The following is a 141,916-nucleotide window of genomic DNA, read 5'->3' on the forward strand; positions in this document are numbered from 1 at the left end:
CTTAGAGAAACAGGTTTAGTACCTACATGAAAGTCTGTAAAATTCAGTGTTTAGAAGTGTTACTTTTCATGGTACTAGAGAGAGTAAACTGGAAAACAAAGTTAGTTTCCTACTTCAAAGATCACCACAGCTGAAGCACTTCAAGGTTAAGACTGTCCAAACTCCAAAGAGAAGGATCCAGAACAAGTGTGAGAAATTCATTTTGCAGTCCAAAAGAGACAAGGAGGAGGCCTTGCAGAAAAGGATTGTGAAACTGGAAACTGAACTGAAAAGATGGAAACATGAGACACCTCCAGACCAAGAGAATGAAGAGGTTTGCTTTCTGAAGGTCGATCTTCTGCCTTTCAGCTGTAGAGGATTGTGCTGCCTCTTTTTAATTTCCTGTGCTTGTTGTCATTGTACAGTCGAGTGTGTTTCATGACAGAGGGGCTTCTACACAGAAATGTCTATTTTCAGTTCTAGAGGAAGTCGTTCATCCTTTCTATCTGGAGTCATGTCTAGCTCCTGTCTATGACAACCACATGTTCTCGGATTTTTTTGAGACAAGGTGAAGGGATAAGAACCTACAGTATTGATAGTAAGGATCATGTCCGCTGGGCATTTTGGTTTGCTTTTGAGTGGATACTGTCAAAGACAGCTGTTTGTCAACATTTTCACTTCCTGATTACATTAGTGCTAACAAAAGTTTCTTTTTTTTTTTTGGTCTGCAGATAAAACTGATTACTTGGAATAACACTGCTAAGTTCATCTCATACTGTAAATCCCATATTAACAAAACATTTCTTAAGGAATAGGTGAATTGAAAGTTAGATGTTCCTTTGGAAGAATGATCATGTCCTTTTACACCATTAAGAAAATATTTTATCTATAAGACCAAATAAGTCTTGCTGCGCAGTTGGTGCCCACTTTGTTTGACCTTCTTAAAAAGAGAAAAATTAGTAGATAACATAGGTCTTAAGAATTTTTTTCCCCTCACTGTCTTCCTCTTTCCACGTTCTTGACCTTGAGCCTTTTGCCAGAAGTGGGACCTCCTGCTCACTTTGCTGTCACTGCTATCAACAGATTGCCACCTGCTGGATGCCCTCCACAGCGTCCTTGGTCTGTGCTTGGAGGTTTTACCTGTATCTCCATTAGCTGATGTGGCAATCTGGAGAGGGAAACTCTCAGTACAACAACCTGATGTGTGATCAACGTGTGTGTCGAGGGTTTTGCTTCTGACTAGCTCCTTAGTTCTTGGGACCAGCTGCCTGGTGGTGGCTGTGATGCATCCTTTGATTGATTTAATCCAAAAGGAATCCAATATGCGTTTCTTTGAGACTACTTGGTGATATGAACCACAGTGCAAGATGCATGGAGAGCTGGAAGATTTGCATCAAGTGCATTCTACATTCAAAACTACCCTTTTATTTATTTCACCTCTTTGATGTGCTGCTAAAACTTTCAGGTCAGTTTCGTTCTCCTGAAGCATGGCTGCTGGCCACTGCTCAGTGGATGACCTGGAAGTATTGGAACAGTCTCTGGCAGGAGAGCCTGTGCTGCCAGCATGTTCCAGGCCTGTCTCGTGAGGACTGCTCTGAGCTCTAAAGGCAGCCAGGCTTCCATTTCAGCCCAGTGAGACTCTGTGGACACTGCCAGGGAGGTCAGATGCAGACAATCCTGCCTGTAAATTCCTCCCTCACTACCTGTCCTGTGTGGAAGCTAGATTTCTGGGAGACAATGAAAATCTGCCTGGCTCTCTCCCCTAGAATGTCCTAGTTAGTACTTATGGCTGTGTAAGGCCTTTCTATCCAGTAATGTCACTGAGTATTGGGAATGTGGATTAAGTTATTTGCACTTTATGGATGGAGAAGCCAGAAAGTCACCATTCTACCACCCACCAGTGGGTCAGAAAGAGTAGTCTGAATCCTCTTTTGCTGCTCAGTAGAGTCAGTGAGTGAGCAGTCTCTGTGTTCACTGTTTTAAGCTTTGTATATGAGCCCCAGCTCATTAAACAGGAAATTCACAACTCTTTTACGTATCTGTTATTCTCCCCATAGCTGTTAGATGTACTCTTGAGAAGCAAAGAACAAAAGAAGGGAACACTTAAAATCCTAAAACACTCTTAATGTCTGGCAGTTAGATGATATTAATTATACATTTATCTGTGTATTTAGAAACTCAATAAAATTATTTTATTTCTCAATGATCCAGAAAGAACAGCTTGTTCTGTAGAAGGTGTTCTCTAACTATAGGCAGGTATCAATTCCTTTATTGACTGAATTGATTCCTTCTTCTGCTAATGCATCTAACTATCCTGCACCTCCTGTCGAGGTGAGTGTGACATATAACTTCACATTTTTTATAAAGGAGATGAAGAAAACTGTTTTGTCACAATGCTGTCCATGTACAGCCACTGTGCGTTGGTGATTTGAAACAAGCAGTTGTTTTCATAATCCTAAAAGTTTCCTGATACCCATTCACTTTGTGCACCACTCCATATTCTGTGTTTTCCATGAGCCAAATGCATTATGAGGATGAAGGCAGTCTGCCTTGGATATTCACCAATGCTATTTTTGTCTCTGACTATGAATTTCATTTGTTCAAAAGCTAATGATTTTATGTCTTTGTGGTGACCCACACACTGGAATGAACTCCAGGCTGTCCTTGTTGAGAAATCTTTTGCCAGAACCGATAATGCCCTTGGGCAGCTGGGAGGAATTAAGTGCAGGTGAATTCCAGTCTTTACATTGCTGTTGCTCCTTAAGGGAGTCGCTTGAGTGTAAAGTCAGTCTTGGATTTTTACAAATAGGCTTACAACTTTTGATTTTATAGGAATTCAGAGGTTTGATGATACTTTTAAATCATCACAGAAGGAAGATCCAGCATCATAGTCTTAAGATGATACAGGAAATGAGTATAACTTTTGGCCAGAGTATTCCCCTACAGTGCTGGGTAACAAGGATGTTGGGAAGGAATCCTAATGGAGATTAGGATTAGCAAGAGAGCTGGTGAAGAGTTACAGCCTCCAGTGGCCTGCAGTTGAGAGATGTAGAGGACCCTGGGCATGAATCTTTCCTGCATATCTGGAGGCAGATAGGTCTCCCTTGTGTGTTCTGCACAGCTGCAAAAGAGGGAAAGCACTCAGCCTTGTGGCATGATGCGTGCTGAGTCTGCCAGCAGCTTCCTTCTGCAGAATCTAATTAGCATTGGACTTGGACAGGTCCAGGAATGGGGAAACATATACACAATTCCATTAATATTAATGGACTTGATAAAGAAGAGTTTTACATGTTGACAAAAGAATGCACATCTTTAATATAGCCAGTTTCCAGAGCTGGCAGGGATTCTGGTATCTTCCTTATGGAAAATGCCCAGCTGTAACGTTTATTTTCAGTGTTTAAAATTACTCCTGAGAGGGATGTGGGTGAAATCCTGGTCCCTGTTTCAGTCAAAGCACCCAGTCTTCTACCTCACTTTTTCAAATAAGTACTAAGACTCTTGAGGCTGAGAAGAGAACATTTAAGCTGTTATTCAAAATGAACATGGTGCATGTGCTGTATTTTCAGTGCAGCTTGTTAATTAAAAAGGGAAAACTCCAGAACCTGTATGTGAGGAACTCAGGATGGAGAGGAGGTGCGAACTCAGAGGACCAACATGAAGCACAACATGCTGTCTTTTGAAAATGTAATAGTTAAAACCCAAGCTCGAAAGCAAAAAGAAAAAATCTTTTTTTTCTGGAAAATGAGAAAGTGCTTATCACAGGAAATGTGGCTGTGTTGATGTATGTATGCTGGTGTACAGCAGTTTTCTTTCCAGTTCCTATACTTACTCAGACATGTTTTGACTTCTGAAATACATAAAAGAAAGGTGGCTTGTTGCTTGATTCCTGTATTGAGAGAGATTTAAAAAGAGGAGGTGGTGGGAGGAGGGTAGAGCGTTTCACTTAATGTCCACTGGTATTGAATAAAGAGAGAAATGGCTTTTTTGCTTTGTGCAGTAAAAAAAAAAACAAATGTGATCTTTTGGCAATCCTGTTAGGAAGGAAGCATGCAACTTCAATAAGTACTTTATATTTGCTACAGTGCAAACAGAAACGCTGTGTTGTTGTTGGTAGTGAAGATGTATTCCTGGCAAAACACTGGGGTAGCAGTTAAGACATCTTAACACTTCCATTTTCTCCCGGGCTGTGGGTTTGCAGGTCACGTCACTGATATGTGACTAAGGGGAGTGTGATAATTTTTTTCCCGCTAGCAAGTCAAATCCTGAGAACTGAATTCTTGCCCTTTCTGTACAGTCAAAGGTAGGAGTCTTTCTGGGAATAAGAGTGCTTTTCTGTCATGTGTCCCTTGTGTATTAAGCTGGGATCTGGGTCTAATCAGCAGGTGGTTGCTGAAACTGCCCCACTGCAAAATGAACAACTTTATCTAGGTGAGTTGAGAAGTTCCAACAAGTCACCTTCATTTTCTGCAGAGCATTCCAGTGCTGCAGATATCATCAGAGTTGTGCTTTACGAAAAGATACCCCTTGAAACAACTTTTTTAACCTCTAGCAAACCCTATGGAATCTGCAGTGCTGTCCCAGACAAACAGTGCACACAAAGTGCAAGTTGCTGTACTACCTTTGTAACAGGGTTTCCTGATTCTAAGTGCAGTGAGATATGGCCTAAAATGAACCTTTGTTATAACAATGGCAAAAGACACTGGGGTAAAAATAATGTTATTTCCTTTGGAAAGAAAGGAGTTCTATTTTCAATTATTTTTTCCTTAATCTTTCTATTTAATTCTACCAGTGTTTACAATACAGAGCACAATACTTCTTGTTATGATTGTTCTTTGTGTGACTGGGACATAGTTAGACATTCTGCAAAAAAAATGTCAGGGTTACAGAATCCAAGGAGCCTGGGCAGCAGGAAGCTCTAAAAAAATTGCACACAATCCACTCCCACCCACCCCCTAAAAAACCCTCCAAAACCCAGACAAAACAAACAAACCTAACAAACTCTCATACTTCTATTGTGGAAAATTATTATGTCCTTTGGAATGTAGTTTTCCTATCTATTCTGTTAGGATTCTTTTTTCAAAAGAGATACTTTCTTTTTGGAAAGTCAGACTTGAGGGCATTGAGTTTGATTGCTGCAAGTCTGCCACTGATAGTGTTTTTCCTTTTTTTGTTGTTGAATGGTTGGTAGGGTTTCTGCTTCAGTCATTTCTCCTGCTCTTCTGTACAGCCATTGGGGCCAAACAGACAGACCCCTGTGACTGCAGAGCATCCTGGTCTTCAGGGAGGCTTTCAAATACATTAGGCTGGTATTACTGCTGAAAGAAGTTGGGGTTTTTTGTTTTGTTTTTTCCTCTTTGCTCTTACTCATTTCTCCCTTGCAATGGCACAAGCAGCGTGGGTGGCAAGGGAAGAGGTCAGGAAGTTAAACTAAGTGAAAGTGTTTAGAAATTTGAAAGAGTTAAACTGAATTGAGGAGCTGGGGAAAACAGAAAATCTCTCATTCTCTGCCCATCTCCTCCTCCTCACCTTTCTGGGGAGTGGGGGTGCATTTTTTGAGGGGGTTATTTTCTCTCTGAATTTCAAAGTGTTTTAACTGCTGGCTGAGGGAAGGCTGGGTTATTTACTTGCTCCTCAAATATCACTTCATCTAAGGCTTTGCAAAAAGACAATTTGAGGAGGCTACAGTCCTCCTGTAGATGAGATGATGTATTGTAGATGTTGCAGAAGGCTGCATCCAGACATATGAGGAATTCCAGGGGCAGAGGTATAGCACAGTGTACCTTATATGGCTACCGGTGAAGTTGCATTTCACATTAGTCTAGTAAAAAAAACCCAACAAAACAAAAAAGCCAACCAAAGTTTTTAATGTGTCTTCCAGCAACACATATTACTGGTGAAAAAGTTCTGTGAGCAACGTATCCTATTTTGGCTCATGCTTTCCAGCTGGTCTATGTCTGTGATGAACACCAAAGGTGGGATTTTCAAAATGGCTGTAAAAAACCCATCTGTACTAGGCTTATATCAGAAGTCTGGGGAAAACAATAGACAGATCCTCCAGTATATTTGAGAAATTATTTTTGAACAGCAAACAAAAATTAAGAAACACACACATGGGATGTCCTTGTATGTTATGGCTGAGACAAAGGAACAGCTCGTCTTGTTGTTTACTTCCCCTGCCTTTACTAGCAGTCATCTGATCTTCCCTCCCCTTGTGCTTGCACTGATGTTCATGGAAATATCAGGAAAAGGGCTTTTGTTGAGGCATGGAGTGTTTTGCAGAGATTATTTATCCTCTTTTAGAGAGTTGAATAGACTTACTGGATGCTCAGAAAGACTTTTTGGTGGGGACTTTACAAGCCTTGGACCCTGTGCAACATTAAGTGGCCAGGAGAGAGAAAAGGGACTGCTCCTTTTTGCCTGAAGCAAACTTGTAATTAACTTCAGACTCTTCTGTGAAACCATAGGTTGGTTAAGGAAAAAAAAAAGTCCCCAAGTTCTTTATCAAGTGTGTCATGCTGCCTTGGCCCTGTGTTTTCATGTATGGTGAATGAATGGTGTCCACTGACATGTATGCTTGAATAACAAATAATTTATTAAGTTATCATTTCCACTATTTTACAAGATACCTGCCTGAAGGAATAGAAGAGCTGAAGGACTGTGTTGAATCGTAATGTGTGAAAGAGACACTTATGGGGACGTAGGTTGGAATACAACTCGGAGTAGAAAAGGATGCATATTTTCAGCATTTCTGTGCTGTTTAGGTAATTTACTGAAGTTTTGATAAACTATGAGTAAAAATGGAAAATAATAATAAACTTACCCCATTATGGAAGCTACTTCATTTCCTGCAAAGTAATTTTTGAGTGTAGATGAAAAATTGCTTTGTGCAGTTTGTTTGGATTGTTTTGAGAAACCACTAGGAATCTCACAGGTTAATTGCCATGAAGACAGACCTTGCCCTTTTTTCCTAATACTTGGCCCTTCCAGAATGTCTTCTGCCTGTGGAATTCAAGGCTTTTTGCAGGCATTGTGGGAGTTTTCTGTGTCAAGACACAGGCCTTGTGAGAATGGTCTGGTAAGCACTCCATAGGCTGCATGCTGGAAAGCCCTTGGCATACCTGGGTATTCCCCCCTTGGGCTTCCTGCCCCTCCAGCTGCCAGTCATAGCAGGGGATGGAAATTCCTTTGGGATGCGGCAAAATATCACAAAACATCTTCCAGAGTGGATTTTCTTTTCATTCCATGTTAAATTGTGTGTTTCACAGGTAAGCAGAGCTGAGCTCAACTGTGTGGCCTAAAACAGACTTTGACCTGCAATTTAGAGTTGCTGGCTCTGCATTAGGGTGGGGAGGGCAGGTGGTAGACTTTGGTATTGTACCATCTGTGAGATGTCTGAAAAAGAACTACCCGTTGAATACAACTGAGCAACTTTTTTGTAGTTACTCTTGATACAAAGTTGAATATTACCCAGTATATTTACTGCCTCACCAATGCTAAGTGTGTCAAATGACTGTGGATATTCTCCAAGTAATCCCATTTGGAAGTAATGATGTCTCCAGACGATGCAAAGCTGTGCAATATCCTTGTGTTTTGTCACTCCAGAAACACAACAAACTTGGTGGGTAGTGTTTTCTTAAATGTGTTTATATATTAGCACTTCTATTTTGATAAGCAAAGAGGACAGTTCTCTTCTAATGAAGATGGAAGAGCTACAGAAAGTGCTTGAGAGGGTCTCTCTTGCGTAGCTTGGCCTCAGCTGTTCCTGAGAATGCAGCAAGTTTACCAACTTCCAGCAGAGACCAGTAGACATTGGGTCAGGTATGCAAATTGTAGAGGCATCACTGCCTGTGTTCAGAAACGTGCACAATCACTGAGACACCTTCATTCTTCCCCCACTCAAAACTTGGTGGCATGTGGTTGTTGCTTATTTGCAGAAGTTGCACACGTGGTTTGAAGCTGAAGGCTATTTCTGTGCAACGTTGAGGTGCCTTTCAGTGGGAAAGGGAGGAAAGGGAGCTGTGTGAACTGGAGGGCTTGCATACTACAAGAGTAGTGTGCTAGTTCTCAGGGTCAGAAATAAGCAGGTAAACAGCTACCCAGACAGCTACACAAGAAGAATTAAACTTGGCCTCATCTTGCTGGGCCTGAATAAAACCAACATGAACAGGGTATGAGGAGAAGGAAGGTTTCATCTAGGAAAGAATTATTAATCCAGCTAACAAGCAAGGGTTGTGGGAAATTCTCACTGAGAACATGAAATGGACAAGGATTTGCAGGAAGTAATAGTCTTTTCTGGTCTTCAAAGTAGGCAACTCTGCAAATTTGTTTTGTATTTTAAGTCTTAAATGCTTAATATCTCAGCTCTGACACCCACATGCTCTGGCTGGACTTCCTCAGGCAGTATCACAGTTTTGCAGTCTCATAAACTTTATGAATCCATTGATAGGTGTTTCTTAATAATGGATATTTTGCAGCCATGTGTCAACCAGAGCAGCCTCAGCACTTGGTGCTGAGTTTCTGCTATGTAATACTTGGAGTTGCTTTTTTTTCTTAGAGACTCTTCAAACCCCCGAATTGTTCATCATTAAGAAATGTGTTAACTCACAATTAGCTGTTTGTGTGGCCCCTTCAGTACTGGATCTGAGAGTTCATTGCTTGACTAGCTGTGATGGTACCCTTGGCCATTCCAGTACCTTCAGGGATAAATGTTGACTGAGCTTCCCAGAGCAGAATTTAATCAGAATGAGACACAGAAATTAACACCTTAAGAGCTGATTTTTGCTCTTTTGCTTTTACTATGTCTTAAAACTTAATTTGTGTTTCTTTCTCCATTTTAGAAAATATAGGGTGGCATGAAACATGCACTGAAAATTATAGCAAGTTAACAGAAGCCCTTCATGAAAACCACATACATCTGGAAGTATGGAAGGCTGCGTTTGAAAACAGTGATGATCTGAATAATGTGGTAAGGGGACAATCTGTAACAATTTCCTGTAACTCCCTTCCTGGAGACCCCACTGGGATCATCTGAGGACAATCAATTAGCCTGTGGGGGTTACTTGAGGTCAAACTCCCTTTCTGGAGACACTGCTGGGATCATCTGAGGTCAACCAGTTAGCCCATAGGGGTTACTTGAGGTCAAACTCCCTTTCTGGAGTATCTGGGAATGTGAAAGGGAGATAGATTGGTGGAGCCACACACTACCAGCCTTGAGGTAAAGCCTCAAGGTGGAGGCTCCACAAGAGGTAGTGGATCCCCTCCCCTCTTATCACCAGGCAGAAGGAGGGGACCTGAGAGATGAGGGGGAATGGAAACAGGTCCCTGTCTGGTGCAGCAGGCACATCCCCTTCTGGCCTCCCCCAGCTTCCCAGGTGCCCTTAAGAACAGATATGAGGCTCTGGAACTGGAGAACCAGACAAACAAGGATATCAATAAAGGTTGCCAGGGCAGTCAGCCCCACACGTTAGGACTGCTTCTGTAAAGAACAAAAGGACAGTAATTGTCATGAGAGATTAAATTCTGAGGAGAACAGAGGGCCTGATAGGGCCAGACCCATCCCACAAGAGATCTGCTGCCTCTCTAGGGCCATTGTACAGCAGGATTGCTATGACTTAGTTGCCATCACAGAAATGTAGTGGGATGGCTGTCAGGACTGGAATGCTGCAATGGATGGATATAAGGTCTTCAGAAAGGATAGGCATGGAAGGAGAGGTGATGGGTGGCTCTATATGTTAGGGAGTGTTTTGATTGTATAGAGCTCAATGAAAGTGATGATAAGGTCAAGTGTTTATGGGCAAGGATGAGGAGGAAGGCAAATAAAGCAGATATCCTGTTGGGAGTCTGTTATAGACCACCCAACCAGGATGAGAAAGCAGATGAAGCCAGCCCTTGTTCTGGTGGGAAACTTCAACCTACCGGACATCAGCTGGAAATACAACACAGCAGAGAGGAGACAGGCTGGAAGGTTCCTCCAGTATATGGAAGATAAACTCCTGACACAGCTGGTAAGTGAGCCTACCAGGGGAGGTGCCTTACTGAACCTCCTGTTTACAAACAGAGAAAGACTGGTGGGAGATGTGGTGGTCGGAGGCCATCTTGGGCTTAGTGACCATGAAATGGTAAAGTTCTCTATTCTTAGTGAAGTAAGGAGTGGGCGAGCAAAACTCCCACCATGGACTTCCAGAGGGCAGACTTGAGCCTGTTTAGAATGTTGGTTGGGAGAATTCCTAGGGAGTAAGTCCTGAAGGACAAAGGGGACCAGAAAGGCTGGACTCTCTTCAAGAAGGAAATCTTAAAGGCCCAGGAGCAGGCTGTCTCCTGGTGTTGTAAGACAAAATGGTGAGGAAGACAACTGGCCTGACTGAACAGGAAGCTCTTGCTGGTACTCAGGAAAGAAAGGAGGATTTACCACCTTTGGAAGAAGGGACTCAAGATGAGTACAAGGATCTAACGAAGTCTTAAAGAGAGAAAATTAGGAAGGCAAAAGCCCAGCTAGAGCTCAGTCTGGCCACTATCATAAGGAGTAATTTAAAAAGTTTTTACAAATACATTAACAATAAAAAGAGCCAGAGAGAATCTCCATCCTTTACTGGATGAGAGGGGGAACATTGTAACCAAGGATGAGGAAAAGGCTGAGACACTTAGTGCCTTCTTTGCCTCCATCTTTAATAGTCAGGCCAGCTTCCCCCAGGGTGTTCAGCCTCCTGAGCTGGTAAGGAAGATAAGGATAGAGTGCAGAACAACCCCCCCACATAATCTGGGAGGAAGTAGTTAACTATCTGCTTCTGCACCTAGAGCAGTGCACAAGTCTATGGGGCCTGGTGGGATCCACCCTACAGTGCTGAGGGATTCAGTGGGGGAGCTTGTCAAGTCTCTCTCCATCATTTATCAACAGTCCTAGCTCACAGGGGAAGACCCAGACAACTGAAGGCTTGCCAGTGTGATGACCATCTACAAGAAGGGCCAGAGGGAGGATCTACAGGAGGAACTACAGGCCTTACAGCCTGACCTTGGTATCAGGGAAAATCATGGGAGAGCTTCATCTTGAGTGAGCTCACACGGCAAGTGCAGGATTGCCAGGGGATCAGGGCCAGCCAGCATGGGTTCAGGAAAGGCAGGTCCTACTTGACCAACCTAATCTCTTTCTATAACCAGGTGACCTACCTTTTGGATGAGGGAAAGGCAGGCTGTGGACATTGCCTGCCTAGACTTTGGAAAGGCCTTTGGCACCATCTCCCACAGCATTCTCCTGGAGAAGCTGGTGAATCAGGGCATAGACAGGTTTATCCTTCACTGGGTTAGAGGGCTGGGCCCAGAGACTTGTGGTAAATGAGGTCAAATCTAGTTGGTGGCTGGTCACCAGTGGTGTCCCCTCAGGGCTCAGTTTTGGGGCCAGTCGTCTTCAGTATCTTTATCAATGATCTGCATGAGGGGATTGAGTGCACCCTTAGTAAGTTTGCAGATGACACCAAATTGGGTGGGAGTGTTGATCTGCTCAAGGCTAGGAAGGCTCTGCAGAGGAACCTGAACAGGCTGGATCGATGTGCCAAGGCTGATTGTATGAGGTTCAATAAGGCCAAGTGCCAGGTCCTGCATTTTGGTCACAACAACCCCAGGCAATGCTACAGGCTTGGGGAAGAGTGGCTGGAAAGCTCTCAGAAGAAAAGGACCTGGGGGTGCTGACTGACAGCCGGCTGAACATGAGCCAGCAGTGTGCCCAGGTGACCAAGAAGGCCAATGGCATCCTGGCCTGCATCAGGAATAGCGTGACCAGCAGGAGCAGGGAGGTCGTCCTGCCCCTGTCCTCAGCCTTGGTGAGGCCACACCTGGAGTACTGTGTCCAGTTCTGGGTCCCTCACTACAAGGTCATTGAGGTGCTGGAGTTCAGAGAAGGGCAGCTAAGCTGGTGAAGGGTCTAGAGAACAAGTCCTGTGAGAAGAGGCTGAGGGAACTGGGATTGTTTAGTTTGTACAAGAGGAGACTGAGGGCAGATGTCATTGCTCTCTACAACTACCTGAAAAAGGAAGTTGTAGGGAGGTGGGAGTTGGCCTCTTCTCCCAGGTGAATAGTGACAAGGCCAGAGGAAATGGTCTGAAGTTGCATCAGGGGAGGTTTAGATTAGAAATCAGGAATAAATTCTTAACTGAAAGAGTGGTCAGGGACTGGAACAGCCTGCCCAGGGAGGTGGTGGAGTCACCATCCTTGGAGGTATTCAAGATACATGTAAATGAGGCACTTCAGGACATGCTCTAGTGGGCGTGGTGGGTGTGTTGTTTTGGGTTTTTTTTTCCTCCTGGGTGGGCGGTTGGATTCTGTGATCTTAGAGGTCTTTTCCAACTGCGATGATTCTGTGATTCTGTAATTCATTATGCTGATAATAGAATTTCCTAGCTGTGTTAAAGTGTGGTTACTACTGATTGGTAACTTGCTTAATCTTATTAACCTTCTTATTCTTAACCTGCCTAGCTATTGTTAGTAATCAGCTTATTGTTATGAAGCCCTAACTATTAGTAGCAAGTTTCAAGCTGTGCAAATGCAAATATGCTTGGTTTTAATCCTGTTGACAACTGGCTTCCACAGTACCATTTGTGTTCATGAAATTAGACATTGTCTCATTTAGAGCCTTAACTTTCAGAAAATAACAGTATTTCTTGCCTGTAAACATCTGTCTTCTCTGTATGACACCACTTAAGCATGGGGGGATTTTCTCATGTGGCTAATCCTGGGATGCAGTTCTGTGAGGCAATGATCATAACTGGCCAGCACTAGAAGGGTCAAGTCCTGCTTGTCCCTGTCATCTCCAAACCTAACCCCCTCCTTTTGGCTGGGCCATTTTTATTTAAATAGTTAATTTGACTCAAAAGGGTCTGAAAAACAAGGAGGAAAAGAAAGGCTAGGGGAGGGCAGAGCTTTGTGCTCTTTGGGCACAAGCAAGCTGTTTGACACGCTCAGCTGACTCAGAAAGGATTTACTCTGTGAGTAAACATGATGTACTTCCTCTGAAGTATGCAGGGATGCCTGGTAAGACTGGATTGGGGATTTATTTTTGTGTGTTTGTGCACACTTAGCACAGTGAAAGCCTCTTAATGATGTTATTCCTTAATACAAAACTAATACCTAAAGCAGTACATCAGGTCCTACAATTTTCTTTGTGTCTGTGCATTTTGCCTTACTCATGTGTTCCCTGATTTCTGTGCTTCTTCATCTGACTGCTAGGGGGTTTTTAGTATACAGTAAGGATGGGAATTTTCTGATCCTGTTGTAAGTCTTAGTTCTGATCTGGCATTTCTCAAATACCTGAAATTCCTATTGAAGAAAGAAGCAATTTTCAGTTTTGCTGGAGTATGCAAGAGCGTTTTTTTCCCCCCCTAAAGCCAAGTAATTATCAAATGTTACACAACCAGAGATGTAAGACTGAAACTCCACTGACAGGTGAGGAGGACAGACATCAAACTGTTTCTAATTCTATGTGCATGTTAATGTTTGTAAACATGCAGCTGTGCCATATCTTGTAAAACTGGACTAGTTAGTATTCCTGGACAAATATATTCTGCATACAAAACTGATGTTTGACTTAAATTTGTGGGCAACTGTATACACATACTTTTAGAAATAATTTGTAATACATGTTTTGGTCTTTAGAGTGCCTGGTATCTGCTGAACTCGGGCAATTACTTTGCTTTCTGCCATTCCAGAAGCCTGAGGACTCTAAATTAGATGACAGCTGAATAATTTCAAAATACTGTCGACTTTAAACATTTTCTTCAAAAAGTCACATCCTTTTGTTATTCTCTTCATTTAGAGTAGCCGTAAAAGGTGATGATATAATATCTTTTTTCCTCAAAGGAAAATAAAATGTAACCTCCTGCTTGATGTTACGGGCATTACGTACATGAGAAGATGGTTTCTAGAGGAAGTGGTATCGTATACATAAAGAAAGCCTGAGAAATGCAGGTAAATTTGGAAGGCAAACTAAAAGATAGAAACACCTCCTGAAGAGGGGTAGTTGTCTGGCCAAAGCTCAAGATGTTGCATAGTGGTCCACAGCAGCAACTCTTTGTGCTCCCATAGCCTCACTGGAGTCCAGCTGGGTATTGTTTTTTTGGAGCCTGGCTTTCAAAGCGGGATGCTTTATTTTTAGAATAAGTGTTTGGGTGTCACTTTTATGTTAGCTTTCAGAATTGTCATTGGCTTCCTTGAGAACAATACCACAATGCTGTTTTGCACACAGATAAAGCATGATATTCAAAACTTACGGCTTCTTCAAAATGTAGAAGTACATAACTATAAATACATAGAGTTTGAGATAGAAATATATATAAATACACTTTATGTACAACCTGTCAATACTTTAACCTTGTAGGACTTAATTCAGTGCAATTTAGATGGGTGTGGGTGCTGAACAGTCACACGGGGCACTGAATCTGGTTGTAACTTAATTTTTACTTCTCTGTGGGCCTTTTGTTAAAACTTTCTTTGGCAGTGACAGACTTTTTTTTCTGTGGAATTTGCTACTGCTAATAACATAACCATTTCTGATGTCTCTAAACGTCAGTAAATGTAGCTGGCTTATTACAGTGCAGGTCCTACAACCTTATGACCATTTTCAGCCTTGGCTCGCCAGGTATTGGAGCCTTTCTATAACAAATGCACTGTCTGTGAGGACTAAAATTCCAGAATCTAGGATGTGTATCCTCAATAAATGATGTATGCATCTAGGCTCTAGTGCCTTGCAGCCAAGCGATAATGCTGACTCTTCAGACTGCTTTCTCCAGCATGGTGGGTTTGGCTGCAGCTTATCTTGGGGGAATGTGTGGGAGATGCGAGCAGATACACATGACTTCCAACTCATCGTACCAGGAGAATCACTGAGAAACACAGAATATGGAATCTGTAGTGTTTGTGGACTTAAAAGTACCATTCTTCCAGTCCCGCTGGAAATAGTGTGCCCATTCACTGCCTTTTTTATGATCACATTTTGTGGTTCAGTATCTGTTGCTCAGCAAGTCATCTGGGCCTCTCTCCTTACAGCTTCAGGTGATGAATTCCCATTAAAGAAATGTTATTTCTGCTCTTTTAAACTCTTACTTAATACTACAGTCTACATGCAAGCTTATCCTCTTCTTCCCATGTGATATTTTAAATCCTTTTTCTGGATACGCCTTGCTAATTTTCTTTGCAAATTTTGGAACATGTTTCTACTTTTGTGCTTTAGCCATTAATTAAAACATTAAAGACAGAATATTCAATAATCTGTGAGAAACTTTTCTATTCATCTCCCTCCTGCTAGGTAGCTTCCCTGAAAGCAAAAATGATCACAACTTCTCCTTTAATGAGCTTCTTGCCTTAAAATTATTCTAATATATTATTTTTTTGTGAATCAATTTGCTTTTTTTCCCCTCCGTGTTAATTGCTCCAAAATGTTTTGAGTTTTGACAAAGTGCTACATATTCAGTTCTGCTTTCCTATGGCACCACTCAGCATCTTGGTAATTCACCAAAACGTTTCACCTGAATTTGGATTTTCATGTTGGGGTTATTAGTTTTTAACTTTAAATAGAGTAATTTTCACGTCAGTGGCATTATCCTGTTAGCTTCTTCCTGTTTCATCTACATTTTAAATCATTCACCTGGCCAAAAAAAAAAAGAGCAAAAATAATTACTTGGGGTTTAGGTCAGCATGTCGTCTGTCTCACAACAGCATGGTGTCCATGCTATCAAACTTTGTTTGAAGAATTTTTCACTGCTGTGCTTTGCTTCATGAGGTTTGATTAATTCTGACCTGTCTCTCCCCATTTTTGTTTTGTCATCTTGTGATTTTTCTTTGCTATTTCTTTCCTTTTAATTCCTTATTGGAACACTTCTCCCTTTCTAGTTTGAAATGCAATTTCTGAACAGTTTTTTTTACTTAAATTTCATTATTTAAAAATCTGTGCTGCTCAAAGTGATTTGCGTAACTGGTTCCTTTGAAGTTCAAGGTGTGATACCTTTTCCAAAGTAAAGAATATATTATTGGCACATGAACACCAACCTACTTTGTTATCATATGAAAACAATTATTTAACTTTGATTATTCTTGTTGCCTTCTTCCAGTTACATAATATATCCCTTTTAAGTTGGAAGGACCAGGACTGTGTGCAGGATTCAAGACAGAATTGCCTTTTTTCAGTGCATAGTATTGTATAGTTTAGGAATATCTTTTTTACTCAGTAATGCATTGATTTGCAGTTATTAAAACTCAACTATGTCTGCTCTTCTATTTTGGTAAGATACTTCAGCATGTTCTTTTTTCATTTTCATTTTTTTCCACAGCATTGAATAACCCTGTAGCCTCAGCAAACTCTTTGGAAACGATACTAGATTCCTTCTGAGTATGCTGAACATTTTGAATCTCATTGCATGTCTGCTATTAACTGCACTGACATTGTGAAAACTGACCATTTTCTTTCCTGAACTTTTAATTGGTTACTGAGTCAATAAAACCTTCCTTTTCCTCCAGTAAGGTTGGTTTCTTTAAGATCCTTTGATAGCAAATTATGTCAAATGCTTCCTGGAAATCTAGGTAAAGCATATCAATAGGCTTCCCTTAGTCCACATGATGCTGCTTTCCTTTTTCAGAAATGCAAAAAAAAAGTTGAGGTATAACCTCCAAAAGCTGTACTAACTCTTCCTTCTTATATTGTATTTATCAGTGTTCATTAATTCTGTTATTATTAAGGTTAATATAGTAAAAATTCAGTGAAAAATTCAAACTAAGTTACACATAGGTCCCCAACTCCTTTTTCTAAAACCTTAAAAAAAGCTTTATTTTTGCTACCTCCTTCCAGTTGAAAGGAGTTTGGGTAATGTTTTTAGTCTCTTAGCTTAATAGTTCAACAACTTTATATTTATGTTCTAAAAGAAGTTTGTTGAGTGCTCTCGAAGTTTGTTGAGTGCTCTCAAATTTTAGGAATGGATTTTAATTTTTTCTGATTTGAAATACCTTCAAATAATCTTAGAGAAAAACATAAATCAGAGCTCTTCTGCCTTCTTTTTAAAAAAAATATTTCCTAAAGAGACAAGTATCAGTAATACATGACTATGAATTGAGTATCCTATTGTACAGCTCTACAGAATTGTAGCATGCTGACAAATGCAAGCAAACCAACCTTGAGTTTGTATTGCGGGGCTGTCAGGCATAACTAGAGATTGTAAACTGTTATTTTCCTTGTGAAGTTATGATTAATATTTTCGTATCTGGCATATAAAGAATGGGTATTTTATTTAAGTAAAAAAAGTTTCAAATTCACCTTAGTTACACTCACACTTCAAAAATAAATAAAAGTAATAATGCTAAAAAAACTTCCAAACATTGTTACATGGTTTCTTAGTCAGGAGGAAGAAATAATAACATATTTAGCTAGTGCTCTTGCATGCAACAGGGAAGAAAATAATAATAAAGTTAAAAAAAATAAATCCTTTTTGTTAGTCATTGCAGATGCTTTTGCAAACCTGGTAGATTGAAGAAATGCATTTAATATTCAGTGAATGTGTTTTGAACACCTGTGCCAATGTCATCTTATACTCTGGTTCTTACAAAGCCTGTTGGCAATCCTTGTGTGTGGCCTGTTATTATGTGGATGCATTGTTTCCTAACACTGCATATGACAAGTTAGCAATAAAGTTAGTAACAGAAGAAGTTGCAGCTAATCTAAAGAAGAAAAAAACAGAAAAGCAAAAACCAAACAACCCCAAACCTTTTATTTTCATTCTTTGTTGTGTAGTAGCTGAGTGCTGAGTGTGTAAGAAAAGGTACTAAAGCATTTCCTTCTATACTTCCATGCAATTTGAGTTGTTGGCTACATTTCCATCTGATGTAATAAGACTGTCTCTCTACAGAGTGTTTCTTGTCTCAATAAAGAAATTTGAAGATTAGTGTCAGCATCTGTTATTATGTTATGAAGAATTATTTTATATGATCATGGGAAGAGCTCTTCAAAACAAAATGGAGTTGAAAGAGCAGCTTTGAGGATTGGTTAGACAGTAATACAAGATCTGCAGCATTACCTATTACTCTAACCTTGCTTCTTTGTATGTGTAAAAAATCTCTGTGAAAGTTTAAGTGGCCTCTCTCAGTGTGTTCTAGGCATTTTCTCCTCTACAGGAAGAGCCTTCAGGTGCCTGCAGTGCTGTTAATATTTTAGCTGGACAAAGTAGTTGAGTTGATATAATGACTTGTTTCCTCCAAAAGCAGTAGTATTTTCTGGCCATGGTACTCATCTGACCCATCTATGATCTGATTCAGCTCACTTAAGTGGCCAGAAGACAAACCCCATGGGAAGAGGAGGGACAAACTGAACAGATTTATTTAGCCATATTGTTCAACTGCCCAAAAAGTTGTCTTCCTAGCAGCTGCCCTGCTGAAAACACTTGGAGGTCTTGCACAACAAAATCTGGTCTATTCATTGCCATCCTAGAAGATGCTGCAGGAACAGACCCTAGAAGTACTGAAATATTTGAGACTGGGATGCCCTGATAAGGGCAAATTACTGCTCCAAAACCTCACCTGGCTTTGCCAGCATGTAGGAAGAGCTGGATGTGTTAAGACCTCAGTAATTTCCAACACAGCATGCAAGACATTATTATTAAACAGTTCACTTTATGAACAGAGGTTCACTAATGTCACAAAACACTAGAATAAATAAAATTAATACAAAAAATTTTCTTGGTGGAATTAGTAACTGGATCCTTCTTACTGGAAAACAGACAAAATTTCTGTGCTGGAAAAACTTTAGAGGTTTAAATTAATTTTGTATCAGTAGCAAAGTGTCAGGGTTTTCTTTGGTGTCTATTTCACTGCCAGCAATGAAATTTGTTCCTGAGTTCCTTCTGCCTTCCTTTCAGTCAGCATCATCATCATCATCATCATCATGGGATTTTTCTTCTGAATCATAATTTTCATATTCCTCATCTTCATATTTGAAGGCATCTTCAGCTTCAGGGTCAGACTGACTCTCTTCTTCACCCTTGTGGGACTGGTCAGACAAAGAGTTAGCTCTCGACTTATCACTGTCCTCCTTTTTCTCCTGGGAATGGCCTGCCTTTGCTTCCTCTTCATCCTCTTCCTCTTGATGGTGCTGGTTAGAGGCAAGGCTGGACCCAGACTCCCCTGCATGGCAAGGCTGAGGGCTGGCTCTTGCCTCTTCCTCATCCTCCACCTCAGTGGACTGGCCATCCTGCAGGGAGGTTTTGACACCTTTCCTCTTCTCTTCCTCCTCCTCCTCCTCCTCCTCCTTCTCCTCACAGGACAGCTCATACTGAGGACTACTGTCAGCTGCTTCCTCAAAGGATTCAATTGCTTTCATGATATCCTTGATGACTCTGAAAAGACAATTTACATGTGTTTTTATTTTCATGTAAGATGCTTTCCATTAGGTTTTAAAAGGAATATGACCTTCAGGTAGTCTAAGAAAATCCCTCTAGACTTGACTGGGGTGGAACTGGTGAAGGAAAAGGGAAGGGGGGACACTAGAGTCTCCTTTGCTAGAAATTCACTCAACAGTATTGCTTCCATATTTCAGTTTTGTTCATTTCCACTTCCTTTTATAATACTACCTAATGGATATTGAAAAGTATTTCTTTATAAGGCTTAAAGATTCAGTAAAACTAGTGTCTTTTTAACAACCTTCTAGAATCCTCTGGTGAAAGGAATTAAAAATGTTTTTCTTTATTTTTCTTTGACGTGCATAATGTAATGTATCCAGCACTGTACCCTGTCTTATGAAATATTTAATTGAGGAAAAACAATTAAAAATGGTAATGGCATAAAGTCAAATATTTAGCTGGGAAATACTACCCAAAAAAATCCCAACAACAAAAAAACCTCATGTGAAGAATTGCTTTCTAATTGTTAGGTATAGAGTGGCAAAAACAAATAAAAAAGCCTTCAGTAATCTCTACCTTTCTCTGGCATCAATGGTGTTATTAAAATCTTCAGTACTGGAGAATTGTAGCAATTTAGTTGTTTGTCCTTTCTTTGAAATAAACTCTGGGCATATCCCCAGTGCTCTCAGTCTGTTAGAATAATGCTTTTCTGCAGCTATTCTGGCATTTTTCTGTAGGAAAAACACAATGGTTATGTGTTATCTAAAGGCATTAAATGCACGTCTTTTAATACTTTGTTTATATTAATACTGTTTCATTGATTGCATCTGACAAGTGGAATGATTATTCACTGCAGGTGAGAACTGCAAAACAATACTTGGCTATTTTGGACCAGTTTCCTTTTCTGTACTAGTTTAAATTTGGTTTGCTGCCTGTGCTCACTGGCTAACGAAGAACTTAATATACTGTGTTAAGAGCTATTGAGGGAGGAGGGGGAAGATGTGGACATGTAGAAAATCAATTCTTCCCAGAGCTTCTCCCTTATCCCCTCTCCTCTGTCTTCAGGAGTTCCTGCCCTAAAAAAGTAGCATTGATAACCTTACCAGGCTATTTAACAAATTACATAGATGTGTATCTCTGCCTCTGAAACTGAGGGTGTAAGTTCTGTTTCTCCAGGTCATATCTGAGTGAGGAGGACTTGACCTCCAATCTATACAGATGCTCCTTGCCCTGCAGTGACGGCAGAGCAGGAAACCCACAGAGACAGAAGGGAACCCGTGATCTATGATTTGCTGCCTCTCTGGGTTTGGAAATGGGTCAGGGACCACCCTACCACCACATGGGTGTACTAAAATAGGTAGAGAAAATACTGCACCTAAGCTTACAGCAGACACTAAGAATACTTGAATTTTCTTATTGCCCTTTCCCAACTTAAACCTCTCACATTTTTGTTTCAATTCTGTGTTGTGTTTGAGAGTTACTCCTATTGTAACTGAGCTGGACAACATGTTTAGAACAGCCATCTCTGTTTCCTGTGCAAGCAAGCCATGAATGCTGAGTCTCAAAAATTAGTAATGTTTTACATGGAGAAGGGGCAACAGAGATAAAAATGGACTTCTAAATATGTTTGACTATGACTACCAGTGCCTTGTGCAGTATTTGGAGATAAGATGAAGAAGTAGTAACAGAAGCAAGACAACCTGAGTGACTCTTTCAAGAAGCAATGGCCTTTGATTTACTCTTTCTTCCATTTCTTGCAACTCTTGCAAATATTCTTGCATTCTCTGCTTCTCATAATTCCTAAGGGAAGCAGAGTACAAGACAAATTATTAATTTATAATACAAGACATAATTTTTCTACAGCAGCTAAAACTTAAATTTCTCATAACAAACTACATGTTGTCCTACTTAAAGATACATAAAAAGTAAATTATTTTATGGTGGCTTCAGGGCCTGAGGTATGTTGTCTCATTTTCACAGCAATTGCTTGCCTGAGGTACCAAACAGAACAGCCTCTTTGGATAAGCAGAGAGATCCTGGCTAGTGAGTTTAACTAAGGGCTGAGTTTGGATTTTTAGGGGCTTTTTGATACCTAAGGGGATTTTTTTAGGTTTGGATAGCTAGGGTTTTTTTTAATGCTGATTTCATAAGAGGTATTTTTATTGTTCTAAGCAAAATTAAATTGTTTGAAATGACTGATAAAATCAGAGTACACCATAGGAAATTAGTATCATTAAAAAATCAGTACTTTACCTTAAAGTTTGTTAAGAATCCTGTTACTTTACCAGTCTGTCTGACAAGAGGGGTGGACACGTTCTGGCTTATAGTACACTTTCTTTTCCTAGTTGGTTTGTCAAAGACCCAGTCAATATAGCAGGATAATGGAACTGTTGATTCATCAACTGACATGAGATTACAGATCACAGCAGGCACTAGATAATCCAGGTGGCGTGGGCTGTAATCCTTGGTGTGTGACAAAGACACCTCTCTGATGTTGTCTCTGTCCTGGGCCAGCTTTAGCATCACTAAGTCAGACACTTAAGGGCAAGTATGAGAGCCCAGGGGCATTTTACACTTCTGTCTCTTCCTGCCTCTTTCCCCTACCATCCTCTGAATTGCTGCAATATGGCTGAGCATTAAGGCAAGTTATTCACCATTTTCAGGGAGTGAACTTAATTGTTGCTACTTGCCTGCTCTCTCAGGCCACTTTCTATAAACCTAATTATCTGTTAGAAAAACACTTATATTAATATACCTTATTACCCAGCCTGTGCTGAAATAAGCATTATCAAGTTAAGCACTTGTACTAGCCTTAATGCATCAGCACTAGGGAAGTAATCTTGCTTTTTAATAGCATCACTTTATGCGCAGACAAAAATTAAGCATGAGTGTTTTACAATACTCCTGAAATCTGATTAAGCTAAATACTGTAATGTGAAATTTGCTGTTGGATGAACTCAAATCTGTAAACACACCCACTCTCTCCTCACCCTCCACCTTGCTGCTGTAACTCAGATTGTTTTCTGCTTCTGTCCTAGTCAGCAGATCATCTGCCCAAGGACACTTACATTATAAAGCTTATGTTATTAACAGTATCTGCTGGTTGTGTTGCAAAAGCAATTGCTCTTGAGCTTTGACTAATAAAATAGTTAGGAAGGACTGCCCTCTTTGACCTGCATCTCTGCCACTGCTTCTCTGCTCTCCAGGACCTTGCATAGGTAAGCCCTTCTTCTCCTAAGACAATTCTGCTCCCTATGTGTGCTTTGGCTTCAGCTGTCTTTAGGGAAGGTGGTAGGTGGATAGCTATATGCTGCATGGTCACTGACTGCCCATGTGGCCAAGCAAAATCCATGCAATGATTCTTCTGGTTTACACTGCTCAGCTACTGCACTTCATGACTGCAGTGTGTGAGCACGTGTACTTCAGCTTCTGCTACATTTTCTGGTCATAGTGCAGCCACACTGGTGGTCAATTACCATCACAAAGTTTGCTGGTGGAACAATGTGCAGTATTGTCTAGCAGGTGGTGCTGCCAATTTGCTTGTAACAGGGCAGAGTTTATTAAGAATAAATCCTCGGTGTTCTGTTTTAGCTATAAAGACCTATGTAAAGCAAAAAACCAAGAAATGAGAAGACCTTGCTACTCCTCAGCTCCCCACCATAAAGACAGCCCTAGTCTCCACCTTCATTTCAGAAAGCTCTCTATCCTGGACCATATTCTAAATGTCTTTTAGTTTAGTAAAAAAAAAAAAAAAGTATTTTTACTTTAGTAAAGTAATCTTAAAGTTGCTTGTCCAAGCTATGAATCTTGCCATCAGGTATTGCAGGATCATTCACCCTTTTATCGTTTTGCCTTGCTACTGTCAGTTACTGGTAATTTGCCTGGCTACTGGAAATGAGGATTCGTAGTCGCTGCCCAGGAATCTGGCCTATGCGTGAAGCAACAGGGGCAGAGCAGGCAGCACCTCTCCACCTGACAGTGCCCAAACTGGTCAATACTGCTCCAGTGCCATCATGCCAAGGCAGATTATAAACCTCACTAAAGACTCATTCAGACTGGACTGATTTCTTTTTTTCTAGTATTAAAAAGGAAAGGAAATAGAAATGGTTAAGTCAGCCACAAAGACAAGGTCAAGCAGCAATTCTGGAGTTAGATCCAGCACCAAGAGAGCTGGAGCTGTCTAGACTGCAAGCTTACAGCACACTCGGAGGGCCCTGCTGGTTTTCCCTCTGTACCACTTTCTTTCAGTCATATAGAAGCAGTCTTTGAATTTTTATTTTTACTAAAGGCAAACTCGAATCCCATTCTTCCTAAACACCAGCAGATCCCTGGTTAGCTGAGGCTATGTGTGGTGAATTAAAATAATATTCCTGCCCTAATTTTCCCTCTTAAGTGCTGAACTACTGGAACAAAGAAGTGAATTGTGAAATATCTGCTACTTCAGGAGACAGCCAGCTCCAAAGCAGTACCAACACCTATCACTCCGAAATGCATGGATATTCTGTAACGATACTATTCCTTTTTTTTCTGAAACTTTTCCTCTTTAGTTGATGCAGCAATTGAGAAAACACCAGAGTCTGCTGTTAGCTCATCTACAGTACTCTAAAGTAGAACACGCACATCCAAAATCATTAGAACAGGCAACAGTTTCCAGTTGAAACACTAAATTGGGCCACTTTTTTAGTAGCTGCTAGTACAGTGTATAATTTATCAAATGTATAATTATGTGAACTTAGACTATGCTATTTTTTACATTGTATGCTTCACATACAATGTAGAATGAGAGGTTCAGGATTCATGGGAATGCAACAAAATACCTGAATGTTTTTAATTTGGATTTAGATATTTGAGCTAGGCTCTGATGTGGGTCATTGGCCTCAGCCCGAGTTGTTACAATTTTCCGAAGTTTTTTCGTTCTTTGTTTCTGTTCTGTTTTGTTCCTTTTTTGTTGTTCTTCCAGTTTTCTCTTTTCCTCAAGTGAATTCCTGGGTGGAAAAATAAACTAAGGCTGAATTCATTTTAAATCAAGAACAAGACTTCCAAGGAAGCTCTGGCAAAGGAAATTCAAAAGAGAAGAACAGACTGAAAGCAGGGCTGGCGTAAGAGGGCACAAGGTATGCTCCATCTTAAGGGATTCAGGCATATCCTGGAAAACAGCAGTCATTTGTCCCTTTCCTGTGGATGTTCTGAGAAAAATGCACTACTGTTTCTTTAACAATCCTAAATACTAAGTCCTATATTGAAATATGTTAATGTTTAATTATAATTAAGTCCTTACGCAGTACTATGTAGTAAGTTCTATATTCACTGCAAGGAAGAAATTATTACATATGCAGAAATACAAAACAAGTCTACTCTTACAGCATATATAAAATGCAGAGCATCATTAAAATAGTCACCTTACGGCTTGTAGCCGTCGTCTTGTAGATTCTGTGATTTTGGGCAATTTAGATGCTCCAAAACCTGAGAGATGTGAATTTGCACTCGAGTGTCTCATTTGAGGAGTACGTCTTGGAGAGGCATATGGCCAGCGTGTTTCTTTCAGCTTCCGCTCATCCTCCTCAATGTCCTTCAAAATCTTTCCCTTGTTTGAGGGAATATACGGAGTACGAAGATCAAAAGGTTCACAGACGGTAAGGTGTTTCACTTGTTTTTGTTGCAGGAGCTGTTCCTGAAATTTCTGGTGTAGAAGATCAAAATCTGGAACATTTGATTTGATCTTGGGTTTATGTTCTCTTTCCTTTGGTTCAATACAGTTGTGTTTCTCCTTTTTATTGCTGTCTTTTAAAGCCAGTCTGCTGTTGGGTAGAGATGAATTACGAAGCATCTCCTCAGCTCTCATTCTGATCCTGATTTCTCTGTAGAGCTCTTCCTCCTTCAGCTTGTCACTAACAGCTGGACTATAAACATATTTAGGAACGGGCCTTGCTTTGAACAGTTTTGTTTTCTTTTCAGGTATGGAAAGGTCTCTTAATTGCATTTTCCTAATTTCACTCCTTTGCTTCTCTCGTTCAGTGAATTTAAATGGCTTCTGAGAAGCCAAGAGCTTGAGTTTGCTTCTCTCTTTCACAGACCTTCTGCGTTCTTCATCTCGTTGCATGATTTCATGGTAGAGTGGAAGGAAAACAGCAGCGGGCACTGGATTGGCTCGGAATTTTTTCTGACACTCAGCTTCTTCCTCTAGTTGCTTTTTCAATAAGTTACTTTCTATTTCCATCAGTGACTTTGATTTGACTTTCAGTTCTTTTTTTCTAGCTTCTCTGATTGTCATCTGGAAAGGCTTGGGCACAGTAACTTTGGGAGACCATGCTTTCTGTTTCTTCTTTTTGATTCTGAAGGCTGGTGAGCTTGGTAAGCTGTGTTTGATGCGGGAGATGTAGTCTTCCACAGAGAACCCATCCCACATTTTTTCAATCCTTTGCTTAGCAGATGATCCAGTTTCACTACCATTTTCTTCAAATGCTAATTCTCTCTCAGTCCCATCAGATATACCTGAGCCTAAGGGATCACTTAAGTCAGAGTCAGAAAAGGATTTGTGCAAATTTAGAGGCTGATACGAGTTCTTCTCCCACGTTGGCCTTTAAAACAGGGGGTAAAAAAAGAAAAAAAAGGTTGGTTTGAGTCCAGTCCAACATTGATGCAAAGCCAGTAACTTCCACTCTAAGGTATCATCATTAGGAACAAAAATGGTCAGCACTGGTAGGAAGAGGAGAGGGGGGACAGACAAGAAAAGAGAAGCACATTAGACACTCACACCAGATCATAGTCAGCACTCATTAAGGAAAGGCACTGTGCTTTACTACACTATTGCCCAGTCTCTGCTGCACACACACTTGTAAATCTCAAAGTCCGTCAGCAAGGTTAATAAGTATTCTTATTATTAAAACTAACTTTTCTGTGGTTATCTGCTTCTATGAAATGGAGAGAGTAGCACTTTCCAGCCCCTGACAAAAAAAATAACAAGCAACCAAACTTGCTCTTTTACAGATGTTTGCAAAGCATTTGAGAATCTTCAGACAAAAGGTCCCACCAAACTTACCTACAACTGACACTGGAAGCAGCATTTTCCTTGTTCAAGGGTTGTACCCCTTTTAAATACAGTTTACTCCGATACATATTTTCTAATTTTGCCATGGTCTCCAAGTGGGCATTCTTCAACTCTTCGAGCCTCAAGTAATATTCCTGATTTGAATTGCACATTTTGGAAAAGTCTATCCACTTGTCAGAGTCCCCATTTAGAGAGAGGGTCTGCTCTCTGTTGCTATTTGAATCCAAATCAAAGCCATCCTAGAAAAGACGTTTGTAAAATTTTCTGTTAGAAGGGAACAAGGTTCTTAATGTTACTTTATCCTAATTAAGTCTAATGAATGATACAGTAATAGCAAACAGAGATTCCTGTAGACAAATGTTAATGCAGAACTACATGGAACAATCTCTGGGTTTCTTCTACGTGTCTCTTTGTTCTCTTTTATGTGATTTCCCCCCCAGTTTTTCTCATTTCAATTAATAAACTACACGATTATTGCATCATTTATATCCTAAGGGTGCAAATTAAAGCATGTAAAATTCCCAAGTCTGTCCCTCTAATAAATATATTTATATCAGGAAATATGATCAAAGAGACTTATCAAAAGAAAAAAGGTCTTAACTGTTTTGTAAAGTGTATTTTTTCTTTGATAACGACACAGCTTTAAAAAACCCTTGCATTTAAAACCAAACAAAACCACAACAGAACCTTCTCTGCCTCTTATTTCCATAAGCATTCTAAAAATAAAGTCATTGGCTATGTTGTGTATAAATGTGTATTCCCTTTTCCCTAACTTAACAGTGAAAGGGCAGGGATCTGCACAGCTCGTAGTTCCAGGACTGCTGGGCAGCTTGCAGCTGTGTGCAGGGAAGCACGTTCTTTAAGTGTTTTTAAAACTTACACAAATGAGGTGAGTTATTAGAACCAGGTCAGTCTGCATTACAAAGGCTGCCCTTGTGTTCTTTTGAGGCACCGTGTTTTTAAAAACTACAGGACTAGTTCCTGTATCCAAAAATTGGAACAAAACGTTTAACGCGCATTTTAACCAGCTTTGACATCGTTTAACACGCATTTTAACCAGCTCTGACATTCCAACAGGAAGCCTTGTTCGTGTTTTGTCAGGTTTTGGCCGCAAAACTCTCGGACTCGTTCTCCCCGCGGCACAGCGCTCGGGTGCAACAGGAGCTTCAGATGAGCAGAGCAGGGCATTTTTAAAAAGCCGCTGCAAGGAGGCCCCGCGAAAGGCACCAGCCCGTCCCTTCTGCATCCGCTGCTTCTGACGCGGGCTACAGACCTCCCGCTTGGGTTCTCCGCCGGACACCAGCCCCGCCTCCTGCCTGGCCCCGGGCGTCGCCAGGGCTTCGGTCCGCTCATCAGACAAGCTCATTAAGGGATTGCCGCTGCAGCACCATCTGCCGGGTTTCACACCTACCTCTGCGTGGGCACTCGCGCCCCAGGTCACTGCCAGGAGGTGCGAAACCCCGCAGGAGGCTGGTGCGGGGCGGGTCTGCGGGGCGCGTCCGGGTGAGCCCATCGCCCGAGCCTCAGGCCGCCCGCCCCCCCCGGCTGCCCAACAGCCCCTAACGGCGGCTGCCGCCTCCCACCCGCTCCCAGCCGGCAACGGCAGCCGCACAGACACCGCACGGACACCCCGCACCCCGCCCCGCTCCCCGCCCCGGGGGTACCTGGGGCTCGGCGGGCGGCGGCCCCCGCTCGTACAGCGCGGCGGGCGCCCGGGTGCGCGGGTCGAGCGGGGTGCGGAGGCAGGAGGCGGCCAGCCGCGCCGCCCGGTGCGCGGCCTCCATCGCGGGGGGACCCCGCCGCAGGGCCTGGGAAGGCTCCTCTCCCGCCCCGCCCCGCCCCGGCGGCGGGGGCGGCCTGTTGGGCGGAAGGGGAGGGCTCCAGCCGCCGCCCTCTGGCCCGCGCAGGGCGGCCGGCTGCGGGCGGGGAGGGGCTGCGGTGCCCGCGGGGCTGGGGCGGGCGGGAAGCGGCGCGACCCTCCTCCCTGCGTCCGGGTGCGAGGGGTGTTGCCGGGGCTCCCGGCGGCGGCTGGAGCTGGCGCGGGCCGGGCTCGGCTCCATCGCCCCGCTGCAGGGCTGGCGCTGCTGTGTCCGCACGGCTTTTCCCAGGATTGGAACTCGTAACTCTCTCCTTGAGAAGCCCCGGTTTTTTGCGCCGTTATTTGAGAATCGTCTTGTCTGAAAGTTTGTATGTTAGAGCAGCGGTTGCAGAATAAGGGTAAACTAAGATCAGCAGGAATATTCTTTCGCCTTCTGCAGAGTAATTTAATGATCAGTGGACCTATTACTGAATTACAAATACTTTTTTGAGTAAAGAAAGAGATTAAATCACACACGCTCGTCCTAAGTCTTGGCAAGAACTGGGTGTTTGTGAGGAGGGGAGAGTAAGCTTTCACCCAAGTTAGCAACTGAAGTAAGAGATGGTTGCTGGATGTTACCCTGGAAGGCGTAACTTTTGATTTTGAACAGCATGGAGACCTTTAATGCCTAAATCGATTTGTCTTTTTTTTGCTTTAGTGTTTTAATTATTCTGAATGTTCTGCTTTGGTGTGACAGGGAAGCGCTTCACTCGAGCTCCATATCCAGCTGATCAAAGTGGTGCAAGAAACACTCTCCTGGTCATCTCCATATAGCAAAAAATGAGGATGAAAGGGTTAATTCAAAGATTTCAAGCTAAGAATTATAAATTCAATAATTTAGAATGAACATTCTTAAGAACAAATTAAACTGCATGAATCCTGGGGTGGCTGCACCCCTACCTCACAGCTCACCCCAGCCCAGCAACTCTAGCTCACACCCTGCCATGCAGTGACACCAACACCAGGTACCCCTTTCCTTCAGGTATCAAGATTTCAGTGTATGTTCCATGAATAGTTTCAGAAAAGCGTATAAAATACACTGTGACATCTCAGCCAGTTTTGGGAAAAACAGCTTACTTGGGGGATAGGAGGAATGTGTGTGGATTTTGGAAGCTGTCCAAAGTTTCATTCCCGAGGTCTTCCTGAACAGAACTGGCATTTGACCACCACCATGGTGGAAGGGTTAAAGAACAGTTACAACTGGTTCAGGGAGATGCACCTGCTATTTTTAGAATAAGCAAGAGCTAATTATTTGCTGTTAAACTTTTCAGAGCTATGGAGGAACATACAGGACAGAAAAGCAAGTGTAACACAAGGTAAAAGTTTACCTTATTTCTAGCAAAATGATGAAGCAGACTGGGGTAGACTACTGTGTATTTACTGGTAACGTTTCCTTTTTGAAACCAGAAATTTTATTAAATTAATGTGATAGCAGTACAGGACTCATGTGGACTTGAAGACAATTCACACAGGTACTTTTTGGCGAGGAAACCATATTCCACCTACAGGGAAGGAGCTCCAGGGCACAGTCCCCACTGTCTTTGTTGAGCTCACCGAGTGTTCACCTGCAAAGAAGAGTTCACACCATCAGGCACAAGAAGGCCACAGGACATCCAACAATTACTTCTCTGCTTAAAGATCCTGGGTTATTCAGTCACTTTAACTCCTTACTTTAAGTTATTTATAATGCATGTAATTTTATTCTAATTGCAGTTATTAAACCAAACAGTATAATTAGCGTGTAAACCAAGAATACTACAGAGTCATTAATTTTCTAAGCAAAACAAATTACGTGACAGTAACTATCCTGCTGCTTGTGAAAAAAATTACACAAAACAAACACTACTCACCACATCATCAATCTTCAGAATACTGCGCACAGTTTCTGTGGCAAGAGTCAATGCACTCAGGGACACAAGCAGTGGCTGGACAACCAGCTCCTCCAAGATGTTGGAAATGCCACCCTATGAGAACAAGCAGTTAGATTCAGCAAGGTTTTTTTTGGCAGAATCCTGGAAAGGACAATCAACTCCAAACTGGACTATCAAAGGGCTTGTACTCTTCCATTCTCAACAGGAATAGTGTGGTACAGTTCATGTCCCTCCAAGCATTTGACACAACCAATCAAAACGAGCCAAGAGAAAAGATCAACAGTTATGCCAGCTTAAACACGGCGACAACTGAGAAGAAGCCACCCCACGGTGCCACTCTAACATATCAGCACCTTCCACTGCAGATAATTTCTACCCTCATCTATTTTTGTAGCTGAAATTATGTTTTTGAGCAGATGCAGGAAGTTCCTTGTTCTGTGGGTATGGCATGTAAGTACCTGCTATTATTAATACCCAAAATAAGCTGTTAAAGCCCCAGAGAACAAGCTATAATTTACCTCAACAATAATTTTAGGCAAAATACCTTTACAAGACATCAACTTGCCCTCCCCTTAGTTTGACTTGATGCTAAGCATTTTCCTTTCAACGCCCAAGTATTTTTTTTTTAAGCTGTGCTCTGCATGTACCATTCCTTGTTACCTTTCTGACATTAATGCCAGCTGTTTTCTCTCCTTGGGCATGTCTGTTTCTCAGCTCCGTGACCGTTGAGATAGGGTTGAGACCTGCATTTTCAGCCAGGGTGGAAGGTATGACTTCCAGGGCATCTCCATAGGCACGGACACAGTAGGAGTCCATGCCCTTCAGTGTGCGGGCGTACTCGTTCAAGCGCAGGGCCAGCTCTATCTCTGGTGCTCCACCTCCTGCAATTAAAGCTCTGAGGACAGAAATCAAAAGTAAAAAGTTATTTTACATAAGGGCATAAACTATTAGCTTTCTGTATTATTGATACTACTCTAACCAAAGCAAGATGTTACCTTTTCTTAACTAAGCATCTTACAACACACAGGGCATCGTGAATTGAACGCTCAGCTTCCTCTAGAACAAGTTTGTTGGATCCACGTACCACGATGGTTACAGTTTTTCCAGGGTTTGTGCAGCCCGTGATCTGAAACATAAAACCAAGTTATAAGGCTGAGAAAAAAAGTGCTGGACAAAGAGAGGCTTCAGTTGGTACCTGCAGCTCTGCAGCAGGACTGAAGTCTCTGGCTAAGCAAAACCACTACACTTTCCAAGTCAGCAACTACTCGGGGGTTAGAAGTAGGTGCTTAAATGTAGTAACTTCAGAAGTAAAAAACACTAAAGTGAGCAGTTGCCATTAAAGTATTTGGCAGGTGTTAAGTAGGTATTAACATTTTGTCACTCACTCACCTTTATTAGTTTCCCTGAACCGTTCAGGTTGACCTCCTCTGCCAGCTCAGCAGACCCCAGCATGTCAGGAGTAAACTGGTCAATATGAGCCACAGGCTTAGTTCCAATTGTCTGAAAAAAAAAATAATCCAAATTCATAAGCAGAATCTGAAGCAGAGAGGCAGGAAGCTCACTGCATAATGTTCTCCTGGATATTACATAAAGATGCAGTTAGAACTACAGGTTTTTTTTACATCTGTCCAAAATCTTTCTAGAAACATTACATGCTCATCAGAACTGGATTTTTTTTTAGTGAAATGTCTGCTCTTATGTTATAGTTAGAACATGAAATGTCAGTGTGTTGTAATAAAGTAGTACTGGCTGGGTACTTAGTTTTGGGGCAGACTTCAACAGTGCCACTACTTTAACTGCCATTTATATAACTCACCTTACATATGAACTCAATGTCATCTCTTTCAATGTCTTTAACCACCATGATCTTCATTTTGTTCAGAAAATGGAGGGCAAGGTCACTAAGAGCATCCCTAAAAACAAGAGGGAAGTAGTCAGTCCACAGTGCTGTTCTGGTAACTGGGCTGTAAGTTCCAAGCTTCTTACCAGCAGTGCTGAAGTTCTTCAGACTACCAAGTAAGGATGTCATTAAACTCAAAACTACAGACACCACTTCATGTTTTCTAAAGGTACAGTCACTGCTACAGCCAGTTTGACACTCTTGAATTTTCCAGGCATTCCAAACCCTTCCAGTTGTTCACGGTAACACACCCAACAAGCCAGTAAACTGGCATTAACATACCGCAGAATAGATTTCTGAATCAGCAGCACATTGCATCCAGCCTTCTTGATCTGCTTCACTAAATTCAGAATATAGGCTCTCTCTTCACGCAGCACTCTGTCCATTTGAGCATAATCAGAAACAACTATTTGGTTGTCCATCTATTAAAAACCCAAACGGACAAAAAAGTAAGTATTATGAACAACTGTTGATTTTAAAAGCCAGTCAAGATGTTTGACATTCTTTAACTTAGCAGCCTGTGATCCAAAGCAATCAATCATGACAGTAAAATGTATCTTGTTAGATGGTTTAACTTATGAGAAAGACTTGACTTATGAACTATTTTTTTTCCTATGTGGGGAAGAAAAGAACAGTTTCCCACATAACCACAAGTTCTTTAGGAGTTATGAGTAGCTAAGCATTACCTGGCAGCCCTTAATTACAGCTGTGGAATAGAGCTGACATCACAATGTCTTAAAAATATGTGTTACAATTACACTTAACATCTCTCAGAAGCGCTACAGCAAAATGTTTCACTCTAGTCACAGTTTAACTTACATCAGTCTTTGGAGCAGACAAGCAGAACTGAATGAGGCCAATTTTGGCTTTTTCCACTCTGGTTACACCAGTATTTGCCACCTTCTGGGTGAGGACTAGTCCTTCAACCAGTTCACAATCATCAATTGTGCCCCTGGAAACAAAATCAATCCGTGACTCCAGCACTCTGGGAAGCTGAATTCACAAAGACAAAATCAATCTAGCTAAAGACGTTTCTTACCCCAGCTTCTTCACAATTTTAATATCTCTGAGGTCCACACTATTAGCTGTAGTTGGGTCAATCACCTTCATCACTGCGTCCACACTCATTGGAGAGAGCAAACTAGAATACTGGCACACAACCTAAGGGATTTAATGGTAAAGAGCAAAAAATGGGAAGATACTTAATGCTGTTAAACTGCAACTTCAAAATATTGTCATTGTATGTCAGTTGGCTATATTTTGAAACAAAGCTCATTTTCCCTACCTGTCATCAACAGATGTCTTAATATAATAAATTCTCAAGGGCTACTCTATTTAAAGGAAAGAGATGCAATGCTGGTGAGAAAACCTATGCTTAGGGACTCATGGAAGAAATATCTATTTCTCTTCTTAGCCTCTTAAAAATAAGACTTCTCAGAGATTCCCAGATTATTCTGCTGAAGGGAAACTAGCAGACTTCTCCAGATTTCCATGTTGGTTTACGAGTTTCTGCCATGTAAGCAAGAACTACCTAGACAAACTGATGGCAAAAACTGTGTCCCACATGATTTTTCTGATCTGTTTTCAGCTGAAGCTTCAGTTAAGACCCAAGATCACGAAGTATTTCAGACTGAAATTCATTCTGAGTGCTTTGTTTTAATCTGAATCAACCATGGCTTTCTAAAAAGTCTAAGAAAAGGCACCCAGTGTCTGAAAAACAACTAGGTTTGGGATGTGTAGGGCATTCATAGTCAGTGAGCAGCAGCACAGGCTGGGAAAAGCTGTGGCTCAGGTAGCCTGGGGGTACAGGTTCCAGTATCAGTCACACCTTTGAGTTCAGCGAAGTGGTCGCACTGTTCAGCAAGGTTTCTCTGTCACTCAGCTCAACCGGCTGCGCCATGTTGGTCAGTACCTCGATGCCTTTATCCAAAGCTTTCTGGAATGACTCTGAAATGGTGGTGGGGTGAATTCCTGCAGATAGTATACAAAGGTTGTTAGACAGTCATGCTTTCAAACCAACAGGGTTTTTTTGGTTTCTCCTCACCCTGTTTCCATGTTAAGATTAGAGACTCTCATGTCAGGATAAACTGAAGACATTTTAACAAAATGTGTTCTTCCTGAATAGATGACCTCCCTTATTACCTACCACTGGTAAAGCTGTGGAAAAAAAGCTGTACCATTCCTAGTAATTTGTCCTCACAGACAAGTACAGCACACTTCCCTGCAACATCTGACACTCCAGAAACATACTTTCACAAAGTTTTATTTTTCCTGGACATCCTTAAAGCTACTGCTGTTCTGTGAGGGGCCTGACAGGGATTTTATTTCAGGTTTCCAATAATGGTTTCCCACAGCTGTGTAGGAACCCCCTTGATTTCTCTGGAACAGAACCTATACTAACAGTTGTTTTCCACAATCCGTATCTTTTCCTGCCCAGACTTTCTCAAGGTTTCTAAGCTGTAAGTGACAAGAGGTGATAAATTTGCCAAGTATAAAAACAACTGTATAATCTCAGGTCCCAAATTTCATGTATATCTTCTAATGCTATCCCTCCATCCACTGTAGTACAAGTAAAATCGAGGTGAGTTCTTACAAGCAAGCTCTTATCCTGTCACCCAGGCACTATTTCCTGTATCAACAGTAATGAGTTCAATTAAAAATAAAAAGCAAACCAGATTTTTAATCAAAAGCGGGACATGAGTGAAACATGGATGTGAAGACTCGAGTCACCTTTCACGTTTCAACTGAAAACAGCAACTTTAAGCTTCATTACACATGTGCAAGCAGACAAGAGCACTTAGCTATGTCCAGTCATGGCTCTGTATTAAATGTATTTACTTACCCTTCTGAAGAAGTCTTGAACAGGCATCCAAAAGAGCTCCAGCAATGACAACCACAGAGGTGGTGCCATCACCAGCTTCGATATCTTGCGCTTTTGACAGCTCTACCAGCTAAACGACAAATTACAACATAAGTTTAGATACACTGACAATTACCAAAAAGAGAAATATCCAAAAAGACAGCAGTACTGAAACTAACCTTGGTATCAGGAGGAATCATGCCTTTTCTAAATCTAAAATTTGCACCTTTTGTAACTCAGTTCCCAGACCTCTGCACCTATCTGACTAAGCTACAGCAAAACAAATCCCCTTGAGAAGCAAAGCAGCTTTTTTCCCAAGCTTAAAACTGATTGCATCTATCAAACAGGTCAACTTCTTGCTCTATCACTAGTGGCTTCTCAAATCCACATGAAATGTTACTGCCATTTTTTCTGTCCCAGAAATCAAGCTCTTACACAAGTCACTGTCCAAGCAATGGAAAAAAAATCCCAACCAACCAAACTCTTACCATTTTGGCTGCAGGGTGCAGAACCTGCATTTGTTTCAGAATAGTCGCACCATCGTTAGTGATTGTCACATCTCCTTTAGCATCCTGGATCTGAAAAGGAAGAGGAAAACCACAGTTCTGATAAGTAACTACGAACCTTTAATTTAATTTATTGCTCAATGTAAAATACTTTTCCTGACAACATTATTTCTCAAACTGAGAAGTAAATTTAGTTCCTACTTTCCCCTAAAAGAATCTCAAAGCAAAAGATGGCATCCCATAGGAAAGATGTTGACTTCACAGTATCTGCAGTAAATGTAATGTTTTAAAAATTAAAGTACAAGGTTTACCATTTTGTCCATCCCTTTTGGTCCAAGGCTTGTTCTAATTGCATCGGCAACAGCTACAGAGAGAAGAAATAAACAGGTCTGCCAGCTGATCAAAAGAACTACAAGCACTCACTCCATCATTCTAAACATTTCTTCTGAAAACAAAGCATCACTCAGAATTAAGCAGTTCCCAGATATTCTGCCAGCACTAAAACAAGAAGTCACTGGGGTTGGAAAAGACCTTCAAGATCATTAGGCCCAAGCATTAACCCAGCACTGCCACGGAAACCGTGCCCCTCAGCACCACATCTACGTGTCTATTTTAAACACCTCCAGGGATGGTGACCCTCCCACTTCCCTGAGCAACCTGTCTCAGGGCCTGAGAACCCTCCCAATAAGGACATTTTTGCTAATATCCAATCTAAACCTCCCCTGGCGCAACTTAAGGCCATTTCCTCCCTTGTTTCTTGGGAGAAGAGACCGACGCCCCCTCGCTCCAGCCCCCTTCCAGGCACCTGCAGAGAGCCAGGCCTCCCGCCTCAGGCTCCTTTCTTTTCTCTAGGCTAAATAACTAACAGCAGAATGATACAAAACGTTGCAGCATCAGGACGGATTCCCATAGCTGCCTTTTCAATCAATTAACATCCGATCGCTTGCTTCCAGCCCTTTTAGAACTGAGTAAGACCACACAAGTATTATACGACAAGGAACCCCACCCAGGCCCGTGTCCGATGTCAAACACCGCACGCCCCGACACGCACTGCCCCTCGCCCCCCCACCTCTCTGGGAGTTCCCTGCCCTTACAAATCACACGGGCTTCTTCTGCTCACGCACGCCCGAGCTGGCACCGCAGGCGGGACCGGCTGCCTCGGGAGGCTGCAGCGGCTCCGCTCGGCGGCCGCCGGGCCCGGCCCGGGGCTGCCCGCGGGGCAAGGCCTGTCGCGGCCGCCTCCCCTCGGCACAAAGCGGCGCGGAGCCGTCCTGCCCTGCAGCGGCCGCCCCCCTTCCCCCTTCCTTCCTCCCCCTCACCCTTGCCGGCGGAGATGTTGCTGAAGCGGATCTGGGAGGGCTTGTCCCGGTCCTGGTAGGTGCCCTTGGCTCGGTTCCCCGCCCCGCCGTGGGCTTTGGCTCCCGTGTTCTCCGGCATCCTGGCTCGCCGCCGACAGACGGGGATGAGCGCCGCGGTCACGGCCGCCCCGCCGCCGATGGGGAAGGAGGGTCCCCGCCGCCGATGGGGACGGATGGGCCCGCAGCGCCGCCCGCCCCGCCGCGACCCTTCCAGAAGGCGCGGCCGCCAGCCGCCAGGCGCGCCCCGGCCCTGCCTCCCAGCTGGCGCCGGCGTGACGTCACGCGGGAGGGAGGGAGGGAGGGAGGGAGGAGCTGCCCGCCGCGTGCCTGCGCCCTGCGAACCCGAAAGGGACTCCCTGCTGGCGAACGGCACGGACACCTAACGGGGCCTGCGGCCGCTGCCGGGCGGGGCCTCGGGGGGTTCCGGGCGGGGGCGGGGCCAGGCCGGGCGGGAAACGGGGAATGCTGGGAATGCTGGGGGGGCTGGGAGCTGGGAATGCTGGGAGTGCTGGGGAGGCTGGGGGAGCTGGGAATGCTGGGGGGGTTGGGAGCTGGGAATGCTGGGAGTGCTGGGGAGGCTGGGGGGGTTGGGGGGGTTGGGAATGCTGGGGGGGCTGGGGAGACTGGGAATGCTGGGGGGCTGGGAGTGCTGGGGAGGCTGGGGGAGCTGGGAATGCTGGGGGAGGCTGGGGATGCTGAGGGAGCTGGGAATGTTGGGCGGGAAACGGGGAATGCTGGGGGAGCTGGGAATGCTGGGGAGCTGGGAATGCTGGGGGGCTGGGAATGCTGGGGGGCTGGGAAAGCTGGGGGAGCTGGGAAAGCTGGGGAGACTGGGAATGCTGGGGGGCTGGGAGTGCTGGGGAGGCTGGGGGAGCTGGGAATGCTGGGGGGTTGGGAGTGCTGGGGGAGGCTGGGAATGCTGGGGGGGTTGGGAGTGCTGGGAATGCTGGGGGGGTTGGGAGTGCTGGGAAAGCTGGGGGGGCTGGGAATGCTGGGGGAGCTGGGAATGCTGGGTGGGAAACGGGGAATGCTGGGGGGCTGGGAAAGCTGGAGGGGCTCGGGGAGCTGGGAATGCTGGGGGGCTGGGAAAGCTGGAAGGGCTCGGGGAGCTGGGAATGCTGGGGAGCTGGGAATGCTGGGGGAGCTGGGGTCCCGGGGCTCGGGCCGCGCTGCCCGGGGCCTGCTTCGGGCCGGCCTCCTCCCCTCTGCTGGGCAGGGCGCCGGCTCTGGGGAGCAGAGGGGGTCTGGGCTGTCGCCTGCGGTAGGGCTGGTGAGGGGATCCCCTGGCCTGGCGGGGTCCCTGAGGGAAGGGGCTTCCTGAGGGGCGTGACTCTCCCTGCACGACTCTCACCGCGTCGCTCGGTCGGTCTCGCCCGTGTGAAGTTCATCTGCGTTGGAAACGCTTTCCCTGTGACCTGGCCGCTCGATTCAGCGCCACATCAGCCGCGCGGGGAGCTGCAGCTCGCTGGTTCTCCTGGCCTGACCCAGGTCATGGCAGGCCTGGTCTTTGGCCTTTTTTTTGTCTTGGTGTGGCTCCTTGCAGGGGTTTCCCTGCTAAGACCAAGCCCTGCTACACCATCCCTGCTCTTCTGGGTAGGTTTTGTGCACCTGGGTTCATTTTATGTTGTGCACAATCTGTTGGCTGGGAAAGGGTTTTAAGCAGCAGCTTTATCCAAGTGAAGTTAGATTTGAATTAGCAGCAAAAGAATACAAACAGTGCGTATTTGCTTGTAACACCCTGGGCTTCCCATGTGCTGGAGGGACTATTTTAGCTTGTATCATAACTTTAAAAATATAAGCTCTATTATAAATAAAATAATGCTGGAGTTGGAAGATGGCTTATACCCGTTAGATTGATCTTGCCTCAACTACCATATTGTTATGAAGGCTTCTGTATACCTGTCTTACCTTGTGATTTCTGAATAACAAGTTCTTCACTTTGAGCAGTATACAAACATAATATGGCTTAGATGCAAAGCACATACTTGAATCCACATGCAAGTTAATTTTGTACAGTGTTCAAAGACACAGCAGCTCAAAAGAGCTCTGACTGAAAGAAGGATGCCCAAGTAGTGTTTAAAACATAGAATTTCAATGGCATATTATTTCTTCATTCCTCAACCATTTTTAACAGTTGCTTTTGAATTTTTTTTCCACTGGATTTATGTGTGGTTGAAACATATAAAACTGTTCTTTGGCTGTTGGAGAATGTTCACAGAAGGTCTTGGAAGTGAATGGTTTGGGGTTTTTTTTTCCCCCTTTTTTGTACTCAATTCTTAACAGGCAAATGGTCTTAAGCATAAAGGTGAAGACACATCCAGGTCATGGCCAGAGGAAAGGTTTGCTGGTAACAGTTTTGACCTCAACTTTTATCAGCTTCAAAATTATCAGAAGCACATCCTAAATGCCAGGGATCATGATCTTGAGGTACATTAAGCAGAGACGACAACAGTGCTAAATCCTGAACGCTTAACTCTAATGCAACGTTAAAGCTACAATCAGTAGAGAGCCAAGCTTTTAAAAGAGCTATTGAGGCATGTGAAGGTTGTTGTAGCTGGCCACCTCCTTGTCGCCTCAGGTTACAGATCATTTAGTTTGTTATGGAATCACAGGAGGGTCCTGGTTTCTATAAAATGAGTGGTAGAGCCGCATTTAATGCTATTGTGTAAGTTTGGGAAGTAGCAGATACTGCCTCTGGTGCTGGGCTGGGCTTTGGTTTCAGTTATACCACAGAGTGGTACAAAGCTGGAGCGTGTCCAAAGAAGGGCAACAAAGCTGGTGAAAGGCCTTGAGAACAAGTCTTATGAGGAGTGGCTGAGGGAACTGGGGCTATTCAGTCTCAAGAAAAGGAGGCTGAGGGAAGACCTCACTGCCCTCTACAACTACCTGAAAGGACGTTGTAAAGAGGAGCTGGTCTCTTCTCACAGGTACCTGGTGATAGAACAAGAGGGAAAGGCCTCAAGCTGCACCAGAGGAGGTTTGGACTAGACATTAGAAAGAACTTTTTCACTGAAAAGGTTGTCAGACATTGGAACAGGCTGCCCAGGGAGCTGGTTGAGTCACCATCCCTGGATGTGTTTAAAAGTCATCTAGATGTGGAGCTTGGGGATATGGCTTAGTGCTGGGCTTGGTAGAGTAGGGTTAATGGTTGGACTCAATGATCTTGAAGGTCTTTTCCAAACTAAGTGATTCTATGAAAGGACCTGTTTTTCTGGCAGGAAAACAGATAGATTGTGTGTTATTTCCCTCAGTGAGCACATCCTGCTCAATGTTGCACTAGGGTTAGGAGCAAGGGTTTTTGGAGGGTTTTGAAAGAAATAAAGTTTAGAACTGATGCTTTCACAGCTACAGTGTTACACATACCTCTGTGTTTGGCAAAAACAGCCCCCCTCGTGTTAAGAATTATTTGGGCTTGGAGTTTGTTCCATTGCTGTGTTGGAGAGCCTGGATTCTTACTTGGTATGTAACAAGCTGCTGAGCTAAGTTTAGTGCAGCTGTGGTTAGCAGCCACCTTCTTACTAACAATTTTGGTCTGGCAGGGTTGCTTCTCCAGAGCTGGGCTTCAGGGCAGGGTTAGCGTTCAGGGTTTTGCAAGTGTTAGTCTGTACAATCAGGTTTGTACTGGATTTAAAAGGAGTTGTCTGCATAATTTAAAGGTTGTTATCCACTGTCATCTCCATCTGCCTTGTTCTGTGTCCAACAGAAACTCCTTGGCTAGGGTTTGGTTTGCTCTTAGGTCACGGCAGGTCTGAAGGTGTCATTGGGTGGAGTGTGTGTTGTGTTTTATTGCTTGTTTTGTGTCTGCTATCTGTAATTTAGACCAGCAGATATGTAAGGCTGTCAAGCCGTTGAGTTTTGTTTAGGGCTTTGGCTACTGCTCCGTTTTCTGCTTCATCCCATGTGAGGCAGAGATTACTTTTTTATTCGTACTAGTGCATTTAAGGGTACCATTATAGTAAGGCTTCCTTTTGCAATGTCATGTTGATGCAGGTGTTGGTTGGTCATGTTGATCCAGGCAAAGGGTCGTGGACAAAACCTTTTTCTTAGGTTTTCGTAATTTGGTGCTGCTTGTGGGATAGTTTATCTGAGGTGGCTTAATTGCGGATGAAGTTCAGGCTCATGTCAGGGTGAAGGTTGGGGTTTGAGATGGCAGGCCCACAGGACCAAATTTGTTGTTAGGTCACACTTAGAGCCAGTGCTCACAGAAACCCTTCAGACTTGTTTTAGAGCTGGGCTTAGACTTTGCACATGATATCATTTTTCTTACCCTCTTATCATCATTTCTGGCTGTTCTGACCTTTTCCAGCACTTCCATGGAGCAGTGGGATGATAACAAATACAGAAAACACTCCCATGCTTGATCCTGGGGTTATAATAATTTTTTGAGGGTTTTTAAAGCTAAATTTCTTAAAACAAACAAACAAACAAAAAAACCCACCACAAATATTTGTGCTCTTGGTACTGTCCTTCAAATAGCACTTGGACCTATAGCCAATTCTGACTACATGTGGTAGAAACTGTTTTCTGGCATGTCAATAGGCAGCTGCACAGAGAGGAGAGATTTTTGGATGTGAATGTAAGCCTCACGTAGGGTCTTTTTTTCTTTTTTTCCTGAAGATAACTTGCTAGAACTAGTGTTCTCAAGGCAGTCGTGATGACAGCGTAAGAAATGATTGCCAAAGACAGGGTGACATCATTTCACCTAATGGCCTTAGATAAGTTATCAAGTACTATTACTTAATCATGCTCTGATAAAAGCAAGCAGCTTCTAAACATGTACTAAACGCAATACTCCTGCCTTCCCAGCACAAACTACTTTTGCAGGGCAAGTAGATTTTAAATTTTTAATCAAAAAGAAAGTCTCTCCCTAGTGCAGGGTGAGTAGGTTTTATTTTATTTTTTCCCTTCTCTCTGGACTTCCATCCCAGAGGTTACGGGGTGTCTGAGGGCTGTGCCCTGGTCAGAGCCCTGCAGGAGCTGCTGGCCCTGTGCCCCCATGCAGGGCCGGGATTGCTGCATCTCTGCTTCCACCTTCTGGAGGAGACAGTGAGCCAGGGATCCCGGGTTTTACAGATTTTTCCTGAGATTCTTTTGCTTGATTTCTTTTTTATTTTTCTTTTAATGTCTCCTGCTCTGGGTGTATCAAATGGACTATGGACTACTGTGAAGGCTTTTTGTCCCTTTTCTCTCACTCCCTTAATTTCTTGTTAGTCTGAGGGTTTTTTTTTCCTTTATGTTCCTTTAAAAAAATACGTATAATCACAGTCATGGACAACAGCTGAAAAAGCTGCTCAGCCAGCCTTTTCAGCAAAGGATCTAGCAAAAATGAGGATGTACGCCATGGCTGTATGTCAGGAAATGTACAGCATTCCCTACAAGTATTATCTTCTTACATGTACTAGTAGGTAAAGTCATCCAGTGCTGAAGCATGAGGATTAGGCAGCAGCACAAAATACAATGCTGCACTGTGGTTTGGAAGAGGAGAAAAATACCCTAATTATTAGGATTTTATTCTGCTGAGACATGAGGGTAAACATTGCTAATCCTGTGAACACTTTGCTATAAGGGATTCCTATGGATTCAGACCTTTTGTTTTTTGGAGGACTGTACTTTAAAGGTAGCTACATTGTCCGGGTATTCTTAAAAATACATTGTGGCATGAGAAATGTCAGCTTGGAGGTATGGGCTGGTCAACTCTAGCAGTGAAAATGGAGATAATTTATTTCACGCTTTCTTGGCAGCCTGAGCCTTCAGAGCTGCAATAGGTGGGGCATGCAAATACCCACATCTTCCATATGGACAGAATAAATTATACATATATACTTATATAGTGGGCTATATGATTTGCTGCTGTGCCCTGGATCTACAAAATCATGAGCATGAGTTGCATCACCAGTAGTTTTTGAACCAGATAAGAGTTGTTTTGAGGGTCCCCATCCACTTGTGTTAACATTCCATGGTAATATTATATGCAAAATTAAATTCAAGGTATCAGGTAACAGAAACACACTTAACCATTAATCTTGCCTTTTTTTCCTGCAAGTGCAATAAATGTGATCTGATCTCTGTTTTCAAAATTACAATATCTTAAAAAAATCTTACTGCACTTGTAGACTGATTGCCAGTTTTGGTTTTCCCAGAGAGTAACCCCCTCCTTGTTCTTAAGACATTTAATTTTTACCTTTTTTTTAAATTTTTTTTTTTTTTTTACATTTTTCCTCATCAGTGTCAAGTTGGCAGAGAAATCCTTGATTACAAGGCTGCAAAAAGAATTAGACAGGGACAGAGAAACTGCTGAATGACAGTCTATGGGACTCAGCCTGTATATACTGTTTATTTTTAGCACTTCTGCTTTCTTTTCCATCAGCTGTTAATACGTGAGGGTACAGAGATGCTCACAGGCAGGCACAGGGGTAGTGTAAGTTAGTGAGCTTGGTCTGTGAGGTGCAGCTGAAGTTCTTTGGTGAAAAAATTTGTTTGTACCTGGGGAAGTGATTCCACCCTCTCCCTCTAGATGACAGCAGAACACCGGCCTTGCTGCAAGGGATTGTTTCCTGAACGTATTTCAAAACAATACTGTTGTTTGCTGTCCTGCTTGACTACTTTTTTAAAAGATGTTGGAATTACTGTTGTAATACATTGCCCTGCTTTAGAACAAACTCTGCATACTTTGGACAGCTGATAAAAAGAAGAAGCACCAGGAGTTTAAACATGTTCTTTGATGAGTGTCTGTTTCTGCAAACATCAAGCATGTTCTCACCTGTGATAAATATCTCTGTATTTCACAGGGGAAGTGGGAATCAGATGCTTCTTGGCAAGCAAGATCCTGAACCCTTGGAGGCATCCTTGTTTCTACCAGGACATGAATGCGTTTCTCTGGAGCTCGCTGTGGAGCAGCAGGTCTGTGCCGGGGCAGTGCTTGCTGAGCGTGGTGCTGCAAGTTCTGCTTCCTTCCGCCAAGAGGCTGATGAGGCCAGTGGTAAGATGTGAGCTGCCTGCCTGCTGCATCGCCTCCCAGCTGGCCACATCAATCCCCCTCAAGTCTGTGGCCAGGGACAGCTCCCAAAAGCAGGCTCCCTGCTCAGGGCTTTCCCACCCACCTGCTCCTGTTGCCCAGGTGACTGCTTCTCTACACGGCATTTATTGAACCAAAGACAAGACAATCCCTCTGTTTCCTTGCAGCCAGCCAGGCTTTGCCTGCATGGGTTCTGGCCTCTGGAGAGCTTCATGTTTTTCTGTATGGAGTCCTTTCCATGGATCATCTCCTTTTCCCAGAGTGTTTCTGGAGGATTCTGTGAGAGACTTAGTGACTCATCTTCAAACGCTGAGTTAGAGATGGAGCAGCACACACTTAGGCCATGACACCCAGGGGATGCACCCACATGCACCATTGGCTATTTTGGACTTCCTTTTCTTGAACTTGGTCCTGTAGAAAGAAGAAAAACAATCACAAGTGAATGGAGAAGGTTCTTTGGAATGCAGATATCAATTTCTTCTTAAGAAAAGCCAGAAAAAAACAAAACATAAGCTCTTCAAAAAGCATGTTTAAATGCTGTAGTCACTCTCCCACGTCATCTTCCTCTCACAGAGAAACTGGAGAAGATTTTGAGCTATTGAACAGTAAGTGGATTGCTAGTTATGGGCTTTTTTTTTTTGTAATGGGTTGGCTTTTTTTTTAGGTTTTAAAATTGTTTTGGAGATGTGTGGGCATCCCAGTCACACTGCCAAAGGAGGGTGGAGGTCCAAACAGAATTTGCTGTTGGGAGGAACTAGGGGAAGATGGCTTCTTGTGTGGGTGGGAAGGTTTCTGCTTAGCTCCCTGGTTGTTCTCCTCATGGCCCCAGGCCCAAGCAGTGCTGCAAGAGCGGGCTCTGCTCCTTGTCAGTCCACAGTAAGGAAAACCCAGGAAACCCCCAAACTGGTTATTAGTTGTGTTTACAAGAGTGACAGCTCTGGGCTTTGAGGTTGGGGAATGGGGATGGTATTAATTTTTTGTCCGCAGTCATACTGGGATTATATGGAAGCCAGAAAATAGGCTTTCAAGATAACTTTACCCTGGAGTTTAAAATACTGATTGCTTTTTTAGGGTTTACTTTCAAAATTGGGATGTGCAGCCACAGTAAAAAATCTGGAATGGATAATGTGATTCTAGAAGTATACATTGCTTTTAAGAACTAACATAGACAGTGCTTTCAAAGAAAAGCTTTATACTTGAATACTTTGAAAATATTGTGACTTTACTCAAATGAAAGTTGCACTTCTGAATAATGGTCATCTTACCTGTTCTTGGGCTACAGCAGCTGTTTAAAAGATGAGTTCTGGGTGGGAATACAGAAGGGGACTTTTTCATCCAAGCTGGAATTTTTTAAGTATGGCAGAATAAAGCCAGTAGCTTTCTTAACTTGAAAATTATTTCAAGAGTGTATATATATAATATATCCAAGGAAGGGTGGTTGTGGCTTAGCACCAGTAACAGGAAAAAGTGAAGTAAGAGAAGCACCGATTCAAACAGAAACTGGGCTGTTGAGGGTTGCTGTAGGTTGGAGCAAGTGGAGTATATGGGAGTGGGACTTACATATTTGTTTGTCTCCAAGGAAGGGCACTTTGAAAGGGGAGGCTCTGATATGTTGCCTTGGCTTAAAGGGAGTGAAGGCCTGTGAAAAGTCAGGAGAGGCTGGAGAACTGGTTGGAGAAACCAGTTGTGATAAACCTACATCTCACAGAGGAAAGGTTCAAGAAACTGAGGCTGATAGGAGGTTGTGCTTCTGGGTAGTGTCAGGTTGGAACGTCCCCTCGTTACTGACCCTCAGGGAAGTCAGACCCTGTTGCTGGTAGGTCTTCTGCTTAGCTTCATGGCTTTCTAGTTAGGTGTTGCAGTGATGGCGAGTTGCAATGTTGTGAAGGGTAGGTTGAGGTATCCTATCAAAATCTCATTTTAAGTGATGTCCTGTTGCTTTAGATTTCCTCGTAGTTTAGCTGGAACAAACTTTATTGTTAGTTGCAGTATCTTTTTTGTTCTCCTCCTCTAGACCTTATCTTCAAGATTATATAAGTTCCTATTCACATATCTCTTATTTTGCTCCACTTTATTTCTGCTTCTGGGAGTACTGAAGACTGCAGTTAAGGTCTCTTAGAGATATGTAGCACAAACACAAGGGGAAAATATATGATCCCTGCCCCAGTTTGGAATAATGTGAGGCAAAGACTGAAGGTTCCTGGTCACTTCAAATGAAGTATCTGCCCCTGTTCCCTAGATCGTCCAGAAAATGCAGGAAAAAATAGGCTGTAAATAAGTATGGAAAACTAGGAAAGGTCTGAACTACCAGGATGTGAAAATAAAGAGATTTTCAAAGTGATAGGTGATGCCATCCCAGTTTTTTATTTGCAGTTCTCCTCTATTGGGAGTTTTTAGTTATGGGGCTCAGACAAGCTCCAGATGGGAACGGCGGGAACTGGAAATGAGCACCTGTCCAATGATGGTGTCATTCCCAGCATTGGTGTAGGGGGAAGGGACAAACTTGAAAGAAAGGGCTGCAAGTTGATAGTGGTGAGGATGACACAGCCCACCTTGTGCACATACAAAATGAAAGCTCTTATGATATTAGATAACACAAATTTACCATTAATTACTTTACTATATGCTGAAAGGTTGTTCCAAAACAACAACATGTTTGAGTTAATTTCTCAAGATTAAATGTTGTAGATGGTAAAGGCAATAAAGACTACATGAAGATCTAGGTCTTAAACAAAGAATTCAACCCTGTAGCTTTTATTTTCATTAATACCAGAAGCATTAAAAAAAATTGGACAGAACAGAAACTATTTTACACTGTATAGCACATTCACTCTCTGAGATCTTACATCTTGTATCTGTACAGCAGTATACAGCAACAGAAACATGCAGCTACTGGAACATAAACCTGTGGGTCTCCAAATAGAAAGTATTTTGGACAAACACCTCCCTTTCCACAAGCATCTCTGAATTTTAATGACAAGCTCAAAGCTGATGAAGAACTGGAATTCCCAGCATCTGTTATTATTTAGCAGAAATTAGCACCCCAAAGTACATTTGAAAAATGTCTGCTGCTAGTGGACAGGATTTCAGGTTTTCAACTCTCAGCAACATTCGCATTACATTGTTTAATTACTTGGCTCTTTACCTCAGTATGAGGTAAATGAGCAGCCTGCTAAATCTGTCGATGGAACTGAGCAACCATCTCAGCTTAAAATCAATTGTGAAGCAAATGATAATGTGCTCCCCCCTCTGTGGGTTACTGCTGTACTACAAACTCCTCACTGCCTGTAAATTGGTATTGGTGTAGCACTCAGTAGCCTCAGTTGTGAAAAAAATCATACAAAGTCAGAACCAAACAATTATCTCTGCCCTAAGGATCCTGCAGTGTCTTGCTGTCCTTTTAAAACTTGATCCCCATGTTACTTTTTCCTGCTCCTGAAGTTTCAGGAAAACTGCTGAGCAGCTGCAGTCACCAGTTATTTACTGGAGTTAGATCTGCACAGCACCTTGCCAATGAGCCCAAGGAGACCTTTCACTCCTTCCAGTGATAGTCTTTCTTGGATATCTGCCTTTATATAGACATTTGGAGAAACTGAAACCCCAGCTTCACTAATGTGAATAAAAGTGGTGTCTGTGTTGCTTAGCTAGATGTGTCTTGGATCATGGCTTTTGGCAGACCATATCCATGAGGTGCTGGAGGCAGACAGCTGGCTAGGCAGCCTCTTGCTGTGTGAAATGTACACTAGTGTATTTGTAAGTGGTTATAAAAACAACTTTTCAAGGTTAGTGTCCAGGTTTATTGGTTAGCACATGAATGAGAGTCCAAAGGCTTTTTTCAGTTTGGCTACCTTCATTATTATTTTTTAAGTTTTTTGTGTGTGTGTTTTTCTCTTCCTTAGAAACATGCAGGCCATGAAGTCTAATGTTTCATAAATTTGCTGAAGGACTTTAAGAATCTCAGAAAAATACACCAAGGTGATAGAGGCAGTGAGCTTTGAATGTGCAAAACAATCACCTAAAGCTAATTAGTAGTCTGTAGTTTTAATGGATAATCAAATGCTGGATTCTTATAAGAGACCAAGTGTGTACCATACTGCTCACTCTGAGGCTTTTTGCATGCCTTACGCAGAAACAGAGACAAAATGATAGTGGAAATAAGAAAGAGTCCACTTGCTGCAGACAGAGCAGCAAAGACAGACTTGTAGCTGGGTTTTGTTTTAAATTTGGTGCATGAATTACCTGCAATTCCCTGGCTTACTGCCTGGCTGGACCCTGCTTTGTTAGAAGCAGTCACACAGATGTGGTACGTGGTGTATGGTGATAGATTATACAGCGTGTGCTGCCTTGCTGTGGAATAAATATTGTCCAGGACAAGCTTTCTGTCCTCCTTGCCCTGGGCATGAAACATCAGCTCATAGGTTTGAACAACTGAATTTGGGGCACACCAGCGGATCTGTGCAGAGCTGTCTGTAACTTCAGACACCTCTCTGAGCGTTGGTGGATCTGGAACCTCATCTTCCCTCGACATGCCAGGACACAGACACTGGGATACACTCTGAAGTTCGCTGCATGGCCTCTGAAGGTGTCTGCAAGGGTTGTAGTCACAGGCAACATATGCAACTTGCACTGGGGTTTCTGTCGGCTGCTCATTGTAATCATAGTCATCTACATAGTGTATCAGTGACCTGGTGGACCCTAGCTCTGGCCGAGCACTGGTCCTTGTGGAGTTCACCTGTGGTAGGCTTGTAGGTCCCCCAGTGTGAACAGCAAAGGGGTAGATATAATGGTCAGTGGCATTAGGTTTTGCTGTTGCTTTAGTAGAATAATCTGTAGTGGGCTGGTTGAATGGACCTTCCCGGGGAGACGTCACATCAGTTGTTCTGAGCTCTCTCTTTAGCTGATATGTTTCAGTTTGACTTGTGGAGCCATAATCTGAGGATTGACTATGGAACTCTTTGAGAAAACTCTGTGGGGTGGTTATGGATGCAAGAGAAGGGGGGTGGCTTGTGGATTTGGAAGCTGCCTCCTCTTCCTGGGAGGAAATGTTGGCCTTTGTGAGCATGACCTCAGTTGGTTTGGCTGCCGTTGTGCTCATTACATTCCTCTGAGTTGGGGAGCTGGTGTAAGTGTCTTTGGTTAGCAGAGCAGAGTCTGTTGTTACTGCAGTAGTGGCATTATAACTGGTGAGGCTGACAGCCTCATGTTCAGGAAGGGAGGTGTTTGAATTTGGGTGTGTAACATTTCCCACAGACTGGCATTTATCATGGAGCTCAAGCAGTGAAACAGATGTTGAAGGTCCATCTTCCTGGGGTGTGTTGCAAAAAGTCTCTGAAGCCCTGCAGAGGGGACAAGTTAGAATATACAAGATCCACATGAACATTACAGGCTTCTCTAAGGCTGCATGCATTGGAGCTGGCAACCTGTTGTCCCAAAACAGTCTTTATGTTAAAGATATGAAACCAAAGCTAGGTGGTCTTAATGATAGCCCTTTGCTTGGCAAAAGGCTTTATACAGCACCAGGAACTCAGCTGACTGACTTTATGGTATTTTAAGGTGCAGGGATATCTTTTGCCTGAGAAGCAGCATCCTTTGCTAGAAGAACTGTGGACTTCAGCAAGAGTGGTGGGGTTCAAGGCAATTTGTCATAAAGGGCCAGGCTTTAATGCCACACTAGGTGGAGAACGCCTGCACAGATACAACAGGGTTCCCAAGATCCTGAAGCCAGCTGGTTTAGGCAGCTGGAGCTGTGCAGACGTGGGATGTGCTTTTAAAAGACTATGCTGGAGTTCTTTCTTTACTCAGATATTGCATGTTTTGTTAAGAATGCAACTGCTAAACTCTTAGTGAGGAGAAACAATCTAATGTTAACAGTCTGCTTCCCTGCTCTCTCCACTACAGATGACAAATCTTGGTGGCCTTTCAAAAGGAAGAGATCATATACAGCAAAACAGTTCCTTTTAACTACAGCTTACTGTAATTAGCCTGTCAAACTGTAGGAGAGCATGGAAACAATAGGTGACAAACGGTGCTATTTACAAGGGGTTTGTTGTCTGCCAGCGCTGATCTAGGCTTTGGAAATGCAAGGGCACAGAGGAAAAAATGTGCTAAGTATTTTGCAAAGTCTTCCAGTTCCTGCTCCCAGTGGTGGCCCATCAAGGCCACTAAGTCAGCTCGTTTTTTTTATCTCCAGCTAACAGAGAAATCTGAATAGAGAAAATAAGCCCTTCTCACCAATCTACAGCTAATATAGTTTTCTACTGTTCTGCATATGCCCAACCGCATTTGACCACATTCAAGTATTATTCAGCCATGCTTTGTCCCTAAAAGGGGCTTCATTTTACATTTCTACTTCTTGTGGAAGGAAAGAGCACACAAGGAATTAGAATAACTTGGATGAAAGTCAACGTTTGGTCGCTAGATTTCGTACACATTAACGTTGTGTACGAGCATTACTTTATCTCCATGAACTCACTTTTGCAGCACAACTTTTTTGGTCTTGGAGAGCAGCCAGGAGAGTTGGCAGTCGCATAGCAGAGGATTTCCGTACAAGTTGATGGTGATACTTGCCGATGAATTGATATTCCAAGGATTAAAGGAACTCAGGTTACAGCTACAAGATGACAAATTCAGGAATTAGCAAGCGCTGAGGTACCTTCCAAGGGCTGCAGTGTGCTTAAGTGTGATCCACCACGTGCAAAACACAAAGCAATATTCCCAGTTCCCTTGGAAGGAGCCAGTTACCAACACCATTGTTCTGCACACTTCAAGGTCCAGCCCAATACTTGCCCATCTCTGCAATTTGCAGAGTAGCTGCTGTGAGTTAAAGCCTATCGAAAGTCTCCCAAGGGGAGATGGCAGCTGGAGGGGAAAGGACCTGGCAGGTATCCTCTGTGAAACATTATCTCCTCCCTGCCATCACGCATTCAGCTGCTCTTTGCTTTTTTACTACACCATTGCTCTAGCTACTCTCTCAGTTTGCTGGTAATGGCTTCACTGTATGCCAATCACCCTCCTTATGTTAATTACCCCTCTCTTAACATACGTTCTCTTATCTGTTAAAGTCAAATGACTAATACAGGAAGACCTTGTTTGCCGGTATTGTATAGCTGTCCTCCCTGCAGAAAAGAGTGATAACGTGACCTCCCTGCAGCCCGAGTACTTAGAAGTTGCTCTCTTTTGTCAATAACTTTAACTGCTACTCCTTTGTTTTTCAAGTTTAGGTAATGATTTTTAGCACTTTAAGCTGGCATTCCTGCAGACATTGTAAGTGGAGATGGACTCCTGATTTTTTTTTTGCTTAAATTGGTTTGTTTTCCTGAAACGGTTTCCTACAGCACAGTCTTTTCTGGTTTTTGTATTTGTTCTAGTATTTGTTTTCTGATGTGCTTGTAATCTGGGCCTATATTATAGAAATATTTTAAGGTGTTCTCCAAATATTATTCTTTATACCAATTGTTCTGTGTGCAATTTGTCTACCCTTTTTTTGATAAATCACCTTCAACTTCTGTTTCCATTAGCATGTCAACAGGTGTGTGACATAACAAGTAAGTCACACTGATGTGTTGTTACCTCTAGAATAAGCACTAAACCATTGCTGTTACTAACGCTGAACAAGGGACTCTATTAATCTCTTGCACTAAAGGAGGGACAGGATTTTTTTTACTGCTTCCAAGGTGCAGATTTTAGGAAACTGTCAGCTTTCATCTTTTGTAGAGCAAGAAATCCACAGTGATTCACTTCTCTGGTGAGACACTGCCATGGTAATGTTGGAAGCATGGTCTTTTATTGCAAGTGAGCTTCAGTGGATCTGTGCTAATCTTAAGAATGCTAGATTAGCATTCTCCCAGTGGACTGGAAGATACAGCAGATGAGTGGGAGCGTGATGGATGCGATTTTAAGCAACCAGTAACTGTGCTATGAGTTTCATGCCATCTCTTTGGGCTGTACCAGCTCTGTTGCTGGATCAGGTCTACATGACAGGCTTTACAGGCTTTATCTAAGTAAGAAACACGTGTTTCTCTGTGGTACACCCATACCTCCCCTCCTGTATATTTGATAACAAGCAAACTCTGCATAAGAAACATCTCCCAAGCACCATGGTGCTGTGAGGCAAAGGCAACGTTAGGTGAGGAACAAAAAAGAAAACAACTCACTTCTCAAATGAGAGATGGCTCAGATGAGGAGCACTGTCAAACATCTCTGTCCTAATGAAACCCAGTGAGTGGGAGTCTTGACAGTTCAGCTCTTGGAGATCAGGCATGGAACTGAGGAAGTCAGTATCGAGGCTTCTTAATCGTGACATCTTTGTCAGGTGAAGTGATCTGAGGTTGGACAAGTCTCTGGTCCACTCTGGTTGAACTGAAGCAGAAAAACTATTTCTACGTGTTGCCTAAACAAAGCATTCCTGTGGATTTCTGCCTAGAAAAAGTTTTGAATTCACAGAGATATAAAAATCTCTCCATGGTGTTCAGCAGCTGTTCTATTTGGGAAAGGAATAGAACAAAAATCAATACACGAGTGCATAAAGGCCGATGCAATCACCTATTTGTAATAATTGGCTGCTGGCTTGGTCGTGCTGTCACAGGGCAGAGGAAAAGAGGGCAAGACAGAAGGACAATAAAGCTGTTAAGAGATACGGAACAGCTTTCCTATTAGGCGAGATTAAATGAACAAGAATTTCTCTTCCTAGAGAATTGATGGATAAGGGGAGATTAGAGAGGTCAACAAAGTCCTGAATGGTGTGAGAAGGGCAAAAACTTCTAGCACAGGAAAAAGAGGCAAGAGACATGAAACTGAAAGAGTAACTCTTATACAAAAGTGCCTTTTCCTCCCACGACTGAATTGTGTAACTCTCTACCACAAGAAAGTTTACGCAAATTTATGGAGGAAATTTGCTGGTATATCTGTTATATTTGAGTACAGGTGAAACCTTTAGCTTGGGGAGTCCATAAACTGCTGGTGACAGGAAACAGGGCACATACACAAGGGGAAAAAACCCTCTGTGCTGCTTCTCTTTCTTCCACTCTCTACAGGACAAGTGCCAGATAAAGGCAGATAAAAGAAAAAATGATGCTGTAAATTGCTCAGGGCAGGGATTGTCTTCCTGTGCGGAAGCCAAGCGGTTGACACAAAAAGCCTCTCTGTGTCACTTCAATACAGTGGGATAAGGCAGAGTGTAACTGTAGGAATAGACAAAGATTTCAGCAGTGTGTCTGGAAGGAGAAATGCATTTCCTCCTCCATGTCTCAAAACTAATCTCAGGGCTGACAGCGGGATGACTGTCACTAAGCAGGTAGTGGAACTGGGATGGAGGTGGGCAACTGCAGTGGGACACATGGTCCTCCTTTTTGATGGGGTCTGGTCTCTGCCCTTCCTTTGGGAGGCTGGTCTGCATGAGGTTTACCCCAGTAGTATGTGAACAGTTGGGAGAGTACCTTCCACGCTTGGACCAGCTATTTACAGCTTTCAGAATGGTATGTTCCCCCTCCACCCCAGGCTCGGCCAGGATGGGAGCCATCATCCCAGCAAGGCTTCTGCTCTCCCCAGCATGACCAAACCCCGTGTTTACAGTGAGAAATCCAGAAACTTACTTTTCTCAAGAAAGGTCTCACTCAGATCAAGCATGTTGATGGTGTTTCCAAGCTTGTTTATGGCCTCAGTGGGAGATGTGCTAATGGCAAAAGCAGACTCCCTAATTCCCCTGCTGTCATCCTTCCCAAGCAGCGTTGCAGAGAGGTTCAGGAACTGCAGGTGAGGGTAACAGGAAAAAGCCAGTGGTTGGATTTCTATCAGTGGATTTCCGGCCAGGGACAGCCACCTCAAGTTAGGAAGGGCAGCGCTGTGGCATGAGGGCACAAATGACAGCTTATTAAAGCTTAAGTCCAAGGAGTGGAGACTGCTGAGGGCTTCAGATCCCCATCTGACTGCCTGGAGATGGTTGTGCCTCATTGAGAGGATGCGCAGCCGCTTGAGGTTTGCTATCTCTGTGCCATTCACCTCTTCTAAGAGGTTGTTGCTGAGGTCCAGGGTCACCAGGGCCTCTGGAAGGCAGACGGGGAAAGCTGTCAGGCTGCTGTTGGTCAGCTGCAGTGTGATCCAGGTCCTGTTCTTCCGATCCTCACAGGACATGCTGGTGAGATTAACATTCTCCCAAGAGTTTTCCTGAGCCAGCTGGAAAAAGGTGGTGACATCCCTGGATGCTACAGGCTCTGCTCTGCTCACTGGGCCTGATGACGCTGTGTTCCCCACCAGCAGAGAGAGGATAAGCAAAGGTGAAAACATTCTTCTCCGAAGTGGCTTGCAATTAACTTGCAGGATCTGTTTGTGTTTTGTTTTAGGGAGGGGAAAACAAATAATTGGCATTAAGATCTCAATTAAATCCTTCCAGGCAGCTAAAAGCTATTTAAAAGCGAAACATCTTTAAGTCCTTTCCTATTGCATCCAGACCGCAGAAGTGATCATTACGGTCTCTTCTGTAATTAAGCTTAAGTAAACATGAACCCTTGGGGACAGAAGTATCAGCATCTACAGTTTTTCACGCAGAAAGCAACCAAGTTGTAGCACCAGCCTGGTTCCCACACCAGTACCCTCGATCCCAGCCTGGCACCCAGAAGAGCTGCAGCCTACGAGGTACGTTCCCCAGTCCCCCCGCTGGGCTGTGCCTGTGCAGCACAGGGGTCTGAGGCAAAGACAGTGCTACTCCAGTATAACAATACCAGTTGGTACTGTAATGGTCAGGCTGCAAGGGAGCTGCACTGTGAGACTGACCCTCCACCTCTGCTCCTGACCCGATGGCAGTGCCTGGAGCTTGTCTGCCAGGCCCTGCTGCAGGTGAGTGCAGCAGACGTGCTCCACACTCCAGCTCCTGGGGAAGGGATGTGCTGACAGTGCAGGTCCTGAACCACATTTCAGTATAAGTGGTCAGAAACCGAGTGTGGTCCCGGATCAGGGCCCCAAAGGCCTGGGTACCGAGGAAGCATATTATGTATGCAATGTTACAGTTCTCTCTGCCCTCCCTCCTTGCCCCACCCCATGTTGTCTTTGCCATTAAAAAAAAAAAGTGAAAGAAGGAAAAAAAAAAAAAAAAAAAGAGAGGGAAAGAAAAAGTCCTAGACTACTTGTCCAAGGCTGTGCAGGTAATCTGTGTCAGAGGAGGGAATTAAGCACAGCGTGAAACCAGAGCTTTACATACTGAGCTACCTTTTGTGCTGCCAGGCATCATAAAAATCATTCTTCATCCAAAAAACCTACACAGTGGAGGGGGGTGACTGAAACCCCGCTTATTATGAAATACCACAAACTTATTCCAAATCTTAATAGCTACTCGCTGTTCCCTGAATGATGCCAGGTCTTGCCCAGACCATCATCAGTTGCTGCCATCCCAGGTGTTAAGTATAAAAATAGTTTAAGTTGGTTGCCTGTGTCCTTTTTGTCATCTGGAACCGGGCAAGAGCTGAGCAGCCTCAGGGCTTTCTGGTCGCTGAAGCTGCTGGATTCCCAGCACGTGGCAAGGGAGAGGATGGGAGGAAGGGGACTGCTGGATCCCGATCTTAGATTTCATCTGAATCCCTGGCTCTACCCCGCACCCGCTGGCACGTACCTGCCCAGGAGCCCCGCTGCCTCGTGCCTCCGCTCTGCGTGGCCCCGCTCGCCTGGCCTTGATTTTATACACTTGGGTGACTCAGCCGAGCGCCTGAAACGCGAAATGCCTCTTTTCTGTTCCCAGCTTTCCCTGCTGGCGGCTCTGCCCCCAAGCTCAGGAGAGGCTTGTTCCAGGCTCGCTCCCCCGCGTCCCGCTTTCCCCTGCCTGGAGGGGGGGGGGGGCAGCTTTCCCCGCTCCCTTGGCCCGAGCGGGAGGTGGGTGGGAGGGCTCTGATTTCCTAACACTCAGTCAGGGCTGTTTCGTCTGTCTTTGTCTAAGCAGAGGCGGGGGGAAAGAGGGGGAAAGGGAAAAGACCAGTGTCTGTAGTCCCAAGTCTCACGTCTTCCACTGACAGGGGGGAAGGGAGAAGAATGATTGTGTTTCTTTGCTGACAGGTCCTGGTGGTACAAAACTAAGAAGGCTATGTCTGCTGACACAGGCTTTGGTCGCTCTGTAGGCGCCAATAAAAGGCTTTAAGTGTTTGTATTTCTCTCTCAGACCCTTGTACTTGGGAGTAAGTCCTGAAAATGTTCACGCAGGACAAAATTACTTTTCTAAGGAGGCCCTTGAGAAATGTGAAAAGCAAAGCTCTCGCCTACTGCTCCTGCAGCGGGGAATTCTCTCAGCTGATGGAAAGGGCCTGTGGCTGCACGTGATGGACTTGGAAGGCCTCTCCCTGTCCTGCTGTGTGTGGGTTGTATTCTCTGTTCTGCATCTGCTGTACCGTGTGGTTTGGGAGAACTCCCTTCCCGCTCCTCTCCTCCCAAGCTGTGTAAGTAAAGCTGACAAAGTAAAACATCTCCCACCAAGGGACTCGCCCTGAGCTGGGTTTCTCAGCATTCCCACCAGTCAAATAATAATTAGGCTGATCAAGTCATGAAAGTAAAGCCAGGAACTGGAAAGGGAGGACTTGGTAGATTGTTCCCAAGTAAAAGCAAAAGGGTGGTTGTTCAGTTGCTACTGTAAGACAATAAATTATTAGAATTTTCAGGGAAAACGGTAGTCAGTGATTTTTGATCCAGGACAGCGAAACATTAAAGACATGAAGGCATCACAGCCCTGTATGCTTTGGTGCTAAAGTGCAGATAAAAGTCTTGCTTTCCCAAAAACACTGAGTCTGCATGTACACAGACCTTATCTATTGACCATGTCATTCACTATCTGCCAGGGGAGAGAGCCTTGAAAAACACCAGAACAGCCACTGAACAAGATACCATCTTTCAATAGGACACCCTGGAGCCCTTGCGGTTCTTTTGAGGCTGGGGAGATGTACATATTGTTCCCTTTTGGAATGGCTCTAAAGGAAGACAAATAGTTCCCTAAATGAGGGGCTAATCCCACAGATTAATCCTGGTGGAGCAGCTCATGTGTGCACTAACAGGTACCTTCAGCGATTGTCACTCTTTTAGGTTCAAAGGGCAAACTGGAGCAGGTTAAAAAAAATCTGAAGAATTTGTTGTAATAGGAGGGAAGTCCAGCCCCAGACAGGTGGCAAATTGTCATGGTTTTGTTTTGGGTTTTAAAATATCTTTTATATTTTATATTTTAATATATTAATATCTTAGAAAACTCCTCCATGAAACCTCGTGAGCTGCCTTACTTTTAATGTGTTCAACCTTACTGACTTCATTTTGGAGACTGAGACGAGCAGCCTCGTAGCTTTGTGAGACTTGAAAAGCAGCTAAGCCATTTTGTTAGCAAGTGGGCCACTCATTTCAGTGAAGGTGGAAGCCAGGTGGAGTCTTTGCCCAGAGGTACTTCATTTCTAATCGATATGGAGAACTTCTGTCAAGAAGAAGCAGAGCCACCTTGGAAAATAAGCTTTTGTTATTTTTATTTTCCCCACTTGACTCTGCTTTTGGATGCCAGGTTTTTGAGGCAGGCATTGTATTTTTGCAGCTTTTTTGCCTATCTGCAAACTCTAATAATCTGGAATATTACTGTTACGGTTCTGTGTCTCAAACAGCTTTCCAGGTACTGGTGAAAGTGTATGGGAGCAGACAGCAGCCCTTTCACCAGTTTCTTTTAAACCATCTGGAAGTAGCAAGCAGAGATTTCCCATTTGTGAGACTCTTGGGCTTGTTCTGAAGTTGCTGTGTTTCTCCAGGTTATTCCCAGTTTTTTTTCTACTTTTCTAAGAATTTCAGTCACAACGTGGAGGAATGTTTAGTAAAGGCAGGCATTTTTGTCAGCCTTTTCACATGGATGATACACAGAATGCTGAAACAGACACCCACTCCCCGGGGCTGATTCAGTGCTGCACAAAACCCCTGTGCCTTCAGGAATGCCAGGGATGAGCCGTGCATTCCTTAGTGACATCAAGATAAGCAGAGCACAGCGAGAGCAGAAGGCGAGAAAGGTACCAGGCTGTAAAGTTTAAGAGGTGAATGTTTCTTGCTGGCCATGATCCAAGTGATGGTTAAGAATGAAACTATCCTGGAAAAATCTGGAGAATGGCTTTTAAGGCCAACAAAAGAAGAATTTTGCAGGACAGTTCAAAGAGCAAGCACAAGCAAGTCATTTTCAAGAGAGAGTGCAAGAACAGAATTATTTAGCCTGAGGTTTCAGAAAACTATGGGGTGTGTGAGTTGGCTGCTGCAGTAACATATGCTGAAGACAGGGGTGAAATCTATGGAATTCCAGTACCTAAAAGGGCTACAGGAAAGCTGGAGTGGGACTTTTTACATGAGTTTGTAGTCATAGGACAAGGGGGAATGGTTTTAAACTGAAAGAGAGGAGATTTAGATTGGATATTAGGAAGAAATTATTTCCTGTGATGGTGGTGAGACACCGAGACAAGGTTGCCCAGGGAAGTTGTGGCTGCCCCATCCTTGGAAGTGTTCAAGGCCAAGTTGGATGGGGCTTGGAGCAACCTGGTCTAGTGGGAAGTGTCCCTGCCCATGGCAAGGGGTTGGAACTAGATGATCCTTAAGGTCCCTTCCAACAGAAACCATTCCCTGATTTGTTGGAAGAACAGGCAGCAGCCATATGACACCAGTAGTGTTTTACCCTGACCTGACTGGGGTTTAATTAAGCACGATGTAGAGAACAAGGTTGTAGCTGAGCTGAGGTACTTTGTTTCCTAAAGGTTTCTGTTTACTTCTAAACAACATTCCTGACCAGCATTTTGTCTCTGCTGTTGTGAAATCTCAAGGCAGCCGCCCTTGTCCTGCTTTCACTCTCTCTGTAACACATCTCGCACATCTAGCACCAGGCAATTAATAACTGTTACTACCGATCACTGACCCTGTGATCTTTAACCCAGTGTGTAAATCAGGTGGTACAAAGAACAGAAAGCCAAGTCTAACCGGGTTATTGCATGAGTAAGTGAGGGTGTGGTACCCCTGTGCAGTAAGGGGAATGTCTGGACTCTGGCTGGAACATGTTTGTGATGGGGAGTGGAATGAAAGACAACTCCATGCTGTGGCTGGCCCCGTGCTGGGCTGGTGCGGGTGCCAGGCAGAGCAGGCTGGTGCAGGCCTCCTTTCAGGAGCTGCCGACTGTATCCAGCCTGAAATTATGGAGTTGGCCTGGGTCGTGCCTTCCTGCTCCCACCTTTCCAGGGGCTGCTTATAGGAAGCAGAGCTACAGTCACATGTAGCACTGAAAGCAGGTGGATAAAACCACATTTCTTTCCTAAGTGTTCCTTACATGTCATGGAAAAGCCCTGCAGAGTGAGTGGAGCAAGGAGAGAGAGAGCTGATGATCCAAACATGGAGAGAGGACAGCGGCAAGGATCGTTCCCTTAAAGCTAAAATGACAAGGGTGGGGCTTACAGGCAGGCAGGATGAGCTGGCAGAGCTCCTTGTGCAGAGCAGCGGAAGTCTTCATTGGAAAGACAGTGACACATGGAGTGAGACTGAGGGAAGGGCAGGAAAGAAAATGTAAATATTTGACTTTCTCTGAAATCCCAGTTCAGACAATTTGGGCTGCAAGTAGGAGTGTTTGCTTAGCACTAAAATGAGCTGCACACTTGCTAATAGGAACTTCATAGTTCTTGTATCTCTGCATTCATGTATTCAGATCACTTAGAGACTGGGTTGCAACTACAGGGCTTCCCTGCAACAGAGCATGGCAAACTCTGCCCCCAGGGCAGCAAGACTGTGTCATTGCCAAATGAGGGGCTCTAATGCGGGCAGGGTCATGCTCCTCACTACAAAGCCAAGGTGGAGGCTGAGTCTGGAAAAAGGCTACCTGTGGAAGAAGTGCTGGCACTGACGTGTGTTCAGCTTTCACATGGCACCCTCGGGCAGGTTTTAAATAGTGCGAGTGCTTGGACTTGGACTATCCCTTATCACTCCTGTTTAACATCTTTATTGATTACTTGGATGAGGGAATAGAGTGAACCCTCAGTAAGTCTGCAGATGACACAGCTAGGTGGAAGTGTTGATCTGCTTGAGGGTAGGGAGGCTCTGCAGAGGGATCTAGACCAGGACTGATCAATGGGCCGAGGTGAATGGCATGGGTTTCAATGAGGCCAAATGTTGGGTCCTGCACTTCAACCACAACAACCCCAGCAGCACAACAGGCTTGGGGAGGAGTGGCTGGAGAGCCGCCCAGCAGAGAGGGACCTGGGGGTGTTGACTGACAGCTGGCTGAACATCAGCCAGCAGTGTGCCCAGGTGGCCAAGAAGGCCAATGGCATCCTGGCCTGCATCAGGAATAGCGTGGCCAGCAGGAGCAGGGAGGTGATCCTGCCCCTCTACTCGGCCTTGGTGAGGCCACACCTTGAGTGCTGTGTGCAGTTCTGGGCACTGCAGTACAGGAAGGACATCGAGGTGCTGGAGAGGGTGCAGAGAAGGGCAGCTAGGCTGAGAGAACAGGTCTTATGAGGGGAAGCTGAGGGAGCTGGGGCTGTTCAACCTGGAGAAGAGGAGGCTGAGGGGAGACCTCATTGCTCTCTACAGTTACCTGAAAGGAGGTTGTGGTGAGGTGGGTGTTTGGCCTCTTCTCCCTGGTGACCAGCTATAGGACAAGAGGAAATGGGGTCAAGTTGCACCAGGGGAGGTTCAGATTGGATATTAGGAAAAAAAAATTTACAGAAGGAGTGGTGAGGCATTGGAACAAGCTGCTCAGGGAGGTGGTGGAGGCACCATCCCCAGAGATATTCAAAAAAGGGGTAGACGTAGTGTTTCAGGAGATGGTTTAGTGGTTATGGGTTGTAGGGAGGATGGTTGGACTTCATGATCTTGAAGGTCTTTTCCAACCTTGACAGTTCTATGATTCTGTGTGGTTCTCAACACTGAGGGAAATACTTGGCCTATGTCAAGCCAAGTGAGAAGTGGGAAAAGCCTCTTCTAATGGCAAACTGGTTTGTCCCTCAGCCCTGGTGTAAAAACTACTGGGGAGAGAAATAGGCTTTTTTGGCTTGTTTTTTTGCAAAATATTTTAAATGGCACAAATTGGGAGCAATTCCATAGCAGCCTACCAATAGGCACAGTAAAAAAAGCAGAGGATGTGATAGAAAAGCCAGGGCTATCCAATCCCTGGGATGGTTAGGAATTGTGCAGTGGTTTCTGCAACATCTCTTGGTGATATGACAACATGCATCCATTGTATTTCTTTAGATATGTGAAACCAGCTTTGGTTTGTCCAGAAGTTTCATGGATCCTCCTAGTGTCATGCTCTCCTTGCTTTACTGATCATGATGCATTGCAGGGCAGAGCCAAATGTCTTTCAACTTGATGGATGTGTGTGGCTCTCTCCAGCAGGAAGAGCTGAGTGCTACAGATCTGGCCCCTCAGACACAGTTTCACTGAGTAATCTCTTTGTATTCTGTTTTTCATACATCAGTAGAATAATTTCTACAGGCATTTTAGCTCCTTACTCAACTTACAAACAAATTTAGTTTAGAGTTAGATGTCACAGTGAAATAGAGTAGCCGAGACAGAAAATAGAAAGGCTTACACTCAGAGGCCTACACTCTAATCAGCAAATAATTTTATTTAGTACATAAAGCATTTTTTTAACCTGGAAATTAACAAAGTTCCTTACAAGATCAGCATTTTCATTCCAGTTTTGCCAATGTGCAATGCTTTATTTTAGGTGTCTGTTAGCTCCTCTGGCTTTAAGGGAACAGTTAAGTGGATTAAGGTAGACACAGGTGTGCTACATTTTTTAACAACTGTGTAATCACTACTTGTGTTGTGATAGCTCAGTCTGCAGGACTTTGAAGCACGGATGGAATGTTTTCTGTTCCCAGTGCAAGTGTTAAACAAGTAATATAGCTTTAAAATATGTATTTATTCAACTTCAGTTCTGTTATATGCTGGCCTCTTTAACAACAGCTAATTTAAAGGTGGGAGTTGCACAGCTGTAACAGAGAAGAAAATGTGCTGTACAGTATCCTTAGGTTACTTGTTCTGGATGCTTAAACAGATTGCTGCAATTAAAAATACTAGATTCAAAAATGCCCAGTGGCTAGACACTGTTTATTTAAAAAAATTTAGCTGTACAAAAAGAAAAGATAGAAGATTTAATTTTCATAGTGTTGATGATGGAGTTGCCATACTGCATCCAGTGACCTTGGCTTCAGTATTTAACAAAACCTGTCCAGTCATATTACAAGATGGATTGACACGTAGAAGATTTATCAGTTAGCAATTAACAATCAGAAATTTTTGTTTAATCTTTGGCCTTAGCTGTGGGGCAGCGGGAAGAGAGCGTACGTCACCTCATTCCTGACCCCCAGTTAATTTATGGAACAGATCTTCATCCAGCGTTTCGTGCTGATCTTTGGAACGGGTTGACAGGAAGATGTAGCCCCCGATATACTCGTGGATGATTTTGCAGTCCGCGCTCCGACACGTGAAAGCGATAGATACGTTCTGATCGAACTCGATTGCAACCTAAAGAAAACAGATACGGCAAAATCAGGAGCCCAGTTAAGCTGCACCTGGGATAAAAAAGAGCGAGCGTGCAAGCACGGCTGGACCGCACGTACTGTGAGAACGCAGTGACCGTCTCGGCTAGCCGAGGTGACCTGCTGCGGGTGGAGTGTCCGGCTGCTTGTTTCATTCTCTGCTGTGGTAACGCCCTCTTGTGGTCAAACTCCTGTTGCTTCTTTAGGCATGCAGCAAAAACATGCTTTTAACTAGTTTTTCTAATTGGCGTATAAAGTGATCACTGAGGACAGCAGGAACGGCGCGCCCGACTCTTTGTACACTTAACCAATAATGTTTCATACTGTTCATTGTTCTGTGCTCACTTTAAGTCTGCTTCTGGGGACTAGGTCTTGATTTCCAGCTACTGTCAGTTCTACAACCCAGCAAACTGGGGTTAATTGCCAACTCCTTTTTTGGGAGGGATTTAAAGCATTACAGGCTCCGGCACAGGGAGTAAATCCTGCAGCAGCGTAGCAGGGATTGTACTGATATCTCCTGACTCACGGGGATGGATGCGGAAAACTGTACAAGCAGGAACAGTTTCCAGGCTGCTTTACATCAGGTTACACTAGTTCCACCCCAGAAATCTACAATTTACAAAGTTGGCTTCAAGCCTTCAACCCCAAACTCTCCAGTGGACAGCTGGGCAGCAGCTGGCCCCACTGAGGAGCCTTCAGCAGGGTCAGTGGCAGCCCTGTGTAAATCACACAATGGAGCTTCTTGCTCAGGACCACAGAGGGACACAGAGCTCACACCATGGCCCTGCAGTCTGTTTGGGATTTGAAAGCCAAACTGGGTTCCTGTATCCTGAGTTTATAATAGAGATTGAATCACCACAATTTGGAGGATGATGCATGAGCTAGACTACACAGAGAGTGACGGAGTACTTAACATAGTAGGCTGGAATTTACCTTTGAGTGTCTGTATTTCATCCTATCAAAATCAAGGGCAACTGCCAAAGAATAAGCTTGGTAGTAACCTTTTAAACTGGAGATGTTATAGTTTCTGACTCCAGGCTCCATTAAGAAAATATTTAGATGGCTTATTTAATGTCTAATGTCACAACATATTCAACATCTTTTCACTCTGAGGTTTAAAAAAATTGTCTGAAAGCATCCTCCAGTGCCTGAAATGTAATGACTGAATGCAAAGATCCATTCCAGTTTTACCTGGCGTATTTCCCAGTTCACATTCCACTGCTTCATGTTGGAGAACCTCCATGTTGTGATAGGATCTCCTGTGGCTATATCTATTCGTATCAGCCTGTTATAGGACACCCCAAGCACATCATCCTTCTTGCTTCCTTTAAACCTGAAAAAAAACAACCCACAACCTTTGAGCAGATCTGGTTTGCAATTGTTTCTGTCTAGAGAAACATTTCACCTGCCCTTCTCTGAAAGTGCAAAACGTGGAAAAAGTCCCAACAGCCTGGGATTGAGGAAAGCTTTGCAGCATTTGTTATAAAGCAAAAACGGAGGCTAGTGAACCATGGAATAATGTAAAATGATCAGGCAGGTAGATCTGGCTGAAATCTTTCCAATTCATTGTTTTCTGCTAAAAAATACTGTTCTGCCAAAACGCATGAATCTATTTTTACTGGAAAAGTGTCAACAATAATTTTCCTTGCTTCATTTCACTGATGTTTAAACATGTTCTTCTAGTTAATATTCACTTAAATGATATAAGCATATCAAAACAGATTTAATGTTTTATATTGTATGTCACCATTAACTTATCAAAACAACTGCTAGCAATATATGCATGTTTCTGAGTATAAATCACATTACAAAAGTATTACCATTTTAACATCCAATTTGTGATCAGAGAAGAAAAATAAATACAAAACTTTTGAGCGACAAATTTCTGCATTGGAAATAGCTAGGAAAAGATTACTTCGGTAAAGAAATTGATGCTAAAAGCTGGAAGAAATCTCATCTGTCTGCTTTTAATATTTTCAGTATTTTTGATCCTGTTTTTGAACCTTCTCTCCTTAAATGAAGTTGGCCATTAGGGGAACAATGTGACCTGGACCACAATGTGTGCCTCACTTAACACCCATCAGTTTGTAGAAATTCACCACAAGTTGTTTTGCTCACACTACAAAATGCAGTTTAGGTGTTGGCTTTGCTTATTTGTTTAACAGGACTAGTGCTGACAGATGGAGCAAAACATCTATGTCTATGTTAGTAAATTAAATTGTAACAGGGAACATTCCCAGGGACTGAAATGTTCTGTTCAATTCCTAGAAGAGTCCCAGGCAGAATTCTGGCTGGAACCAAGCAGTGCTTTCTCAAATGACTCCCAGGTAGGGCTCAGGAACTGGAACATCCAAGGAGCAACATAATCTGGTACTTCACATGCTGCCACTAGATTTTTGGGAGGTCAGAGAGTTTAACAGTACAGATGTTCTATGTTCTATGCCAGCTGGACTCTGTGCCAAAGAATGGTTCCCAGCTGGTTCAATTTATACCACAGGTGATTCCTAAGTAGCCCTGGAAGAGGTGTTAAGCACAAGTTAAGGAAGGTGAATCCAAGTCTGGTTGTCTGGTTGTGTTAGTACTTTTAAGTCTTTTGGTGCTTTGTCAAGATAAGAGAATGCAGGTCAGAACCCTGCCCATATTTAAGGTAACTGTCCAGGGAAACTACTGTGAACACAACAGGACCTTTCTTGTGCTGGCTGTTCTTCCAGATTCACCTAAAAAAAAGGGATTGGATTTGCTGCTTTCTTTACTAAATGCCAAAGAAATTATGCTCAGGAAAAAGCATTTTTATAATAAAATCAGATACAAAATAAAAAAAAATCTTATCAATTCAATAAGCAAGAGCTGGAGCAGACAAATATATTGCAAACCTGAGAATGCCAACAAGACATGCATTTTTTTTATGTTTAATGAGTTTATGTCAATAAGGGTTTAATCCTAGTGGTATGTTACTTCAGGCAAAAACTAACACATCTGTATGAAAGCAGATATAATGGAGAGTCTCACTTCAGGAACAGAGCTACTGAGAGCTACTGCTAGGAAAAAAACCCACAACAAACAGCAGTATGGAAGTTACTAAAATGAAAAAAAGGCTGTGGGGGAAAAAAATAGAGACTGTTTCCGGAACACGGATTCAAGGAACTTCCTGCAAATCACTGACCAGGAACATGTTATGGCAGCTTGACATCACTGTAACAGTGTGATTACCTTACAATGTAGTAGGATAAGCCAAACTCAGGGAGGGACTGCCATGCTTGAATAAAACGCAGCTTGGCCTCCACTAAGGTCATCTGGGACACGTTCTGGTGGGCTTCCAAAATACGAGCGGCCAACTGGGAAACACAGGAAGAGAGAAAGGGTTCAGTTGACCAGAGAACAAAAATACCCTTGCTTTCACTAAATCAAACAGCATTAACATGGAACACTCCATGTTCGGACACTTGGCCGTCACCATGGATGTACTGCAGGGAGCACTTGGGGACAGATCCTGAGCTACAAGGGCAGAACAGAGTAGCAAGGTCTCAGTGCCTGGGTTTGTGCTGCACTGGGTCTAGCTCCAGCACTCTGCTCTGGAGACCGTGTACTGAGGATGAATAGGCTGAACTCTTCTGCAGCAAAAACAGTGGACAAGGAATAAGGTGGAGAGGAAGGAGAGGTACCCAGACCAAGAGGGAAGGAAGACACTTGTTTAAGATGTAGACAATATTTTCCTCTCCTTAAAAACCTCCCTTTCTTACTCTGAAGAGAGATGATGATGAAGAGAGAACATGATGAATGACTTAGGAGGCTGTGCAGAGTACTTAGGAGGAGTACTTGAAAGAAGTGCTGAGAGACCCGTCCCTTCCTTAATTTTAAAGAAAAGGCCTCTAGCTAAGTATCACAGGAACAAATGAGTATTGAGAAATGATTCTACTGTATGGTTTCCAAAGGCTGTTTTGATCCAGCCTCACTCCAAGTAATCATTAGAACTCCCATCCCCAACCTTCAGGCCATGCCCAGGATACCTGCTTGGACTTGTATTTTTTGGTATAACGTAGCGAGACGAAGCATTCTGGTTTCATATCTACGCTTTCTGGATCAGAGACAGCCTGGGGAGACATGGTCCAGTTCTTCATCTTTAGAAATGAAAGGATCTTGTGGACCTCAGGATGATAAGAGCTATCAGCCATCGTTTTGCCTTTTGAGGCTAAAACACAAGCAGCCATCCACTGAGCATATTGAGTCTCCTGCAACAAAGATAACTGTTTGATATTTGTTGACAAATCATTTATGAAGATGGTCACTGCTCACACATCTTTCACTGTTTGATGAAGCCACTCTGGAATTACTCCGCTTAATTTGCATGGATATGTAGTTACCATAGTACTGTTGTTCTTCCTTGATTGGGCTCGTTCCACCTACAGAATAGTTAGGTTTTAAATCTTCAAAGAAACCCAGTACTTTGGAATCGACTCTCTTGGAAATTTTATTGCATGACTATTTTCTTCCTAATGAGCATTTTTACACAATTTGGATCAATACATTTCAGTAGAAATTAAATAAACTGAAAACAAATGTAAGATTCTCATCACACTACCCTTGTCAGAATGGGCAGGGTTCTAATTAAGAAAAGAGAACAGAAGCCAAACCCCAGCCTTCTGAAAAAACAGAACTAAATATTGTAATTTTTACTTTTTGATAGTATGCTATTTTTTCTTTAGAGCAACTTTAGTTGGAAACTGGTGATAAACATAGAATTATTTTCCTTTTGTCCCCTCAATCATAAAGTATTCATTAGACCATCACATAATTCCTAGATTTTACTAAACATGTAGATGATAAACTCTCTGCAGCATCCTTATTTTTTATACCAATTCTAAAACAAGACAATGGTCTTCTAGGCAATCTGCCAATAAATCTGGAATACAGACTTTCCTGTGTCTTAGTACTCACATTTTCGCATCTTAAATACACTTCATTCATGCCATCAGCAACAGGAATCAGTAACTTGATTCCAAACTTCTTTGCTGCAACATTTACATCTGGTACAACTTCACATCCTAGTTCACAGAGAATTAGAAAAAAAGGAATTTATTTAATTACTACATCACTAACTTTAAGTACTCATTAATACTAAAGAACAGTACTTAATAGAGGCTTTGAGATGAAGGGCCAAGGCTTAGGCCTTGTTCTAGCTTTCTGTTCTAGTTCACTGCCTGGTCTGGCTTGCCAGGGTGATCAGTGCTCTGAGCTCAAAGTGCATGTTAGTCAATGTGGAAGAGAAAAGGATGTGAGTGCTCTCAAAGCCTCAGCCTGATCTCAGGAAACATTCAGCACTTAAAATGGAGAGGACCTGATGAGATAGGCACTTTTGGAAATTTTATCCTAAGTGACTTGCCTGGACTATATTTTCAGACGCAACTTAGTAGTGACAATGGGATGTGGGTGACATCTGCAACAGAGCTGTTGTAGAACTCTGGGGACCATGTTGCTGGTGTTTCTACAGGCCTTCTGGATTCAACTGGAGTTGAGGTTGCCTACAGTTCCCCTTTGTATCAAGGGACACCAAGTCTGTGGGCTACCCTGGCTTGTTTTTTACCATTAATTTATCTGACCTATTGAGGATATGCAAATTGGTATGCAGGGGTCAATCTTCTTTCTATAAAAAAGGTTTCTTCTAGGATGAATCCTCGGCATCACTGGTTCCCTGATGCTGAATAAATGATGTCCCTGCAGGAGCAGATATAGATGGAGGCTGTATGTAGTGCTGGTGTTTGCTGCGTGTACACCTGGGGTTCCTCCTCCAGAAGTACCTAAAGCTGGCTGTAGCTATGGAAATCCCCATGTATGAAACAAACAAGGTCCAGAGAAGGTCTTGGAGCTGGCCCTGCGCAACAGTATATAGATGCAACCTGTGGCATTCTTTTCCCCTGCATCATCCATAATCCTCTACTACCTGTGTGCAGTTGCCAAGGACAGAGGTGAGCACCATTTAACAGAGAGTAAAAATATTCAGTAATAAAAGTCACACAGATCACATTCTCTGACTCATTTTTAAGTGAATTCAGCAATCCAGGGCATTTCATAAACCCAGTCCAGATAATCTTGGTTTGCACTAAGCTATTGAATCCTTTTTGTTTAGACCTCCTCCCCAGATACACCCTGCCTGTTTCAGAGTGTCCGTCACTGAAAAAGTTCCAAGACTAAATGCTACTGTGCTTGCCTTCCTGACTCTCACAGGGATTCCTTGATTTATTCACTTCATGAATGTGATGGAAGAAGGAAAGAAAGGAAAAGAAAATTCCTACCTTTTAGGTTTAGTTTCTCGATAGGTTCTCCCTGTGCAGATTCCTTGTTTTTAAAATAAGATATTGAAGTGTCTTTAAAGACAAACCAATATGGCTTGATAGCTTTGAGTGACAGCTTCCTGGGCCTAAAAGAAAAAGTAAGTTATGTTTATATTGAAATGTACAAATTGCTCAGTCACTCACAAATATTACTGTGGATCTCAGATTGCTCTGAGGTTGTACACATGGCTTCAGCTGAGCTACTCATACTTGTGTCAGTGAGGGGGGGCAAACATCTGGAACCAACACTGCACCCAAGCTATCCCAGGTATGGATGTGTTTTTTACCCCAGATTCTAGTTGAATCCTATCTATTGTTTTCTTTGTGGTTTTTTTTTTATTTCTTCTTTTTCTTGTTTTCATTTTTTTTCCCCCTTCCATTCCTAATCAAAGCCATTTCCTTCTAACAAAGAGTAATTCTGTTTTTTACATGGACTCAGTAGCAGTAACGTGACCCACAAGTTTGCTCACATGCACTAGAATTAGCTTCAGTTTTTCATTACCTCTTTGTCTAGAAGATTTTTACCCATAAAACAAAATTGTAAGGAAGCAGAGACCCATCTTTTTGCCTTTATCTGTAGAGTATCAAACACAACAAAATTCTATTCCTTCACTAAGTTTACAGAGGTTCTGTAACACTCCCAAAAAAGGTAATAGTTTAAATAATTTTATTCCACTAGAGCAGTGTTATTCCAGCTCCTCGCACATGCAGATAGATGGATCGAATCCTAAGTTTAATAATTTTGCTTAATTTCAGTACTTTGCTAATGCAAACTGATTTTTTTCCTAGAGTAAATTTAAAAATATCTACCTCAGAATTGAGAATTAGCTGGTAAATACTAATGGTCAAACATGATCACTGTGCCAACCCCACTTCAGTGAGATTAAAAATCATAATTGTACTAAGAATACACCAACAAAGCCACAGAGGGGTGTTTGGGGGGGAATAAAATCCCAGTTTCAATATATTTCAGGAGAGAAAACCAGGGGTGTTAGCACTGTTTTAGTAGAGAAATACTCCACAACTAGGTACAAAGGTCAACAGTGAAGTTAAAAAGAAGTAAAAAAAATTGCACACTGTTTCGTACTTGTCTTTAAATCTAAGATGATGGTACCAAGAATATACAGCAAGCTGAAAACCACTGATTTATTATACTTGCTCTTGCCTTCTCCAGAGCCTTTCTTGAAATCGTAGTTTAGAAACCTTTCTAGAAAATGGTGATTTTTATGTGTAAATTAAAAAAATAACTTGGATTTTCAAAACTGCCATATATTTTGGCTTTTAATTTTCCAATACAGCAACAAAAATCTGCAAAAATAAGGGACTATAAAGTTTTTTAAACTAAAAAAAAAATATATATATTTTTTATCCCCAAAAGTTGCTGTAAACTTTTTGAAAGCTCTTTTTTTAAAAAAAATTGTAATTCTCCACAATATTGTCATCCATGTGGAACTAGTATTTACTAGTGTGCAGATGTGATGCATACTGTGAATAAAAGTTCACTATATGAGCAGGCTCAGCAGTTTGACATGCAGAGCTTTGCACTTAGGTTTATAATTAAGCAAATAATTATATTAACAAAAGAAACATTTTACACCTTACCTACTTTCTACAATGTCTTAGGTTTAGTAAGTGATTTATCATGTATACAGGACATCTTTCATTATGAAAAATAACCACTGAATGCTTTTAAAAGCAAACTGCTCTACTGCTGGGGGAAAAGAAACAATCCATTGTTAGAGGTGAGTAACTGACAGAGCATAAAAGGCTTAAATTCCCTTTCATCTTAAGCCATCTTATTAATTTGAATGTCAAATAAAATTTCTAAACTGGAAATTAATAATTAACAGTTCTTAACAACAGTTAACAGTTTTCAAGTGCAATTTTAAGTTCATTGACTGCAGAACGAATCTGATAAGTATATGTGCAACAGAAATCTTTTATCTTTCTAAAAGACCATTTTGTGATAAAAGGCATGACAGACTTGAGGTCACTGCAGTCATTTAAATAACGCATAAATCAAGATACTATAGTGAGATCACAGAACTGTACTTTCCTCAGTTTGCTTATTTAGGTGAGATATTACTGATCTGATTTACCATACTGCTACTCCAACTTGGAACTCATTTTGATATTAGAACCAGACTCCATGTACGGTTAGAAAGGGGCAATATGTTTGTTTCTTTTGTTTAAAAAAGATAAATAAATCCCCAGGGTTGCTTTCAGAAATTCTTCTCAGGGAGAGCTGAAAGGTTTGTTGTTTGGTTGGGTTTTTTTTATTAGCTTTTCATTGGCAGAATCCAGTAAGATGTAAAACAAGACTGTAGACTTTCTTATGTAGAGATAATTGACGAGCACTAGGACATGGAAAGAGCCTGGTCTTTTAATAAGCATATGTATAGCTACCCCAGCACCCCAAGAGCTAGAAAGATTTGCTGAGAATCTTGCTCAGAAGCAGTAAGAGAAAGATTAGAAGAGGACGTTATTAGGCTAGTTAGGCCTATCTGGTGTGTTTGTTGATTTATAACCGCAGGATCTACTGTTAGATTAGAATGAAAAACTCAAAAGATATCTCTTGTATGGTTAAGCTTTTGGTTTTCTATATTTTATTATTAGTTTTAATAACTCACCTAACTAGCCTGAGATTATCAGCAAGTTTCGGGATGTCTGTGATGTCCTCCTATCAGGAATAATTAGGAATAATTTTAGTACAATGCACTTTGTAATCATCTGTTGACTCTGTGTAAAAATCAGGAACCAGGCTGGCTCATCAGAGTCCATATGTTTGACACAGTAGAAGCAATTCAGGGATCCAAAAGGACATACCAAAATGTTACTTGTGTTTCCGCCTTCCAGTGTCACTTCCAGATTAGAAAGTGCAGCTTCTACTTCATCTACTTCTGATTCACAGGTGAAATCTTGTGTCTCTGATGATAACGATAACTTGCTTATATGATACTAAACAAAACATCAAATAGTCAAGATATTAATTAGCAACACACAATCAGAGCATATTGAAATAGGCTATTTGGTCTTCTGGGCCTTGGACAACAGCATAAAGTTCTGCAGCATGGAATCATGGAGTGTTTCACAAGGAAACACGTATGTCCACTATGATCTCCAGTGCAATTACTGATAACAGTTTCCATTTTAAATGCCAGTGTTTTATTCCTTCACTGGATAATCATCATGTTTTGTGAGGCTGACTCAGTGCTAACATTTCCATCCCTAGTACTTTTAGCTCTGAATGCCATCCGCACCAGGTGGAAACTTGGCAGCAAGGTTCTGTGGTGTTCTGCAGAGGCGGGCTGTAGGTTTTTTGGCAGCTCTGTTTACATTTAAAAGGAAATAATATATTATTAATAAACATTTGTGCCTTATTACCTACAGTAAGGGACTAGGTCATGTTCAGTTTCTATGTAATCCATAGTGTCCCTACCTTCACATTGTGCTATAGCTTTTTTGGGGTCTGTTGTGAATGTATGTCTGTATTAAAGAAATTTTCAGGAAGCATATGTATGTGGCAGGGGAGTAGCTGGTAAGGAAGCAACGCTTCAGAGTGATCCCCTGCAGAACAGACTGGTATCAAACTTACATCCTGGGTACAGTTTGCTTTTGAGAATGTTATCTTTCACAGTTGTGTCAGTTTAAATAATGCTGTGCTGCTACTGAATTTATTTGGTTTAGTTGATGGATGCTACTTATTGTTTCTCACTCTAATAGCAGACCCCCAATCTAAGCAGAGCTACTGGCCTAGGCTCTAGCCTAGTCTTGCCCTAGCTTGTGCCTGCCTCTTGAGGAAACAGGTTTTGCAACTTGGATCAAGTACGTGCCTGTAGTGCAGCGAAGATCAGCATTTCTTCCTCTGTGCAGTCAATTTCTTCTAACAGGATGGCCCAACGGGCTTGTTCATATATTTGGTTTATTCGCACGGCATCATACTGTAGCAAAAAAGAACACTGGTCATCAATGACCATCAAGATACAGATTTAGATCAGCTGCAGCTGATCTAATGTTAGGCTGAAGCCATGAAGGTTGTTTCCTTCCTCCCCCACCTCTGCCCTGCTGTATGTTCCCATCCTTGTCTTGTACTAGCTCATGTGATTGTGTGTAGGGTCACAGTGGCTTGCTGATCCAACAGAAAATTAATCAGGAGCCCTTGGCTGAAGGAGAAGGGGAGATTAGGACATCCTTTTTTGTGGTAGAAGGCCTTGGACTGGCTTAACTGAAATGTGAAACCACATTATGAGAGTGAAAATAATGTGACACGGCTGATAGGAATGTGTCATTTAACAGCTTGCTACTGCCAAAAGACAGAAACTGTTATTCCCCACTTCCCCTCTCTGCTCTTGGTTTTTTCAGTTCTGGTTTTATCTTTGCACTGGCTTGACATTTGTCAGATCCTGCTGTGAACTGCTTTAATTCACTGTTTTTTGGATAGTGACTGTTTCTTATTATCTACTTGGTTAATAAGCTGAAGTGACTCACAGAAATATTCAAGCCCCAGAGCTGGTGAAAGGTAGATGATGGGAGGGTAAACCTTGGAGTGTGACCTCTCCCACTAGTAGTGAGCTTTTGAGTAGCCTGAGGCTGTTTTGGGTTATTTCATCCTACAGCTCCATGGCTGGGTAGGGCAAAGAAGGGAGATGTTTGGGCTGCTGATGTTGAGACATGTACATGAATTTTAGTGGGGATGGTATTTCACCCAAAAATGTGGCATGTGAACTAGAAAGTGCCCTTCTGTTTATCTGAAATGAAAGAGTTTTACAGAATTTACAGAAAATAACAATGTGAAGGCCAAATCCTCTACAATTCGTATTTGAACTCTTGTTCATTTACCCTGGTCAATGATTGTGCTCCAATTTCACTAAATGTCTCACACAAACCCTAAAAACACTGGCTTAACACAACCATCACGACTGAATCTTAGTGGAAGTAAAGGCAAACATGAGGCAACTTGGGAAAAACATTTAAGCAATTTTTGAAGACTTAAGTGTTATTTTCAAACAGGACTTATTGGCTCAACTTTCCAAAGTTATTTAATCACCCAGTTACATTGAAATAAATCTGATTAAAGTGCCTGAATGCTCCTGAGTGCTTCAGCCCAGTAAAGCTGAATATTCAGTGAAGGGCAGTGGAACATAAATGTCATTTTAAAGTCCATCATTTAGGATACTGTTGGTTTAGTTTTCCCCTTAATTTTTCTTGTTAAAAGAGAGGGAAAAAGTAAACCAGCCCCTCTGGAAATCTGGATATTGTTCTGATGTTCTTCAGATCTCATCTTTACAGTCAAGATCTTATTTCAGGTAAGGAACAGTGATTCATTGTCCAGAGGGGAAAAGTGCAGCCTTAGCTTAGGGGCAGAAGTTTAATTTTATCTCTGAAGGGCCTGTAACAAATCCTAGCTAAATGTCAGTATCCTTGTGCTATAGCTCCTTGACATGAAAGCAGGCAAACAATGAATAGCAATAAAAACAAAGCTCTTACTTTTGGATTCAAATCAAAGAAAGTGTAATATTTAAAGCGTAAAAGAAGTTGATCATCCTCCAGAATGCCTTGTTCCATAAGTGATCGAGATGAATCTAGCCAGCTGTGGAAGAAAACAACCCACAGATTGATCTGTACAGGAAAAACTATCACACCTGCAGAGCTCCAATGTACTTGTGAAACAAAAGTGGGAACACGCAGCTCTAATTCCTGCAAGTCTCCAGAAAATTGAAGGTGGAATGTTCATATGGATACCTAAAATCTTCCTGGTTTTACTCCAGCACTGTTCAAAACAGCAGGAGTAGATGCCAGAAACAGAGCAGGAAGTAGTTGTGGGGCGGCTTGTGCCAATAAGGTTCTTTCCTCTTCATCTCCAGAAATGCGAGATTCATTTAAGCCTGGGCAAAAGTGTACCTGTATATTTAGAACTCCTGCTTTTAATTTCACTGTTTGGCGTTTTGTAGTTCTAGCTACTTCTGTTCTCCAGTGAAATGCAATGAAAGCATCAAAGTCACTATTAAATGCTCCACAGATCTAAGAATGACAATCCATCTTTTAATGCTAGAGGGACAATTCTCTCAAACACTTGCACCACCAAACCCCCTAGGGCTCTGTATTCTTCTGCGGTGTACAATAACCAATATTTGCTTATGCATAATTCAGTAAGTCATCTATTTGCAACACTTCAGAGCTTCACTGAATTTATCTACATTTGTATTTACTGGCCATTTAAAGCCTTTTGAGCTTTCTGTTCAAACTGTTCTTTAGTTGTGCCCACAGTGCTGAACCAGGTTTGCCTTCATCCAACAACAGTTTAGTCCAGAGTCTGCACTGTTACATCATTCATAACTTCAAAACAGAATTACCTAACCAAGAATACTGAATAAGGAAAAAAAGATTATCAGGGGGTTGTTTTCAAATTTTGCTTTACTCTTACAAAGCTGGATTAATGCTACCCTTGCTAAGCCAGCTAAGGAAGATCTCAAAAGAGAGGTACCTTACCCCGCATTGAGTTTGGCTTTGTCAGCTAAAGTCCGAGGCTGGTACATCTCGGCTAGTGTTTCTGGAGAGTAGCTGGGGTGACTGAAGGTGAGGATGCTGCAGTTCTGCTCAGTCAAGGGACTGTCGCTGAACCAAGTAATTGTAGAAGAAGCTGGTGTCCCACTGCCAGGATCATAAAGGGGTGTAATGACTTTACTAGATAAACCTGGGCTTCCTGCAAATTAAAAGAGCAAAGTATTATTCCAGGGAAAAGTGCCTTCTGACGTAGGTAGTCTACCCCTTTCTATCACAGAAGACTTTTCTTTAAAGACACTCTCCTATTTCTGCTGTTTACAGCAGGCCTTCTCCTTTCACAGGTGAAGTGACATCGGGGACAGAAATTGTGTTGTTCATTGAGATATCTCAGTTGTGTTGGAGATAGGAAACATATGCTTTCAAGCCTTTATTTTTCCTTTTCTTTGCAGGTTGCCAAAATTACAGAATATTTTAAGAATGGTCTTACATTACCAAAGAGCAGCAGCACATCCTGTTTGCAGGGCCACAGGTGATCACATGTTTTCTGGTATAGCCTTTCTCATATCAATGGAAAGGAAAACATTTTAAAAACAACAGAAGAATATTGGTATAGTGGAAATTTTAGTAACTTTTTGAAGCCACTAATTTCAGACCAATTGTGTATGACCACCATCCTACATTAAACTGGTCTCCCTGGTTTTAATTGTGTAGCAAAGGACTTCTTCCTCTTTTTGACTTCCAGTCAGAAGAAAAAAATCATGTTGGTTTTTCATTACCTGATAACCCAGAACTCACTGGAGAGTTGCACAGATTTAAAATATCTTCTGTAACTGGTTCTTTGCTGTTCTTGTCTTTTTTCTTTTTCTTTTTGAGCGCATCTTCTGACTGCTTCAATAAAGAAAGTTCTTCCGACCGTCTAATGTCTACAATGGCAATTTGGGAAGTGAAGCAAGATTAAATATTTCAAAGTTAGCAGCTTACGTAAAAAAAAAATAATCCCATGGTTGGTAATAGCATTTGAGGAAGCTCCATGTTGCAATCTGAATTTTATTTTTAGCAGGTTGAAAGCAGTAGCTGTGGAAAATCCAGTAACTCAATAAAAAGCCAAAGACCTGGGGCTGTGAGAGTGAGTTTTGACAGGATTTAAGCCTACTTCTGTAGCAAGTGTTACTGTGTTTTAGAACACCAGGTAAAAACTCTTTCTCCCTAATGGCTCTATAATGATCTTTGAGCATAATAATCTCAATGAAAAGTCTGACTTATGGATAAGCAAGAACAGAAGTGGAACCACTGTATTTAAAGTTTGTGCCTTTTATGATTCACTGCATTTCACGTACTAGATTCTGTCTTGCCTATATGCTATTCCCTAATGCACTGCTGAGCCAGACATCTATTGTCAGTTGCAAACCTGATACTTTGTTTCTGAAAAACACACTTATTCTGGGATAAGCCAAGATACTTTTTTTGACAGTATTCAGTCATGAGAAGAGCTACAGGGCTCCTGGACTGACTCAATCTGGAATAAAAAATGTAGGTAGGAATTTTTAGTTCTGCCAAATGTCAGCTGAATGATTATGGCATTATTTTACCAGATCTGTTAAATGTAATAATGACATGCTATCCCTTTCACAATCCAGTGCTAGAAGATGCAACTGAAAGCTACATTGTGGCCACTGAGGTGGTAAACTCCTTCCAAAGATGAATGTGTTACTGGCCTAAGCTTTGAAGATCTAAATTAAAGGATCCCTAAAACTAAGGGATCCTGAAGACTGTTTACAGACTTGACTTATCCCTGTGGATGACAGGCACATGGGTCTGGCATGCTCCAAAACCTCATCCCTGCTTGGTGGTGCTCCATTCTTGGAAAGAGCAGATTGAATGTTGCAACACATTCACAGGCATGCCTGGGGTAGCTGGGTATGCCCTGGCCGGAAGAGGCTTGGGCCTTGGTTAGAAAGATTTAAAACTTATAAATACATATAACCAATAGGCTGAATTGAATAATGTTAGTGAAAGTAAGTGATGAATCAGTGGACACCAGTAAAATGGCCTATGCTGAAAGCTGGTGATAAGCTCAGGCTCTTAGTCAACAGTACTCAATGGTCTCAATAAGTGAGACCGAGTTCTGCTCAAGGAGGACAAGGAACCCCACAAACCCATCAACAGGCCTTTGACTATCTGATACTTCTGCAGTTCATGGGACACATTTCTGACTGTCTGCATTGGTTATCACAAAGGCTGAGAAGCACTGACATGCACTGGATAATAAAAATAAAATATCTTTTGATCTTGAGTCAAATCAGTCAAATTTCTCCTTGAGCTAAACAGTTTGTAAGGACTTCACATCACAACAAAGTCATCTAATAAAATGCTCCAACTTAGCTGCCAGAGGGTATATAGTTTTACTTACTGAGAATTTTGCAGATGTCACTGACAGCTCTGAATACCACAGAAGAGAAGCTGACCTTCAGTCTCACAGTCTTCATGTTTGGTAAGCGAAGCCGCAGCATTTTGTGTTGAGTAGTAAAGATCAGCTTAGCATCTGCCTGCACCCCACATTTATCGAGTGTCCAGTGGGTTTTCAGAAGCCAACATTTTTTTTGCTCCCACCAAAGAGCATAGTCTGACCAATCTTGTGCTATTTCTAGAAAATACAAAAAGGCCATTAAAAAACTGTGGAGCAAATATACTAACAACTCGGTTTGGAAACAGTGCTCTTAAACAGGAGAATATACTTACTTGAAAGTAGCAACTACAGTTCCTAGATCCCATTTTCTGAATATTTGTGGCAGTTACTGGAAAGTTAACTTTGTTCTCCCTGAAGAGTTAACCTAGATGCTGATTATGGCACTGCCTTAATCTTGCACATATGCGGAGGGAAATTTTATCTCCTGAATCTGGTGCTCTACATGGTCCAATGCTGCTTGGATTGTACTGGGATGTGGACTAGTAACTAGGGTACTCACTTCACAACTTGATAGTGCAAGCTGAAAATCCTTTCACAAAACCCTGTGCCCACCTAGATGGGTGCAATTTCTTCCACAATCTTCTGGGAAGCATCAGTTATAAAAATAATGTGGAAAATCAGTTTTCTGACTCAGCCGTCAGCTACCCAGCAAGCTACCAATGGTTTGCTGGTGGAACTGTCTTAAGTATGCACAGATGTTGGTAGAAATGCATGACACACGTGCTACCTGCTTTAATGCTGGAAAAGGGATTCCCTGATAAAATCACTATCCTAATACAGTTTTTCCATCACAAAAATGACAGTTTAGTGCAAAACTGTCATTCCATTGAATGGGAGCCTTTTGGAAAGGAGATCTCATGCATTTCCCCTTAGTTTCCTTCAAAACCGGTGTTAGAAAACAAACCCATTCACCTGGCAGTAGGAATTCTGAAATGTTGTTGCCAATTTTAAAATTCTGAAGGGTTTTGTTATAGTTGAGTTTTTCTCTTCTTGTTTGTCTGAAGTCAAACTATGTAAAAAAGGCTGACATTTCAAGGAGTTTTTCTGACTTTTTTGTTGCCACAGATCTTGTATTTCTAGAGCAATGCATAGAAACTGTGCTGCTACTTGGCAAGTCTAATTAGTTCCTGTCTGTGTGAAGTTGGTGACTGAAGACTTCTAGATTTAAGAATTCCAGGAAAAAGAAAAATGCCTGAAGAATTACTTGCATAAGAAAACCCTGTGGTATTGATATAATAATTAAATATCATACTAGCTTGTATGTACCTATCATTCTGCAGCCTCAGAGTACAGATTATTATTTTGGGACACAGCTCCATTTGATGACTTTGAGTTAAAGAAGCACTGACTTGCTATGACTGTACACAGGGTATTTTTTACCTTTCATCTCCCAGCTTTGACTTGGCCAGTCTCTGCTCTTCACAGCTGTTTCCCACTAGATACTTGCAATGGATAACATGGCTCAGAGTTTGGCGAGAATGCTGCTACAACACAGGAAAGAGTAATTTCTGAAATGCCTTTGTAACAACTAATCCTGTCTTTTTGACTGCTACAGGTGGATAAATTGCGTATCAGCTACCAATATTACCCCTCAAACCAGCCACCTATAAAATCTACCTGAAAAGGGAGTTGAATAGTTAGCTTAAGTCAGCTGTATTTGTCCTAACTGGAAGACAAAAGTAGAGTTTTGTTTGCACTGTGATAGTACAGGGGCTTTAGTCAAAGACAGGGAGGGGTTCTGGCCACATAAAAACCCTGAGTCTGCAGCACCCATGTGCTTGGCATATTATTACAATGAAGTAAGCAAGGCAGTGCCATTTCAAAATGTGCAGGAGCCTTTTTTTGTAGAAGGAAAGCTGCATATATTATTTTAATAACACTATGTAAATTAAACAGGTCTTTACTCACTGATTTGTTCTGCTAATTTCAGCATCACTCCTCCAATGTGAAGGTCCCCTGTGACCTGTAGTAAAAATTCCTTTTTTATCTCCTCATGCTGATGATCAACTGTTACCAAGAGCTCCCAGGAATGAGACCCATATTCACTTGAGGAAATCATTTTGGAAAGGTCTATGTAAGCTCTGCAAAAATAAAACAAACAAGTCAAAAACAAACAAACAAGCTCCTCTCTCTGAATCAAATGCACAGTCGTAAAATACTTCCACCCTGCCAAGACTTTGCAGTGACCTTGGCTTGAATTTCAGATGTTTTATCTTGTTACCTCTGAACTAGACTCTGCTCCTGTGATTGATTACTCTTGTAAGACAGGCATGTGGGATTTTTTGTTTTTATTCTGATGTTGCCCCCTCTTTCCCTACTCAAGAGTCCCCAGCTGGGTAGAGTTTTACCCAGGTTTGCCCACTACACAAGGCTAATGTGCCAGTCTGGACACCACAAAGCCTGCAGTTGTGGGTGGGATCTGTTTTGGCAATCTGCCCAGTGAACAAAGGAATTTCTTTGACTTGTACACTTATAGCTGTAATTGTCATTGCAACTGAAAGTTTACACTTGCAGTTCTGCCAGCTTGGTCCTGTGGGACCAAAACCAGCCAGTAATTTTAACTGCTCAGGTGGATGTGAGGGAGACAACTTTAATGGCTACCTGCAAGCAATGTCCAGGCACACAACTGCAGTTTCTGCTGATTGTCTGCTTGCACAGAGATGTAGGCATGTAGCCTGTCCCAGTGGGATGTATCCTCTGAAATCCCACCAGATTCTGGCCAGGACAGATAAATAGTAATCATGCCAAGCCAAACTAGAGAAGATGCTTTAAGTAGAAGCTTTGGTTATAATCAGTAGAGTTCTGCTATTTACTGAAGAAAATGCTTGTAGGTATAAAGTGATGTTGCAGGAAGGATTTAGGATATTTAACCACTGAAAGAAGATATCAGATTAACACTCAGTGCCCTGTCAAACTGAACCTTAAGAAACAAGCCTTTACAGTTGAAGCTGAAGCAGTATGGCTTCCATTTATTGCAGACTTTCAGCAATACCTGAGAACCCAAGTCACAGGCAGATACTCTGTCTGTTAAAGGTGACGTACACAGACTGCTTCTAACATAAAAAATAACCAGGAGTTGTTTACTAAGAAGGCTAGAGGAGATGTGATTACATTAACAGACTTTCAGAAAGAAGCATTTAGTAATTTAAAGCCTTTAGCCTAAGTGTTAGGTCAGGACCAGAAGAACAAAAACTGTTGTCACACGTGAGGAGTGAGAGAAGGAATGACCTTTTGTAGGACTGACTGCAGGACAAGATCAGACTAGCTTAGGTTATACTAATGTAAAATTAAGCTAAAGGTTAAATATAGCATGCCTAGAAACAGCGTGAAAATTTAAGTTCACCTATTTACCCAGATTGTAATAACAAAGCTTTATGTTACCCATTAGATAATAAAAGAGGTTTTTAGTGCCAAAAGATACTACTCCAGGGCAGAGCCCAGGTCAATGTTCATTCCGAGGATCCCTTCCAGAGGCACAAAGTGGCTCCTGCATCTAACATTACAGCTTAATGTTCCCCAGACTTTCAAGTGTTACTCATGTTTCTTAACATCTTATGGTTTAAGAATTTCAACAGGAAGACTTGGTATTTTGTTAAATTACATATCATGCAGTATTTGTATTATGGAGTCCAACATAAATCAAAGTCATCTAACAATTTCAGTGAAATTCTTTTAAAATCAGAACCCTTGTGTTGTAGACTTGGTTCCTTGAAACTCCTTTGGGCCTAGCCCACACCTGATGTCTACCCTACCAATATAAAATTCAATATGAAATGTATAATAGAAATGTGGTGGTAAAGACAAATTCTACTAACAAGGAAAAGTGATTCCAAAGATAAAGGCAATGAAAGTGTATCTTTTAAAGATTGGATTGATCCCTGCCCTAAATGAATGACAATATAAACAAAACTCCATGTCCAGCTCAAAAACATCCTTTTAGGGGAAAATCACCTTACCAAGGAGTTTCAGTAGGACACTGCTGGGAGTCTGCCCTGAGATTCTAAAATCACGGTGACTTATAGGCAGCCCTAACTCAGAAAACTGCAGCTGCATAATCATGTGACTCCAACAGGCTAATTTACACTGAGGAACAAATGCTATTTTTAATGATGTTCTTGATGTGCTAGCCTACGCCTTTTCACCAGGCCCTAAACCAACACGAGTTGATACTTTTCTCAGCAGTTTGTTTGTTTTGCCTTGGTAAATAAAGACATTGTGTTGGTCACTGGAAAACACTATGGCTTTCACACCCTTGGGATACAGCTGGGATTTTGAATTTGCTATGTACCACATGGATGTACTAGTTCAGGTGTGCATTAAAGCAGAGTGTACCTGGTGGAGGGGAAGGGCTGTGCCTCTTCTGAAGGCACCGTGTCGAAGAGAGAGCTCCTGAGATGGTCTCCCAGGCAGATGAGGCTTTCAGTACAAGGGGAAGTTGTAAAGAACAGTTATTGTTGCGTTATATTCCCAGCAGAACAAAAATCCTGACTTTAGAATACTAGTCAAAATGCCACTAGTCACCCTCCAAAGTGCCAGTAACAGCTTTAAAAACAAATGAATCTACAACTGGCTTAAGCATGAGAACCATGTGATTTCATTTCAGAAGCATAGGTATGACATCTGGCAAAGGAACTATACTTTTGCCTACACTTAGTCCACTGGAAGTCATTTTTACAGAAAAGAAGCAGCCTCATCTGCCTTTTTGTGCCAGCGAAAACGTTTGGGAGCTGAGCTGGATTTTTAAAAAATTTGTCTTAACTTCCCAATCTAATTCTGCATCCAAATGCTTGTGCTGACATGGGTGAAAAGGAGCAGCAGGGTGGGTGAAACTCATTTTTTCGTTCATGCTGGCCTGGGAAACCACGGCCTCAGTGCAGCTCATCCTGGCACTCCATCGTCCCTTAAAGCCCGTTCTCTTCCCCACTTCCTCTTCACAACCAAGAGGTTTCAGCTCGATCACAAGAAAATACAAACACGAGTAAACCCATCGGACAGCGCAGCACAAACCAAGCCAAAACGGGGCACGGCTAAGAAGGACGGAGAACCAACTAGGGTGTGTTAAAGCCCTCAGCGACCCCAGCTGCCAGGCTGTGCACGCTTCGTTCCTGTCTTAACCCTCGGGTCGAGGCTGGATCCGCTCCGGGAACGTGCCCCAATTCCCGGGCTCCAGGTGGGCTGGGTGGCCCGGCACAGGGAGATCGAACGGGCCAGAAACACGGCTTCAGGCTCCTGCGGGCTGCAGCCTGCGTCTCTACAGAGCGCGTCAGCCAACCCAGCTATATATAAAAAAAAAAAGGTGGCAATTACTCTACCGACGGAGCCCTCTTGCAGATTTTAGCCCCTAGAGCGCTGCACCTCAAGCCTTGTGGTTGGAAACCCAGGAGGATGTAGGTCGTGCTAAAGCGCAAAAAGATCAACTGAAGCGGGGGAGGGAAGGGAGGGGAAACCAGAGTGTGATGTTTCCCCCGAGTATTTCTAAGGCCAGCAAGTGCCCAGGCCGCGTTTGGAAGGAGCTGCTGGGCGGGAAGGGCTGATCGCGGCCCCAGTCCCCGCCGCTCCCAGGGCAGCGCGGGGCTGGCAGGACGTGCCGGGCTGCGGGAGCGCCCTGGGCGGCCGGGACGCGGCCAAACCGCGCTCCACACGGTGTGGCCGGCCCGGCTTGTTCCCCCGGCCCCTTCGGCGGGTGCCCAGCGGCAGGGCGGGCGGCAGGGCGGGCAGCAGGCCGGCGGGTCTGCCCGCACCGCCACGGGGACACCCGCTCCCCCGCCGCGCCCCGGCCCTCCCCGCCCCTCCTCACCTGCGGTCCCGGATGGCAGCGCCGTCCCTTCGCCTCCCTCCCGCCCGGCTCCGGCTCCCGCCGCCTCCACCTGGCGCCTGAGAGGCGGGGAGGGGAGGAGCGGCCGGGCCCGGCCGCAGCAGCCCCGGGGGAGGCGGCTCCGGCTCTCCCTTCCCGCCTCCCTCCCTCCCTCCCTCGCCGCCGCCTGGCTCCCTGCGGCAGGTGGAGAGGCCGCCCTGAGGGCCCCGCCGCGGGGCTGCCGGGCCCCCTCGTCCTTCCCCCCGGTTTCTCTCTGTGTGTGTGTGTGTGTGGCGAAAGTCGCCGGCTCGCCCCAAGCCTTGGCTCGCCCCAGTAGCCACCGCAGGCGTGGGGCTGGAAGGGCGTGCTGAGGGGGCTGCCCGGGGGAAGCCGACAGCTGCCCTGTAGCGCAAAGCGCGGCAAAGCCGCCGTAGCTGAAGTACTTCCCTGTCTCCCTTTCAGAAAGTGAGAGCCGGTGCAGAGATGCCAGAAATACGATTTAGAGGTTAAATATTAACTTCAGGTAAGTTTCAAACATCTAGGAGTTTAAGACCGATGTGTATTTGAAAACATACTTAGGTAGATAGAGGGCACTTTGCAGTGACTATGGCTAAAAAAAAGGTTTCCTCCTGTCCGGAAAGCCTTTCTGTCTGGTGTTGGATGTGGTGTGTGAAGCCCATAAAAGTAACAGTGAAGGCACGGTGTAGCAAGGAGGGCTTGTTGGGGGACTCCACCTCACTTAGGTTTAACTACAACACCCCAGCTCCCAGGCTGTCAAGCTACTCCGGGTGTACCAGGGGTTGTTGCTTCTTGGCTGCAGTTTTTGGGACATTTAAGACTAATTTCCTCTCCTGGAAAGCTGGAGTGGGACTTTTTTAAAGGGCGTGTAGCTATAGGATGAAAGGTAATGGTTTCAAACTGAAAGAGTGTAGATTTAGGGTAGATATTAGGAAGAAATTCTCTCCTGTGAGGGTGGTGAGACACTGGCGTAGGTTTCCCAGCGAAGTTGTGGATGCCTCGTCCCTGGAAGTGCTCAAGTGTTCCCCAACCAGACTCACCTGGGACCGATTCCAGAAGCTTTAGTTAAGCTCAGGCTACATCTTCAGCCCTTGCTTGAGTAATGTAGGTGCCCTGGCCGGGAAGAGTACTGAAGGTGTCATTCTCCAGTCCTGGGTCGTCCTTCCATATGGAGCAGTTCTTGGTTTGCTGCTCTGTGGCAGTTCCTTAACTCAGTGACTTTTAGCTCTTTATAGGACAGTTTGGTAAGCCCCCTATTTGAATTTGTTTTGTTTGTTTGTTTTAACTATAGCTATGAATGCAGATGAGCAAATAACTTTTCATGGAAAAGGCCATGAAGTAATATGAAATTCAGGTCTGTGTTACTTTTAAGGGTTAGAAAAGCAATTTGAAAAACTTCAAGCTTGTTTTTGGGCCAGAATGTTCAGATATGTGAGCATGTTTTGCCTTACCTATGTGGCTAGAACAAAAAAACTAAGAAGCTTTTCCTGGTGCTCCATTCAGCCTAAGCAGAGACATGATGCAGAGAGGTCCAGCTGAGTGTGTTGCTGCTCATCTCAGAAACAAATCCTTGTGTTTTTGTTGCTTGAACAAATAAAGTGTCTCTCCTGTAGGCAAGACTTCAGGCTTCATTAAATCAGGCAAAAGAGATGCTCAAAAGGTAATAGATACAAACAAAGATGGTTGCCAAGCCAGAATTATTAATAAACATTGACTCATGTCCAGAGGTTCAGGTCTTGACCTCTTCTAAGTGCAAGCACAGTTTGTCTGTTTTTCCCCCCCAGTTGCCTGTGAATAACTAACTTGAGGGAAAAGACTGTGGAGTTTGATGTCAGCCTTGTTCTGCTGTGCCAGGACGTGTATTGTACGTTTTAGAATAACAGAATCATTAAGGTTGAAAAAGACCTTCAAAGATCATCAAGTCCAATCGTCTGCTCTACAAACCCTAACAAGTAAACCATCTCCTGAAGCACCATGTCTACCTGTTTTTTGAACACCTCCAGGGATGGTACCTCCACCACCTCCCTGGGAAGCCTGTTCCGATGCCTCACCACTCTTTCAGTTCTGAACCTCCCCTGGTGCAACTTGACCCCATTTCCTCTTGTCCTATAGCTGGTCACCAGGGAGAAGAGGCCAAACACCCACCTCACCACAACCTCCTTTCAGGTAGCTGTAGAGAGCAATGAGGTCTCCCCTCAGCCTCCTCTTCTCCAGGCTGAACAGCCCCAGCTCCCTCAGCTTCCCCTCATAAGACCTGTTCTGTCAGCCTAGCTGCCCTTCTCTGCACCCTCTCCAGCACCTCGATGTCCTTCCTGTACTGCAGTGCCCAGAACTGCACACAGCACTCGAGGTGTGGCCTCACCAAGGCCAAGTAGAGGGGCAGGACGACCTCCCTGCTCCTGCTGGCCACGCTATTCCTGATGCAGGCCAGGATGCCATTGGCCTTCTTGGCCACCTGGGCACACTGCTGGCTGATGTTCAGCCAGCTGTCAGTCAGCACCCCCAGGTCATTCTCTGCTGAGCAGCTCTCCAGCCACTTCTCCCCAAGCCTGTTGTGCTGCTGGGGTTGTTGTGGCCGAAGTGCAGGACCTCATGGCATTGGCCTTGGCCCATCGATCAAGCCTATCTAGATCCCTCTGCAGGGTCTGTTTTCCTTCTCAGCTGCTCTGGGACTGCTGGAGAAAATGCTGTTACCCACCTGCCAGATTCCTTTGAGAGGGAAATGCACTTGCTGTGCACTGGAGGAGCTGGATGACGAGGAAAAGATCTGGAAAATGCCAGGAGACAAAGAACTTTGGGTAAGTTCTCTTTGAATGTAGTGTAAACTCTTGCAAGGTGTATGTGCCAGGAAATGGGTGGCTTTTCAGTCAGCATTGAGCCATGCCCATAGCTCTAAAGGCAGTGATGGTTACTTCTGGAGAGTTGCAAAATATGTTTTGAAGCCAGCAAGCTCATTTTCTTGAGAGGTTGTGGAAATCAGATTTCGAGACTTGTAATTCTGTCATCCTTTGAGATGGTAAGTGGGGAAACTGTAATTGAAAAAGGACAGGAAACTTCCATATGCTAAAACTCTTCTCTAGTCAAGAATGAGGCTTGCTGGATATGGGTAGCATATGATGTAGTGTTTGGAATTAGTCAACTCAGACTCGACATGATCTGTTTGGAGTTTATTTTTCCTGTATGGTATGCTAGATGCCTATAGCTAAGAGTCTTTTAGCAGAAAAATGTGTATTTTGAGAGCATGGGAATGTAATGTGACAAAGACAGAATAATAAATGTTAAATATTTTTGTGAAAGATGTATTACTTCTTCCAATGCATATTTTATAGCCCCTCTGTACTTTTACTAGGTTGGTGTTTTAAGTGGGCATGTAAGACTATTATTTCTTATATTTTTGCTGCTAGTAAAAACCACAAGAAATTGAGAAAGTGTCTTCTCTTTTCTTGGTAGGCCTCTGTATGTCTGTTACGATTTTACCTTAACTGTGGGGGGAAAAGATTTACTCAGTAGTAAACTTCAAGCGCTGTTGGCATCACTTCAGTTCAGGGCTGCATCTGTTCTCTGAATTCCCTTTCCTATCTGACCTGCCTTACTTAGATTCTCATCACATCCTCCATGTAGTAGATGTAATACTTCCTCTTCCATGAGCAGACTTTCCCACTTTTGGTGTGTCAGACTGTCAAAAGAGGATGCAGAACAGAACTGTGAGGGGGGTGGGGGACAGCGTAAACTTGTTGCAACTTCTGTATTTCCCCCATCTCTTTAGACACATCAGCTTTTCTGAGAAACTAGGCAGGAGAGTTTGCTGAGTTTGGAAGGCAGTAGGTGAGCTCTGAGTGTAGCCTTTGATATGCAAGTCACATCAAAACATTTGTAAAGTACTTAGAGATGCACTTGTAAGTATCTGGCACCTTTGAATTTATCTTGAAGAGGCTGTCCTAACTGGGCTGAGGACCTTGACTCAGGTTCCAGGTAAAGATTCTAATAAAGGTGAGAAGAGAATGTCAATGTCATGTTCCTGGGACCTATAGCTGGTCATGGAAGACCTGCTCTTCATGTAGTGGCATCTAAGCCACAGAGCTGAGATGGAGAAGAGCTCTCCCCATGGATAATCTGTGTTACTTTGTAATGTGTTTTCTGAAGTCTGCCTTTGAGACACACTAGACAGGCAGATGGTTTTCGTTTTGCTGAACAAACATGCTTCTCATCTGCTCTAGCCGAAGGACACTGTGTGTATCTCCTGTATCCCTCCTATTACTGATAAAAAAAATTTAATTGAATACAAACCCTGGAATGAGAGCCAGGTGATACTGACAAAGCTGTTGAGAAAAGCTCATCTTTACCACAGTGGATCTGTAGCCCTCCATGTTTAAAATCTACTCTGTAATAAATGGCCAAGACAAGAAGTGTTGTACTTTATCTGTAGGTGTCCCTTGGCTATACTGCCAGTTCATAAAACCAGAATCTAAGGCCTAAACATGCTAAACTTCGGCAAAATTCAGCTCTGAATCTTAAGTCCTGTAGGGGTAACCAGATGAAAAGGAACACTAAATAAATCCCTCAATCTTACGCTTGCTTTAGGAGAGTTCAGGCTTCCATTACAGATCTGACCTGGGGCCTGAGGTTGATGTGATGGGGTTTCCCTCAGTGCAAAGCACACCACCATGATCCATAATGAGTCAAGGTTGCAAAGAGTGTGTCTACCCTCTGGGCGTAGGTGCTTCTGAAGGATATTTGAAAGTCGACCCTCTGCCGTCTGGCTGTTTTATGCTTGAAAAGCAGCTTATGATGAAACACTGACTTGTCTAGCATGAAATCTGAGTCATTTAACAGTGTTACCAGAAACCCCTTCAATATGAGGAACAGAGAAGTGTGAGTGGGAAGGATCTTGCTACACGAAACAGACCAAGGACAATAATGCCTGAAATGGACCATAACAATGTGTATGTTGCCCAGACAGATGATTTCATGACTCAGACCTCTGTCATACTCCTTTCAGCCAAAATAATGAAGCTCTGCAAGGCTTTGGTTGCCACCAGAACTGCTTTTTGATGACCAAGGATGAACTCATCCTACCATTCAGCCTTTTACCTTCCTTCAGTCCAGTGATTGCAACACAGAGCAAAAACTGGCATCTTTCAGGCTTTAAAAAAAATAAATAAAGTAGTGACTTGGTTGTCAAGTGTGCTAGGTGGTGTAAAACTTTCAGAAATTCTTGGTGTTACCTTTCCTGTGCTTCTGTCAAGTCCGGGTACAGGGCGACGGTACCAAGTGAATCTAGGCCAGTTTTGAAAATTCTGCCCTTAAGTATATATCTGTGTGGCTAATTAAAATAAATACCTTTTCCTTCTCCACCCTTAGAATCTGAGCACCTGCTGTGGAGTTGTAAAAGTTATGAGTTAAATGCTATTATGCCTGACTATGTACATAAAAGTTACAGGTTGCAAGATATATCATTATATAAAATGTTGGCCTGTGGATTTAGTTCTGCACTCCTATTGTGTTTTGTTTCTTGTAGACTTCAAGTTAAATTTTAACATGCTTACGACAGTTTCGTTTTACCTTTGAGAAAAGAAGTAGCAGTTCTAGGACATACGAAGATGGAAGTGGCTGCAGGTCTGTGCAAAGTTACATGCTTTGCAGAGGATGGAGCTAAGGCTAAAATCTTGATGTCAAGTATGGAGCTTTAGCTGGAAGGCCATGCACATTGTACTACTTGTATGTAAAACTAGTACTGATAATAGTGTTCCTTCATATTTAAAAAAAAAACAAAACAAATTATTTTGAGATCTTGGGGTGAACAAAATTATACAGTATTATCCTGTGGTGTGCTGGACTGTGTCTGTTATGAAGGTACAGGATCATGTCTGATTGGAATGTCTTGCAGTTGTACTTTTACCTGTAGGAACAGGTGAAGAAAAAGTCCCAAAGGCAACATAGGATTTGGTACTATTGCTTCCAAAACTGGAATGCAAGAGGCTGGGTTCAAAATAATTGTTTGATTATGTGCTCTTATTATAACTGTTTTCCTTAGGATACTGTTTCTCATTTGGAGTGACATTGTGAGATATTATCTGAAGCTGGATTGGGGCTATTTGGGTGGAAGCTTTTAAGATAAATAGACTCACCTTTGTTTTACCTTTTCAGTTTAAAATTGTTCATATTAATAATACCCTAAGCCATTCTTCACCCTTTTTAGACACTTTAAATATTACAGCTGTACTTACAACATCTAAATGAAACTGAACGCTATATGTCTACACAGATCCACCAAAGACAGGCTCTTGCCTCAAGGGGACTGGAGCTGCAATATGGGATCCTCTCAGGGTAAAAGTGTCCTTATTCATTGCAAATTGAGTGTTTCTGAGCCACAGGTGGTAGAGACAGAGTTTTATGGGTGTTCCCTGGCTCCAGTGTTGGGAGGTCTCGCAGACCCCCCATCTCTGGGTCAGGCTGGCAGGGGCCACATGCTTCTTCCTCAGGGCAGGGTTTGGGCATACAGCCCTGAGGCTCACAGAGGATTTGTGGTGGTGGGATCTGTGCTGGCTTCCAATGAGCTTTTGCCCAGTGAGGTGCTTCTGCCTGTACCTGGGCTTTGGGCCACAGCCCTGGAGAGAGCCGAGTTGCAGCAACTCTGCCCCAAAGAGGGTCACATAAGTGTGCTCTGTTGGCTGGATTAGGCTGGTGGGCCCATACTAGAATGTCTCAAGTGAAGAGATCTTTCTTGGTCCATACAACTTGGTGTGGAACAGGGGGCTGCCTGTGTCTGTGGTGCAGTGCATTAGTGGACTTCTTAAAATGGTGCTTCTGCAGAAGTGGGTTGTGCAACTCTGAATGAATAATTTCTGAGGAAACCAATGTGAATGCTGTGTTGCTAAACTTGGTTTTCCCATCAAAACACGCCACTCTTTTTTAATGCTAGACCCAGCCTATTAAAAATAGGACCTTTAAATAAGACTTTCCTGTCTCTATTCCAGCACCTAAATCAGTGTCAGCATTTTCCAAAGGGCTGAGCAGCACCTGGAGTTCCCCACAAGGGTGTGACTAACTGATGAAAGCTGCAGCATAGGTAACACCGAAAAATCATGTTGCAGATTCATGTGCCTAAGGGTAGGTTTTTTATTTTTTCTTTTCTTCCCCCCGCAGTCTCTGACTGTGTTACCAACTCTTATGATTTTATTGTTACTCTCATGTTAATTCATGTTTCTCAGAGCTTCACCCCTGAAAACAAGGCTAGACTTTGAGAACAGTGAAGAAAATTTGAAAAGAAGATTCAAATGTGTTTCAAACCGATTAGCAAATATTATATTGCTTATTTAAAAAATAATTTAAGAAAAAAATAGTCAGGGCACAGCTCCTTTAAAAAACTGGCAAAGTTTTCAAGCCTTGAAGCATTACTTTAAATATTCCTTTAAAAAGGAGTTGTCTTGGAAGCTGACTAAAATAGCGGTTGATATAATAGCGTCATTACTTGCATCCTTGTTTTCTGGTGCTGCCCCAATGTTGAGCTTCTTGCCTGTGCTTGCACTTGCAGCTGGACCAGTCGTTATTTTTTCCCTGTGACAAAAGAAAATTCCAATTTCTTTGTGAGATCAGGTGGGTGTTGGGCACTTGAATTTCCACAGACTGAGAACTATACAGCAGTCTTTAACTGCATTCTTCGAACTTGGCCCTCGTTTACTTATACCTTGCAGTTAAAGCTGAGCACTGATAAAAAGGAAACTCCCTAATGGCAAACTACTCCCTTGCACTGACTGACACACATGTACACAGTTCTCATTTAATCGTTCTTGCCAGGCTGAGTTCAGCTTTTTCCTTTTTTTTTTTTTTTCTTCCCCTCTTTACCTGTTACTGAATCACATCCTGTCTCTCCTTCACGCAGATCCTTCTGAGTACCTGAGGAAATGTAAACACTGCATGATGAGATAAACAGAAATACCAAGGGAGGTCCAAATAGCCCACCATGTAGCCCTGCTCAGAAGTCCAGAAATCCAGGCATGAAAAGGCTCTGACTTCTGTTGTACTACTGGCAGGATGCAGGCTGACCATGAATTGATTGGAGTGACACATTCATATCCTGAGGTTTTTACTTCTCTCTTCACTGATGACAGTCAGCTGTATCCATTGCTGGAATGTCTCCAAAGCAACAACCATAAATAACAACAATAAGGGGTAGTAGTTGAGATCAGAAATTATGAAAGAACCCTGAACAGCTCTTCTGTCACGTGGGAAACTTTCGAAGCCGACAAAAATACTGCCTGCCTCGCTGGGCTGTGACCAGTAGATGCCACTGCAGCCTTATGAACGGGGGCCACTGCAACACTGATATAACTGACTGTAACCGGAACATGGGCAGGGGACATCTGGTGGCCTTCTTGGTCATGTTCGCTGGTGACAGCACGTGCCACACCATCTGATGCTAGGGCTGCACAGGATATACTTACTCCCTTTTGTATCCATCTGCATGATTAGTTCTTAGGGCAGACAACATGCTTCCTATTTAGGACTCTGAGGAAAGCTTGATTTTTCCTCTCAGTTTTCTCTTTGCCTGTGCCTTATGGTAGGACTGAGATCCGTGATGATATATCTGTCCTTGCATCAAAGAGTGCAATTTATATTTCTATCCAGGTTATTAGACCTTAGTGTCCAGCAAGCACTGAAGATTTCTATCGTGATAGGTGTGCTTGGTATCACATCCAGGATTTGGCTATTGCATGCTCATGAAATAATGTGAGCAACCTGTATTTGGCTTTCTTAAGTATAGAGATGATAATTGGGAGAAAATTCTTCAATTGAACTGTTATTTAATTTTAAAAAGTTATTATATTTTTAATATACATATGTTTTCTTTTTTTTTTTTTTTTTCAACAAAAAAGCAAATAGTGGACACCATACAGCTTCTTCTGTAGTTCCAATTTTTACGTGTATATAAATATATACTTTTTTAAACCAACTAACTATAAGGTCTGTCTGGAGCATTATCTGTTTAAGAAATACCTCTTAAGCCAAAGTGTAGAACTTGCTGCTCATACAAAACATACTTCTGTAAGACACCTTGAATTGTTAGGAGAAGACTCTGTGGTGAGAGTGTCTGGGATGAGAACCAGTGCAGCTGTACTGTACAGATGGCAGGAGAACTTGAGGATGTGGTGGTGTCAGGTCTACGTCATTCATGCTTTTGTGTGGAATTTATTAAGGGCAAAAGGAGTTGACTGTTGTACCAATCTCTGCTTGGGGTTTTACAAGCTTGCAGATGCCATTCCAGCCAATTTGCTCCAGACTGAAAACACCTTATTCCTGTTGCATCTTGTCCTGTTGCATCTCTACCAGGCAGTGCGGTCAGGGCTTTTGTCCAAGAGGTCCTCCTCTTGGGGGAGCTCTGCTGTAGGCACCTGTAATGTGTTTAGGTAAACCTTGAGGAGCACACTTGTAGTAGATTCTCTTTTCCTATCCTGAGTTCTTCTTATAATGAGCTCTTTTTCCTACAGGTAAGATTATGTATTCTGGATCAGCTCTGCAAAGCACTTCAACAGGTACTTGACTTAGGGATATGAATGGTCCTGTTGAAGGTGTTCCTTGTGCTTTGGCCTGGTATGAACTCTGCTGGACATTCATGGATCAAACCATGAGTAGCTTTTACTGTGGCTGATACTGGAAAGACGAGCCATTCTTTTGGTTAAAGAATACTGCAGTTTGAGCAGTGCAGGTCCCTCATGAATTGCTACAGGTATGTTAATCCTAACAAATATACTCCCTTTTGAAGCAATTGAGCAAGCCCCCATTATCAAGGCTTGAAGGTCTCAAGTTGTGAGCTGCACCTTCCCCAAAATTAAATCCCAACCCAGTATTTTTGCTTTATCAAACCAGTTCTGGCCAGTTTATTGTCACTTTTTTTTAAAATATATTTTGAGCTCTTGTGATGCATGCAAGTCATGTTGACAGTCTTTACTCTGTGCAGCTGAAAGGGAGATATATCTTGCTGAACTGAGAGGTGAGATTCCTGAGTAATTACATGAATAGAAGAAAGAAATAATCTTTAAAATATCTGAAGAATTGGATCAGAAGTTGTGGTAGCCTTTCCAGGATTTGATTAAACTGAATTGGAGTTAGGATCTTTTTTCCTCTGAAAGAAAGCACATGAATGCACTTAACAAAGGAAGAGTGAAAGCAGTTTAAATAGAATTTCTTTTTTTAGTAGAAGGATCTTGAAAAATCCTTTGTCTCAGTATGTGGGTTCTTCTAAACTGATTACACTAATGTGGTTGTTTATGTAATTTAATTATCTCTGCACTCAATGAGAACAAGTTAATTAAAAGTCTCTTCTTTTGTTAGCTGAAATGCATTAGTTTTTTTCTGCGTGGAACTTCATGGCTTTTGTTTGCTCCTCTTGTAGTCTGTTTTTGTTCAACACAGCTGTGCTTTCTATTGCATAACAGCTTAATATAGCTGCCTTTATAGCTCTTTCTTTTTATGGGCTGGGCAAAATTACCTCCAGGGGTTTGCAAATGTAGGTCAGTAGTGTAAAAACACAACTCGGACTCCTATTTTCAAGTTTGCTCCTAAGTGGACAATCAGTTTTACTTCCTGTCCCTTCAGCAGGTTGTATTGCGAGTGCTTTGATGTTGTAAGGCTAAATATGCATGAAGAGAAATTGCTGGGCTCTCAAACATGGTCCAGTAGCCTGGGATTTTGTTTATAACAAGAAAGGTTTTTATTTTAGAAGGCTCTTGGGAGATGAGTTTAACCTTGGGCTACAGTAATGTCAGTACTGAACAGGGCTGGGCATGGTTTGTATTTAGATTGGCGGCAGCCAGTCCTTTGGAGCTGCATGACTCAGTAGCTGACACACTTCCTTCTGGGTATGAATGGCACAGCACGTTGGTGGGAGGTACTGCAGTGCTCCATGAGTCATTAAATCCAAAGCACTGGATTTTTCCTGGTCTTTAAAGATCTCCTGGCTCCCTTAGCAAGAGCGTGGCGTTGGCTATTCTCACTAACCCCTGACTCCAGTGAGCACCGCTGCATGCAGGCCCCTCCCTGGCAGTCTGGTTTCATCACTTGCTCTTTGGATTCCTGCTAAAATGCTGCGGCTTTGTGATGTTGGTATAGGGTAGCTGGTCCTCTTTAGTATGGGGGAGATCCATGTATTTTTACAGCTCTGAAACTAGAAGGCTAAATAATCATATGATGTAAACTGGATAATTTCTTGTGGTCATCAGCGTACACAGGCCAGGGATCTTGTGCCTTCTGTGAGTTTCTTTTCCCTTCCTAAGAGAAGTTCTTGGATTGAAATCCACCAACCTGAAACTCAAGCATTTCTTGTCTGTTTCTGGAGCAAGGAGGAATTTCCTTTCCCCACAGCAGGGCATGGAGGGGCTTTGAGCTTTGCAGATTCCCTAGATCCAGCTCAATCTTGTGATAGTGGTAGATATTTTTATGTTGTCTGTCTGCCTCACAGAGTGACCTTCTCTTTGTGTCCCAGTCCACTGCAGTGCTCTCATGGCATGAGAGCAAAACATTTGCATAGTAACCAGCAGGTTAGCCTCTTGCTAAGGCTGCCATGACTTGATGATGTGTTAGCACCTTTGTGCTAGAATACTATTTATGTGCAACTACTTTAAACTTTACTAGAGATGTTGGTGGTTGGTTTTTACTTTGGACAGCTAGCTCTCTTTTCTGACCTATGCAGCCCAACAGGACTTTCCTAGGTTTAGAAATTGCAGGCTCTGAACTGAGGAGGGTGAAAGAGGAAAACACAGAAATGAAAAATGGGCAATTATGCCCCCAATACTCCGGACAGCTTTCTAGATCTTCTGGTATACCTTACTAACTTGTGAGGATTCATGGTGGCCAGCAAGATTAATGTATTAAACATGAAGCTTTTAACCAAAATTTCTTACTCCATGTGTATTATAACCAGCCAGCTCTGACCCATGTTTGATCTGGAATGTTTTAGGAAGATTCAAGTGTGAAGGAAATGTCTGTGCTTTAGGCAGAAATAGAGGCTAGATAAATATTCCGTAGTATTTACAAATATCTTGTTTTGATAAAGTATTTTTAAATTTACTTTCCTAAGTGCCCTAATTCTGTGCTTATTGACATCTTATCTTAGTGAGTTGGTGTCTCATTTTGTCTGATATCTCAGGTAGGGTTCTTGGTCAAGTTTCCAGCCCTGAGATAAACAGGAACTTTTCTTTTAAATCTGCTTTTCCAACTTTTGTTTCAAAACCAAAAACCTAGCTGCAAAGGAAGTCCCTACAGGAAAAAAGTAAACCATAGAGCTTTAGCTATCTTAATCAGTCCCTAGAATTTTTCTGGAAATAAAGGTGACTGTCATTCCAGGGTTTGAAATTTTCTAGCATATTGTAGTAATTCTTGACACGTTTTGAGATGTTTTTCAGTAGCCATCCAGTATATACATGTTAATTGGAGTTTTTAAAGGCTCAGTCAAATTTCTAGGATGACAGGTTAGCAGTTAAAGTCTTTGACAGCAACAGGAGTCTTGTCTTAACCCACTTACTAATTCAATACCTGTAAAACTCAAAGGTCTCAGATCCAGTATGGCTTTTAAGTGGATATTTGCAATAATATTTGTAGCTCACACACTGATACCATGCTGTGCTTGTTCTGACCTCCCTTGAAGGACCCGATCCAAAACCAATTTTGGAGTAAGCGGAAAGTCTTCCATTGATGTTGTGCTTTAGAACAGATCCTAGAAGAAACTGCAGAGGAAGCGATAACATAGTGGTAGGTCATGTGTCTTGTGTCTGCAGTACTGGGGAGCTGATGTCATGTTTATTAGAAGCCAAGATCAGAGTTCACAGGCTCAGGAAATGTCTGCAGAGTTTAGGAATGGTTTGTAACTTCTATCCCAATGACAGGTTTATTTGGCACTTTTTGATAAGTGGCCTGTTTGAAATTTCCTCTCCAAGTAAGCAATTTGTAATTCCCACTTGAAAGGGCTACTGTGGGGGATGGTGATGGGGCCATATTTGAAAACCATTTATGGTTACTAACATCCTGGCATCTGTCATCCAGGAGTCCTGTGCCTTTATTGTTTTGATCTGTCCAAAATGACTTCTTTATATAGAAAGTGGAAAAACTCTCTTTGTGACCTGATTGCAGATAAAAATATTTATGGTCCCACAAAACATATAAATAGAATTGGTGACTAAGCTAAAGGATCATTAGAAATAGTTCCACTTTTTTTTTCCCGTGATGAAATTTGCTCGCTTATGTTGATCACATTCTTTCATATAACCTCAGAGTGTGGTTTTCACTGCTTCTTGCCAAAATACTGTCATTGTGACACAAAATCTGCCAATTCTGAGTTGTAGCACTCAGAATTCAGAATCCTCTTATCCTGATCCCAGCTTCTGCTTTCCTAAGCAACAATGTCGTAATTCTGCAGGTGCTGGAGGTTTCTTCCACTGATGACTTTTACTGGCTGGAAAAACTCTTGTAAGTAGTGGTGTAGGTGCAGTACTCTGAGGATATCAAGGAAACAAAGTTTATTGGGAGAAGTAATGGCTTTTCTTAGACCAGCTTGCGTAGTTAGAAAGAGCAATCAGACTCAAAACTTCAAAAGGATCTGGCAAAGTGTATCTGAGCCCAAAATTTTGTTTGGTCTTTCTAAATATTTTGAGTAATTCTTGTTTGACCTCCTGAATTTCAGCAGAATTGTCGAGCTCTGTGGATGGTAAAAGTATGTGATTAAGTGCTTTTAGGATTATAGTTGGATCCTAGAACTAACTAGAACTATAACGATGCTTGTTTTTGGTGATAATTTGGATTCATGGGCTTTTTTTTCACGTGTGATTGTGTGGCTGCCCCGCTGAGGTATAGGAGTGTGAGGAACACTGGACAGCTGCCTGCTAAAAATGAAAATGGAGAATTTCTCTTTGGCTGCTTTTTCCCCCTCTGTTTCCAGAAGCAATCTAGAGCAGGAGACATAAACTTGGGTTTTGGCTGTGCTGGTTTATATTTTGAGAATTGGAGCAGATATTTAGGGAAGGGTTACCAAGCACAGGCTCTTCAGAATCAGCACTTAGGGATGTGGAGGAACCCAACTAAAGCAGCTGTCAACTCCGTTTAAAGCTGTTTAAAGAGGATTAACAGGAGTTAGGTTGTTCCTGGAGCTCCTGGGAACCCCTTGGTCAGGTAAGGCCTGTATGCCTCTTTTGGAGTCTGAGTGCCCTGAAAATCTAGTCTTTGATATATGTGTAGCACTTGTAAATCAGTCCTAGGCTCCTGTGTCATTTGTGTGCTGTTGAAGGTAGCTCAGCTCCTTTTTGTGGTAGGTCTAGTTGGACAAATAATGTCTTCACTCCTGTGATGCTTTCAAAATATAAATAGGTGGAAGAGACCTGATTTGCTTGGAGTCACGTGGAGGACAAGCAGTAAGGTTGAGAGGAGAATCTGGATTCCATTTCCACGTTCTATTCTTGGCTTCCTGTTCAGGCCTTTTAATGATGTATTCCTACTGATGTCTGCAGAATCACAGGGAAGGTGCTGCAATCCAGAGCTACAAGTTGATTCTAGTTCCCGCCAGCAGAGGACATCGTTGTTCAAGAAATTTCTCCAGGAGGCTGTCTTCTGGCGTTTGCTGTGGAACTTTTAGCATGGTAGTTTGTAGAGTTTTGGACAATTTGTTACACTTACAAAAGCCTATTTTCTCTTTGAATAGTGTAAATTTCTAAGACTTTAGAAAATGAATTGCAACTGAGCTATCTCCCAGGTCCTATAAGCAGAGTGCTTTTTGTCACGCCAGTTTTCAGCCAAGAAAACAGTGATTATAGAAGTGATGTCGAGTGGCACCTGTACTGCAAAGATTATGTGTAGAGAAACATTATGCATCTTCTTATAGCAAAACTTCCACCTGCGTGTGAGGGAAAAGCAGGTGTCATGGCAGAAGTTGAAATTAAGGAGGGATTTAAAACTGGTAGCTTTGAGAAAAATTAATTTTTTAGTGCCTTGTGCAAAAGTACCTCTCAATGGCAGCAGTGGTATAATGCTGCCACAGAAAGTTCAGGGGGAAAGCAATTGTGTTTGTCCAGCCATTCCCGGGTACCTTCTGTGCAGATGGGATCTGAAGAACAACTACAAAAAAATCAGCCTATTTATATAAAGGAATCTATTGGACCAACAAGAGAATTGGGAGTCTCTGCAGACATGAAGCAGCTTTGAGTCTGGTACACAGCAGGGTAGGTGCTCCGAGGTTGATGAACCTTGGAGTGCTGATGAACCTGGAAAGATGTTCTTATTTATGTGCAATTAACTGTACCCTGAACTGAGAGCATATGTCCAACCAAGTGTCTTTGGTAGTAGGTGGACCCGTAAGTTAGAGGACTCTTGAAGGGTGTAAATATCTTGTTTGCTAAAACCAAACAAGCCAACCCCCAAAATACAACCCCCCTCTGAGGATAAAAGTAGAAATTTAGAAATTTTTTTTGAGAACTCAGGTAAATTTTCTTAAATTATTTGCTGAATAAAAGTAATCTGAAAGCTAAATACTTGATGATTTAAAAATATTTCTATTGGTCACTGTAGTAGAACAGTCCTTTAATTCACTGTGAAGTTTTAAAGTCAAGATGGGAGAGGACGTTTAAGCTGACTTCAGTTGAAATGTTTTTTGACTTCTGAGGCTGTTGGACCAACAGGGAGGATTCAACTCTCTGATAGTGAGCCAACAAGCATATTCTTTGTCCTGCTTCTCCTCCAGCATTTCTAAGCCCTATCATCATCTGTTACTTTGTTTCTAACAAGCGCTTGAATGAAGGCACCCTGATCCCACTGCAGACCCCAGACTGAGGCCTCCCATCCCAAGCATGCAAACAGAGCAACACTGTTCCCTTCTCTTGCATGTTAGGGAAGTTTTTCTGCCTCAGCATTGTTGAAAAGGATTACAGCAGGACTCAGATGTGTTTGACAGGCCTTGCTCTATCAGCTTCAGTTGCACCATATTTGTGTTAGCTGAGGATGTGGCTTTAGGTTTTGTATTTCAACTGCTGGTTAAGTCAGGAAGCCAAAGTTTCTCAGCTGTGATGCAATTTTTTATTTATTTATTTTTTTTTAAATTTGCATGGAATCTGCTTTTAAATAAGGAGTATAACTGACTGAATATTGGTCTTCTGATAGATTAATTCTCTTCTGGGATTTTGCAGCCAGATGCCTCCTGAACGATGCCAAAGCCAATTGTTTGCTTTGGTATTTTTTTTAAAGGAGCAGTAGCTGGTCTCTGCAGAGTGATGGGTGAGTTCCTCAGTGCAGACTGATCTTCCCCATCCCCTGCCAAGCATGGAGACAAGCACACCGAGGTTGATTGTTGGTATAGACTGGTAGCACTGATATCAGGGATACTGACAGTTTGCAGCGATGTAGGGCTTGGCCTCAAAAGTGTATCTACACTATGTGCTGGAGATAGGTCTTTAAGCAGAAAAGTGTGATGGCTAAAAAGAAAGAACCTGAATCTACTTTCACAGGGGAAAAGAAAATCACAGGCTTATAAGGAAAGAAGTGGTGAGCTTCATGCTTTGTAACTTCCCTTTCCTCCTCCCCCCCAGAAATTCAAGAGGTCTGCAAAACCTCAGGTTCCACAAAATATGACCATCCCTAATTATAAGGTTAAAGGATTAATATTGGATATAGCAATAGGAAGTGTGAGGGGGAAGCATTACTTCCTTGGCTGAACACCCCCTTTTCAATAAAAATAGCAAAATCAAAGTTTATATTAGGAAATGTGAAAGTCCCATGAGTCTCAGCATCCTCTGAAGCAATTCCTTCCACTGCTAGGTAGTCAGCTGCCCATTTATTCAGAAACAGAGCAGCATCTGTGGGAGAAAGACATGTTAGTATGTGTGGCCTCCTCAGCTGAACCTTGGGCAGTTGGGGAAAAAGCGATGTGTTCCCCAGCAGTGTTTTTTTCAGATTTGCTTTTAAAACTTGCACAAACTTGGTGAGGCCCAAGGAAGAAAGAGGGCAGCCCAGGCTATGTACACCTAGGAGCTGGCAGTTGCTGTTGTGCTGGTTTTAGAGTGGGAACCGCTGGCTTTGGGACCTCTTATGTTCTACAGGAGGCAGGGCTGATCTGGCACCTCTTCCTTGGGCAGAGCCCCAGTTAAAGTCAGTAGGTCTCAGCTGCAAGGAGATGAGTTTTGAGGGGTGGAAATGGATATTATAGTTCAGTGATGGAGAAAAATTAGAACTTCTAGAATTTATTAACTTAGTGAACTTTATTATGTCACAGACTGGGTCATGTCCTTGCATGGTTAAGAATGTTTTGAAGTCCCAGTGTCCTCAAGCTTTCCTCGCTGAGAGATTTAATGAGTGGCCAAAGGCACAGGGTGACTCTTTCTTACAGCATTGGTTGGAAGTGGCAAGTTACAGATGAGAGACCTTTCTTGATGGTATTGGTGTGTTCTCCCTGTTCACTGGAAAGTAATAGGAAGCACTTTGGTACCTGATCAACCTTAAAAGACTGGTTTATGTATGACAGATGGGTACTTACACCCTTGACTAAGCAAATATCAACTACATAACATTTTGGATGTATAAAAACAACTTACTGCGTAGGTATGTCAGAGGAGGCAGCAAAAGTATTTGTCCCTTCCATATTCCTAAAGCTGAGTCTTACCCCAAGGTAATGGCCCATAATTGAAACATTCATTTACTTAACCATTTTATTTAGCTCTATCTTGCAGGTCTGTGTAGTCTCCTTTCATGTGAGGCCCCTCTGTCTTGCTCTCCCATCATACTACTTACAGCAATGACATTTGGAGCATCTCAGCTCTCCTCTGAATTCCCTGGCTGTCTCTGTTTCCAGCCATCCACATCTGGCATTTGTTAGTGACCATCTATGGCATCGCAGATCCCCAGCTGTCCACAAACACGGTCCTATGCTATGGCTGTGTCCTGTTATATGGCTTGCCTTGCAGGACACATCTCTTTTATGATCTGAGGCGGTGGATCCTGAGACACAATGTCCCCTTTTTGTGTCTTAAACTGATTTTTATTTGAGATACGAGATAAACCAGCCAAAGGGAAGCTTAAAAATAACATTCTCAATTTTTTTTTTTTACCTTCCTCATAAATAAGCTTTAGTAAGTCAGAATTTTTGAAGCCGGGTCCTTAAAAACCTTGAGTAGGGCCTTCAAAAGTGAAGGAGGGTCAGTAGCTCCCAACAGGTCAGTGAAAGTTATGGAGGGCCCAGCACTGTTGAGGATTGGGCTGGTTTTTGTCTCCAGTTCATCAAGGTCCTTTGTGTACATGCGTATCTTTAATTCTCAGAGTAATGCTGTGTGATAGTCAACCACAAGTTAAGTAGGTGTTGGATTTTCATGTTGAGCTTCAGTTTTTCAAATGCTGGTTCATCTCTGCTTTATGTACAGGTGACTTCTCCTACCCTGTGTGACCATTGTGCATCAGAGGATTCAGTTTTGGAGTTATTAAATTATTCATGCAGAGAAGTAGCTCTTGCATGTTTCCTGTACTAGTGCTGTCAGTGTGCAGAAGTAAGACAGACAAAGATGACTTTGTGCAAATTTAGTCTTCAGTTGAAAATCAGCCCCTTCATGTCAGCTGCTTGGGAATTTGCTTTTGGAAGTGGCTTAAAGTAGCTTCATCTCTAGTATTGCTAAGGTTCACTCTTCTGAGGACAGCCTTTTCTGATGTGATTGTCTTTTCCTTTTGTTTACACAGCAAGGTTAGCATATTTGCTCTGGTTCTTTAATACAGAACAGCAGAATTATTTTGGTGGTAGTGCACATGTGTAGTTAAAAATGGATGTCTGCATATAATGTGGATGTGCGTATGTATGTGTCAGTTTTTAGAAGATTATTGGAAGCAGCTGTGGGTAGAAGAGAAACAAAGCCATGGGTCTGTGAGCCAAACAATTAACATAGGAGTGGAATACTGTAGTTACATCAGTCTTTCTCTAAAAAGCCAGAATTTCTCCCTTATTCCCAAAAGTACATTATTAATTCTCTTGGCATGTAACAGCAAAATGACTGCGTTTACGAACTTGACTACTTCTTTTAACAAGTTCCAATAACTGCTTCCTAAACCTTGTGTTTTTATATCAATTACATACAGTAAGCATTGAAATCAACCAAAGAGAACTGCTGAGGCCAAGAAGGGTTATTTATGTTAAATGAGGATTGCCAACTGCCAAAAGTAAAATGTGGATATAATTTTATAACACCATTTTATAATTAAAGTCATAAGTGAGGTTTCCTGCTATTGTTTAAAAATGTGTCACAATAAATTTAAGTCAAGGATGAAGGCACTGAATGGGCTACTAAAGAACATATCAGTACAACAAAGATGGTACGACGAACATGTCTGTTGCGAAAGAAAAACATGTGCTAACAATTTCAGTGAAATAATTATATTTATTGCATATAAATTCTGTTTTAGGAACTATAACCACTTAGAAACTGTTTTCATTCGTGTCAGATTGAGGTTAATTTGTTGTTACTGTATGTCTATAGATAGATTTTACTGTCAGAGAAATTCAATATGTTGGTTTAATGATAAGGCAGTCTTCTGGCCAGACCAGATTGTTTAAAAGGCCAAGAAATCCAGAAAAAGGTAATAATTTTGGCTAATATTTGTGTCTGCAGCGTTTTGGAGTTAATATTGTATCGATAAAGAAAAGAAAACTTTGGCAAGTAAGTACTCACTGGCCAGAGTCAGAAAAAATTTTAAGCAGATGCCTAACTTAAACAGTTTCAGTGGGATGGTGATTTTAATAGGAGTTAAGCATATGCCTAAGGACCTTTATAGGAATATTTTTTCAGTTGTGGCCTAAATATGAAGAAGAAGTAACATCAGTTTGTCAAATGGAACAGGAATAATGATGGTCCTTTGTTTTAATTTACTCATTGTCTGAATATATGATTTTGCTGCTGTAGCATCAGAGCCATTTACTTCAGAAGGTTCTAGGGCTGACCCCTTACAGCCTATCAGTGGTTGGTAAGGCGACCCTTTTCCCTGAAAGAAGTGGTTTAATTCACATGCATTTGTAAGAGTTAATCACTAGAACATTCCTGACTTTGGTAAGTCATGTTCATGGAATAGGTAAGTAATTTCCAATGTATCATTTCATACATCACTTTGCTAATATAACCCATGTGTTTTGTATCAGCACCAAAAGGACATTAATCAGTGCACACCACTTCTGCCAGACATATTCTGTGCAAAGTCCCTGGTTACATCTCAAATGTCAATATGTGGAAAAAGATGAATAATAAAGTGCAATAGATATCGTTTGTTACACATGCCATTTCTAAGTTCATTGTAAAATAGATCCCATAGAAAGAGGTGATGGTAATACAGCATTAAAGCTATAGTTAAGCTCTCAGAGGTAAGAAATGCCACAGTCAGGCACATAGTTGTAATTCTGCTGCCTTGTGCATGTGAATTATTATCCTATAGACTCTAACTACAGGCTCACAGGTTATTTCTCCAGTGAAACAATAGTTTTTCCAAACTGGGAAACACTTGGAAGCAGTGCTATGCAGGAGCCATTGATGTCCCTACAAATTCTACCTTGTGTCTAGAAAAATTCAGCCAAAATGTATGCATGTTAAAGTTATTAATAATTCTTGAAGTTAGGGATGCTGGAATGTAGTAACTCTATAACCCCAGCATAAGGGGTCACCAAGGCCACCGGTCTAATAAATGCTGAAAAATATTCTAATTAGTGACACTAATACTAACGTAATTCATTGGTCATTTGACACAGAATTCTTTGAAGTCTGATTTCTCTCTCCCTGGGGGAAGAGGGGAAGAAGTGGTGCAAGGGAGAGGCTGTGAGGCAAGGAGAATAAAATGGGATTTCAGGGACAAGAAGGAGTAAGAGAAGGTACTGGGACAGAATGGAGGTACCAGAGGCTGAAAGGTATACTCATAAACAAGTGAATAATTACCTTAAACCACCCAGACACATTCTAGAAGTTTGTGACAGGTGATTTCACAATCTAAGTAACTATTACTTAACTCTATCTATCAACCTGTCTGGATGCCCTTCTAAGTGACCTGCTCTAGTTTTGGTCCTGCTCTGGCAGGTGGGTTGGACTTGATGATCTTCAGAGGTCCCTTCCAACCCCTGACATTCTGTGATTCTGTGTGATTTTGTGAATTTTTAAAAATCTTTGTGACCTCTTAACTGAATTTCTCTTATTTTTAAAATTTGGCCCTTTACTCTTGTCCTGTCCATGGGGGAAGAAGAGAACAAAAAATTGACCCATTCTCTGAATTTGGTGTCCTGCAAGATGCCTCCTTCTTTTTGCTCACCCTACTCTCTAAATCTTCTGATTTGCTAAAATTTGCTGTTATTCCTATTGATTTACTGTTTTCCAAAGGTATCTAACGGGTCTCTGAACTTTTTTCTGCTAGCTTCTTCAGCTGATCAATGCAACTCTTAAGTTTTGATTTTGTCGTCCAAAGTACTTGCACTTCCTCCTGGCTTGGTATCATCCAGTTTTTAAATGTTTTATACAGTCTCTCAAAAGCACTTTAAAGACTTCTGAATACAACTGCACTGTGATAGATTAGGATGAAGACCCCAGTGAACGCGTTCTCTGTTGCCTAGTGAATGGGCAGACAATGACTTGTTGAACACAACTTTTCAACCATTTTTTTGCTATTTTATAAATGTTTTGACAAAGACCACGTTTTTCCTTGTTTTGTTAGAGGAGCTGTGTTGTGAGGACTATAGTCAAAACCCTGCTTGCCTTTATATCTCTATGCACTGTAGGCCAGGGTGGAGTAAAGGGTGAAATTTTCAATTGTTCTGTTGCATGTATTCAGGGTATTTCTTACTGTCTTATTTGTATGGTAGGGCTTATAATCAGGTATATGCACTGGGCTAAATGTTCTCAAACTGTTCCCTGACTCTTAAAAATCAGTAAAATTATGCTTTCTGGTTTCCTGGTGTACCATATGTGTCTTCAGTGAGCATGCTGCAAATAACCAGGAACGGCTCAGGGTCCTTCACTGAGCTTCCTAAGTGCTCTGAAGTTATAATCTGTGGCTGATTTGGATATATTTAACTATTCCAAATATTGTTTAGCTTTCCCCACCCCCCATAGTCTGGACTGTGCACTTACTCTGTTGCTATTAAGTTCAGCTCTAAGTATCTGATCTCAATTAACCTCCTTTAAAAACTGAAGCAGGAAAGGCCATTTTTAAGCCTTCTAGATGTTATCAATGATCAGGAAAAGCATCACAGATGCCCCTTCCTATTAAGCAGTTTACTATCAATAGCCTGAGAAGGCAAACATGGAAATGTCTCGGACCATTTAGAGAAAAAGACTGCTACTGTGGAGGGGTTTATGCTGCCAGAAAGCTCAAATATTTGTGGATTACTGAATGTGAGAGCAGATGACTGAGCTGGAATCACAGCCTTCTGCATTTAATAGCAGCAGGAAGCATTTTGTTGCGCTACTTCCCTGGGTGCTCTCTAATGACAAAAAAATTGCACATTTCTGTCTGGTGAAATTCAGTCAGAGTCCTTGGTAGCTGGACAGAAATCAGGCTAGACGTAGCTGCTTAACATGGTTTGCATTACATACTAGCTGCAGATACTGCCTGGAGTAGAGTCTGCACACAGAATATTTTGTCTTAATTGACTCCAGTCTGTGTCACCAAGAGGTTTCTAGTCTTTGTCCTCCAAGCTAATGTTAAAAAGAACATAAAGCTTCTCTCTCTCACCTACCTTTTCCTATATAGATACAGAAGAATTTTGAGAAATGAGTAAAGAAAATGCAGATTATTATGTTTAAACTGAAGTAAAAGGGAGTGCAAGATCAGTCCAGGGTTGGCTAGTGAAAAGGAACTGGAATTTGGTGGAGCTGGCACTTCAGTAACCAAAAGGATAAATGCGGTTGCCATTAGAAGCTTCAGCAAACCTGTGTTTGCACATGGGCCAGTTGTGACTGAGCAGCAGATCTTTAGGAGCTCTCCAAGCTCTGTTGTGAAAGAATCTGCATGTGATTTCTTCAGTTCAATTAGAAATAAAAATGATTGTCCTTTCATTGCTTGGAGGTCACTGCCATATGCTGATGAATATTCTAGATTTAAAAATTAACATAAAACTATTATCCCTCTGCTTATGCTTATCATCCTTTTAGGATGGAGCAGAGGCATAAACTGAAACCTGGCTTCAAATTGCTCAAGCCTGTGACTTTCCTCTAAATGCCTGTGTTGACCAGTGACCAGTAGTGTGTCTTGGTAGCACTGGTTAGACTAATTGTGAAGTTTATACCTTCTTGGTAAGGTAAATGAAATATTTGTATTCTTGGTCCTTGTTACAGCTACATGCTGAAAAGTTTTTAAAGCTTCCATCTTTATATGATTTCCATAAGAAGTCTCAGTTTCTTGGAGAATGAGGAGCTAAGAGCACAGCGAAACTAACTTGTGCAGGAACACTGTGGCAGAGCAAAATCCTGATTCTGGATTTCAGCTGCTGAATTGTTTTCTTTAGCTTTTAATCTTTCTTTTAAAAAGCAAGCTTAAAAGCCACTTCAGGGGCATGCCAGAGAACACATGGCAATTTCGAGCCCCTCTTTCTGTACAGAGATCACATCCTGGATCTCAGTGCATCATTGTCAGTATTGATGAATCAGCATTCTACAACAAAACCCCGTTTAAAAAGAAAAAAAAAATCTTGTTCTTCTTTGTTAACAGGAGATCAGTGTTTCTCTGAACAATACTTACCTTGCTCTCTGACTGGCCCTTAGAGCTCTGGCTTACAAGATGGTGAATAACTTCTGGTCTCCCTGGGCCTGTAATATGGTTGTCATAACTTTCTTCAACAGCTTGTACAGCTCCCCTGTGGGTCTTGTGCATCATGAGATTGGTGGCAAAATTGTTAGGTGATGTGGAGCTACAATTAAGAAAAGCATTCTCAAAAAGCTCCTATGAAACTTGCTTGGTTTCATGGTTCATTAGAAACTTTAAACTCCTGCCATGCATGTTGAAAGATTTGCTTAAGTCAATGAAGTCTTTCGAGTGAACCTCATCAGGCAAAATTGGTGGTTCCACTGAGAATCCGGAAGAATATTACTAGTTTCAAGCAGCATTTGCTCTGAGATTACTTTGATTCATTTGGAGCTGACACAGTAGAGCTGTGGAGCAACTTGAGACAAAATACTTACATGATCTACAAAGCAAAACCACAGCTTTGTGAAGTTATCATTAGAGCTGTGTTGAAAGCTAGACTTTTTTTTGAAATGAGAGGGAGAATACAAAAACTAAGGTCTGCAAATTTCCCTTACTATGATTTCCATAGTAAGAAGTTTAAATTCTGGAAACATCACCAGCTGCTAAACTTTACCAGGGAGCTCAGACCTGCCATTGTTACTAACTACAGCAACAGGTAAAACCTCTCCTTTGAAGCCCTCTCTGCTGACCTGGACTCTATGTGAAGAAATGCATGATACATTGGTCCTCATCTCAGCAGGCTGAACAGGCGCAGAAGAGCTTTTTCAAGTCAGCCTGAAGAAGATTTGTTACACAAACTTTATTGAAACTCATTCATAATTTGAAGCTGCTTTGAAAATCTTAGCTGTGGGACTCTGATAACAACCAATAGATAAAAATAAGAGAGTAGCCTGAGAAAATGAATGATCAAAAATGTACTTTAGCTATAAGTAGGCATCCTTGGGCATTTTGCAGTAGATTCCACCTTCCAAGATATGCCTGCAATACTCTTAATGTTGTATGTTCAGTATATTTTAGTCACAGCCTTTTGAAGGTCTTCCATAGATGCTAAGACTGGTACATTTATAGTATTTTGATTTTACTAACCTGCTTAAGTGCCTCAAAAGCCTCAAACGTTTCAGTGCTCATATGATCTCACTGGGCACGTTTGCCTAACTGGATGTCCATAGTCAACAGACTTGAAGAGATTCCCAAGATGCCTGTGCTGTACTTTTCCTTGGAAGGAGACAGTAGTATGTATTGAGAGCTATCATCAAACCAGAGATACCTGCCCATAGAGGAGTGTTGGACTGTAAGGCAACTGAATTATGACACCTGTAATACTGGCATGGCCTTCTTTAAAGGATTTACTGCTGGTTTTGGCTTTTTTTTTTTTTTTTTTTCTTCTCCAGAAAAAAATTGCCTTTTCTGCCAAGAAAACCCATGTTTAACTTGCTGTACCCCAACAGACACATTTGGAAAGCTGTTTCACTCTGGGAGTGATTTTTCCCCACAAGGTGGTGACATCTTGCTTAATTTCCTTTCCTTCTCAGAATTGTCTGGTGTCATCAGGCACCAGGCATCCTTCGATGCCTGAAACCAAGAGATCAGCTTGTGAAGGTTCCTTCTGTTTTCTGTCTGTTTAAGGGGAAACTACATCTCTTAGGATCCCATTTAGAATCTGAATCCCACAGGATTTAACTCTCATCTGGCCAATTTCTCCCCTGAATTATTACCCATCACCCAGGGAAGTAAATCAAGGCATACCTTAGCTCAGCATATCTTACTCTATGCTCAGAATACTCTTGTTTCCACCATCACTAGACATTGCAGAAGCACAACTTCTAAATATAAAGCCTTTTCTGCTGTCACTAGAGCAAGGGGGAATACAGCCTTAAAATCCATATTAAATGAACCTAATTTCCTCTGAGATGTTAATGTGCTGCACTGATTTCAAGTTAATCAAAACAGATGTTTTCTAAATACATCAAACAGGATGTAGAAAATTTGGCTATTTAATGCAGATTCAAAGGCAAATTCCTTATAACCACCACGGAAACCATGGCTGTTTGCTAAGTACTGTGAATTGATGCTGTGCTTTTCAAGTGCAACTTGCTGACTTCTGCACACTGTTGCCTGCATTCTGCAGACTTATTTAAAGCTTAGTTATACAGAGGCACTAAAGATAGTTGGCCAAACCTTGTTCTTGGGGACATAATTAATATATCCTGCCAATTTCTTAAGTAGATGCAGGATTGGATCTAGTTCCTGAGTAGGAACAGGACACACACACACACACATATATATATATAAAATATATATTCTGATATATATTCTGGAAGATTTGCTATTAAATTCAGGCATTTTGCACAAAAGAACTATACAAATGGAATGAAACTGAGGAGATATATCAGTACTTCGTATTTCTTTTAATTGCAAATTCTTTGAATCTGTGTTTAATCAGACCCATTTCTAACCCTCAATTCCAATACTACTTAGAACCGAAAAACAGTTGTCTTATTCCTTCTGATTCAGACGCAGAGGTAGAATCAAGTCTTTTTCAGTCCATGATATCCATTTGCATGGGTACCTGCCATTGAGGTAGGCAAATAAGTCCAGTTATTCAATAACATTTTAGTTGGGGTTTATTCACTCTGAATTATCCTCTTAAAGTTTCTCCTATATGTACTAAGGGATCAAGTAGAGAACAGTCTTAAGTAGACAGTCATGGGATTTCAGCATGTATTGCATTTGCTCTGCAGGTTTGCATTTTTGTGATCTTTATTGCAGTTTAATGATTCTGACATGACCTAATGGAGTAGAATTGCATTTCTATCAGAACTTTTAAAAAGAACCAAAGAAAATTGAGTGGATTTGCAAATTCTCTTTTCAAGAAAGGAGACTCCACAGCCTTTGTGGAAACCTTTTCCATTGCTTGACCACTCTCACAGTAATTTTTTTTTTTTTCTATGGTCAGGTGAAGTTCCTTGTATTTCAGTTTGTGCCTGTTGCCTCTTGTCTGGTCACTGGGCACCAGTGAGAAGAAGCTGGATCCCTCTTCTTCATTCCCTCCCATCAGATACTGTATTATATGCCAGATGATAAGCTCTCCTTAGGCATCCTCTGATGAACAGTCCCAGTTCTCTCTGCTGTCTGCCTTCATGTGAAAGGTGCCCCAGTCCCTTAATCATTTTTGTGGCACTTCATTGGACTTGCAGCAGTAAGACCATGTTTTTGTGTACTGGAGAACCCAGAACTGGGTACATACCCCAGCACTGGCAAGGCCACATCTAGAGTACAGGGGAAATATTCTTGACAATTCTTGTATGCTGTCTTCCTTCCATTACAGTTAATGTCTTTTGCTCCAGGTCTTCTCTTGTACTGCTCTGATAATCTTTACTTTCTATTCTAAGCTGGATTGCTTTGGGGTACCATTAAAAGCCTGGCATTGCTGAAGCAGACCTTTTTTTTTTTTTTAATGTGTTTTTATAATTTTTTTTTTGAAACACGGGCCAAATTGTAGGAGTTTTTGGAAGGGCAGACTATGAAAGCTGATATATTTTCCTATTGCTGTATTCCACCAAACTGTTGCTCCAAGTAGTGTGGCAGTATTCAATGTTTATGAAGATCCATGTAGAATTTCTTCTAGCTAAAATAAATGGAGAAAACTTCTTACTGGCCAATGGAATGAAATTCCCTTAATCTGTGTATAGGGACTTTTGCGTTTGGCACAAAAGGGATTAGGTCAGTTTTTACAGGGTACAAATACAATATAATCAAACATAACTAGTGAGTTTCTGTAAAGAATCTTTTAAAATCCCCTCAAATGGATTTAACTCTTCCTCAGTGAATACACTGTAGCAGTTGCAGGCTTTTCAGACATCTCAGGGCTATGTTGTTTATGTTGTTTTATGCTCCAGGTGACTGAGAACTCTTTAAATTCATGACTCTGAGCTTTGTCAATAGGTCTGTAGTCTGGAAACTTGTAAAGGACTCTGGATCCTGCCCCCCACTGGGTACGTGAGAGCTCCAGTGCTGCTAATGTCAATAGCAGTTTCACACCTAAGTACTTTTGAAGACATGAACTGAAGTCTCCTCAGATTTGTATGCAGGAACCAGTGTTTGTATGAACTTTGTTCAGTCCTGGTATAGAGAGTGATCTTCCAGAGTGTTAAACTTTACATTGCACCTACTTGTCAATTTTCTATTCCTGCCCTTGCATATGCTTGAATCATAGGACCATTAAGGTTGGAAGGGATCTCTGGAGGTCATCTAGTCCAACCTTTAACCTCATCTTTGTAGAGGAAGGAAAATAACTTGTTTAAACTTCCAGCAATAACCACTTGCAGTTGTTTAGCTTTGTATGCCTCTGGGCACCTGTATTTAAATGTTTAATGTGTACACTTGCTGTATCAGTTCCTTAATGGCAAATTAAGGACTAAATGAATGGATTCCAAACCAAACACAAAACAGACCAAACACCATACAACCACGCCTCTACACTGCCTGTATAATTCAGACCACATTTGTGAATAAATTGATGTATTTTCTGTGGTGATTTTGATAATATGTTGTACTGAGGAGCAAATTTTAATTATGGTTCTTTGATACTCTCTGTTAGCTGGGGAAGAAAAGCAACCTTCCCCTTCCCTTTTTGCATGTTTTTCTTGTTTGTAATTCATAATGCTAAAGTAGTATCTGTTTTCGTTGTGGAAGCTTCTATATTTTGTGAATTTGTGGTTAGGAAAATTTCAAGAGCAGTTAGATATTTGACTGGGAAGTTAAAAATAAACAATAAAGGGCATTTGGATTTCTTTATTTTTTTAAATTCTGTGCAAGTGGCTGGGAAGTTGTGAACCTAGTGAGAGTTTATATAGTAACAACTGACCAGCAGGCTAGAGGCCAGGAAATTGTTCTGTAGAGCAGGAAGGTTTATAATTACAGTAGAAGGTTAGATTATGAAAAAAAAAAAAAATCAAATATTAAAAAAAAAAATAAATAAACCACACTTTCATGCAATGCAATTTTGGGGTATCTTGGGATATCCCAGAATAGATAATATATAATTGGGATATCTTTGGGATAACTTTTGAAATATATTTGGAACTTACTGTTGCTGATCTGTGATGAAGATGAGGAGGTATTAAGAGTTTAAATCAACGTCAATGTTTGTGCACATAGCAAAAATACTCAGCATGATTGTAATGAAAATCATCAGATCATCAGTGCTTTTTGAAGAGCTGTCGTGCTTTGGGCTGCAAAGCTCACAGGTGGGATTAGTTCTTACATCATCTGTGGCAGTGCTCATGCACCTTCTGGTGAGGAATCTGGTGGAGGTGGTTGTCAGGTCTAGGTGATGTCTGAACTTGGGTCTACTCCAGGGTGGTACTTTTTGTCTCTTTTGGTTTTTTTGGTTTTTTTCTAACCAGAAGTTAAAATCTGGAGTAAAGCAGTAGGTGGCACTGCAGACTCTCTGTTACGTAGGTAACTTTCCACAGTAACTCTCCCTTGCCAGCTTGCCCTGAACAAGTGCATGCCTTTCCAAAAATAACAGGGTTATTTCCAAGTTTTCTTGAAATATATGCACGGCTGGTTAGTCATTCATAATCACTTCTTTGCAAACACTGTGGATATTTCACATAAGAGCAGCACGTCAGAAATGGGAGTTTTACAGGAATTCCCAATCTTGTGGAAAGGAGTCCCTGAAATGGTCCTTTCTGGCAGCAGGGGTGGTGGGTTTACCTACGTCAGTGACTGAGCTGCAGCAGTTTCCCCACTCCCCTCTCTAAGCCTTTTCTGGCTTTACAGACTGTGGGCACTCTTTGTCCAGGTGAAGAAGATGGGTGGAAGAATTGCTCTTGTTGTCTGGAGGGTCCTTGTGTCAGCTGAAGTTATTTTCCTCCCTTCTACGAAGCCAATCCTCCTAAGTGAGGAGAACGTAGATGGGAGGAATGGCTGTTGTGAATCAACGTCCGCCAACTTGCTGGCTTTTGCTAAGTCTGTATGTGAAACCAAAATTGGGCCCTTGACCTCACATGCCTTTACTGCCCTCTTAAACCACAATTCTATTTTATTTTACTGGTAGTGCAAGATTTGATTATACAACAGGTTCCTAAGCCAGGACCAGTGCAATGGAGCACCGGCGAATGAGTGGAAAAACTTCCACGAGTTCTTCAAGGTGAATGACGTGGAAGACAGGAAGCAGGATAATATTCTTTAAAATATGTATGAGAGCTGAGTGCCTGCCTGGCTCCTTGGACTGGCTCACAATGCCTCAGCTAGAAGCAATGAAAAGCTCACAAATCAATGGTATTTTAATGGTATTTTGGAGTAATTATGCTCTCTCCCAGAGGATAGCCAGTTACATCTAAGGAAGCTGCTCAACCTCAAGTGCCAGGTGTACTGAGTGTCTCCTGCTTATCCATGGTCTTTGCTGATGCAAACATGTGAGGAAGAGGTCAGTGTTGTTAGCCTGATCTCACTCTTGGGAGGGCTGAAGCAGGCAGAGGCTAAGTGGCTGGACACAAGCGATATGAAAGCTTGTGGCAGAGAACAAACTTGAACCGAGGTTGCCACACTGACTATGTCACTTCATTTGCTCACGTTCTGCAGAGTGGAATAGTTCCCTTGCTGAAAAATTTTATGTCCAAAAGTGTTGTGGTTTGGACTGAGCATTGTCTTCCGTGTGACAAGTTTATACTACATCTTCCTATGACTTTGTACTTTGTCCCCTCTTCCTCTCTCCCTTCTCCACCAGCCCATCCCATCTGCCTATGACACATTGCCTCTTGCATCCTGATTCATGGAAGCAGAGTACACCTGTTACTCAGGGAAATGGATAAGCACCTGCTTTTGGCAGGTGATTAAAAGCATCTGGGAATAAAGGAATCAGTGGGACATGTGCATACGCCTAAAGCTTCAGCACCTGAAGATCCTCACTACTTACGCTTTCCATGTGCTTGTGAGAGCTGTTCCCTTTCCGTTCTCCAGGTGCTGCTACAGCAGGGCTCTGAGCTACCTGATACTTGAAGTGAAGCCACAGTAGAAATAACAATGCTGAGTATTTTAGCTGACTACACCACTGCAAATGTGATTGCTGTTTTAAATTTTATTTCCCTGCCAACCTTTGTTCTTCAAGACAGGGACTATTTTATTTTTCTTTGCTATCCAAGAACCCATGGTGTGAAGGAAGAACAATAGATAAAGATGGTACTGAGCAATGCTAGTGATTAGGTTTTTTTTTCCCCTTCACTGAAAAAGCAAGCACTTGATTATGTTTCTCTTTGTTTAGATTCTGTATTGAGACATCAGTCTAAGAAAGCCTGAATCAATTAGAAAACAAAGAAATCTTGTCAAAAGATTGTATAAAGAATTTCAGTTTGGAATAGACCCAGTACAAATGGATTGCTTTTAGCCTGGATCTCAAAGGGGCACATCCCCTGCCTCTCAGGTGCTTATTTTGGGTCCCTGTGCTCACTGTGTCACCAGTGCAGACCTGGGGACTCCTGGGTCATCCTCAGAGGAGCCTCCCCTCCTCTCTCCATGAGCTGTCAGTTAGCTTAAATAAGGTGCTAAACTGTGGTATTTTAAATACTTCTACCTCCTTCCTCTTTGCTAAAAAATGAGAGTATTTTGTTTTTGGAATGAACAGGGGAGTTTAAGCTCTTATTTTTCCACGTTCTAAACTTAACCATTCAGATTAGATGCTGCTTCATTTGCATCCTGTCATGCTGTTTCCTTCTAGCACACCAGTCATGACAATGATCCTAAGAAAATAGGAGGTAACTAGGATTGTCTGGTCACAAACAAATGCTGACTTTCCAGAAGAACATGTTCTACTGCTATGTGAATTTTTCCTGGTAGAGAGTTGAGATTTAGGTGCAAACTCAGCTACATACTTCCTAAGCAAAAGTCATTTACCCCCTGGCTGTGCTTTGGAAGCGAACTTAAATTCCTGCAACTGGATTTTACACATTTGGGTTAAAGTATCTCTCTAAAGGCCACCGTATCATGCAGTGTATATACCATCCCCTAGAGCGTACTTTTCCTTTTAGGCTAAAATGTAAATACAGCTGCTGTCAGAGGTCAATACTGCCTGTCAGATCTTTGTTACTGTAAAACTACAGTTGTCCAACATGAGGGTAATGGTCTCTTTCTTTTTCATGTGCTTGTGTGCACACTCTCTTTCTCTGCCCTTCTCAAAAAGAAAAAAAAAAGAATTTGGGTGGTCTTAAGCCTATATTCATATAATTCTAAAGACCAAGAGTCAGAATAGCTAGGAGGCCCTGGGAATCTTTTTAATCTACAGCTGTGCTGTCACAAAGGCGTTGCCTTCGTTGAACTTACAACTTAGGGGACTTTAAATGGAGGTTTCGGTAGCTTCTTGAAATCGTTATTTATTTCCTGACTTTTGTAATGAAAATGCTTGTTTAGGAAAGACAACAGATGCTCTCAAACCTCTGCACAGAGATGTGTTGGGCTGGTGGTTGCTATGCCTAAAAGTAGCAGATGATACAGCCCAGGAGCACCTTTGAGTCATTGAACTGAATTTTGGGAAAGTGTGGAAAAGAAGGTGCAGTGTGATAATGTCAGGTCAGTGAAGTTGTGGCAGGGCAGACTCTGGACATACATGGTAATTAGTTTACTTTCTCAATTATCAGCTTGGCTGAGGTTACAGTCTGGGGTCAGTTAAGCCAAGGGGGAAAAAAAAAAATAATAAAAAAATCAATCCTTTCTAATGCTCCCCGTTTAAAAATGCACCCTCCCTCCACCTCAGCTTTTGCATATCTCTAAAGGCCAAGATGAAATGGAAGACTTTTGGGTTTTTTAGAAAGTTTATATTAAAAGCAATCTATATTCCATATTATAAAACCTACTTAGTCAAGAGTTAGTTCAGTGTGTGTGTCAGTTGTGGAGAAAACCCTGCATTGTGGGGGATTATCCCTAGCAAAAACATTGAAAGCCTAGGAAATTGGAGATAATGATGGCCTGAAAAAAAACAACTTCTTGGCATGATAATATGAGGAACTGCAGAAGAAAAATAATCTCAACTCTACATAGGAGGTGACGCTTTACTATAATTTTTAGAGCTGTTGAGCACCTTCAGTTCTAAGTGAAGCCAGTGGCAACTGTGGATATACAGGACTCCTGAAACTCAGGCTCAAAATTCTTGTTTGTTCCCCTGTATTTACTGTTTCTTCCACAGCAGAGATTTTTAGTACAGTAGTTCAGCAGGAAAAACCTGGGGTTATGATGAGGTTATCTTGTAACCTCTTTGGATTCATCTCTGTTTAGGAGTTAGCAGAGTTAAAGCCTGCCAGCCTGGGGGGAAGGTATTTAATCATGCCCCAGGGTAATTCCCAAGAGGGTTTTGTAGTTTCTGACCCAGGACACAGAGTGCCTGGCACAACAGAACTTCAGGGGACACCAGTGTTTGGGAACACGTAAGGTGCCTGGACTTAGAAGCAGTGGTATAAATACCAGAACTCATGTTCAAAATCAGATTTTCATAGTGTTCAGCACTCAGTTTTTTAGAGAAATGACTGTGACATGATGTTCAAAAGTCTCCTTCATCCTCTGTGCTGGGCCCTTCAGAGAATCTGACTCTGTGCATACACAGAAGCAGAGCTCAGCAGAGCAGCGAGTGGTTTCACAATCCTGTCTTTATTTGCTGTGCAATGAGCAAGGAATTTTCTTTTCATTACTACATCATTCATGACCTGATGTGGCGGCTCCAAGAATCACATAACCTTATCCTGCACTCACGTTAGCATGAATAGTTTAAATCAACAGTTCTGTTGGGGAAATTGTTGTTGGGGAAAGGGGGAGCATCCAGTAGGCGTGTCTGTCGGTATGTTTTTCCTGCTGAGTCTCTCCATGGACTCAAATACCTGTCTAAATACAGCTTCCTAACACTAGCCATGCTGTTTCCTTGGGGTGAGCAGTGAGTTCAGATCACTACATCACAAGATACAGTACCAACCTTATGTTGAGCTGGGGATTTTTCCAGCAGGAGAGCTCTTGTCTTTCACAAAAGGTGAGATTTAATTCAAACTAGGATAAAGGCTTGATTTTTAGTGGGAATAAGGTTCCTAAATATACAAGAAGCTGGGCCTTTGTCTCCAAAATAGAGCTCCTTACTGCCTCGCTGGCTGCTCTGTAGGACAGTAGGTTGTTAGAAGAAGTGAGGCTTTGAGAGTAGTAATGTTCATGGTGCAGTAGCTTTGAAGAGTGATTTTTGGGTGGTGTTTTTGTTTTGTACAGGAGAAACAGCATTTACAAGTGTAGTCTTGTGGAGACAGAAGGCATTCTATTTTGGGATATTGAGATGATAAAGATGCTTAGGATATCTAGTGAAGTGCTGTCAGTGTGTGACAGTGGGAACTGCTGTTGGTGAGATGAGGATAATAAAGATAACGTGTCTTTTGGGTAAATCTGTCTTGGAATTTGAGAGATAAAGCTATATCACTACACTTGCATCAGGCAGTAATATTGATAGTGGGTAAAATTCAATTCACAAATATCAACCTTTGTCTGCTAGCAACATGGTAAGGAAAATGGATCATTTTGATCATTCTAAATGCAATTTGTTCAGTTCTTTTCAAGCATATAATCCTGATACAAAGCAAGGATTTTTGTTAGGGCATTTTTCAATTCAAATGGAACAAAAGTGCAGACCACTTGGATGTTGAATTATCACTTGCAGCTGCACTGATAAAAGAGCAAACACTAAATGCCTCTACAGTTGTGAATACTTTAGAAGCAATGAAGTTTCTCTAAAGCAGCTGCTTTCTTCACCGTTATCTGGTTTCTCATTGAAAGCAGTATCTCCCTCCTTCCTAGGGCATTCCTACATCTGTCTCATGCACGTAACACAGGCGAGTATCAACAATGGGGAGAGGATCAGTTTAGTAGTCTGGTATCTGTTTCCAGAGAGATGTCACACTATTATCATGAGGCTATAGCTTCTGGCTGAAGTGTATTCAAAATAAATCAAATTATCAGTTGTGATTTGTTATATTGCCTAGGGTTATGGACTTTCAGTCTCTTCATTCTGACTAGGAAATATGGAATATATCTGGACACAATAGTATACTTCTCTTCTGGGTGAAGAGACAAATGGCATGGGGAAAATGAGGGACTTCCCTGCTTTCACTGGTACTTGGAACATGTGCCATAGCTCTGACCTCTGCTGTGATTCTGGGACCCACTTGGAGTCTTGTTATGAAATCCATCAGTTTTTATTCAGGTGTTTTTTGGTTTGGTTGGTTGGGGTTTTTTTTGCACTGGCCACCAACACAGAGATGATTAACTGAAAAAACGTGCGAACACACCCTCCTGGACTCTCTGGAGCAAAGATCTTGATGATCAGAGAGAGCCAGAGGAGAAAGGACTCCTTAGCCATCTCAGATGCAGTGTTTTCCTAAAAGAAGCCGTAGGGTCTCTGCTTCTGTTCCACTCCCATTCATTTTCACCTCGCTGCTGACAGTCGCTATCTACGGCCTGGAGGTAAGCCAACACCAGTGCCACTTTGTGAGTCAAGTGTCAGGACATGGCATGGAGTGATAGTGCCTGAAATCTTCCTGGACCCTTAGAGATAACAAAGCCAGGTGCTCTTGAGAGCCGAAGTTCAATTCCCATCACCTTCTGTCAGGCCTGGAATCTCAAAAGGGCAAGTGGTGAGGCAGCGTGTGTTGACAAGTCAGAGGAGGGGTTTGCTCTGAACATTGACTTTCTGAGGAGCGGGAGAAGGTTGGCTGTATACACACACTTGCTAGATACTATTCTTACATATGTAACTGGTTTGAAGGGTCCACTTCTGCGGTATCTGGGCTCTGTAACAGATAGTGAGGACCTGGAGCCAGGGTCCCTACTGATGTTGGGTAGAGGAGGCTGATGGGCACCTCAGGCTGTGGCACACGTTGTAGGGGACATGCACAGGTACGACACGATGGAGTGGTTAATAACTGGTTAATTGAGACCTCTCCTTACCACCAGTCCACATGCACTCCCATATGACCAAGGGCCTTGTCAAAGCAAGGCTGTGTCCATCATGTCTTCACATATGTTATGTTTTATCAGCTATTGTCAAAAAGTTTATGGTGAAATTGCCAATATTATTTTTACAGATAGGCAAAACAAATACTCAGTCCTCTTGTTTTATTTGTTGAGAAATCAGACTGGGTTCAACTGAAACTGTGGTCAACCTTGTCAAATTTGGCAAACAATTTTGGGCAAAATTTCTCACCCTGGAAAAAATAAGTGAAGTGAAAGCTGTCACTTCAGCCTTTTTTACACAAAATATTTCTGCTTTGTTTTGAAATGAGGGTCCAAGATCAGGTTCAATTAAACTTAATAAAAATATAACATTCTTAAAGTAAGGAAGCACCCTCAAATAGAAAAAAAAAACACTTGTGAACATATTGAAACATTTGACTCTGAAATGCATTTTCTCCCAAGTTTATCCTTCAACAAGAACACAGAGACATTTTGTTTTTAGAGTGACCCTAAGCAATTAAAATTAATAACCTGGGGAAATATTGCCTGGATCATTCCCTGCTCCAGGCTCTGGTAGGTCATGCACATGTGCCGAAGCTAATGGATGAGGTTTTGTCAGGGTTACTTTCTGCTGAGGAAGCAAAGTTATCTAGTCCTGACTATCTCAATGTCACCAGCTTAGTGCTGTAAATCACCCCCAGGACTCCAACCAGTTGTGATGGCAGTGCTGGGACAAGGATGTGGTGGTGCATTTTCTTGATGTCCCATTTGTTTACATTTTGCATGAGGGAGTGAGAGTGTCCACAGCATTTTTATCAGATAATGCCATGGAGCAGGATAAATGAGGGGAAATGGAAGAAAGACACATTTGCAGCCCATCACCACAGCAGAAATTTGCCTTGGTGAAAATGAGACCAAAGAGACACACATAAAAATAACTTAGGATGTGTTTAGTTAAAATAAGACTAAATCTCAGTGTTTTGGCTAAGCAAGTGGAAGAATCAGATACTAATTGTACATCTGCAGCCAGAAATATTTTGGACATGGACCTGTTAAATGATCAAATGCGTGTTATGTGTGGAACCTTGTTTAAATCTCAATGTTAATACCACTCAGAAGATTTACAGAAACTGTTTGATTCTTAATACCTCTTCTAAAGATATATCTCTACAATCCAAGTGTGTTTATTGCTCAATAATAAACAGTGTCGACAGGAAACTCAGGCAGGGTAAACATGATCCGTATGTTTTACTTCTGCGTTTTCCTAAGAGGTCAATGCCCTGCTGTAGCTTTCTTCTCTGAATTCTTAGTAGTTCAGCTCAGATCTTTCTTCAGTGATACATGTCATGAAGAGTAAAAAGAGCTTAACTTAGTATTATACTTTTTAGATCTGTGAAATATTTCATTGGTAAAGCCCATAAAAACACCTTCTATAAAGAGGCATCTTTTAAAATTAATATTTCATTACTTGTTTAATTCCCAAAAATGGCTAGCACTAGTTTAATTCCACCAATTCCAACAATACTTAGTATAACTAAGTATTTTCTTCTAGTATGTTAAGCATTATGTTAACTAAAGCTAGGTAAGACAACATTAAATGTTGTCAGTGTATCTTGTTCACATTTCCAGTTCAAAACATTTTTGATGAAGGACAGTTTTCTTATTCGATTAGAAACAACACTTTTTTGCTTTTTCATTTGAAAATACGTGTTGATCTTGTGGAATTTTAGTATTCAGTTCAACCTCTTTTTCTCCTTTATTGATACTAGGTGCAATTGAACAAAGGCATTAAAATGTTTCCAAAGACAAAAGAAAGTCTAAAAAACATTAAAAATTAATAAAATTAAGAAAAACCTGAAACAGTAGAGTAGATCAGAAAAGATACAGTCAGCAACAGTGATATCAGACATATCATCCCAACATCTTTTAGTCAGGACTCAAAAGATCATGGTTTAACTAGGGAGGTAGTATTTTTGTTAACCAGAATTTTGGTTAACAAAACTCCTTTCTACCCTGTGTCCTGCTAGAATCCTTTGAACCCTGATGAATAATGATAAAAGTTGTAGGAACCACTTAATAAGATCCACAGCTTAGGACCTTCTGTATTACATTTCATTTTCTTGTATCTCTGAGCTTCAAGAAACAGAAGATTCCTGCCTTTTTTGTAGAAAGAAGAAAAGCAGATAGATGAATGTATATAAAATAATTATGTTTACTTCCGTCTTCTTGGCTTTACAGAGTTTAAGTTTGTGCAGGCTGTCTTAGCTGGACACCAACAGAGCCAGTTACCAGACCGTTTAAAGAAGAAAACCCCAAATTAAATAAGATCTCAGAACTTTGGCTTATAAAAACTGTTATGTAAATTTATATCAGGAAGAGGGTCTTGCTCTGTTTGTTATTTGGTGTTTAAATTATAGCACACTTGTATCTTAGCATTAAGCAGCCTTTGTCTGCCTAAAGGGGTGCAGCAGAGTAGAAGAGCATCTGTAGACAAATTGATGCTGGAGAACAGATGCCCACAGTGTATGTGGCTCAAGGATTGGTATGGACCCATAGACTTCATGTCCTTTAATATTCGGAGAACGTCTTGTGGTTTAGTTTTGTGAGAAAGAATTCAGTTCTTGTGCCCTGACTCTGCTTTGTGATGGGAACCAAAGCACAGCAAATGAAGGGGAGCAAAGGATTTGCTTCAGTAAGATACCTGCTAATTAGCATTAAAATAGTAGTATGGACACAACTACATTAGTTGGAAATGGCGAACAAACTTCCTTTGGCTCATCTCTGTAATTAACTCAGTTCTTTCAACTGCAAACTGTGGTGGTTTTAGGGTGAGAGTTAAGCTATGTAGGTTGAGGATTGATATTTTTCTGGTGTTCTCTGTTGAGCTTCCTTGAATTTGGAAGCTGGTGGTCTGTCTTTCCCCTGCCAAAGCTGTTGACTGATTGCTGGGGATCAAGTTGCGGGGGGCTGAGAAAGAGAGAGAAAAGAAATGGGAAACAACCAGATGCAAGATCTGAACCTTCCTGTGCTGAATTTGTTCCTTTGCTAAAACCTGCTTGTACTATCTGAGCTGCTGTACAGCCCAGGTTCTCTACTGCCACCAAAAGGATCAAAGTTTTGTTATTAGGTCCTCTCAATTGGGCCCTTAATTTTTCTTCTCAGCTCTTTGACTGGTGTGAGGAGATTTGGAGTGACTTCTCTGGTTCCTGCATATCTCTGAAGCAGGAAAACTGTCTTTTCTCTATGAACCAACAGCCACAGCTTATTTAAAAAAGTTTTTTCTTCTGCTGATAGTAAGTAGTTGTGTTGGTAGTGACACATGCTGGGAAGTCTGAGTGGTGCTGAAGGCAAAGCCCATGGGCAGCTATCTCCCTGGGGGTGTTGTGACCTGAGTTTGAGAAGACACAAAAAACTTGGTGCAGGTATTAAAATATCATGTTTTGTAAGTGCCATTTGTGATTTTTGTTAAGTTAAAAGAGCTGTATGAGCTCCAAACTCAGTGATGTGAATGGATACAACTGCTCTTCTCCAAAGTGTCTGAAGGCCCGTGCTGCTTGTAGTATGGCCTCAACACATGAGTTTTTAAAAAGTCAACTGGATTGTACTTAGGGGTGTGCGATGGATATTTTTCTGGACATGAGCCAGAATGTGGTGAATTCTTACGTGGATTCATTCATTGAACTCCCGTCGTGTTGCAGTTAAGACCTTCTGTCTGTATGGTTTTTAATAGCACTCTTTTTCCTATTTTTGAAGAAGGATTGTATAAATTACTTTTAATCAGCAACTGCTGTGTGAGCTTAGGGAGTGGAGAGGCTACAGTTCCTTTAGTCTCTCTGGGTTGATGGCATAAGGATGTATTTTAAGAAATACTTGTTTATTTGTATACTCACAGTTACCTATTAAAATTTTTCACGGAACCAAGATGGTCAGACAAGACATGGGCAAAACTCTCTTCCAGCAGTGCCAGCACATCTCCAGCACTACTTTTTCAGTAACTGCCCTTAAAACTGAGTTTAGAGGGCCTATGGAGAGAGAGAAAAACTGGTCCTGCTGCTGGTTTAAACCGTTTAAACTAGGAGAAGAAAGCAGGAAGACAAAACAGTTTGCCTGAAGTCATGCAGCCAGGCTGTGGCCTGTTGTAAACTTGCAACTGCCGTGTTCACTCTACCCTGTTTGACCTTTCTTGAATGCTCTAAGTTTTTTAGCTCTTTTCATTACGAAGGTGGGTTTGAAGGCAAGAGCTGTTTGTCAGCACTGATAACTGGTCAGCTGGCTTTTTCTGAAGAATAACCAGTTATCCCTGTGCTTCCAAAGAAGCAGGTAGTTCAGTCTATAAAACCTGTACTGGGTGGTTTCCTGAATCACTGAATGCCAATGGAAAAAAACCTCCTCAGAAGAATAGTTCTGTCTCCTTTGTCATTGTCTCTCTGTGGAGCAATCACAAACTTGTCTCTTCTGTCTCATTTTTTCCCAATCATATTTTTATTCTACAGCTATGGATCTTTCAAGTTCTCTTCCTGCCCTATGAGAAACTGGGGGCTAATGTCTCTGCTTGGTCCTGCCTTTCTAAAGATCACTGGAGGTAGCATTACCAGGAGCTTGGTTCTTCTTGCTCCTCCCATGAACAGATCAGTGCTTAATGGAGCCCTCGTTGGAGAGGGCTCTTTCATCTTGGCCAACCATTGGCATCTCCTACCTTTCTGCCGTTGATCAAAGAAGGTTCAACAGAGGTGGTCTTTCCTTGGAAGAAATAAAGAATTCCTTTTTCTGGCTTATGGGTCTGAATAAGGATATTAAGTGTTGGGCATAGCGTTTGCCAGCCCAAACTGATTGCTTCCAGCAGGGCATTGTGGCATAGAGCAGCAGTGCTACATATGTTGTGGCATCACACAGGAGAGCCTGGGAGACTGGTCATTAAGGGATTTGCAAAGTAAAAGTAAAGATGTGTTTAAATTTAATGTGCAGTCCATATTGCCATTACTTTGTTTATTTTAGGTTTCAGTGCATAACTGTAAAGTTTTTTAATTGCTTAAACAATTAGTTGTTGGTCACCTTTAGCATACTGTTGTTTTGCAATGAAGAGGCTAAGTATCATTACCTTTAATTGGTATGTGTATTTTTTTTTTCTCCACATGAAATGCTAAAAAAATTTCTACAAAAGGGGTCCTGTGAACACTTAAAGGCATTTATTATTCAGATCTATTTTTAACCAGCTAATACCCTCTTAAAAAAAAAAAAAAGCTCCACTAACTTATCAAACTGTCCATCTTGAAAGGATTTTAGTTTTTACATTAAGTATTAAATTTATTCTTGGAAAAGCTGTGACAGCTTCTTCACAGCCAACCATGCAATTAGCTAATTCTTTGAGCTAAGATGGGTGTGGTTTCCAACATAGTCATCTTTTCAGATGATACGATTTTTACTTGAAAGTTAACTGGTTTCAGTTCACTGTATTTCACAAGGAATTTGAAATCTGGCATATTTCTTCTGGTCAGTGAGTTTATCAGTAAGAATGTCTTCTGACAGAGTAAAATAGAATGAAGGTGTCCTCATTGAGAATCTGTGGATTATTTTCAGAAGTGGTGAAGCTGAAAACCCCCTCATCATTCTGTGTGAAACACCACATTCTGAGTGCTGAAGTCAGTCCTGGCCTTATTAAAGTCAGTGGCAACGTTCCCACAGACCTCAGCAGAGCCAGAATTTCACCCTTATTTTTATTATTCCTTAAGGGGATCTTTGTGGAGGGGAGGCAGGGAAGTATGGCTTTAATGCTAGTGAAAGAAGCCTGGACTCATGCATAGGGCTCCACAGATAATGGAAGTCTGGCCCATCCAAAATGGTGTCTGAGGATAGGGCATGGAGTCAAGTTACTTGCTGGTGGGGCTCTGTGCAGGGGGTTATCAGAGAGGAATGGCTTAAGGAAGACAGGACAATCAAGGAGATGGTGGTGACATGTTCAGAACATGCTACGTTTCTTTATGTGGAATATAGGAAGAAAATAAAGGGTCATCAAATGGAAAATAACAGAAAATCCATAATGGTCTAAAAAGCAACAGAAATTTGGGAGTGGGTCTAACACTGGATATAGCTTTGTTGATTAAAAGTGATATTAAAAGTGCAAGGAAAATACAAAAATAAGTAAGTGCAGATAAAACTGCAGTACAGAGCTGTGGAAGAGCTTGCAATGTAGTGCTGCTTGGAGGTGTGCAGATCACGCTGTGGAGCAAGTCTGCTTGACATACAGAAATAACTGGGCTGAAATTCTCAAAATACAGAAGTATATGCAAATCCTTGATCTATTGTGTGACTTCCTTATCCTTGCCAGGTAGCACAACGTGCTGATCTCAGTATGAAGCCTTTTTATTCTCTGAAATTCAAGACTGGACTATGCAAACATATAAATGGGATTAATGAATGCAGCTCATTACCGGCTCTTGATTGAGACCACACATGATGATAATCAATCACTTTGGAGTGCTAATGGCTTTGGGTGACTGACCCCTAACCTAGTCTTTGATGGCCATCTTGTCAGGGACACTGAGCAGAGAGCTCTGGACAGCGTCCACTGCTCTGTAAAGCAGTCCAAGAAACCCTGGCCAGATGCACATGTAGACTGGAGAAATAATGTATGCTCTGTAGGACGAATTGCCTCTATGCTGAGCTTTTTCTTCCTGCAGCAACAGAAGGGCCAACTTGGGTTGTGCCAAGGAGATTTTGATGAGAAGGTCCTGTGAAGAAAGAGATAGGAGTTGCGTAAGGAAGGAGTGTGAGGGTAAAAGCCCAGCAGAATTTCCCTCTGCAGCAGGCTCTGACAGAGGTGTTGGTGAATTACTTCAGATGGCAAATCCCTGGTGTTGCCCTGAGGAAGGATGGCAGAATAATCTACTGGATGGTGTAGCCCTGTCTGCCCTGGGTGCCAGTGTGTGTGTCCTGGGGGGACAGAGTTGGTGTGAGAGCTGTGTGTAGGGGAGCACTGAGAAGTGCCACAGATTTCTCAAGCTTTGCTGAAGAGTCAGGCTTTCTGCAGGCATGGCTGGGTCACACTGTCTCCATCTTTGGTAGACTTGTAGGAGCATGGTGTACATTTCCATATTATCCTGCCACTGGGTGTCCTGCTTCCTGAGGATACTTAATTTGTAATTACATTGAGACTGCCAATAATGAAGCTTCCTGAAAATATCTGTTCCCTTTAGATATGATAAATCCTAATGACTGGTTCCAATTTGCTGTAATAAAACATTTGCAGATGGAATATTTTTCGTTGTCCCAAACAGTAGTCTAAGTACGATAATTTAGATGCCACTTCAACCGAGGCAGAATAGTGTTGGACTCTGAGAGCTGGGAGAAATAACTGTGAAGAAAGGTTTGCAATGGAAGCCTGTGGTGGAGGTTCTCATACAAGGAGGAGGGTGTACAGCAGCTACTACAGGGGATTTGGGACTTGCTTTGCAGCTGAGGTTCACTGTTTCCTGCTTCACATTAACCCCAGCTCTTGCGCTGGTCATTTCTGCAGTAGCTGAGGGTGAGCTAGATTTCCCCTCCTCCCTCTGTCCCAGCCCCAAAATATAGAGCCTTTTGTTTGGACTAAAAATTACAAATTCAAGTGGTTCGTTTTTGAATAGCGAGAGAAATTAAAAACAGCTGGTCCTGGAGGGGCTGAAATGAGTCAGGTTCCTGGAGCATTTGTATTCATGGCTGAAAGTTGGTTTTTGGAGAATCATCTAAGTGCAGGTCTGTTGTGTCACAGGAGGTAGGGTTTTTGGCATCATAACCCGTGTTTTGTAGTAGTTGCCTGTTCCCTGCTGAGACATTGCTGTTGTTCAGTTGTATCATTTACCTCTGACGTTCTGTCCACTTGCCTCTATTTGTCGCTTTGTCATAAATAATAAGAATCACAAGTAATCAGAAAGCAGTTTGGATTTGAGTCCTACAGCTGGCATGTCAAGGTAGGGAGATGTGAACCTCACCTCAGGAGTTCTCAGTCAGATGGTGTGATTGCAGGAAGGCCTGTTTTCTACAAAGCTACATGAATTCACCTTTTGAAGTAAACTCCCAGAATAAAATACAATTCTGATTACTTGATATAATTTTCTGATGGTATCTGATTTGGCATAAGTCTTTGGGGAAGAGATTTACCCTGGGTGAGGAACATGGTGTCCTGGACTTTGGATCTTTGCAGAATGCAACATTTACTAGTGAGAGACTGGTCAAAGCCCAGTGGCTGCTGTGGACTCAGAGAGCAACACAGGCAAGGAAGGTGTCTGATTCTGGAGAGCTGACAGCAGTGGGTCCTGAATCTAGTTCCCACAGCAGATTAGTCTCTGCACTTAAAGCATCAATGCTAGTGTCACCATCTCACAAAAGTATATAAATTCAGACTGTTGTGCCCACAAACCCTACTGCTTTTTCCTAGTGCTGCTCTTCTAATGAACCTACCACCTTGTCTACCTTTCTTAGCTGTCTCCCTTTTCTGAATGTTCCTCCAGAGCTGTCTATACTATGGATTCACCCTAGATCCCAAATCCAGGTGCCCTGTGATTGCTGGGTACTGGATATGTTGGCTCACAGCTTTAGAAAACGGGCTTACACTGCTAGGAATGCTTATATGTAGTATAAACTATGAGCCACCAGTTTGGAAGGGTTAGGAGCTAGTTTTTTATGTTCCTGTTCATGCTCCATAGTGTGAAATCATTTTGGAGGGTGAAGGTTGTGGCTATAATGTAGAGAGAGGCAAGAGTGGGGGTTGATGGAAGAGCTGCTCTGTCTTAATACTGGCTATTCTCCCTTTGGTCTCTCCTGGAATGTTTTTGACATTTTGGATCAGTTTTAGCCCATTAAGAGGAGTCCAAAAGGGGACACTGAGATTGTGTGCTCAAGGCAGTAAGTATGGTGATATCATGATTAGGGCAGAACAAGAACTAGTGTGTGTCTGCAGATAATTATGAAGCAGTATGGAGCGTGCAGTGCAGAAAAGGCTATTCCCAAAACAACTATATTACTTAGATCTCATGGATTTTCGTACCTTTGATATTGCTTTGGCTATCTCTTATTATGGGTTTCTTTCAGCAGTAGGGTTGGATGTTCAGTTTTGACAAGTGGCCAGACGTTTTCAGTTCTCTCAGAAAGGTCATTGAAAGTTGGTCCTGCTATCTAACTGGAAATCTCATGACTCTGGGTCTTCTCAGGAGATTTCTCCTTATTCAGATTTTCACTTGGCCAGTTGGAAACATTAACAGCTGCCTTTGTTTCACTACTTCTGGACCTAGACCAGACAGGGAAAGAGCATGTGTGCTGCAGAAGACTCTGATTGTAGTGCATGATCCACAGAGTGAGAAGAAAATTGTAGTTTGCCGATTTTAGTGCATAATATTCTGCACCTTACTAGGAGTTACAACTGCAAAATATGCATGGAGGGGGGAAAACTTTCAGCATCTCTTAAAGAAGAAAGAGGGTGGCAGGTTGTTTAGTCTTAAAGAGAAAAAGTTAACATGTGTTCATCAAATAAAGAAAAAACCCCAAACTGAGACCCAAATAAAATGTCCTAAAATAAAATCTGTTGACAAGAGATTTTAAAGTGAATTAAAAGTAGAATCAGAAGCTTATTGTGACAATGCAAAAAAAATCCCTATTTCTAGTACTCATTGATGGCTTTATCAGTTAGATATTATGGACTAATCAATCAGAACATAATGATTTGAAAAGCAAAAAGTCAGGACAGAGGCTGAAAGCAGAGGTTTATGTATGGATTTTTTTTAAATTGCAGGCAGAACAGAAGAGGAGAAAACACCAGTAAAATTTTCAGCAGTATCTTGTTTTACACCTAGAATGAGAATTGAAAGTGGAGATTAGAGTTACATAACTAGTCAAATAGCATCACAAAGGTATGCGTGTAAGATTTTGATTAGGTTCTTTTGCTGCCTGTTTTTTCTGGGTAGATCATACATTTTTATAGCTGCAGATTTTGTTGAAAAGGGTATAGTGGAATCAGGCATGAATCTCTGTACTGTCAAAACCTGAAAAATATTCCCAACCCAATTGGGTGAAAGTTTTCAGTGGAAGCAAATTTTTTTCAGCAAAAAATGCAGATTTAGCTATGGCAATAGTTTCACAAATGCGTGTCACTTTTGCCAAATTGCTCATGTATTAGCAACAAACAAAAAATTTACCCGTATCAGTTAGATCTTGAAATCTAGCAATTCAAGTGGGATTGTGTTTCAAAATTGCCTTTAAAATACTTCAAAATTGAAATAAAGTAATGCCTTTAGGTTAAGTTAATGTTTTGTTTAGACCCAAACTAAGTAATTGTAATTTTCTGTTTTGCTGGAATCTTTGGAAGACACCTGGATTGGGTAGATCCAAACCAATGCTCTCCAGGTTTTAGAAACTGCTGCAAACTCAAAATGAGTAATTGACACAGTTCAGCTTCCCAATATGATCCTGGTGTTATTCAAGACCACAGAAATCCTTTATCTCTGGCATAAGATGGTGGAAGTCCTCTGTCCTTTTTCAGCCACAACAGACAGAATTTGATGATCTTAAACGTCTTTTCCAACCAAAATGATTCTATGATATGATTCTGCTTTTTGAATAAGTGGGACATCTTTCCTTTTGCTAGCGGGCAGAGCTAGAAAGTAAAATGCCAGCTCTTCCAGCTTACTGGGAATGTCCTTGCTTTATTTTGATAGATTAATAAATCTTTATCTCCCTCTGTGGCTCTGATCTGTTTTCTGGTACAAGTATTTCTCATTCAAGATGATCCGTGTTCATTATGCCCAAAGCAGTCATGTCTATACATTTGTACTCTCCCTGTGTTTTTGTTCCTTTTTTGGGTACCAGCCAGTATGGACTTTAATTAGCAGTTTTGCCCTTGAGGTCAGCAGAGTAAGGACTGTTTTGCACGTACCTTTAGCCATCCTGCTGTCTTCCAGAAAAGATTTATTTGTTGTTATCTACACAGTTACCACCCTCATGGAATAGCAAATTCATAAAGGCCTTTTGCCTCCATTCAAGTATCTGCTGTGGTGCTTGGAGGGGTCTGCTGAGGCCTTCTGGAGGCAGTGCAGTACTGTAGGGAGCTACTGCAGATACTTGCAATTTCTGCCTTACTTGTCTTGCCAGTAAATGTCATTAAGACTTTTTTTTTTTTTTATGAAACAAGCTTAATTAATTCACTTGAATTTAATGGTCACATTGCAATAGTCTGTCACCCATTTACAGCATGATTTTTTGAATGTACACAGCCCTTTTAAAAGATGTGAGCTGGCTCTGCTACATCAAGTTGTCATTACATTTAACTAGGTCTTTAATTATATCCAGATGGATGAATTATTTTAATCGCTGCTATATATCTTAACAGTAGTTTGTACATTGACACAAAGTTGAGAACATCAAACAGAAGTTAAATGCTAGAGCGGGAAAGCTGCCAACCTCTAAGGGAAGCAGTTGATCAGAACCTGTCATCTTAAAAGGCTCAAAAATGCAAAACAAGCATTCAGGATTAGTATACTAAATATGGTTTATCAGCCTCACTCTCTTTACTGATAATTCATCTATATAATTTATTTTAATACTTTGCCATGCATATCTCAGACTCTGTAATTAGAGAGCTTCAGGTATTCACTTCTTCCTGCCTTTGATAGTTTGCTTTGAGGCTCTTCAGAGAAAAAGGTACAATTATTACACAGCTATTTGATGCACAGTACAAAAGAATATTCATACAGAACTGTCCCTTTATGTATAACAATTGTCAGGAGTTCAGATTGGCACCTACTGTGAGTTCCACTCTTCCCATTAGTCTGATAGAAACCAAGGCAAGGGCTTCCAGGCTGAGGTTGTGCTGATCTCAAGAATAAGAGGCCATGGATAAAATCTGGCTCTGCATAAGCATTTTGCTGCCTACTACTATTTTATTTAAAGGACAAAGGGAAAGCTCTTGCATACCATGAATGATGAAAAACTTGTTTGTGCTGGGTCCTGCACTGAGAGCACGCAGCATTGGATCAGATGACAGGAAGCTTGAGCTTCCATACCATGTTGGCAGGTGAATATCCCTCATCCAGTTGGGAAGAGGCTTCAATACCTTTCCTGCATGAGCCCCTCTTTTCTGCTTCTCAGTTTGGTGCTGCAGTCTGCCAGTCTCCAAACCTGAAGTGTGGGGTTAAGAGGTGGGGAATGATGCTGAGAAGGTGCCTGTGCATTTCTGGTACCATAGCAGAGAGTAGCTGTGGTTCCTCACGCCATGCACCTGTGCCAGTTCGTGAGTCAGAAGCTGTCTGGCACTGGATTACCCCTCTTGCTGTAAGGAAAGAACTAGGAAGGGGGTTCAGGAAGTCTCAGTAGTGTCACCTTTTTAGTAAAGCCTCCAAAGGGAGTAAAATTAAACTGACACAAAGTGATCTTGTTAGAAACACCCAGGGTGATTTTATCTGTTTGATGTCTGATTATACAGCAATTACTTTCTAATTATGGTCTTGATTTGAATGGGATTATTGTGCTCTTGATCAAATGCAAGTGCTGTGATAAAACCGCTGCATTTGTTTGTTTTCTTGCCAAGTAATAATGATGTAGTAAGTAGGATTATATTCTCTTTTAAGAATGTTGTGCATTTATCAGCTATGGTCTGAATATGGCCTTTATTGTTTAAAACAGTGAGCAGGCATCTGTGAAAATCAGTTAAGTTATAATATTTCAGATTCACTTTCTCTTGATTTTGAATTATCTCACTTTACTAAAAGGCAAAAAATTATACTTCATGTAAAACAATATTTTATATGTAAAAAGTGCAGTCAACTGTAATTGGCTTTTTACTCAGAAATTGTTCCCTCCAGCCAGAGCCAAAATGACCCTTGCAGCAGGAGTTCTTTTCAAAACTGGATTTTTTTTCCACAAACATTTTTCCTCAATAAATTTAGAAGATGTTAATACACAGGAGCTTCTTTCCCTACCCTATAACTGATTTCTTCTAGGACACTGGATGACTCTGTGAAAGTCAGTTCCTAATGGCATTTCAGGAACTATAAATACCTTTCAAATCTGCTGGTCAGGCTCTTTTGTGCCTGAGTTGTCTGACTGGGTTAGCTTGTGAGATCATCGTGTAGTATAAATTTTGCAGGTGGGAATTATAATTACATCTGTGATAGGAAAAATGTTCTTTTTACTTCATTTTGTTATTGTTTCTGAACTTTTGCAATGGCAATGATGGCTATAGTGCTATTTTGAAGGTACTAGGAGTTGTGCAAGTCATTATAAACCACCAGCAAAGCTCACCTGCAGGGAAGAGTAGCCTGTACAGGCAGAGGTGGCCGTGCTGACATGGGGTGAGAGGAGGGGTGGAACACCCAAGCAGAATGACCAGTATGAACCTTGCTAATGTCATGTTAGTTATCTAAAAATTAATCTCACTAATGGATAGTTTTTAAAAAAGCCCAGAGCCCAGCATGTAGGCACTTGCATCTTTGACAACTAACTCTTGAAAACTGAGAGCTGTTTGCCACCTGTGCACTTGCCTTTCCAAAGGATATTGTAAATCCTTTCTCTCATTCAGTTCTCCTTTATCTGTTTGAGTAGTTTGTCCACACTTGAATGGAGAACAGGCTCAGACTTCCTTGCATAATACTCAAACACTGAAGCAAATGTCAGCTACCTAGAGGATATCTGGAAAGGAGAGGACAGCTTAAAATGCTTTTAGCTGCTGCTTCCCAGAAACCAGCAGGAGAGATGAGCTGAAATCGGAATTTTCATTCAGAACTACATTTCAGTATCTACTTTGACATTTACTTTCACAGAATTGAAGACCAATGCAGGTTGGAAGCAGCCACAGCCTCCACCTGTCCCTGTGCTCAGAGGAGAGCCTCTTTCAGTTAGCTCTTTGCCATTCTGAGTCAGAGTGAAGACTCAGCATTTATATACCTTTCAATCTGGTGTTCTACAACTGTAAAGGGAAGGGAACAAAAAGTTCAGAGATAAGTCTTTGGTTTAGGAATGACAAAATATTCTTGATCAAAGTAGAATGTTGTTGACATTTTTAAATTGAGACACTTCATTAAAATCTGTTTGACAATAAAATACATCTGCTTGTGACACCATGGCCTCTTATCAGAGTTGCAGTTCCAGCTGCTGATGCCTTGTTTTTCACGGTGTGCCATGCTTTCTGAACCATTAATCTGATTATATTCCTTCTCCTTGTGTCTCCAAGCACAGCTATATTATTTTTCCAAAATTAAGTACATTCTCTTACTACTCTCTAGTGCTACTTTCAGCTTTGATCTTCCATGGTTCTTCTAAAATTGCACAGGGGCTCCCATGGTGTCCTCCCTGCATGCATGTGTGTATGTTGGCATTTCTGGACAATGAAGGAGTTGCCCTTTGCCTAAAGAGTATGATTATTGTTTTAGATGGACTTCTCTGCTCAAAGCCTGAGACTTTCATCAGCTGTTCTTACATCTCCATTAGATAATTGTGGTGGATGGTAAGATTGTTGAGAAGTTAGCTCTTTGTCTTTCATAAGAGGATGGCTGTTTAAGGGCTCACTGTAACCACAAGAATCTTCAACAGGGAGTGCCTGAGTTAGACAGCTTCTGCCAGGGAAAATTATGGAAACAGACCAGGTGCAGAGATTTTCCATGTCAAACTTGGAAGCCAGTTTCATCTGTAATGTTAAACAAAAGCAACTTGGAGATTCCCTGTGTTCACAGGCATTTACACTTGTGAAGAAGTAGCGTTTGCTTAAATCACCCAGAGGAAAGGAGAGCCCTGTCTTTTTTAGACTGTATGGTGGTCAGTGTGTTGTAGTGCCCCGAACGGCAGACTCTGCATTAGCTCACCTACCCAGCAGCATGTGAATTTACACCTCCGGGCCTCAGTGTGCCTGCTGAATGATGATGGCTTCCTTATGTCTTCTGTCCTGTTTCTCATTTAGCCATTCCTGGAACTGGCCAGCTTTGCACGCTCACAAGATGCATTAGGGCAGTGGGACAAAGGAGCTCCTCCTGTGAGCTGGGCCAAAAAAAGAAAGTTGAATAAAACCTCCATTCATGGGATGAAGGATGATGAAAGGCAGAGAGAAAAGATGACACAAAGCTGACAGCTGTGGCACACGTCTCCTCTCTTAGCCAGGAAAGCTGACAAGTAGATTGCTCAGGACAGGCACTTACAGGTTACCCTGTCAGCTACTTGAATGCCTTGTCTTTTATCTGCCACCTTCATAGGAAAGAACAGAGAGAGCTTGTGCCCATCTGATGAGCTGGTTCATACTGGTACATCATCAGCTTTAGCAACACATGGATGCAATATGGTCCAAAAGCTGCAGTTGGGCTACTGAAATCTTTCTCTTTTCTTGCCTACATGCATGCATAAAGACATGTACCTGCCCAAGCGGGTGTATGCCCCTAAAAAGTCCTATTCATAGAAGTAAAATTCTCCCTCCCATCAGAATTGGTCTCTTTTTTTTTTTTTGTCTCATAAAGCCCCACTCATTAGTCACTGCATCATAGGGTGACTTTGTGTAGGGTAACTTGTGCAATGGACAGAGCTCATTTGGGCTGTATGAGTTCAGTTCTTTTGCCTTACTTCGGTCTCAGCTGAAGAGGACAGCTAAGACTGTGACTTCTTTCGCCTAACATTTGCTTTAAGCTTCACATAAGAGTATTTATTTGTGTCTAATCTCAGAATGAGGGAGAAAAGATGGAGCTTCCTTTAGCCTTTATGTGGTGCAGCAGCATGGGGTGGGAAGTGTTTGATCTGCTCAGTAGATTCTTCCTAGTGAAAACTGTCAAAACAGCTAAGCAGAACTTGGCCAAACTGTCTGAAATTCCACCATTTCCTAACTTCAATTGTTTGTTGTTGTTTTAAGTTGGGGTATATATTGGAGGTGACACAGAAACCCTAGAATTTAGTTCCAAACTAATAATTGCCTTGTTTTGTAACTCAGCCATAGTAAAATTTTCCCAGAAGGAACGTTACTTCCTTTGCACAATTTCAAGTAATTTCTGACCATGACCATGACAGAGTTATTTGACCTGGCAGCAGGATTACTTCATTCTCTGTCTTTATTTGTAGAAATGACTAAATGATCTCTCTGAAAAATTCAATATTAAACTTGGAAATTATCAGCCTTAACAGTTGCAGTTGGTTCAGTCATACCCCGCTCTCGACAAGGACATGCCAGGTAACGTTACCTGCTGTTACCTTTAAAATGAAAGGCTTAGTCCATTTCCTGTTGATGTCAGCAGTAAAGATGTCACTGCTTGTAACAAGAGCAAGTAGAGTTTAAGGCTGTATTTAAGAAAAAAATAATCATTTTGAGTAGAGGCAGGATTCAGTGATGCATGAACCTGAGTTATTTTGCCCGAGTGCAAAGGAAGGTAGCTAATGACTGTGCTTATAGATATTAAATACTATTTAGACTTACTATATAGACTATACTATATTATAGTACTATCTAGACTATAAATAATGATTTTTAGCAGTTGACTCAGGACTCTACAGATGTTAATAAAAAGAAATGTTAAGTAGTGGGTCTTTCAGCAAATGTAGTAATTTCTTTAATGCATCATCTCATCCTCTTTTTTTTCTCCAGAGCTGTGTAGTCAGTGTTTATAGAAGACTAAGCATGCTGTGTAGTACAAGAGCTTGAAGATTAATTAGTAAACAATTGTGATACACTTTGAAGAGGAGAAGGGTTGAGTATGATTATGATAGAGATACGTTTGTGGGCCATGGGCCATTCAGAGTATTGCCAGTAATTAAGGATATGTTCTCTGTTGCTTCAGTAGCTCTCTTTTAATTAACTTGTATAAATGTATATATCTGCAGTATCATCAAGCCATTTTCATGAGCATACAGGTTTTGTTGTTATAGATTATTTGAGATGATTGCATACAATGCTTTTTGTAGTTGCTTATTAAATGGATTTAACTGCCTACATTCTCAACTGCTATAAATCAGCGTCACTCCAGGCCAGGAAGCCGTGCTGATTCACACCAGGGAAAGCTGCATTCAGTGGAGTTTTCTGGATGTTGTGGTCTTTTTATTGTCAGTCAGTGGAGCGTGGTCAAGCCAAGAAACTGTGCCCCTCGGCACTTAAGAATGGAAAGGAAAAGGCACTTATTTTCCTTGGGGTCTCAGTACTATGTGCTTTCTAGGTGTCAATCATACTGATAAGGAATAACATTAATTTACTCCTTAAAACATTAAAAAGTGAAATAGATGGTCTGTGAGTCAGAAAAACTTGGTTTCAACTTTTATTGCCCTGCTTAAGGAGCTCCTTCACAGCCCAAGAAAAATTATTTGTATTTGGAGTGCTCAACTGGTCAGAAGTGCTGATAAATAGTCACAGCAAAGCTGTGGTTTGTACTGCTTGAGGAAAGCAATGTAAGGACACAAGAAGTTTTCTTGGAAAGTCAAAGCTGGTGGAACCACATCTTGGAGAAGTCTGGCTTTACTGGTTGAGGTTCGTAGGGTAGATGCAACCTGTTTAAGGAGGGAAGAGCAAAATTTGTTTACTAAAATATTTAGCAGCAAAAATCTGAATCTCTGCCAAGGGGTAAGAATTTAGATGACCTTGGCTGCAATAATAACGTATTGTTCCCATTTAGCAGAGAACATAAACAAGGAGTTGTGCTCACCCCAATGTCAGAAAAAAATGTTTGTGTTCAGTACATTGGAGAAATACCCAGAAATAGTTCACCTTAGTGAAAATATTACTTCTGGAATATTACCAAGGTCAGCAAGACCCTGACTTATCAATTTTGTTAATGTTCACATAAATTCAAGCTGTCAAACACTAACTTGTCCAATCAAGGTATTATAAAAAACTTTCATCTATGTCTTGCTTCTCTGTATTTCTTTCCTTTTTTGTACTCTTCCATCCTTCTCCCATTGCAATTTAGAGGTTCAGCCTGTGGCAAGGCAGGAATTCAAGGCTTTAGATTTTCTAGGCCTTAAATGAGGCAGAAAAGCTAGATTCTCCAGTGTCTTGAAGTAATAAACCATTCCCAAAATGTCCTCTGAATGTAGCCACACTACAGTACCAGTGTCTAGCCAGGGAACTGTTGGGTAACTTGCTGTTACTGTTCCAGAGTAATGGTAACGGGTGAGAGTTCAGCACATGGGATGTAATTAGTAGAGTTTGGTTCTGCTGGAGGCTGAATTAACAAAGCAAGTTAATGCTTGTTAAAATAAGGCATACCATGAGTCTAAGCTGTTGTAGGTAAAGGGGACTATAGGCTCAAAGTAATTGGAATTGGCCAGAACAACTGGCAAGAATGCAGGCAGGACAACTCGGCTGCTGTTTCCCAGTGTCCTCGCTTGTATCTGTGTAAAGCACATTGCCAGTCCACCAATGCCTTGCTACTTGGGTCTGACAAATGTCCCTTATGCCACCAAGGGGAAGAAGGTAAGAGGTGCTGCCTTTTCCTTTTGGTGCTATTGGGCTGTTTAGACTGCTCTAAAGTATGCCAGCGATGATGCTTATTTAAGCACAGTGGCATCAGTTTAGGTCTGTGGACCTCGACCCCTTGGTCCCGGTGCCAGTCCCACCACAGCGGGCAATCTCCAGATGCCTGTTTGCAAAGAGACTGAGCAGGAGCTTTGCTGTAGGAGAGAAACTGCTGCAGTTAAAACTTCCTTCTAAAAGGATAGTGCACAAATGCAATACAGTCTGTTCTTAAAGGTTCATGAACTGATTTGTCATCTATGGAAGAGGCAATAAACCACTTGCACTTTCTTTGTTTCTCTCTCTGTGTTTCTTTGCTTTAAGACAATAACTACATATATCTGAAAGACTGATAAGAAAAGAGAAGCCCGGGGGTACTGGTGACATTTCACAGGATGAAGTTAAGAGACAGATGACCTAATGTGACAAGTGTCTTTTTTCAAGACTTTGCTAATAGCAGTAACCACTTAGACTCCTTAGGTGTGTGTCAAATGCCATGGGCAGTCAACTGAATCATGTCAAAAGGCTGCCTCTCATGACTAAATAGTCTCGTATCAGCACAAAGCCCTGTAAATCCACCAGGTGAACTTTAATCATTTTGCTTTCAATGGCTTTTGGTTAGCACGAAGTGACTGAGAGGCTAATATTTCATCCGCTATGGCCACAGGTTTTTCATTACTGCTCAGAGATGCCAACTGTCCTTTTAGCTGTACAGCATGGTTTGGTTTCCCATTGTTCGTCCTTTGAGGACCAGAGCTGATAACAAACCCAGGGGAATTTTCTGTTGATTTTCACAGAAATTCAGTCATTCTTGACTAACACCGATTTCTGAAGCACTTTGTAGTTGAAATCCTGTTTGGAAGAGCCTGGGGCAAAAGTTTTCAAGAATAGAGGGATTTACAATAGAGTTTAGCTGGGATCCTGTAGTGGTGCTGATGTATTGACCTTGCAGTGACAGAGCATCTAACTGGCACTAATTAATTTACAGTAAGTCTCTGCGTATATTATGCATGCAAGCTAAACTCAAGGCAGACCAACAGGCAGTTTGTGCCTGAATATGATGGTGAAGCATTGTATTTTATTTTATTATTTTATTATTTTATTTTATTTTCTGTGCTCAGATTACATTAAACAATTCTAGTCCAGGCTTCCTATTTCTTGGTGCTTTGCAAACACAGTCCAGGAGAGGCCAAATGGACTCTAGTCTATTTGTGTTAACAACAAATATATGTGACAGCTATCATTCTAGAAGCAGAAATGGACTAACATTAAAGTAAGGGACTGTAAACTGAAGTTTCAGTTGCTGTGAGGGTTTATGCTTAAAAATGAACACAGCAAACAACAGTGAAAAGTTGGAAATATCTTTACAAAATTCTGCAGTATAAACACATGTATGTCTTCAATATGAATGTAGCTGTTATGGAAAATAATTCCTTTACAGCTTTCCCCTTCTGCTCTTCCAGTTTCCAGTCTTTTACCTATTGCCCTCCAGTTCTTGCAGCTTCCCCCAGAAGAGGAATGATGCTAGCTGTTTCTGATAATGTCTAAAGCCAGAAAACCCTGAGTTGATTTTGGCTGTTCCCCAGAAGAGAGTAAGTCACACAATGTGGCAAGAAATTCAGTTGTGTTGCAGTAGAAGTAACTTCCCATAGCCTGTCCCAGCTTCTTATCCCTGCCTCTCTGCTGAACCTACTGATCCCACAGCAGAGGAAGACAGCTGCTCATGTGAGCAGTCCCTAATCTGGCTCAATCCATGTGAGCCACTGTAGTTTATCTTCACTAATCTGGTTAATTTTGAATGTAGTGTGAGCAACACCACTGTGGAGGCTGTGACCTTTAGGAGAGATGCTGGTGGACACTGAAGAGGAAGAGACAATCACCATTTCCTGCTGTTTGCCAAAACCACCTCTCTTTTCACTCCAAAGGTCTGCCAAGTGCTCACTCCTACAGCTTGGGGCCATAAACAACCTGGTCAAAGTCAAGTGTTTCTGTAGTCACTGGAGCAGAAGAGAGCTTCAAGGGAGGAATTTGAAAGCTGATAGTAGAATGGATTTGTCTTTCTTTACAATGAATGCCTTCCATGCTTGAGAAGCACTTTGCAAGAAAGAATGAAGGTGCAGTCCTAAGTGGGCATGAAACTGTTGCCACTGGCCAGTGGGAGTTGGAAGCTGCCTGCAAGTCTGTGGTCGATGGTAATGCGGGTAAGAATAGGCCAAGAGGAACCTGAAAATGGAGAGAAATAGTCTGATGAAGTCTAAGAGGAGGAACCAAGAGTTTGTCTGTGATTACCATTTCTGTATTATTTTCTGTTCTTGGTGCAACTATTGGAGATTTCAGGCACTCGTGTTAGGTTTTGGTCAATGTTGGCTTTTCAATGACCATAACTTATGACTCATTTTTAGAAAAGCTTAACAATGGCATGACTACATGAACAGGAAAAAAAAAAAAAATCCAAACTCCTTCTTTTGACAAATTGGAAATCTCCAAAGACTTATAAGCCAGCATGAAAGATTGACTTAATGGAGCAGTATATTTTTGATATGGCAAGGAGGCCCCCGATCCTCTGATTAGACTGATATATAGATTTTCTAGAGATTAGCAAAATCTGAAATGCATTAAAAAAAATCCAGTGTGACAAAACAGTTTTGACAGCATAAATGAAACCCAAAGCAATGTAAAATGTAATTACTGCAGCTATCCCTGTGACCCGTCAGTATATGCTGCCTTGCTCTGGCCTCAAGAGAGCCGGGCTTATTTTACACCTATTTATTTTTCTGCATGTTTGGCAAGAATATTCTTAGTCTATTCATTTGCTTTTCTTTAGTGCCCCTTTTCTTGTTCCTCTGTATTCCAACATGGGCTGAAAATTAAATAAATAAATAAGGAATTGGAAGGTTGCGATGAGAGTACAGGGAGGTCAAAGACAAACCGGAATCAATCCCTTACTGCATTTTCACATGCTTTGGTGTTAGTGCTGTGTGATTGCTTTATTTAACTTGCAGAGATCCAGGAGAAGTGCTGGGGTTTGTTTACATTCCAGTAGAACGGAGGGGCCCTTGGTGGTGTGTTAGGAATTCATAGTGCTAGAACCTCTGTGTCTACATAGTGACAGACAGTTTCTACTTTGAAGAAACCAAGTGACCATGAGACAGGAGAGAAGGAAAAAGGCTTAGAAGTCCCACGGTCATGCAGAAGATGTAGGAGTGCTGGGGCAGTGCTTTACCCTCCAAAGAGCCCTGCTTTCCAACATGAGGCATCAGTCACACATGTGTCAGGAATGTGACTCTACCTGCCAGTGTTTTCTTCTGAAAAGCTGCTTCAGAATAGATTTTTTTTTTTCTTCCTTCCTTAAAGGTAGCACAGTGGATCTACTGAATATTGTGTTACATGTCATATTTATGTATGACATATAAAGACATATATGACATACAAAGATGCAGTGCGAATTTGCTTCTCCCTGTGCTGTCGTGGTGAGGGAAAAACAATTTAAGACTAAGTGCAATGGAAAGACAGGTTGGATACAAAAGTCTCCACATCTGGGGGTTTTTTCCTTTTTTTTTCAAGCTAACATGTAATTGTTGTGGTGTGACTGGAGGTGGTGCATTTTACCTTAGATTTGATACCAAGGTCACAAACTTGCTATGAGGTAACTACTTGCATCATTGAGGGGAGTGAGTTTTTGATCCTTGAGTAACCTTGTCTTCCTAGCTATTGTCACAGCAGAGAACACTAAGTCAGTCAGCATATAGCTCCAGATGTGAAAACATGTATTTAAAAAATAACCCTGAGGTCAGCTATTTGGTGTTTTGGGGAGGGATCATAGATGGAAACATTATCTGGCTCTTGGACAGCATCTATTTGAGGTATTTTCATGGCTTCCATTACCACAGGATTTGAGCAACCTTGTAATCATGGGTGTGCCTGTCCTGAGGGTGCTCCAGCAAGGAGCCTGAGAGCTGCTAGTGGTGTCAGTTGGAGAGAGGTGCTGCCCTGTTTGCCCCAAACCTGTTGGAGAGTGAGAGCCTACAGCCCAACGGGAGCTTGGGGACAAGCACACGGAAGCATCCTCCAGTGAGGGAGCCAGCACAGCCTGGGGCTGTTCACAGGGCTGCTGCTCCTTGGGGCTGCGTTTGAGATCAAGTCTTAAGAAAACCTCCAACTGTTATACTGGAATTAGCTGTTCTCACAGGTTCTGCAGATATTTTTGACCTCCAGAAACTGGTATCCCTCCAGTTTTCATGGGCCTTGCTTACCCTTCCATCCCCTTGTCATTGTGACTGTTAATTAAAGCTGCTGTTCTGTGTGGCTTGATAGTGGCATCTACAGAACTTGGTGCTGGTGATGTATCCTGTGATTTTTTTAGTGAATTGCTTCTTCTTTCCCTAGCTCACTTACAACTTCTGATGTAAATT

The 141,916-nt window shown here is 42.1% G+C and overlaps 4 protein-coding genes and 1 long non-coding RNA gene across 9 annotated transcripts; 1 reads left to right on the plus strand and 4 right to left on the minus strand.

The window, feature by feature from the left end:
- Positions 1–17,214: 17,214 nt before the first annotated feature.
- Positions 17,215–28,225, minus strand: FAM161A (FAM161 centrosomal protein A). Of its 2 annotated transcripts, XM_051614593.1 has the most exons (7): positions 28,053–28,225; positions 26,380–26,627; positions 24,740–25,918; positions 24,158–24,325; positions 21,041–21,140; positions 19,917–20,071; positions 17,215–19,337 (listed from the first exon to the last, which is right to left on the minus strand). In XM_051614593.1, exons 1-7 carry the CDS (start codon positions 28,170–28,172, stop codon positions 18,857–18,859), a joined length of 2,451 nt encoding a protein of 816 aa, XP_051470553.1. In that variant the 5' UTR covers positions 28,173–28,225; the 3' UTR covers positions 17,215–18,856. The 2 variants fall into 2 exon arrangements, with proteins under 2 accessions (XP_051470553.1, XP_051470554.1); XM_051614594.1 differs by lacking the exon at positions 24,158–24,325.
- LOC127382672 (uncharacterized) lies at positions 25,599–26,913 on the plus strand. The gene is made up of 2 exons (XR_007889014.1): positions 25,599–25,691; positions 26,328–26,913. It is a non-coding gene; the product is annotated as an uncharacterized LOC127382672 (long non-coding RNA).
- Positions 28,226–29,616: 1,391 nt separating the features above from the next.
- Positions 29,617–37,001, minus strand: CCT4 (chaperonin containing TCP1 subunit 4). The gene is made up of 14 exons (XM_051614959.1): positions 36,703–37,001; positions 35,695–35,747; positions 35,366–35,455; positions 34,860–34,968; positions 33,846–33,988; positions 33,057–33,178; positions 32,837–32,969; positions 32,300–32,439; positions 31,934–32,030; positions 31,507–31,617; positions 31,113–31,243; positions 30,778–31,012; positions 30,097–30,210; positions 29,617–29,811 (listed from the first exon to the last, which is right to left on the minus strand). Exons 1-14 carry the CDS (start codon positions 36,818–36,820, stop codon positions 29,797–29,799), a joined length of 1,611 nt encoding a protein of 536 aa, XP_051470919.1. The 5' UTR covers positions 36,821–37,001; the 3' UTR covers positions 29,617–29,796.
- A 9,504-nt stretch (positions 37,002–46,505) lies between these two features.
- LRRN4 (leucine rich repeat neuronal 4) lies at positions 46,506–55,415 on the minus strand. The gene is made up of 5 exons (XM_051614977.1): positions 55,356–55,415; positions 53,347–54,073; positions 51,910–52,114; positions 50,229–50,366; positions 46,506–49,092 (listed from the first exon to the last, which is right to left on the minus strand). The coding sequence occupies exons 2-5, from the start codon at positions 54,035–54,037 to the stop codon at positions 47,778–47,780; spliced, it is 2,349 nt and encodes a 782-aa protein (XP_051470937.1). The 5' UTR covers positions 54,038–54,073; positions 55,356–55,415; the 3' UTR covers positions 46,506–47,777.
- Positions 55,416–61,315: 5,900 nt separating this feature from the next.
- FERMT1 (FERM domain containing kindlin 1) lies at positions 61,316–83,428 on the minus strand. 4 transcript variants are annotated; one of them, XM_051614981.1, is made up of 17 exons: positions 83,357–83,428; positions 81,892–81,975; positions 79,468–79,640; positions 77,503–77,736; positions 75,869–76,015; positions 75,078–75,291; positions 74,076–74,178; positions 72,422–72,529; positions 71,415–71,546; positions 71,219–71,268; positions 68,550–68,674; positions 67,195–67,301; positions 66,267–66,488; positions 65,470–65,594; positions 63,451–63,592; positions 62,341–62,459; positions 61,316–62,245 (listed from the first exon to the last, which is right to left on the minus strand). In XM_051614981.1, the coding sequence occupies exons 3-17, from the start codon at positions 79,616–79,618 to the stop codon at positions 62,089–62,091; spliced, it is 2,136 nt and encodes a 711-aa protein (XP_051470941.1). In that variant the 5' UTR covers positions 79,619–79,640; positions 81,892–81,975; positions 83,357–83,428; the 3' UTR covers positions 61,316–62,088. The 4 variants fall into 4 exon arrangements, with proteins under 4 accessions (XP_051470941.1, XP_051470940.1, XP_051470938.1 ...); XM_051614980.1 differs by having other exon boundaries at positions 81,892–82,835; XM_051614978.1 differs by lacking the exon at positions 81,892–81,975.
- Positions 83,429–141,916: the final 58,488 nt, after the last annotated feature.

The sequence above is a fragment of the Apus apus genome, chromosome 3, assembly GCF_020740795.1.
Source record: "Apus apus isolate bApuApu2 chromosome 3, bApuApu2.pri.cur, whole genome shotgun sequence".
In the NCBI taxonomy this organism is placed as follows: Eukaryota; Metazoa; Chordata; class Aves; order Apodiformes; family Apodidae; genus Apus; species Apus apus.

What these genes read in the sequence shown, in the direction of transcription:
- FAM161A (XM_051614593.1), bottom strand. Translation starts at nt 28,172, where the DNA reads ATGGAGGCCGCGCACCGGGCGGCGCGGCTGGCCGCCTCCTGCCTCCGC. An exon ending in TTCTTGAAAGAGTCACTCAG is followed by an intron (nt 20,072 to 21,040) that starts GTTGTCTTGCTT and finishes TTTTTCCTACAG; the next exon opens with AAAAATGCCAGAATAGCTGC. An exon ending in ACCATTGATGCCAGAGAAAG is followed by an intron (nt 19,338 to 19,916) that starts GTAGAGATTACT and finishes TTGTCTTTTCAG; the next exon opens with AGTCATCAAGGATATCATGA.
- CCT4 (XM_051614959.1), bottom strand. Translation starts at nt 36,820, where the DNA reads ATGCCGGAGAACACGGGAGCCAAAGCCCACGGCGGGGCGGGGAACCGA. An exon ending in CAACATCTCCGCCGGCAAGG is followed by an intron (nt 35,748 to 36,702) that starts GTGAGGGGGAGG and finishes TTCTCTCTGTAG; the next exon opens with CTGTTGCCGATGCAATTAGA. An exon ending in GTTCAGGGAAACTAATAAAG is followed by an intron (nt 31,244 to 31,506) that starts GTGAGTGAGTGA and finishes TTTATGTTTCAG; the next exon opens with ATCACGGGCTGCACAAACCC.
- LRRN4 (XM_051614977.1), bottom strand. Translation starts at nt 54,037, where the DNA reads ATGTTTTCACCTTTGCTTATCCTCTCTCTGCTGGTGGGGAACACAGCG. An exon ending in TGAGACCTTTCTTGAGAAAA is followed by an intron (nt 52,115 to 53,346) that starts GTAAGTTTCTGG and finishes TTTCTGCTTCAG; the next exon opens with TTCAACCAGAGTGGACCAGA. An exon ending in AAAAAAGTTGTGCTGCAAAA is followed by an intron (nt 49,093 to 50,228) that starts GTGAGTTCATGG and finishes TCCCCTCTGCAG; the next exon opens with GGCTTCAGAGACTTTTTGCA.
- FERMT1 (XM_051614978.1), bottom strand. Translation starts at nt 79,618, where the DNA reads ATGATTTCCTCAAGTGAATATGGGTCTCATTCCTGGGAGCTCTTGGTA. An exon ending in TGTATTTAAGATGCGAAAAT is followed by an intron (nt 66,489 to 67,194) that starts GTGAGTACTAAG and finishes TCTTTGTTGCAG; the next exon opens with GAGACTCAATATGCTCAGTG. An exon ending in TGAACTGGGAAATACGCCAG is followed by an intron (nt 62,460 to 63,450) that starts GTAAAACTGGAA and finishes GCATGCCTAAAG; the next exon opens with AAGCAACAGGAGTTTGACCA.